Source organism: Diplotaxodon limnothrissa, linkage group LG17 (assembly GCF_057381915.1).
Source record: "Diplotaxodon limnothrissa isolate DT_005_m linkage group LG17, D_limnothrissa_male_GT1.1, whole genome shotgun sequence".
In the NCBI taxonomy this organism is placed as follows: Eukaryota; Metazoa; Chordata; class Actinopteri; order Cichliformes; family Cichlidae; genus Diplotaxodon; species Diplotaxodon limnothrissa.
The window spans coordinates 10660633-10778330 of NC_140612.1; the positions used below are offsets into that span (position 1 = coordinate 10660633).

The 117698-nt window shown below is 40.6% G+C and overlaps 3 protein-coding genes across 3 annotated transcripts; 1 reads left to right on the forward strand and 2 right to left on the reverse strand.

Moving 5' to 3' along the window:
- Positions 1-7041: 7041 nt before the first annotated feature.
- Positions 7042-13773, reverse strand: LOC146614648 (kelch-like protein 10). The gene is made up of 5 exons (XM_085375333.1): positions 13622-13773; positions 11500-11983; positions 9903-10517; positions 8838-8987; positions 7042-7438 (listed from the first exon to the last, which is right to left on the reverse strand). Exons 1-5 carry the CDS (start codon positions 13771-13773, stop codon positions 7076-7078), a joined length of 1764 nt encoding a protein of 587 aa, XP_085231459.1. The 3' UTR covers positions 7042-7075.
- A 15919-nt stretch (positions 13774-29692) lies between these two features.
- Positions 29693-35736, reverse strand: LOC146614649 (BLOC-2 complex member HPS3-like). The gene is made up of 8 exons (XM_085376630.1): positions 35626-35736; positions 35212-35305; positions 33579-33652; positions 32525-32721; positions 30693-30771; positions 30360-30474; positions 29882-30035; positions 29693-29801 (listed from the first exon to the last, which is right to left on the reverse strand). The coding sequence occupies exons 1-8, from the start codon at positions 35734-35736 to the stop codon at positions 29693-29695; spliced, it is 933 nt and encodes a 310-aa protein (XP_085232756.1).
- A 5225-nt stretch (positions 35737-40961) lies between these two features.
- bcar3 (BCAR3 adaptor protein, NSP family member) lies at positions 40962-115652 on the forward strand. The gene is made up of 19 exons (XM_085375627.1): positions 40962-41009; positions 51360-51498; positions 56644-56758; positions 73403-73598; positions 73705-73959; positions 82820-82862; positions 103634-103762; positions 105374-105499; positions 105596-105712; positions 105957-106189; positions 106863-106963; positions 107905-108039; positions 109536-109760; positions 109906-110528; positions 112592-112707; positions 113333-113504; positions 113780-113891; positions 115083-115286; positions 115390-115652. The coding sequence occupies exons 2-19, from the start codon at positions 51409-51411 to the stop codon at positions 115566-115568; spliced, it is 3171 nt and encodes a 1056-aa protein (XP_085231753.1). The 5' UTR covers positions 40962-41009; positions 51360-51408; the 3' UTR covers positions 115569-115652.
- Positions 115653-117698: the final 2046 nt, after the last annotated feature.

Sequence of the window (117698 nt, forward strand, 5' to 3'; positions counted from 1 at the left end):
AGGTGGTTCGGGCATCTGACAAGGATGCCCCCTGGGCGCCTCCTGGGTGAGGTGTTCCAGGCATGTCCCACCAGGAGGAGGCCCCGGGGAAGACCCAGGACACGCTGGAGAGATTATATCTCTCGGCTGGCCTGGGAACGCCTTGGTATTCCCCCGGATAAGCTGGAGGAGGTGGCTGGGGAGAGGGAGGTCTGGGCCTCTTTGCTTAGGCTGCTGCCCCCGCGACCCGGCCTCGGATAAGCGGTTGAAGATGGATGGATGGATGGAACCAGGGGTGTAAAATTAAACCCAACACACACCTTTAAGCGTGAAACAACTCTTTATGATATTAATTTAAATCACTGGCATATCAATTGTTGTCAGTCAAGCTGTTATAAGTATTGTCTTTGAGGGAAAGAGTGCAGTGTAGGTGATCCTTGACTGGAAATTGTGTACTTTTATGGGCTTAAATTACACTGTAAGTATTTTCCTCTTTCCCTTTGGGGTTGTAAAAGGAAAAACAAAGATGCTTGTATTTAAATACTCTAATAAATCAGGGTAAATTTGCATCCCATAAAACACTGTAATCAGCTTGGGAGAAGAGAATGAAAACTTTGAATGAAATGTAACTTTTGGAGGCAAAAATCCAAACCAAATGAAAGTTGCTGGTATTGTGGTGCAGTGTGATAGTAACTTCTCTCTTTGGACCAGGAGGACGGTGAAAGTCTTTCAGCGTTTCGTACGAACAAGATGTTTGCTGTTGTGTGGCTACTTAGCTGCAAGCCTGGCCTTGCTCGATATGCAGGTGTGTGTGATAACTTGATGACGTTGTCAAATTCACATATCCCCTTGGGCAGTGGTTTAGCGTCGGCACACATATACACATTCACAAAATCCTGGCAGCTGCCAAGCAGATTTAATTCTATTTCTTTGAGACGGAACTGTAGAGCAAATGGATAGAAATGCATAGATGATGGTAGGGAGGACAGCTGGAAATGAAAAGGATGCACAAACATGAAGTGAGGAGGATGAGGAAAACACAGATGATGAAAGAAAATGAAGAGAGGGGAAGTAGATGGAAAACAAGAAGTTTTTCAAAAAGAAAATAAAGTGAAAGGGGAGAGACTCAAAAGTATTTTTGCAGACTAAGAGGAGAACAAGCAACAAGAAAGGTTTTTTGATTTTGTCCTACTATGGTAACTCATTGACTTCTCCTCATCTGTTATATTTCTTCTGCTTCTATAGTTACTGTAACCTACAGATAAACATGTTTTGAAGGCGGCTTCAGACTTGTTCTTAAGGCGAGCACCCGACCACAGGGAGAAAATGATATTCCACATCATTCACATATTTATTTTCACACCTCTGAAGAGGTCGGGGAGTTTTTTGACTAACTATAATGTTGCCTGCATTTCAGTGCACAGTTCAAGTTTCAGTGAACACATTCAAAGCGAGTAAATTGGTGATTATGGTGCTCACATTATAGATGTATGGTTTTTCTACTTGGTTTTTGATGTGCTGCAGACATTTATGCCAGGTAAGCCCTGCAAAGCCCAAGTATTGCAAATGTACCCTGCATTGAGCTGCAGTGATGCAAAGCAATGCTGGCAAGCAGCTGAGATCAGTAATGAAAAGATGCATGCGTGGTGTGTAATTTGAAATGGGGGAATCAGTTCTGTTAGATGGCTGGATCTGCCATCTGTGATAATTTCCAGTTGCAAATGACTGCATGTTTGAGTTTACAATAAATACTGAAAGATGGGAGCTGCCTGGGTCCAACTGTTTGTCTTCCAGTAACGCATTACCATAACTAAGGGTAGGTGTTTTACAAATAGCACACCATATAGAAACAATAGAAAAAATAAGGTTTTCTTTTCCTTTTTATAATAGCAAAAGTTTGTTTTAATACCTCATTATTATGATTATGTCTCTTGCTATGTATTGCTTCTATAAGTGGCCCCACCCTTTTTAAAAAAAACTAAAATTCCCCCAGTTGTTTTTGCATTTTTCCAGCTAATAGCACAGTAGCATAAAGAGTATGACATTTGAAAAATGTGCAAAGCTGAAATTGGTGGATGCATTTCAGCAGACAAACGTGAAGAAACCTTACCTGCCACCTGGAATGTTGGCCTTTTGTTCTATGTGAGGGGAAAGCATCTTCTCTCTGCCCAGTGCCCTTCATTTAAAATAATCAAACACTTTGCTGCGATGCTGAGTAACAGGAGCTGGAATTGCATTGGTGGTGATGCTGATGTTATTTTTGCAGCTTAATTCAATTGGTTGGATTGTGTCAGTCTAATGTGATTGGCAAAATGGATGCCCTTGGAGTATAAAAGGCAGCCAATACAGGCTTTAGACAGTGGCTGGGGGGGAAAGGGAAATTGTCCTCTAATGCTGTCTTGGCTTCTCTGGCCTTTGAATTTGTTGTTTGCCATAGCTGCTTTGGTATTCGGTAAGTATCTATCAAATAGCCTGGCCTCTTTAGATCATACAGCAAGGGAGTCTATTTATATGCTATAATAAAAATGCATGCTGTGACAGTGCCCCAGAGAAATGTGGTCATGGGAAACAGCTGAGGTCAAACCAACAGGAAGTGGAGAGGAGAGGACGAAGAACTCTCAAGGGACAGAGTGTAGTTTTCTTGATGGTGAACTTGTTGACTGGTTCTACTGGAAATTCCAGTATGATTCTTTACTGCTCACTTTATTTGTACTCATGTGCTGGTTTCTTCTGAGCTTTTATGTTCTGGCAGCTCTATTGGGAATATGCTAGCAGATCCCATTCTTTGTATATTAAAGAAAAATGTAGAAAAGACATCCCAGAAATTTCTGATGAGACCTTTCTCTTTGCCCAGTTGTTGTCATCTCTATCGAACTGCCTTATGAAGGCAAGAAGGGCATGCAATATATGACTTTTTCCCCAACTTATCCAACTCCCTTAAACCTCCACCACAGTTTTCAGATTTGTTCCTAGATTTTGGGATCATCTGGAAAGACTCTGTTATCTTCCAGCAGCCATGTGGAGCCTTGTAAAATCTTTATGAGATAAACCACTCGCAATATCTGGGAGAAGCCTCAACACTTTAAAATGATATACAGCTGTTCAATAGTCTACGCTACTCAGTTGTTACACGAAGCATCTGGCTGAAAGATGCAGTGAAAAGGTCTTGATATCAGTAGTAGACAGGGTGTGGCCAACACTGGTTCACTAGCATCCTTGTACTGCACAAGCTCAGTTAACCCAGTCATTAAATTTCCAAGACTGGATGGCACATTTTTATAGTAACCATGTAACTTCGACCTTTCTCGATCTGTTAACAAGCGAAAGTGAAATGGACAGTTTGTGAACCTCACTTAGATCAATTTCTGTTTGTTCTTGCGAGTTGCTTCACATAAGGCATGCTAGAAGAGTAGATTAAAATTGAGAACAAATTTAAAAAGCTTATGCTAGTGATCTCATAATGCGGTTTTAGAAAAAAAAACTCTCAACGAGTTTTAAGCCTCTGGATTGTCTGCTAATGTATCATAAACTGGATGACTGGACCAGTTACCTGTGACCAAAGTGTAATAAGGTGTGTGAGTCAGAATATGTGTGTATTTATGTATTTAGTGTTTAAAACGTGGCGTCCCAGTACTCATTACTCATTTTTGTTAAACCTTAGAAAATGTCAGTTTTACCATAAAACCTTACAAAAACATTACATTAACTACACATCTGTGTAAAGGACGACCAAAACAACAGCACTGTGGCCAGTATTAGTGGCTTTCATTAGAATAAACAAGCGTACTATAGAAGGTTGGGTTATGGTTCAAAGATTTGGTAGGTCTCTACTTCAAAGGTCATGTAAGTTAATAACACAGCGAGTGTGGAAGTGTGGCAGGGTGTGTGTTAAGACAGTGTAATGACAGCAGCAGGATGAGAGGTGGAGATGACACATTGGAAGATAAGAGGTCACTTGTGGTCTCAGCCTTTTTATTATGCACTGCTTTCTGAAAATCTTGTGAATGCCATAACTCAAGATGGAAGTCATCTAGGATCTTCAAATACAGGGAGTTCAGAATTATTAGGCAAATGAGTATTTTGTCCACATCATCCTCTTCATGCATGTTGTCTTACTCCAAGCTGTATAGGCTCGAAAGCCTACTACCAATTAACACATACTGTGTGAAAAAGGTGACTGAAAAGGAAAAACTTAATGCATCATGGGAGTCCCCCAGCAGCCTATGCCTATTGCAGCATAACTAAGGGAGGATTCAGGGTCACCTGGTCCAGCCCTAACTATGTGCTTTACCAAAAAGGAAAGTTTTAAATCTAATCTTAAAAGTAGAGATAGTGTCTGTCTCCTGAATCCAAACTGGAAGCTGGTTCCAGAGAAGAGGTGCCTGAAAACTGAAGGCTCTCCCTCCCATTCTACTTTTTCATAGCAATGGCTATGAAAACAGGAATTGCAATGAGCAATGTGTGAGCTAGCATCGCAGTTTTGGTATAAACTTTAATGCACCATTTATTAAAGTTTACAGTGCCTCTAAGCATCACAAGTATATGCATCAATACGTGTAATGTTATCATAGACCAACACAGAGGTCACAGGGAGTCCTAAAATAAATAATATACAGGACTAATAGCAGGTTGTATGTGACAAGCCTGGTTTGATGCAGATGTAGAGGATTGTATGAAAACATCATCCTAAAATGAAAAAAATTATAATGGAATGAGTTTGATTTAGAGTGTTTATAAAATGAAGGGGAGGAGCAGGAACAATCCAGCATCAGAATAAAGATTACACCACCATGGATGGAAGATGTTTCTATGAACAGCTTTGCACATCACTGTCTACACGTTTACCTCCATAAGGTGTTGTGTTACTGGTGTTAGAATAGAATTAGAATTCAACTTTATTGTCATTGCACATGCACAGGTACAGGGCAACGAAATGCAGTTTGCATCCATCCAGAAGTGCTTTAGTGATATAGATATATTACAATATATATTAGCAATAATATAGATATGTAAGTATATTACAGAAATGGGTCTATTATGGTATGTTATAATGTACATGGTATGAAGTATGTTGTGAATATTCTAACTATAGGTATGTACAGGCTGTAGTGAGTACAAGCTATGTACAGGCTATGAACAGGATATAAATATGAAAAACTATACAGAATATGAAATAACTTTACAGAAATCTGAGATATACAGCTAAACAGAAATGGGAACTATGCAAGTTGTAAACAGTTGTAGGGTTAAAAATTATCGTATGTACAGAATGATTATTTACACAGAGCTATACAGTAGTGCAGTTAAGATAAGTGAGGGTGTGGATAATTTCTACAGAGGCTATATAAAGTGCTAGTGGTTGTGAGTGGTGGTTCAGTCCATGTTATTATTGTGTGTTTGAGGGTACAGTTGTCCATTGTGTGTGTGTGTGTGTGTGTGTGTGTGTGTGTGTGTGTGTGTGTGTGTGTGTGTGTGTGTGTGTGTGTGTGTGTGTGTGTTCAGTCCATGAGTTAACGTGGGTCAGATGTCAGGAGGCAGAGTTCAGGAGTCTGACAGCTGTGGGGAAGAAGCTGTTCCGGTACCTGGTGGTCTTAGTCCGGAGGCTCCTGTAGCGCCTCCCAGAGGGCAGGAGGGTGAAGAGTCCATGTGATGGGTGACTGGGGTCTCTGATGATTTTCCCAGCCCTTTTCAGACACCGCTTCCTGTAGATGTCTTTTATGGCAGGAAGTGGTGCTCTGGCGATGCGCTGGGCAGTTTTCACGACCCTCTGTAACGCCTTCCGGTCCGAGGCAGAGCAGTTCCCGTACCAGACTGTTATACAGTTGGTCAGGATGCTCTCGATGGTGCAACAATAGAAGTTCACCAGGATGTCTGAGGACAGGTGGTTCTTCCTCAGAGTCCTCAAGAAGAAGAGGCGCTGGTGAGCCTTCTTGACCAGCTTGGAGCAGTTGGTCGTCCAGGTGAGATCCTCGGAGATGTGGACTCCCAGGAACTTGAAGCTGCTCACACGCTCCACAGCCGTCCCCTTAATGTGGATGGGTGGATGTGGGTCAGCATTCCTCCTGTAGTCCACGATGAGCTCCTTGGTCTTCTCGATGTTAAGCAGCAGGTTGTTTGTGTCGCACCACTCAGCCAGACGATCCACCTCCTCCCTGTAGGCGGCCTCATCGTTGTCACTGATGAGGCCAATCACCGTGGTGTCATCTGCAAACTTAATGATGGTGTTGGAACCATCAGCAGGTCTGCAGTCGTGGGTGAAGAGGGAGTAGAGGAAAGGGCTCATCACACAGCCTTGTGGTACACCGGTGTTGCTTCATACTTCATGTTGTGCAGGTTGGGGGATCAGATGTCCCTCTATAAGGGGGACTGCACAGCATTTTTATGCTTTCCCCCCTCTCCCACATCTTGAACCAATGTCCCACATTTTACAGGCTCTGCAGGACATCCACCTTTCTAAACACTGGATTTTCCTCAGTACATATAAAGTTGGTGCTTTTATCATGAACAAATATATCATTCTACGCAATATAGTGGAAAATACCACAAAGCAGATAACAGATATACTGAGAAATAGAGTTATTTTTCAGTTTCACATAAGAGAAAAAATGGTGTGAAGCGACACAGTATATTTGTGTGATATTTGGCTAAAGATTCATAAATTGTCAGCTAGTGCTCCAAAAAGACCTATGGATACATCCTTACTCAAACCTATAGACTGTTACCAGACAGAACCGCAGCTGAAATAACAAGGGGGAGTGAAAACTTCCCTTTATTCTTATTGTGTTTACCTAGCAAGAGTTGAAAAGTCCGACATGCGGCTTATTGTGATCTAGTCACCCTGTGTGCATGTCTGGTGTGGCTACTCAGCAGCCATACATTACAGGGAATGAAAAAATCTTTTCAATTTGTTATTGTTGCAATTGCATTCTCTTAATAAAACCCAGTATCTACAGTGCAGACTCTCCTACTGAAAGTTTTTGAGATACCTACAAAAAATGTCCAGTTCACCAGCAGTTTAATGCTCTAAAGATTTATTTCAGTCCTTCATGTTGGAGTCTCAGATGTTAACACATGGCAGCACTGCACTTTAAAGATGTTACGTGGAGTCTGCTGACTCCATTGCTTCTTCTGGCACATTTGCAAGTGGCAGGACGTCACGAGGAAAGGTGTACTCAGTCATGTTGCAAAGTCCGGACACCACACAGCAGCTCAAGGCGCTGCGGAAAATCTCCATGTTGCACGCCTCATACCACTCATTGGTTAAAGCGTCGTAGTACTCAATGTTCGAAGTGGTGGTGAAGCCGTTGAAACCCCCGACGACAAAGAGGCGATCGTCAATTACCTCAATGCCAAAGTTGCTGCGGGGGGTCAGCATAGAGGACACGAGGTTCCACGTATTGGAATGTGGGTTGTAAGCCTCAGCGGTGTGCAGACAGTTGTTTCCATCGAAGCCACCAACCTAAAAGTAAATACGTGGGTCAAATGATTGAATGTAAGTGTAACCAGCTTCACCGTACCCCTGTAAGAAAATGTACCTGCTATATGTCTTTAGCTGTTTTTGCACAGATACTCCAGAAAATGACTGAAGAATTAAGTTGCAATACTGTCCAAAGTTAATATGTAGCAGATACAAGGAGATTGTTTACCTTAGGTGTGATCTGACTACTGGAAATACTCTGATTGGTTTAGGGTTTTACCTGGATAAAGCGAACAGCTACCTGACATATTCTCATGCTGTTATATGGAGTTTACACATAAAAGTTGTTTAAAAAAGGCCCATTAACGTCCCAGTATTTGCATCCTCACAGGCCCACATTTGTTGGGAATGTCTAGAAAAGATCAGGGTGCAGTGGTGTGTGAAAATGACTTCTGAATTAAAAGGAGAAAGTAAAATAAAGTAGAAGCCAGCTGTTGTGGAAGTCTGTATGAGACCTTTTTTCACTCAAGCCTCAATTACAGCTATTAAAGCACTGTTGTCTATCACACCACGCTATTATCAACAAAGATGAATAGCCCTCGACAAAAAGTATTTGTGTTTTCAGTATAAATGTCTTCACAGCTCTTTTGCCTTTAGTCCAAAAAGGAACATTGAGTTCCAGTCCTTTCTTCCTATAACAGATTAAAGTAGCCCTGACAGGCCTTGGGGCCTAAAAGCCTGATCAAAGACCCTGAGGTCAGCACCAGGGTAAGGTCACTGCATTCTGCTGATAATAACTTTTCCTTTATTTGAATAGAGACTTAGTCTGAATAGAAAATAAATACTAAACGGTAGCTAGCTAAATAAAGAAAGAAGTGTGTCTCAGAAGGTGAGACTAAAATCTTTGCTTTTTACCAAAGGGTGCAGCTGCAAAACAACTAAATAAGTGGTTTTAAGGCAAATAGCAAGATAAAATTTACAGCTAAAATGCCTACCGTCCCCAGAGGATGAGTTCTAATCACTTGGCTTATTCCCTCATTTTTCTAAAGGTGTTGCAGGATGAGTTTGAAATTGTCTCTAACATATGTCCTCTATGGAACGATGAGGATGACAATGTTGGTTTTGAACAAGTATTTCTGTTGTACTGAGTGAAATGTGAAATCATGAGTGAAATCATTAAAGACACAACATTTTGGTAATGGGGAACATGAAAAGAAAAATGAGGCAGAAACATCATTAATCGGTTAAATTAATACATAGAATGAGTAAGAATGCCTTCTCTGAACCTGTGGTCAGGATAGGAATCTGATCATTGATAAATACAAAACAAAGTTAGCAAAATTCTGTGTCAGCCAAATCTGTGTTAAGCCTTGCTGATCAAAGAACATTACAGATTTGATTTGTATGTTACGTGAGTGTCAGCACTACTTTGTGGTCTTACTGCAAAGACATGATCCGCATATGCAATGACACCTATCCCGCTGCGGCGGCTGTTCATGGGACTGATCATCGTCCACTGGTTGCTCTCTGGGTTGTAATATTCAGCTGTCTGCAGAAACTCGTTGCCATTGAATCCACCACAAATGTAAATCTGAAAACAAAAAAGGGACATTAAATATCTTTACATTTCTTAGATTTCAGTTGGAAACAATGTTACCTGTAAGTGAAATGTTTCCACATCATTTGTGAAGTAAGACCGATACTCAGTACCCAAGTGTCCAACTGAACAAAACAAATGTGTAATAACAAATGTGTGTGTTTTACAATTACCTGTCATAAAAACATGTTTATGCACCCAACTTTTACCTGAGTATGTGGGACTTCTTTCAGTCAGAAAGCCAGAAATGAATCAAACATAACATTCAATCAATAAGGCTAATTTTTCTGTTCAGGAATGCAGATAAATAATTGTAATCTGGGATCTTAATATAATAAAATAATGATGTGTTTTACTATTTTTGTAATATCTGTTATATTTTAGTTGACAAGTCAACTCAACTAAAGTACTGTACATAAATGCAAAGATGCACTTGTGATCAGTTAGAAACAAAATAGATATATATTAGTATATTTTTCAACTTTTTAAACTATACTTTTAAATTTGAAAACATGAACACAGAAACCAGTTTGTGACCTATCTTGCGCCTCGCTTCACTGTAAAAATGTGTATTCCCTGACTGGTTGGCAAGTGGTTGCTGGAGGTTGATGGCTGTCACTACCGTGAAATTGTAACCAGGAAGGTGTTGCACCACAAGCCTCCTTGTGTTTCCTTTGGTCGTAAGCAGACTGTTGAGGTTTGCATGGAGTACTCTGACTTGTCTGCAAATACTCACAAACTATTTGCTGTAGAAATCTGTAGAGTCTTTCATACAATCACTGCCTAACCAGCTGAGGAGTACACATTTTTCCCTAGCAACTGGTTGTTACCAAAGGTTGCTGACAGGTCTCTAGGCCTGTGTGCCTGAGACCCTACTCTATTTCTCTGCTACTCTTTTACTTCACCCACCCGGTTGTTAAGTGTTGTGCAGCTGGCGTCGCTCCTCTGTTCGTGCATCGGTGCAATAAGACTCCACTGGTTGATTTCAGGTTGATAGCGCTCTGCACTGCTGAGTTGTACATGCCCGTCGAAGCCTCCCAGGGCATAGATGAACCCATTCAACACAGTCACACTCACATAGCAGCGGCAGGAGTGCATGGGCCCCACCTCCTTACAGGAGCGAGTGGTCAGGTCAAACCTACAGACGCTGGTGAAATGCTCCACCCTGTCGAAGCCACCAATGAAGTAGACGTACCCGTTGAGGAAGGCGGCTCCATGATAAGCACGAGGAAACTCGAGGTTGTTCGTTACGTTGACCCAGCGGTTAGCCCTGCAATCGTAGGCCTCGATGCCGTTAGATGGATTACCACCACTCCACCCCCCAATGGCCAGCAGGATGGAATGAGGCAGGCGGGGACGAACAAGAGGGTGACACAAGCCAGACATGAAGGGTCTGCTTCCTAGACCATGTATGTCTAAGATGGCATTACTTATCATGGACAGGCACTCAGAATTGGCCCCCACCAGCTCACTAGACAGCACATTGTCCTTTAGGTAGTCTGACGTCATCAATCCCAGTCGGACCTACAGAGAGATGACAGAAGAGAATATGACTTAGAGCAGGGGTGCTCAATACGTCGATCGCGATCGACCAGTCGATCGCAAAGGTAGTATTGGTAGATCGCATGGCATTAAAAAAATAGATGCCAGCCTATCATCCATCCCGTCACTTGATTGATACAGGGAAGCCAGTCAGATGACATCAGATTTTTTCTGACGCTTAGGTCGCTGCGCATGCGCAAACAGTGGCGCGAAGTGTAGTAAAACTGACAAGCTAGTCAGCGAGTTAACTCCAATTTTTAGCTCTCGGTTTTTTCTCTTAAACCTGGCCGTCAGCAGCTACTGTCCGGACTATGCATCCCAGGCTGATTCAATTCAGTGCAAGTCATCAGAGTAAACTCAGGTAATGACAAAAGATTTACATAGTTAATTGTGTTGTGAAATATTGGATATTGCGGTTATGCATGTATATACATTGTAGATATAAAGAATCCTCAATATATTTATAAATAAGTATATGTTTTGGATTTTTGTAGTGGGTAGATCATTTTGACTTGGTCATTTTATAAGTAGCTCACATGCGGAAAAAGTGTGAGCACCCCTGACTTAGAGAATAGAAAAAACACTGAATTTCAACTACATCAGTTTTAGTAAACTCAAGCTTCTTTAGGATAATGCTCCTAATGTTGTTTAATTTTCTTATTGATAGCAAGAGAGCGACCAAAGTCAGACACCATTAGCCTTTTCGTCAGCAGGGACAGTTTTTAGTCATAGCCCTAGCAACTATACTTAATAAATATAATTTATTCTATAGTATGTGTGTAGAGATCTGATACGGTTTTAATGCTCTTGAAGAGAATTTCTTAAATGTGGTTTGGCTACAGCTGAAAAGAGCAACATCTTGAGATATTAAAGCATCCTTACACCCAGATGGAACGACTCAATCTATGACTTAAATGCTGAAGATTTAAGTCCAAACTAAATGTAGTAATGAAAGTTTATAGACCTTGGGCAACAGAGCGGTGAGGTGTTGTTTCCGTTCTGCAGGTACATGGCTAATCCACTTTGTAAGCGCTTCATACACAGTGGTCTCCAACTGCACATTGAGGTCGTCTCTATCAAGGATGTCAGCAAGTTCCTCCACAGTTAGCTGCAGGAACTCCTCCTCAAGAACAACCTGCTTAAAGTTATTGATGATGTAGTGGTAGGCCTTGGCGCGTAGTTCGGGTGATAAGCATACTTTTGTGAACTGCCAAATGCCAACGCAGTTCTCTGGGCACAGTTGCTCCCCGAGGAAGTCAGAGCAGAGTTTCACAATGTCCATTGCATTGAGTTGATCAGCTGCCATGAGAAGTTCCACTACATTTTCCTCCGTTATGGAAACTGAGCCGGTGTATGCAAAGTTAATGATGAGTTCCATCATCTCAGGAGACAAGCCAGGTATGTTGAAGACCTGTTTGTCTGGGTTGCTCCAGCGGATGAAAAGAGCCCTGAGGGTAGAGATGGAGACAGAGTAGAGAATATTAAACGGTGTGGAGGCAACAAGATAATAAACTATGTCATGCACAAGTAAGATAAATATATAAAATCTGTTGACAGGAATGGAAATGATTTCCTAATTACATGTGTTACTATGTGATTACTGTGATAGTCTTGTAATGTCTAGTCCATATTGCCATAGAGTATATAACTCCAAAACAGAGTTTGTACATGTTTAGTGCGCTTGATTGTTGGGTTTTCAATGTCTTTATTACATTGGCACCATGTTTATGAAGCTTTTGCCAAACACAATGCAGTCCCACACCACGACAGAGCCTCCACCGTGTTTTAAAGTTAACTCTAGACACTCACTGTTGTACCTCTGTGACAAATATTGAAATCAACTCCATAAGGCCAGTTTGCCCTGATCTTTAGTCTAGTTATTGCATAATTTGGCATACCTCAGTCTGTTTCCTTTCCTTATGGAAGTTCCAGTGCATGTTGCTTAATTACAGTCTCTGTTTCCCTTCCACAACCATTTCTTTTCTTTTTTTTTCTTAACATTTATTTATTGGTTTTAACAGGTTTTACATGAACCATGAAACCATTTCTGATGAGGTTTCATGATAAGTAGATGGATTAAATGGTCTTGTGTCATGAATTTGCTGCATTCTTTCTTTTTTCTTAAGGACATGACTTTCAGATACTGTTCATTTGCTGTAGAACATTACTTTTTTTTAATACGTGCTACTCCTTGTTTTGCCTCTGTCAGTGTGCCCCGGGCAGCTGTGGCTACAACGTAGCTTGCCATTGCCAGTGTGTGAATGTGTGTGTGAATAGGTGAATGACTGAATGTAGTGTAAAGCGCTTTGGGGTCCTTAGGGACTGAGTAAAGCGCTATACAAATGCAGACCATTTACCATTTGTCTTTAAAATTGATTCTTCACCCTAAGTATGCGTTATGTGTAGAAACAATAATGGTTCATCCTTTGAGTTTTAGTGTCCTTTTTATGCTTGAATGATTCATATATCAGCGTTAAATGGCTTAACAAACAAATAAACAAATGAACAAAAACAAAACCATTCCTCGGGTACAAGCACTGGACTAAAAAGGGTGAAAAATGTCCAAACGAAACCTTTACAAGTCTTCAAAAAAACACGTTGAGAACTATTGCTCAAGTGGACTTTTAAAAAATCATCTGTTTCAAAGCAAAATATAAAAAAATGAGAGGCAACTCAAAACTTTTGCTCAGTGTATAACTGTATAACAAAATTCAACATTTTTAGTATCAGGAAGTCTGGTGTGTCTTACTGTATCAAACAGTGGGGAAGATATTAATATAACTTAATAAAACACTTCAATTAGACTTCACACAATCACCAAGTGATTCACAGTGCTTTTTAAATGGCACATTTACTGAAGTGGAATCTGGAGCTCTGTGAAGGTAAAGATGAAATCTGCAAATGTTTGCATTATGTTTTGGGTGTATCTGTCAGTTGACCGTGACAAAGTCTTTCTATCACAAAAGTTTTATGATTCAACCCGTTCCTTTTTGTTGGCACTGTTTCACAGACTAAGTACATGAATTACATTTTTCACAGGTATAAACCAGTCAACTGTCCTTCACATTATCAGGTAAGCAACTCACCTGAAGTACGGCGTACGGTTACACAGGATGACCCTGTGGACCGGAAATTCAACATCCTCCACTTTGATGATTGCATCACAAAATTGCCCCTCCGAACGGAGTTCATTATACACTGAGCTCGACTTGTATGGCGGCTGGACTTCTTCACTCATCTTGAGTTTTGTGACTGTTTTTCTTAGTTTTTTGTCTGAAGTTTGTCTTGAAGTGTTCAGATCACAAAATCAAACCTAACTGTGGAATTTGGGGAATGGAGCCTATGACATCATCATGACTTGGCAACAGTTGCCCCATAGAATTGTTTTGAAATGTATATTTACATTGTTTTAATGAACCTTTTCATTGCATAAAAGCTTTGTTTTGATTTGATTTGGATTTAAGAAATTGCATATGAGCCTCACAGATAGCATTTGTATGTTTGCCTCACAGAGTTCAAATAGTAAAATAAGCACTTCAAAACACTCTTACGAATGGACTACAATATCATATTTAGCTCATATTCAACGTTAACCTCTCCATGAGGAACAGCGGAGGTCGAAGGCTCTCCTCCTTTGTCACCGAAGGCTACAGGAGACAAGCTATGCAGACAAACTAGTACAAAGATACCGGGTGAAGTATTTTGGTTTTTGATTGAATCACAGGTCTCCGGACCGTGCTCTCTCGGGCTCCGTGCTTATGTGTTTAAAAATCTCTTAAACCATATTAAAATTGTTTAGTTAAACTTGTGCTTTTGTAACGTTCAGTATGGCCGGAAATACAGGCTGCATGCCTTGGGGCAAAACTTTATTTCGATTTATATGCATTTGTAGATTTAGAATAAAACTCATACTCAGAAAAAAACTCTCGCGATCCCCGCAGCCCCCTTAACCTAATCCTTAGAAACATAAGCAGGGAAAACTCCTTAAAAACTCCTCCGCGATTTCCCCAAAAACCCTAGAATAACTTGTTAGCTACCCTCTATTCCCAAAAGCCTTATAATCCAAAACAGGGGGAAAACTCCTTAGTCTTTTTTCTTCAAAAACTTCCCTCTTACTAGCAACCTCTAAAATTCAACGCACAGTCTAAGTTCTACCTCGCTCTTAATCGCCGACCCTTCCAGAGCAGAGCACAATTTTTTCCTCCTTGTTCGTTCCCCGCTCTGCTCCTAAATGCGCTGCTTACATCGTTTGAAAATTTTCCGCCAGAGACCAACTCCCCCTCACTTCGCCCCCTGCCAATCACATAACAAATCGCACAGCTCCCTTCGCACCCCGGTTAGCCAATCGGCTCCAGGTCTGATTTTATGATCTCCCGCTGAGGTTAAGACTGCCGTCGAGCTCCCAGAAGACCTCTGACTTCAGACATATCAACAACTGGCGCCGCTCAGACTGCTTGCGAGCTCGCAACAGCCACGAAACCAGGGATCAACAACAACTGCCTTCGCGTGCCCTATGTGCATATCACTCGGTAAGTGTTAATCTTCCCCCTCTAACTACATTTTCGCATTTTCCTTTTTACCATTCTCTCAAAAGCTTTTTCATCTTCAAAAGCCATGCAAAATAGCTTCTGTAACACTTGGAATACACTTTTTAAAAATATAAATAAGCTCGCCTCTAACACTCAGAGCTAAAAAGTGCGTTTGTACACTAAACTTTAGCAGCGATCATGTCCTCATCAGGTACCTCATTTTTCTCACTCTTGTTCATATAATGTTTATATTTTACTGTTTTTCCCCGTTTGTAAATACTCGTTGTTATTTCTTTTCAGACTCTGAGATAAGCGAGCTCAACTCCTCTCTTTTTGGTTCTCTCGATCGAGTTGGTAGGTTTGGTTTGGTTCATTCTTGTTCTCCCTCTTAACAGCTAATTGTACAAGAAAAACAAAACATTTACCCTCTTTTTCATTTTTATCAAACTTTCTAGATATCTCAGACTTGGACAGCTTTATTTTTTTCGAGTTCGCCGAATTCTTCTCCACCAGTGCTTGAGCGATCCACAGGCAAGAACATCCGTCTCTCCACACACGACAGACAGCATCTGCTCTCTATGCTAGATCGCCCCGCTTCATCCGGCCCCAGTTCCATCCCCGTCGGAGCTTGTTCTCTCCCGCGACCCTCTGGGAAAAACTTGCGCCTGTCCGCCGGGGCCAGGCAAGACTCGCTCTCCGATCTCACTCCGGATGCTCCGGCCAATCGGAGCCCCAGAAACGCTTCTTCTTCTCCGCCATCAGACACACGAAATGCACCGCGCCTGCCTTTGAGACCCAATCACGGTCAGTCTCTCTAGGGTCTCGCTTTTTCTCATTTTATAAAAACTATCCCTTTTCTATTTAACTTTACTAACTGTTTGTATCTTACCCTCAAATTCTCAGGGCATCTCAGAAGGAGGAATAGCAGGACCGGTAGGATCGCAAGGACAACGAGGACAACGAGGACAAGGCGAACACGCACACGAAGGCAGCTCGCTTCAATCGCTCTTCGCGCGGTATCTCTGTTCGCTGAATTAGTTCAGCTCATCTTATAAAAAGTTTGTGTTTTTTTTTTCATTTTGTTTTTTCAAACAAACTGTCTTTTGTGGTTTTTTGTTCTTTTAATATATTCCTGTTAAGCAATAATAATAAAAAATGGATAACCAGGAACAAGATATTACAGACCCATTTCTTGCTTTAGAAACAGCGTTAGCTAGGTTAAATGAAAATACACAGCTCAGGAGGGCGAAGCTGGAGCTGCCCGCACCAGGTACTTCTGCACCAAACAATCCATTTTCTATAAATTATCAAAAAGTCTGCTCTTCTCAAGTAAATCAATCTCCAGTTGGTTTTAACCCTTGTATGGTGTTCGGGTCTGTGAGACCCGTTTTCAGGTTTTTTTTGAAAAGAAAAATTAAACAATTTATTTTTTCAACCTGAAATTCATTGGCTTTGGCTTATTTTCTGTGAAGAACATAAACTAATTTTCAATGACCTCATACTGTACCTCCCCCCACACATTTACATTACATACAAGGTGTTCGGGTCCACTGGACCCAGGTCTAATAAAAGTGTTGAAAGTGTAGGTCCTGTGTTCCCACACTCTGTCCTTCTCCTTTCTGGTGCTGCTGATAGTGTTTTCTTCCCCTCCTGCTCCCGCACAAAGTTGCAACATTGTTGAAAATTCAACTATCAACACGTCTGCACTTACATTCCCACACATTTTACCCTCTTTCTTGAGGGATCCAAATTTTATTTTCTCATACCCTGTCCCACCTGCAAATTAGGGGCATAATACTATAAATAAGACGTTGCCAGTGTGGTTCCTTATCACAACTGATCAAGATGGCAAAAGATTATCTGCTGCGAGGGCCATCCAATTGATTTTGGAAGAGAGAGGGGCTTCGGATGATGATGTTGACAAAGAGGTTTCAGAATATTTCACATTTCTGAAAATTCAGAGTCTGACAGTGACTTTGAAGAAGAGGATGAGGTTGAGCACCATTTAGTAACAAAACGAAGACGAGTACTCCATCTGCAGCCAGCTCTAGGACCAGAACAAGCCCACCAGACAGCAAGTGAAGAAATATGGATGTCAATAACTGGTGAAATTGAATGGTCTTCTTGCCCAAGAAATGAGCCACCCTGCAGAGCTGTTACTGTGATAAGCCAGGGCCAACGGCTGACAGTTACTCATGTGCAGGACATCAAGTCTTCATTTGAGCTTTTCATCCCAGATTCCATCCAGAAAATTATTCTGGATTGCAGTAATCTAGAAGGAAAGTGTGTTTTTGGAGAGAGGTGGAAGGAGATGGACCAAATTCCTCCAAGAACCCCAAAGGCCTACTATGGGGTTCTTATCCTTGCAGGAGTTTTCAGGTCCGAAGGGGAATCCACAGAATCCCTGTGGGATGCAGAAACCGGCAAGAACCTTTCCGTGCATCAATGTCTCTGGAAAACTTCCACAAAATTTCCAGGATTATCCGTTTTGATAACCGAGATGACAGACCAGCTCGACGGCAGAGAGACAAGCTAGCTGCCATCAGGACAGTGTGGGATAAGTGTGTGCACCACCTCCCCCTGTTTTACAACCCTGGGCCTAATGTCACCATTGATGAGCAGCTGATCCCATTTAGTTGTGAAACATATTGCTTCACGTGTAAATGTGTTGTGTCTTTCCACTCACTCCACTTGATTATAACTGATTTATTTTTTAATAACATTTTATAAAAACAAACAAACAAACGAGAAGCACATTAATTCATAAATGTGATCTAACAAAGGGAAAGGGAAAAAATTAACCATCTTTGCTGTTCATATGGCTTGTAATTGGGATGAAGTAAACATCTGTTGAGTAATTTAACATAAAATTGTTTGATAGTGTTAATTTGGAAAGCCAAAACTCTAGCGGGTCCACCAGACCCATGAACACTGGCTGAGTAACAAAAATATGAACACCACACAAGGGTTAAATCTGTTGGACCCATAAACAATATTCAAAAATTGTCTTTCCATTAAATGCAAATTCTTTTTTTTTCAACAGCTTGAACTATGTTATTTTAAAATTGACAGTAGAGCAGAAGTCACTGCATCATTTCATCATCAACACGAACCTGAAAAAAGCTGTCTGATATATAGATAAAATAATAACAAACAAACAAACATACAGATATCACTAAACAAAACACCTTATCTTGGTTTTCTAGGTGTTGCTGATGGTGACATAGGAAACTTCAGGATCCACCTAAACAATGAAGAGAAAAATGGTAAAAATGGTAAATGGCCTGCATTTGTATAGCGCTTTTCTAGTCCATAGGACCCCAAAGCGCTTTACACTACATTCAGTCATTCACCCATTCACACACACATTCACACACTGGCGATAGCAAGCTACATTGTAGCCACAGCTGCCCTGGGGCGCACTGACAGAGGCGCGCCCCATACTGACTCCTCAGTAATATCCATCCACTTATCCTTTTCAGTGTCGCGGGGGGTGCTGGAGCCTATCCCAGCTGTCATAAGGCGAGAGGCGGGGTACCGCTGTGTCGTTGTCAAAGAATGACAAAGAAAGAATCTAGTTGTCGTCCTGCAGAGGCAGCCCTCTCCGCCCATCCCAACCTTGCAGAAAAAGCTGGCAAATCTTGCACCATCTAGGCCCTCCTCTGTTTTTAGCCAGCGCTCGTCTAGAACTCTGAGTAACTCACTGCAAATTTTTTCACATTTTGCCCTGTATGACAACTCTATAAATAAAAAAAAATTGCATTCACAGAATTGCTCAGTGTCAGCACCAAACCACCCACCACCCAATGAAATTCCCAGCCAGCAGGGTTAGATTTGTGCAAATTATAAACCTTTATTTTCCCGATCCCTGCCCCGCCTTCAGTCCCCTGTTGTGCTTCAGATGATCAACAGGAAGTGTTCAGAGTGCTGTCAGCCTTACGTTGGTGTCTGAGGAAAGAGCGGTGACAACTGGAGGTTCAGATGGGTTGCACAGATTCACACGAGACCCACTACAATCTGGTAAACAGGTATTGCAGTCAGGCACCACTGAACAGCAGGGTAATGTGTGCAGGCATAAGATGCCAGAACAACAGGGATTTCTATCTTTTGTGCCAGGCTTAGAATCAGTCATTTAGAGATGCTGCTGTGTTGAATTTAACCCAGTTAACCCCCAGATGTGGTGAGGCAAAGACACTGAAAGAAATCTCCATCCCGGATCATCCGTGGATCGGGTTTCCTCCTGAGGCGTGAGCACCGATAAGCAGAGTTTTGTATCAGATTCAAAATTATTCAAAGTAACAATCAGGTATGCCGTTCAGCTGGGTTAGTTACGACGTCGGGAGCAGCTGGGAGAACAAAACGACACAGAGACTGCACGGGTTGCTTTCCCAAAATCAACTCAAAGTTTATTCTTTTATGCAGGGTTTTTATAGGCAGAAGGGTTCGTGTGTTTTCAAGTTACAACCATATAAGGAAGTTCCCCCTAGCTCTGAAAGGGGCCTTCTATAATCTCAATATATCTTTGACAGGTCCATTAAACACTAGACAGTTAGAATCCTTTAGGGATATAAGTTTACACATGGTAGAATACTGCATGTAGTCATTTACACTAGGAAATGTTTAACCATATATACCTAAAGGCACATAATCAATTGTATGTGAGCTTTAGCAGGCTGTAAGCCTGAGGTGCACTGAGGAATGCACTTTGTCCTATTATACCACGGCAGGATCAACGCAGCCATGTCTGTTCCAGTTTAAGTGCCTTCTTTACATATAGATGAACTGTTGGGTTTTCCAAACCAGCAGGCCAAAGGAAGTGCCCGTGGGGTCACAGAAAGAGGAAATGAAGTTTAAACAAAAGGCATTGCAGAAACAGGGTCCTTTGTATAATATCATCAAAAACAATATCCTGTAAATGCTAACCGTAGTGCTAAAATTCACAACAGTTACGATACTAACTCTGGGCTGTTAACGCGTGATCTTAATTTGATATTCGTAGTGAAGAATGTTTTCAGTACAATGTTTTACAAGACATTTATTCATCTGTGCTTGTATTCAAGTTTACAGCAAATCATCTGAGAAATGCCTTTGAACTGGTGCCTGTTTCTGGGCTTTTCTTTTGACACAAACTGCTCACAAAGAAGGACGAATGCTTTAGGGAACAAAAGCTTTGGAATGTATTCTGCAAGTACAGGTCAAACGTAATAGCCTCATTGTTTTATAGCAATGCTGAATTAACTTATGTCACTGCAGGACAGTGCAGCCAGTGGGGCTAATTGTTATAGTCACTGTGCACGACAAGAAAGCATTTGACATGGTGAACTGCTGCCACGGTTTTAGAGAGACGTCTGTTTGTAATTAGAAGTAGTTGTTCTGTTTAATTTGGGGTTTTTCTCCTTTGCTTCTGCGTAGAAGACGACCAATCTGCACATCGAGAAGCTGTCCTGTCTTCAGCTAGGAGTCCTTCTCCAGCTGCTGCACATGCTAACAGGCAAAACATCAGGGAGTAATACAAGCTTTTAATGCTTATGTGAACCACAGGCGTGCTTATAATGTGTCAACCTGCAGTGAGACTGTAAAAGCAAAATCTTTCTTGATTTAATTTTCATTGCACAAATAATAACAGATTCAGGAATGTATTCAAGGAAGAGACTGGCAAAGAAAGAGTGGGATAGTCAGGGAGCTGAAGGAAGGAGTACTAAAAGGCTAGGTGCACAGCAAAGAGAGAGGTGTCACTGGCACAGGAAAAGGCTTGTAGTGAGTTGTATGTGAGGCTGGACACTAAGGAGAAAATGATTTTTAATGAATGGCAAGGCACATAAATTGTCCTGGAAGAGAGTAACCAAGTATAGAGATGGAAATGTGCTAATGTGAAGAATGTGTGTTGAGAAGAGAGAAGGAGTACTTTGGATGAAAATTGAATTAGAGAAGGAAGTGAGGCAACTCTGAAGAGGATGGAGACGGGAGGCATAGAGAGGGTAGGAGTGAAGGCTATGATAAGGTGCGAAGAGAGTAACTGTGGTGCTGGATTTGTGGATGTAGTGAAGGTGGACATGCAGGGGGTTGGTGTGACTGAGGAGGATGCTAGAAATAGAGAGATGGAGGCGGATGATCCACTGTAGCGACCTCTAAAGGGAGCAGCCGAAAGAAGAAGAAGCACAAATAATTCTAATCATGCTTTTCTTTTATTCTCAGTACTAAGCTATGTAAAGGAAGTCAAGGTTGTTTCCTCCTACAATCACTTTGTAGATGGTTTAGACTTGTTTAGATTGGTGCTCTGTCTCCCTTTATCCAAACTAAAACTGTGATGGGGTTTTTTTATCTTCACTAAACACTTTTTTGCTTTGTGTTTATTATTGTGCTACTGCAAGTATTTCATATATTAGTCAGTTGATTGTTACTGTAGGGCAGCTCTAGGACAATCCCTGATGTGATGTAGCTTGCTTTTATCCAGCAGATACGACATCTCATGAGGAGGTTCGAACCCTGTACCCTGACCTTCCCACTGACGCACAAAGTCTGCACATCCAGAAGCAGGCCCTTCTAGGTGAACAACAGCACAACAGTTTCTATTTCTTTTAATATTAGAAGTCAGTTATTCATTAATGAATACAAATGGTGACTGAAGTTATTTAGACAGGACATTAAACAATAAACTTCCAATAAATTATGAACAATGTGTGACTGAATGTGTTCAGTGAAAGACTTTGAAAATATCGCAGCATAAAACCAGTGTAAAAGTACTCAGACTACTTTTGGGGGGATTTATTTGATGATGCAACCAGAAAATGTGCAGGTTGTGAGTTTAACATTTTCAACACTGGAGAAGAAGTACATGTACACAGACTAGCTAATGACAAACATTTTTTTTAACCTTTATTTAAACAGGTTTTTCATTTTTCTGAGCTTATCTGGTATCTAGTTTCGGTGGCAGAAGCATAAGCAGAGAAGACCCAGACCTTACTCTCCCGAGCCAGCTCCTCCATTATTTGGGGGACACTGAGGCATTCTCTGCTGAGTGCTGTGATCTCCCCAACATGTCCTGGGTGTGTCCTGTCTGTCCTGGTGGGACATGCCTGGAACATCTCACCCAGGAGGCGCTCAAGAGGCACCCTTGTCAGATGCCTGAACCTCCTCAACTGGCTCGTTTAGATGTAGAGGAGTAGCAGTTAACTCGGAATGAGACAGACAGCACCTACTGCTGGGGTGGGCCTACAGGAGGGAGAGCTCATGTCGTCTCTTCAGGACACATCACTGGACCCCAAGAAGCTCTCCCCTGAGCTCCCTTTGGCTGCTGGGGTCGGCATACGTTCAACTTTAAAATCACTCTTGGTTCTTGGCTAGCTTTGTGTTAGCATCCTTTGTGTACTGATGCTTGCAAGAAGCTAAAGTTGCTTTGGCAGAATTTTCTTTCTCATATATGCACACATAAGGAGAGAGATGTTTTATAAGCTTTAGTCATCACCGTGCACTTTTCCTGATTCACACAAAATACAGCAATCTGGCACCTTCCCACAGGGTCTTGCACGAGTATTAAACATGTTCGTTTGTGCTTTGGACTGTCACCAGATTTCTTCTAGAAGTTTCTTGCCAGTCAGCAACTATCTTGGCAACACCACTTGAGTTTGTGTGTTGCATGCTAACATCATTATCATATGTGTAATAATACTAAAGCTTCATCTTATGCACACACAAAAAACAAATATGGCTCCTTCGTGCAGGGTTTTCTGGTATGTTCATTTATGCTTCCCAATTTAAAAAAAAGAAAAAAAAAGAAAAAGCAAACTTCTTGCTTCTCAGCCACTGCGGCCACATCCTCACTGTTTTTTAGACAGTTATATAAACATACTGTGAGTGAGTCATAAGCTTAAATACAATAGTTGAAGGAACAAAAACTTAATGTTTAAAAATACCAGTCAAATCTGATTAAAGTAAATAAATAATAAGTATACAATGTAGTTTTAAGACTTATCTCAATGTTTCGTAACATTAATGTTCTATGAACTCGTGAGTCCAGAAATCTGAATGTCATGAAAAGTATTTATTATTCGTGTATTATTATTTTACAATACAAGGTTGTTTTTCTCCTGATACTTCATGCAAACCACATTTCTCCAGGCCGGTCCTAATCAGCTTACTCAGTATCACTAGATCCAATGCTGCTCCTCCAGCACAGCACACAAAAGTAGGAGAGACCGGAGATGCCATGGCTTAGTTAGGAGACTGTTTGCTTCAAGGCCACTAGAAAGTGCTGCCATAAAACTACAATAAATGAATTGACCTTTTGACCTGCTCACACTCTTTTATGCAAAACCCTGCTGATGTTACACACACACACACATAAAGAGATTCTAGGTCTGACCAACCGTCTCCGCCGTGGGCAAAAAGATGACAGTCAATAAAATTCTAAAATTTTATTTATAAACACAATGAATAATAGTTAAAAGTCCAGTGTCCCATTTAGGTACAAAGTAAAAACACACAGTCCAAGGCCAGAGCCAGCTATGCCACAAAGCCAGTTGCACTCCACACGTTGTTCACTTCAACAGGGGTAGCAATTGTCCTCTGAGACCCACCACCCTGTAAGTAGAAAGCCAGTGATCACTCCATCCTCTGCAACTCAGCTGCCTTCAGGCTACAGCATATAATAGGCCCTAGCCTGCACAGAGCGACAAAATAAGACAATTCACTATATAATTCACAGCCCATCCATCCCAAACATATCAGATCATTAGCGGTTTTGTCACATTACATACCTGCACTGAGAGACAAAATAAGACTAATGACGCTAAATTTAATTACGGGTCATGGACAGCCTTCATAAATGCTCATATTACTCACCCGCACTGAATTCCAGCACAGGTTCATCTGGGTCCTGACTATTTCCTGCAAAATAACACAAACGTCATCAGAACATTAAGTCAGAGAAACAACATTTGGAGCTTTTGTACATGATAAATTATACTGCAGTAGTAAAACAAAGTCAAGCAGCAGTACATTTATTAAAATCACCTTCAGCTGTAATATTTAAACTGATTTAGTGTCAATTTAGATTATGTTTAGATTAAAATGAAACTAGTACCCTTGTAATGTCTTTTTAAATTAGAGGTAAATATTTGTATATTTTTTTACATAATATAATTATATTTACTGGATTTTCTCTCTATTGTAGTTTAGTATGATAGTTATTACTTGTTTTTTATTGACTTGTCTTGTTTTTACAATGATTTGCTTTGACTGCAGCCTTTAAAGAAAAGACTATCTGTTCAGTAACTATCCATCAGACTGGGTCCATGTTACCAGCCAAATGGGTAATAATTAAAGTAAGTTTTGAATTACGTATATTTGGGTGTTTAGGTGACACTTTTGCAAAAAAAATTATATAATTAGGTTTAAAAAAACTAAACATGTATGTATTTAAAAACAATAAGTGTGTTTGAATTACTACAGAAACAGGTTGTAGCTCACTGTACTGTTTTGGAGCACAACTTTGGTGCTTTTGCCTCATTTTTAAATCAGTGATCCCAGTAGCACAGTCTAAGCAGAGACCTCAGTGCTTGGCAAACAATCAATAGAATCAATATAATTATTAAAAAGAAACAAAATAAATGCCAACCATATAAAAAACATAAACTTAAAGAAAAAACTAAACTTGATTTTATGTCTTTAGGCTATTGTTAACAGCAAGCATGAGGTTAGTGCATATGTATTATTATTGGAAAGATTACTGCAAAGAAAAAAAAAGTTGAACCAGGAGGGGGCGATATTGCTCTTCTTACAATGAGTTACATGCAGGCTATTACTTACCGTGTCACTCACATTTATTTCACAAATTAGCTGAACCCACTTAATTCGATTTAATTGTATTTATGCAGAGCTGAATCACAACAACATTCTCCTCGAGGTGGTATAGATTGTAAGGTAGAAAGTCTACAATTAAAAAGAAAAAACCTCAATACAGTGGGAAGGAACAACTCACTTTTAACAGGAAGCACCCTCTGGCAGAACCACGGTCAGGGAGCAAACTATCAAACTACGAGGTCTTTAAAATAAGATGATTATTCAAGACCTCATGTGTGATGGGAAGGATTCTGAATTTGATGCTGGACCCACAAATCATAAAAGAGAAACACTAACTCACACACACCAGAAAGTGCCAAGAATTATAATTATATGTAATTTAGTTTTGCGTTCCTTTATAATGCTTTCAACTATACAAATAAGACACTTGGGGGCGCCTGAGCCTTGTAGACACAACAAATATTGAACAAACCTCATGCGCCCTGTTGTTGACAAAACGATAAAAATGAATGTGTATTTCTGTCTTATTTAGGTCATTTTTGTAGTTACAGAAAATCATTTGAATTCATTTTTCCTTAAATTATTTTAACCCTTATTTGATGCTATTGAAATTGGTCTGTTGCCTCAGGGCAACAACGGCAATAAGGGTTCCACAGTGTCACAGTTTTCTGCATATAGTCGATTAATAAATGTTGAGAAAACAACTAATCGATTCAAATTTTTTATTTGAACAAGTATCAAATTGATTTTCACAGAAGCGTTCAATGGAACAAATACATAAATGGTAAGCTGACTGCTTTTTATATAGGGTTTTTGTATTTTGCTCGTGCATTAAAAAGCGCTTTATACAACATGCCTCATTCACCTATTCACCCAAACATTATTACAAGCACCTTTTCTACAATTAAGCTAAACATGCATAAAATGTTAGCAGTGGAGATTTGGCACCTGAAAGGACCCCCTTTGATCCACTAGTTTGAGTCTATTTACATTTAAATACTGATACTTCAATTTTGCCTTGGTTTGAGCTCCATAAAGCAGGCAAACCAGAATTAATCACAGAAGGCAAAAACACTGAAACTACGTTTTAAGCTGGGAGCCAAACAAACCAAAGGTAACCGTGTTTTGAAAAGAGCTATGAAGAGAAACAGACAGACTACTGTAATTTCTCAATAAAATGTCGCTTATTATCGCTCACTCTCAAGAACAAAAACGTGAGTAATTTTCCAGTAGCTCACCATATTTGGGATCTTCTAACATCCACACTTCATGTTTAAACGGTGGTGCGGAGGCGGTGTACCGTCGCAGGACGGATGTAGCATTCAGCGCGGTGTGCCTTTTTTTCAGTTGCTAAGCAACAGATTTATCCCGCCCCTTTCGTTATGACGAGCCGGGCCAGTCCTTTGACTGGTGACGTTACAATGAAACCGACCTTATATATAGACCTGGCTGTTCAGTTGAAACGCATTCATACAGCGGGACAGCAGCGCTTTAAACGTTCAAACACGGAGTTTAACACAAAACAACATTTTAGACATAAAAAACAAAAAAGTGAAATGGCAAGCTCAAACAACACAATGACAAATGATGAAACAGTTCAGACCAATCGGGATAATTCTACAGTACATGCTTTAGCATCCCTCTTGAATAACTTGTTCAGTAGTTTTTCGAACAAGCAGTGGGAAGAGCTTACCTCAGGCTATCCGGATTGCTTCACCGCTAAGCGGCTTGCAGGTTTTGTAGAGGACGTAATGGACCTGTGTGAACAGTCAGGAGCAGTATCACCACTGAGGTCTTCCCAGAACTCCCCTGTACATCAAAACTGTTCTGTCCACACCACCACTGGCAAAACGTTTTTGTCACCTGTGAAATTTTTGGACGATTCTGCTGAGCAGGAGTTTGATACAGCACAGAATATAGATGCTAACAGCCAAGAAACAGCTAACACAGAAGAACGCTGTCAAAATGCTGACCAACACAGTGCTGCAAAAGCAGAAAACAATCCAATTCCAGATCCCCAGCAGCAGAAATCCTGTGTTGAACATGAAGCCAGCATCCTACCGTTAACAAACATACCGGTAAGTCAAACGGAGTCATATAAAAAGATACAGAATCACAGATCTTCTGTAGACTGTGAGCCACCTGAAAACACCTTGTTAGAGACATTAATTCAGGCTGTGCTTTCAAAGCTTGGTAAACTTTTAAAGTGCCCTCATTCTCACCAAAAACGTTTGTTGGATCTACTCTTGGACAAATTCAAGTGGATGGATTTGCATTTAGACCGAAAAGTGCAGAATTATTTTGACTGCATTGCTAATGCCATTTTCACTGATATTTGTGACAAATTACATAAATTGTCACTAATATCATTGGGGAGGAGTGGGGAGGAGGATTCAATGAATTTAATGGGACAACCAATATTTAATATCATAACTACTTCAGTATTCCAAGAACACCTGTTGGCAGTAACAATTATCGATAGACTGGAATCATATGAAAAGAAAGAAAGATGCAGACTTTCAGTGGAAATCTTTGTGGAAGGACTGATTTCCCGGGTTGCAAAAAAATCAGGCACAGTCTTCATCATTGAAGATGCTGAAGCTATCTCCAACCGGCTTACCATGAAAATCTGGACTGAAATCAGGGCAGAATACGACAAAATCCCCCCAGAGAAGTTCAAGAAACTCAGCGAGAGGGTTTTCAAATCCCTCTGTAAAAGATGGAAGCATGCAGCGGTTATTGTGACATTCTGGCAATTAAACGTCCAAGATCTTGATGAAGATATTGTTAAAACTTTCAAAAGAAAGATATTCACAGAACCAAGTTGCATATCTAAGTGCTTCTCATCGGTGCGTGCATTTTTTGGGAGGTTTAAGGGAGGAAACAAAGTTTCCCCTTTATAGTGACATCGTGATATCAACAGCAAGATATTTTCTAAAACTCACTGGACACTTTAAATTAGCTAGTTTTACATTTAGATCAGATCAAGTCATTTTTGAAATCCCCAGGAATGGTCGCGGCAGATGGCCACCCCGCCCTGAGCCTGGTTCTGTCGAAGGTTTCTTCCTCTTAAAAGGGAGTTTTTCCTTCCCACTGTCGCCTCGTGCTTGCTCAGAGGGGTTTGTTCTTTTGGGGTTTTCTTTTTAATACTGTAAGTTGTTACCTTACAGTGTGAAGCACCTTGAAAACACCATTGTTTCCTTTGGTGCTATACAGATTGAAGTGACTTGCACTGACAACATAACTAAGCTGGGACTTTAATTTAACATCAATAAAATTATAAAAATATTACATCTTGATTTCTGCTTGTTTTCATTGTCTGTGACTTAATGAATACAAATGTGTAATTTAACAGATTTTTTCTTTATGTTAGTCTGACCGGTGATTCCACGTTGGCCTTAGGTGTTGGCGCGGATACGCTGCAGCCCCTGAGCCATTAATGGCCCAGCACACTACAGTAAAAACAAAACAACAGCCATCTCTCCAACTAGGAAAGGAAAATAATAAACTGCCTCCTTGGAGGCAACCTGACTCAAAACAGTTGCAGTCCAACTCAGACCGACTGCAATCACTCTCAGGCAGATTGATGAAGATCTGCAAATAACTGTTGTCTAATTTATAAACGCAGACAGATTCCCAACACGTCTGTTTACAATAGAGGACTGTACTTACATGGTTGCAAACTGGTTGTTGTCTTGCTTATATGAAAACATTGCTTTGGAGCAATGAAACTCAAACACATTCATTTTTAAAATGCCTCAAAATGAAATTTTGAAATATTTGGCTTTATGCTTTGAAAGTGCCGTTGTGAGTGGGAGTGTGAAATCCTTACTTGATGTGTTCCCTTTGCCTTTACTGTTTTCAGTTTTATTTGTCATATGCAAGTTAGCACAGGGTCAACATTGCAATGAAATGTGTTTGACGAGCAGCAGTCACTCAGCAGCATGGTACAGTAGAAATATAATAAAATATAATAAAATAAAAAATAGAAAAATAGTAAAGAGCAAAATATTAGAGAGACGTGGTAAAAGAGAAAAGATGACTAAATATATATGTATCTATAAATATAAATATATGTACACTAGTGATTAAATAAGAAAATCTTGAAAAGAAATATGACGGGAGGCCAAATGGGATGTTGCACAGGAATGAGCAGCAGAAAATTACAGTATTACTCAGACTTTTAATAGTCATATTGTCAGTTTTGGCCGACGGTCATGGGTCACTTCCACTAAAATAGCACGAGACTGGAGTAAAATGTACTTTATTAATGAGAACACATGGTGATACAGCAAAGAATCCAACCCTTCTGAAAAGCAAATGGCTTCCTGTTATACTCTACCTGATTCAGGTGAGCATCTGGAATAGACCAAGTCTGGGGGTCAGCAAACCAAAGGAAAACAAAACCCTCCCCATAAGAAAACCACTACAATATAACCAACACATCATAGACATATGAAGATTTGGAACAAGTCCTATAAATAATTCCATAACATATAAACTTCAGTCTCTTCTATATACATTAAAACAGCGGTCCCCAACCTTTTTTGCGCCACGGACCGGTTTATGCCCGACAATATTTTCACGGACCGGCCTTTAAGGTGTCACAGATAAATACAACAAAATAAAACTAGTACCGGTACCGGAAAAAAAGAAGATTTATTCATAACACACGTGAAAGACCCAGGAAAACAGAGTTAACGATAAAAACGATAACAAAATAACGATAAAAAAACGATAAAAACTCTGAAAACCATACATTTCACACCCGAGCCTCATCTCTCGACCAAACGACGGTCCGTGGCCCGGCGGTTGGGGGCCGCTGCATTAAAACACCTTAACCACACAGTTAGGTTTCAGCCCTCGCTGACTCAGAACAAAGTGAAGCTGCATCTCATCCATGCTGCATCCTTGGAAGAACTCTGGAGAAAAGTGCCTGCAGGACCGGAGGGAGTTCAGTCAAACCACAGCTGGGAGAAGTATTCTTAAGGAACAAACTCAGAAGTGCAGACACACCTGAAAAGAACGTAAGAAAGTGCATACTGCCTTCCTTCTTCCAGCCCGGTTTTTTCAATGCTAACTGGGATGTCGCAGTCTTTAGCTCGATCGCCAAGTAACTCCTGGTGTCTCGGAACAACCAGAAAGTCAGCCTGGTCTTCCAGATATTCTGCTGTGCATGCAGAAAGATCACAGATTGCATATCACAGGTCACTCCTACATTTGATAAAATGTCTCATGCTCTGCTTCATGTGGACAATGTAAAAGTATGAGCTTGAATGCATTTTTTATGTTGTTTTCTTAGTATTAAATCTGTAGAATAAAACCAAAAAGAATGTTTGAGAACTCTGTAAAAATGTCTAATTGTCAGCTTTAGTAATGTAATTCATATTCATAAAGGTCTCTGTACTCATCCCTTTCTAGTTAAAAAGAAAAAAAATCACCCTAAAGCCATAACTTAAAACACATTATAGAGCATTTACATGTGTGCCGTTACCGTTATTTGTGTCCAGTGGTTCCTCCAGGATTTGGGGTTCAGAGGTTTCATCCAGTTTTAATATCAAGACTTCCAGCTCTCCTTGCACAGCCACATATGTGTCGCACAGTGCCACCTAGCGGTCAAAATATTTAGGAAAAAAACAAAAACGAGGAAAAATGCTTAAGTTAGAAATTTCCCAGTACGACAGAAATTGTTCTCTTTCTCTCATTATGTAAATGCAAGCTATCCACTCAGAAAAGGCTTACATTTTTAAATATAAATAGGTGCAGTGAACATGGTTGATATAACAGTTTGACACAGTCACAGATAAAAATAAGTGAAGAAAAGCACCTGCTTAGGTGTGATTTTTGGAAGGTGCAGGATGACGGAGCGTTCAAAATCCAGGACGGAAAGATTCTGGCTGGAACTTGAAGACTGAGCTGTTGGTAGAAAACAGGCCTATTGAACAGAAGCTTTTTAGTCCTAATTCACATCTAATGTAAACTCTTTGCCATATGAAATAAAATACACACGGCTCATTGTAAGACATCCTTCTCTGATCAATGATCAGATGATGATTTGTAGATAGTTGTGATACAAAATGAGTGTTTGACTGAAAATATCTTAATAAATTAATAAATGTGTGTTTTTTAGTTACCTTGACTCTGACCGCAGCGCTGCCGAGTGTTTGGCCAGCTGCTCTGAAGACTCTGATTCTCCTGAGTTTCCTCCCAAAGAAACAAACATTATTCCAGTGTAACATAGTGTGTAGGTTATCAGTGAGTCTGCTCATTTTCGATGAAAGACGTTACCACAACATTTGATCTTTTTACAGCCATGTGATGGCCAAACCCGTGGCCACACTCTAAAAGTCGGTAACTTTTGTATTTTCATTCTTCATTTTGAACATAGTAATACATTTTAGTTTCCAATAACTTTATTGATTGGTTTGGATACATTTGTTCTATTTGTAAGCGCGCACATTTAGTTTACTTATGTATTCATACTACTTCATTTCTTTGCTTTCTGACTAACCTTTGTCCTTTTATTTCTTACCTGCTATCATCCCTGGGAGTTGCCGGACAAAAGATGGTAGCCAGGGGTTGAAACCATTAAATACAAGGGAAGATAATTGGACCACACCACTACTTCCTGCTGAAGGGGGGAATGTGTGTTTTCTTTACTTTAAAAACAAAGTATTTGTATTTAATTAAATATTTGAGTTTAGGGTTTAATGGGGTTTTTGGTTTCTTCTTTGGTGTTTAGTTTACTAACAAACTAGATTGTACTGCATCGTTTGTGATTTATGATTGTGTTTGTTTGTTACCCCTCATGTGTCACAATGGTTTGATCAGCCATTATATATACCCTTGTATGTCATTTCATGTTTAGGTCAATTATGTATGTTTGGGCAGTCATTTGGTTTGTTAAGGTTGCAGTCTTTGCCTGGGTTCAGTTTTGTTCCTTTGACCTCTTTTATGAGCTCAACATTTATTGCTTTTGTAAATATAATTTTTTGGGGTTAAATAAATGAAAACTATATTTTTCTAATAATTCCTGGGACTCCTCCTGTTTTTCAACTCGGTCCATCACAAGCCAGCTATTAAAATAAATGGTGTTAAGCTGCCACCTTAACAAAACCTTGTAAAGGTACTCATCATATTTGGAAAATACTTTAAAATCTTCTAAAAAAAGAGTGCAAGTTATCAACAGTATGTGCGGAAAAAAAATCTTTATGTCCAAGACGTCATATTATATTGAAGAGATATTATTTAAAGCAGGGATGTTAAACATAAGGCGTGGGGGCCTGAATTGGCCCATTAAAGACTCCCATCTGGCACACAAAGCACCATATCACAAATCAGTACCACAAAATGGTGTATTGAATAAATGCAGCATCCATTCTGTCCTGAGTCCAGCATGAGAGGAAGACCAAAGCCCAACGGAGATGCTTAAGAAGCACTGAAATTACTGTGGAAGGCATTGTGGAGCAGCAGACAAAGGTTGAAGCACCTTGAAATCGACCCTTATCACAAAAAAAGTAACAAAAACTTAAATAAACAGTCTTTAACAAATTAAAGACATTATTGAATTGTAAATTTAAATGCAGATAAACTCCATAACGTCAATAAAGCAGGTAAACTTTGATTAAGAATTGAGTTCTTACCAGGTTCTGCTGGTTGTGTTGTCTCAACGTAAAGAGAACCAGAGTGTTCTCAGAGCCAACCAGCAGGTCTCCTCTAACCGGGCAGCAAGACACGGCAATGGGCCGCTCTGACAGAGGGATCTCAATAATCTCCATCTGCACTCCACCCCACACAGATGCTCCACCCAGCAAGTGGCCCAACAAACGAACCCCAACGCGGGCTTTCTCCTCTGCCTGAACAGAGGGCAAATAAGGCATTAACATATTTCCCAGTGTGTAATTAGAAAACAGCAATATACATGACAGCTGCAGACTGCCTTTGGTGGAATATAATTTGCTTATTTCTTCTTGCTCTCAGCATAATTTATCCATAACTATGCACATGTTTAAACGCCCTTTATACCATTTGCTTTGACAGTCTGTCTCTAACATAGGTAAGCTTGGACATATGACCATTGAGACTGATTGAGGGTGCTCGTGACCTCAATTTGAAGGTTTTGTATAGTGTACTGCAATATGAAGATAACAGGATGTACAGTTCAAATGAAGACAGCTAGCTAGAGAGCTAGAACAATCTGACAACAACATCTGACTACCAGTTACAAAAAATTCACAGTTTAAATCTGAGAGATAGTTTTTTCTTACAAAAGCTTATTATATTCCTTAGTTTAATCACATTAAAGCAACATAAGATTTATGTATGGAACCATAATTAAACTAATTCACAATGAGCCGAGTCAAGTTTGCCATTCCAATGAAACACATTGGAGATGATCTGCATCCATTAGAGCAGACTGATTGACTGACTGACTGATTATGTGTTAGCATCTATCTGCATTCATAATCTAGATGCTAGTTATTTACAAACCTTTGCTACGCTTTGTGAGACTGACCGCAGTCACTGCTTGGAGACAGGTTGCATACCACCAGAGCGAGGTAATCCTAGTTAAAGGTGGTGTGCATTCAACCTCTGGGTAACCAATTGGTCACTGCAACTACTTGCCATCAACCACTTTTTCCCCTAACCACAAGGAGGTTTCTGTCCTATTTTTACTCTTGGGTGATTTGGACTCGAGATGGTTCTTGTGTACCTGGTAACGCCAGTTGGTGTATGCTCTCAGGTAGGTGGCATTGTTCTTTTCCTCAATGGTCACCAGGTAGTCTCCTAGAAGTGAGTGAGCACAGAGGAGGCAGTGATAAAACCCAAGATTTTTCAGTGTCTAGTGTCTTTGTTTTTGATGCCTTTCCAGTTTACACTGTCATCACTTGAAGCCATTTTGCTCACATATGGGAGACAGACAGCAAAAAAGTGAATGTCAGTACTAGAGATGGCACGATACCACTTTTTTATGTCCGATACCGATATCATAAATTTGGATATCTGCCGATACCGATATGAATCCGATATAGTGTTTTTTAATCAACAAAACTGTTTTTTAAAATATCTTGCTGCATTTTGCAAGTCTGCAAGTTCATACTCAAGTTTAAAACAACAACTACACTAAAGCTATTCTGTTATACCTGTATACAAAAAAAATATTTCATAGTTCAGCAATACTGATCAATCTAATAAACTTAGACCTACACCATTCTCCCTATTCTGGTATTTTAAAGAGTACTTAGCGTAAATATTAAGCAACCTAACTAATAGGGTTCCAACTCCCAGCAACAACAAAAATAAATAAATAAAAAATAGGGAACCACCCCTCACGCTCCACCTCATGATGCTTAATCGACGTAATCAACCTTAATTTGATGCAGTGTGAAAAAAAATGCACAGAAATATTAAATAGATTCAACATCTTTCTTCAACAAAATTGCAGACTGCACAGATGGTACCTTCCCAAAGGAAAAAGTACTATAGCTTACTAGGGTATATATATTAGACTTAATAGTCACTATATACAGTAATTGACTTCTATTCGTTTTACATCAAATTAAAACTTTGGGTGTCAGATAATTATTTATTAAAAGCTAGACATTTTAAATGAGAATAAGAAAGAAAAGTATGTCTTTGTGCCCCCTTTTCCCAGTTAATGCCCTATCGGCCCCCCTGGCTAAACTTTGCTAGATCCGCCCCTGCACAGTTACCAGCGTCAGCTACGTAGAAAAGATCCTGGTGTAGAAAGTAATATTAAATAAATTCTAACAACAGCTTATCAAGCTTAAATGTGCTGCTGTTGTTCAGCCGCTGGTTTCCTCTTTCTGGTGCAAAGTGGACCAAAAACAAACAAGAAAGACGGACTCGCTACAGAAAAGCCGATCAGCTGATCATTTAAGCAGTTTCACGATTGAAGTAGCAGCCGGAGAGCGAGAGGCAGTCGCTCGTTAAGCTTAACGTGGGAATGCTTTACAAACATTCAGAGATGGACTTACACACTTGCTTTACTTCTCTCGGGGATAACTTTGTCGGAGATGAAATGCCAGGTTGCTAGCGAAGCTCCACATGCTATCCAGACCACCGACAGGTCCCGCATGCCACAGCCGCTCTATCACGTGATGCATACTGCTCCGACGTGCTAACGTTCTGAGGTGAGTTACGGCGTGTTGCAAGTTTTGTGAGGTGCTTTCGTGATATTTAATGGATCGGATTACATTTTTTATTTTTCTCCGATATCCGATCCAGTAATTTAGGTCAGTATCGGACCGATACCGATACGTAATATCGGATCGGTCCATCTCTAGTCAGTACAGAGGGCAGAGAAGGACAGGAAATGTCTTTACCTATCTTGCTATGCTGGATGCTCCTCACAGCGCCCATGGTGGAAAAGCGGCAGATGAGGGGGCAGCCCTCCACCTCCACATTGTACGCCTCCACCTGGATTCAGTTCAGCACAACAGTGTCAGGCTACTACAAAGGGTTAGTTACTAAATGCTTAAGTAAGATGAGGAAGACAAAGCATCAATAATAACCTTTGAGCATGATGTAATTCAAGTGGTCTGGAGCGAAATTAACTCGTCCCAGTGGAGTTAACGGGACTGATATGCCCTCAAATACCTTTGCACATCTGGTGGGAGAGGCTTAACACAAAACTGACTATTTTATCTTATTTTGCCTCGCTACCACCAAAGTCATTACTAAAATAAATACATTTTTAAAAAGGTCACAAACTGTAAACATAAGCACATTAAAGCAACCTTGCATCCTCCAGTCGCCACCACAAAAATAGCTCCACCTCCACAGCAGACCAGTCCGGGTTCCTTCTCCACCTGAGCCACAGAGTGGGAAAGCAGTGAAGACGAGAGCATAGGTAATAAAACACGGCTGACATGGGATCAGCGTAGACTTGTAGTCAAGACCGCCTAATCCGAGACCAAGACAAGACCAAGACCAGAGGGTATCGAGACCAAGACAAGACCAAGACCAGAGGGTATCGAGACCAAGACAAGACCAAGACCAAGACCAAGTTGAGACGAGACCAAGACCGAGACCGAGTCGAGACGAGACCAAGACCAAGACCGAGACAAAAAAAGTCTTTAAACTGCAGCCAGATGCTATTCTATATACATATGCAGCAAGGCAGAACAAAGTCGGGCCTGTATCAAGACACAGGGACTAAACCCCAATTCAACCAGACCCAGAACTGATCCAGAATTAAAACAGGACTACAACAGTAACCAAGACAGAACCAGAATCAGAACTAGATGATAGTAGCACTAAAAATCATCATAGACCTGCACTACACTTATTTTTTAATTCTACCAAAGTACAATATTTAGATTGAGAAAAGTTTATATAATTATTTAGCCTCGTTGTGCAAACAAGCCTGCAAAACTTAATAAATATAGAATTTGAAAAGTAACAAATGGTATCTAAAAACAAACACTAGGTACTAGATACATGTTCTGATGAGTTTTGGCAAACAACCATTTGACTAACATGTGTGTCTCACCTGCTCTTGTTCCATCTCTGTTCTGTCGTCATTCTCTCTCTCCCTCTCTGCTCCTCTCTCTCACTCTTTGTGCTGACAATCAAGCCAAACACCAACATCATCAAATATACAGTTGAAACCAGATATTTACATACTCTTCAGATAAAAACACAAACACTTTTTTAATTGTAACATCAAATCAGACTAAATGTTTATTTTTTTAGATTGATAGATATAAAAAACATATTTGTTAACTTTAAGAGTAAAGAGAGAAACTATCTGTATTTCTTAATTGCAAATGGCACCAAATTGTATTCAAATTGAGCCACACTTATGGAGGTCTAATTCTTTTCCTGGTGTTTTGGTTGACATCTCTTGATTTTCCCATGTCAAAGAAACAGGCTCTGTGTTTTGCCTTATATGCATCCACAGCTGTGCCACCAGTTTACTCACATGGACTCTACTAACCTATCAGAAGCTTCTTCAGCTCAGAATGGAATCGTCTGGAGTTTTCTTATTAATTAACAATAAACTTAGTGTATATGTACTCCTAAATTTGATGAAAGTGATTAAAATAGACAGCTCCCTCTTTTTATTCTGACATTTAACTAATTCAAAAGATATTTCAACATGTATTTATCTAAAACAAAAGTTTACTCTAAATTGATGTTTAACAGTAAAAAAAAGTTTTTATGTTTTCTCCATAAAGTGTATGTAAATATCTGGTTTCAACTGTGAATATCCTGCTGTGTATTGAAATTCCTCTTGTTTTGCATAGATATACTGAACAACATCCAAAGTATAATATATAAAATAACATCTACCTGAGTTTTTTCTTTGAAAGAAGCTCCTTATGTCCATTGTTGTGTTCATCAGTACACAACTGAAACCGATTTAGAGAGTTTGTTTAGCCGTGGAGGGAAACAACTGAAAATATGAAATGTAAGCTAAGACTCTAAAAAATCAGCATTGCTGTTCGGCTTTTTATTTATCCATTTGTTGATTCACTCGAAGAGCAAGTAACGCAACCAAGTGATCAGTTTGATATCAATCTTTTGTGATACACCGTCATATTTACATTATTAGTTAAGTACGAATGATTTGCTTTGGTACCTGGTCAAACTTAAGCTCTCCTCTGTCTGCAGCAAATTCGCAGGCAGCAGCTTCTCCCCCCTCGCTCACATGGGTGCTGTGCTCAGTCGCCTAGTGCCTGAGCTCGGATCATACCAAAATTAGGGGGAATTTACGACGGTGTGCTCTGTGCTTCGTGTGTTGTTTTTGGGCTTAAGCCCAGTAAGCCCCCCCCCCGCTCCGCTGATGGTTGACTCCAAATCTCCCGAACACTATGTCGATTTGAGAACGCAAGACCGAAACAGCGAGACCAAGACCGAGACCAAGACAAAAGTCCGTCGAGACCAAGACGAGACCAAGACCACGTAAAAGTGGTCTCGAGAACCACCAAAACATTAGTTAAGGTGCTTCATTCTTACTTTATCTGTGTTTCTCAGAGGCTTCATCCATCAGGGTAAACAGGACTACTACAAGAAAAGGGATGCACTTAGTCTCAGGCGCTGGATTGTTTATCGATGAGGACTGATGCCATCTGGAAAGTTTTTCCTTTATTTGACACATTGGGCTAATTTGCATACTTGCACATATAATTCTCGTGCAGTTTTTTTTTTTTACTTTTTACACATAAACATCATATCACACACACATGAATTTCACACGAAAGTGTACTTCCTCCATTTCTTTGGTAGATATTTTTTGGCGTTTACTAGGAAAAGTTGTTCTTTTTTTACTGATCTGCAGGTCTGCGTCACAATTCAACTTACTTTTGACCAGTGAATTAGGCTAAAAAAACTTTCTGCAGACTTTCTCTCAAACTTTAACATCAGTCAGGGGGGGAAAGGCGAAACTATCGCAATTAAATCTCAGAGACCTGCGGGAACAACACGGTTGTAATAAAGGTAAAAAGAAAAAGAAAAAACACACTACAAACCTCTGTATTCTTTTTCTTTTTTTCTTTTTTTGCCTGTCCCATTTGGTTCTTTAGCCATCAGAATTGTTGTCTGAAGACCAACAAGGATACCCAATGGATTTACTTTGCCAAATGGATCATCGTGGCATTGCCGTATTGGTCCATTTGGTCGATCTTTGTTTTTATTATTTATTATATTTTATTTTCAGATGTTACAGACGGGACAGACATGAGTGAGGGATAGGAAAGGGAGAAAGAAAGAGGAAGGAAAGGAAAAACAGAAGGGGAGAGGGACAGTGAGAAAGGGGGGGGAGAAAAAAAATCATACCCCTACTCCAAGGCCCTGCATGTGTGGGTGGTTGTGGTGGAGCGGGAAGAGGGAGGCAGCTGGAGATGGGGAGGGAAGGAAGGGAGGGGCAGGTAACCCCTCCCTGGGGCCAGCTCCCCCGCTGACCCCAGTAGGCACTCCCACACTCCGCGACCCGCCAGGGAAAGGGGGCCCAGGCCCATCCAGACCAGGGCCCAGTGCAGCAGCGCCCCCCGCGACCCTGAAAAGGATAAGCGGTAGCGAATGGATGGATGGACACTTTGTAATTATCACGGATTTATTTTTACATTGGTGACAGAATTATTTTATTATGTATTTATTTTGTAACTTGTCAGATCAGATCAGTTTTATGTTGCCGTTTTAGGTGAATGGAAAGAAAACAGGTGATGTTATATTTTATAGAATCAATAATCAACTTCCAAAGGATGAAAATTAAATAAAAGAAAACATTTAACAGATTTGAACATGACAGCAGATATCCAAAGGGGGGCTACCATCATATCTGCCCTCTAACCTCTGTATCTGTAGATAACCTACAAAGGGGCACCAGATATAGTGAATCAGTGATTGATTACCTCTGTGAAATAGTGACTGTATCTCTAAAGGGACAGCTGAAAATATTTCAGAAGTCTTTTGGCACCATTTTACCTGGTAATACATACATTTTTCTATTTCCTCTCTGCCTACTCTTGGGAACTACTCGTGGCACACTATTAACTATTTATTCAAATTTCATCAGTTCAAAAGACTCAGAACAAAATAATTTCCACATATTTGGAAAAGCAGTTTTCCAGATGAAATACATAACATACAGTGCAGATTAGCACTGTATACCAATAATGTTTCTATAGCCATTTAAATATATGACTTTCAAAGCTCAACGTTAGTGGAGTAAAGGTAGTGCTACTTTGGAAGGAACCATTTCTTTGTGGCTTTTCATTTTCCTCCACAAGATGGCATCGTCCCTTCTTAAATACGACACGATTATTCCCAGTTGCTGCCCAGTAATACCAGTAGTTAGATATTGTGATAATGCAAAGAGCCGTATGCGTTTTGGGATCAGCCCTTCTTGAGGGATTGTTGCTGATTCGCTTACGTTTCTTGATGAATTGATTTGCTATATTTTGTAACTTAAAAACCGTCAGATTTAGTTTCAAAGTGTAAAGTGAGGTGACAAATACAACAAACAAACAACAACGCAGAACAAAAACTCACGTATAAAGTTAAGTGGTTTTAGGTTTTAGTTCAGTCTTTATTTTGAAAGGAAGACGATTTCGCCTGAAAGTAGCAGACGAAACATGAAAGTTAGGGAGACCAGGTGGAAACGTACATTTAATTAAGTTATTAATTCTATTTTTCTAAAAAATAAAGTCTACAATGTGAACAAGGTATATACAACTTTAGAGTTGGCTAATGACTATTTGTGGGTTGATTTTGTTTCACCTTTTTTGTCCAGGTTTAAACCAATGACTATAGAAAACAGTTTTCTACAGTCATTGGTTTAAACTTAATTTGAAAAGGCGCCCTATTGATTAGCATGTAAATTATCAGGATGTCTAAGCCGGAATGCTAACTAGCTACTGCGTTCGAAAGTTTTGTATCCGTTTAAATATTTTACTTTTAATTTTGCTTACCTTTGCTCTTGAAAATAAATCGCAAATGGTGCTAACTGTACCACCTGCAAGTGACTCAGTAATCAAGTCTGTAACCCAATGGCCATAATTAGATTTAACTTACACTCAAAAACCCGAAAAGTCTCGTGTAACCTAAACGTTTGATAATATTTTAATCGGGGTTTTATTTAGATCATAATTTAAAAGAAATGACGGTGCAGAGAAACAGAAACGCCTCTAGCCTTCACAGCGGATAACACGCACACGGGTTCCTTTTCTGACAGAGCAGGACACCCTTTAAGTCCTGCTCCTCCACCCTCCAAAGACAGTGCTGCCGGAGGGCTTTTCCAGCCAATTAGCACCACCTTGATTTGCATTTGCCCCGCCTGGTCCTGCCACAGCATCAGAAGGTAACTGTAAGGTAGCCAACGAAGCGCCACTTTTACATGCCTTTTAATTGGCACTAGAGAAATAAAACGAAGACGCGTACTGTAGTTCAATTTTTCGTTGTCTGCTGCGGTCCTGACAGATACTCCGGGGTCGGGGCTTTTCTCTGACTGTAGTAACTGAAATGGATGATACCATCTGCCCGCTAAGACTACACAGTCCCAAAACCAGGGTGCTGTAATCAGTACTCTGGCAGTGGGGGTCTCCTATCAGCTTTGCATTACATCCCCAGCAGATGTGCAGGCAGCAGCCCGTCTGTGTCGCTCTGCAACTCTCTCAAGGTAAGACTGGTGTATGGGCACTTTTACCTTTAGGATTATTTGTTGCAAAAAAGCGAGAGAAATACGGTAAAGCTCCGGAGAGTCTTAACCATTTAAATCCCTTCTAATCGCTGCACTGAACTAGTGTGCATGTTTGAACTGCTAGGAGTTAAGACTTTGTGTGCTTGGAGGTGAAAGTGAAGCAGAACTGTTTCGCACTCACTTCTTTAACTTCTTTTACTGTTTTTCTAAATTGGCTTTTTAATGTAACTATTAAGTTACAATTATTGCAGGACACATTCAAGTTACATGGCATAAAAACTTCCTCACAAATATCCCTCAGACACTGGATGGTTTTGTTTTTTTAATAACATGCTGAGGACATTTTGCTGTATTTAGCAAGAAAGATGAAACTGCAGAACTGCTAAATTCCACACAAGTAATAACTAGCTGTAAATTATCCTGGGTACATATCTGCAGTCATGTTTTATAGGCTAGAAATCTGTTGGCTCAGAGCTCATGAAAGCATTTCAGAGATTCAACCAGGGGTGTAAAATTAAACCCAACACACACCTTTAAGCGTGAAACAACTCTTTATGATATTAATTTAAATCACATATCAATTGTTGTCAGTCAAGCTGTTATAAGTATTGTCTTTGAGGGAAAGAGTGCAGTGTAGGTGATCCTTTACTGGAAATTGTGTACTTTTATGGGCTTAAATTACACTAAGTATTTTCCTCTTTCCCTTGAGGGTTGTAAAGATGCTTGTATTTAAATACTCTAATAAATCAGTGTAAATTTGCATCCCATAAAACGCTGAAATCATCTTGGGAGAAGAGAATGAAAACTTTGAATGAAATGTAACTTTTGGAGGCAAAAATCCAAACCAAATGAAAGTTGCTGGTATTGTGGTGCAGTGTGATAGTAACTTTTCTCTTTGGACCAGGAGGACGGTGAAAGTCTTTCAGCGTTTCGTACGAACAAGATGTTTGCTGTTGTGTGGCTACTTAGCTGCAAGCCTGGCCTTGCTCGATATGCAGGTGTGTGTGATAACTTGATGACGTTGTTAAATTCACATATCCCCTTGGGCAGTGGTTTAGCGTCGGCACACATATACGCGTTCACAAAATCCTGGCAGCTGCCAAGCAGATTTAATTCTGTTTCTTTGAGACGGGACTGTAGAGCAAATGGATAGAAATGCATAGATGATGGTAGGGAGGACAGCTGGAAATGAAAAGGATGCACAAACATGACGTGAGGAGGATGAGGAAAACACAGATGATGAAAGAAAATGAAGAGAGGGGAAGTAGATGGAAAACAAGAAGTTTTTCTAAAAGAAAATAAAGTGAAAGGGGAGAGACTCAAAAGTATTTTTGCAGACTAAGAGGAGAACAAGCAACAAGAAAGCTTTTTTGATTTTGTCCTACTATGGTAACTCATTGACTTCTCCTCATCTGTTATATTTCTTCTGCTTCTATAGTTACTGTAACCTACAGATAAACATGTTTTGAAGGCGGCTTCAGACTTGTTCTTAAGGCGAGCACCCGACCACAGGGAGAAAATGATATTCCACATCATTCACATATTTATTTTCACACCTCTGAAGAGGTCGGGGAGTTTTTTGACTAACTATAATGTTGCCTGCATTTCAGTGCACAGTTCAAGTTTCAGTGAACACATTCAAAGCGAGTAAATTGGTGTTTATGGTGCTCACATTATAGATGTATGGTTTTTCTACTTGGTTTTTGATGTGCTGCAGACATTTATGCCAGGTAAGCCCTGCAAAGCCCAAGTATTGCAAATGTATCCTGCATTGAGCTGCAGTGATGCAAAGCAATGCTGGCAAGCAGCTGAGATCAGTAATGAAAAGATGCATGCGTGGTGTGTAATTTGAAATGGGGGAATCAGTTCTGTTAGATGGCTGGATCTGCCATCTGTGATAATTTCCAGTTGCAAATGACTGCATGTTTGAGTTTACAATAAATACTGAAAGATGGGAGCTGCCTGGGTCCAACTGTTTGTCTTCCAGTAACGCATTACCATAACTAAGGGTAGGTGTTTTACAAATAGCACACCATATAGAAACAATATAAAAAATAAGGTTTTCTTTTCCTTTTTATAATAGCAAAAGTTTGTTTTAATACCTCATTATTATGATTATGTCTCTTGCTATGTATTGCTTCTATAAGTGGCCCCACCCTTTTTAAAAAAAACTAAAATTCCCCCAGTTGTTTTTGCATTTTTCCAGCTAATAGCATAGTAGCATAAAGAGTATGACATTTGAAAAATGTGCAAAGTGAGCTGAAATTGGTGGATGCGTTTCAGCAGACAAACGTGAAGAAACCTTACCTGCCACCTGGAATGTTGGCCTTTTGTTCTATGTGAGGGGAAAGCATCTTCTCTCTGCCCAGTGCCCTTCATTTAAAATAATCAAACACTTTGCTGCGATGCTGAGTAACAGGAGCTGGAATTGCCTTGGTGATGATGCTGATGTTATTTTTGCAGCTTAATTCAATTGGTTGGATTGTGTCAGTCTAATGTGATTGGCAAAATGGATGCCCTTGGAGTATAAAAGGCAGCCAATACAGGCTTTAGACAGTGGCTGGGGGGGAAAGGGAAATTGTCCTCTAATGCTGTCTTGGCTTCTCTGGCCTTTGAATTTGTTGTTTGCCATAGCTGCTTTGGTATTCTGTAAGTATCTATCAAATAGCCTGGCCTCTTTAGATCATACAGCAAGGGAGACTATTTATATGCTATAGTAAAAATGCATGCTGTGACAGCGCCCCAGAGAAATGTGGTCATGGGAAACAGCTGAGGTCAAACCAACAGGAAGTGGAGAGGAGAGGAAGAAGAACTCTCAAGGGACAGAGTGTAGTTTTCTTGATGGTGAACTTGTTGCCTGGTTCTACTGGAAATTCCAGTATGATTCTTTACTGCTCACTTTATTTGTACTCATGTGCTGGTTTCTTCTGAGCTTTTATGTTCTGGCAGCTCTATTGGGAATATGCTAGCAGATCCCATTCTTTGTATATTAAAGAAAAATGTAGAAAAGACATCCCAGAAATTTCTGATGAGACCTTTCTCTTTGCCCAGTTGTTGTCATCTCTATCGAACTGCCTTATGAAGGCAAGAAGGGCATGCAATATATGACGTTTTTCCCCAACTTATCCAACTCCCTTAAACCTCCACCACAGTTTTCAGATTTGTTCCTAGATTTTGGGATCATCTGGAAAGACTCTGTTATCTTCCAGCAGCCATGTGGAGCCTTGTAAAATCTTTATGAGATAAACCACTCGCAATATCTGGGAGAAGCCTCAACACTTTAAAATGATATACAGCTGTTCAATAGTCTACGCTACTCAGTTGTTACACGAAGCATCTGGCTGAAAGATGCAGTGAAAAGGTCTTGATATCAGTAGTAGACAGGGTGTGGCCAACACTGGTTCACTAGCATCCTTGTACTGCACAAGCTCAGTTAACCCAGTCATTAAATTTCCAAGACTGGATGGCAAATTTTTATAGTAACCACGTTACGTCGACCTTTCTCGATCTGTTAACAAGCGAAAGTGAAATGGACAGTTTGTGAACCTCACTTAGATCAATTTCTGTTTGTTCTTGCGAGTTGCTTCACATAAAGCATGCTAGAAAAGTAGATTAAAATTGAGAACAAATTTAAAAAGCTTATGCTAGTGATCTCATAATGTGGTTTTAGAAAAAAACCTCTCAACGAGTTTTAAGCCTCTGGATTGTCTGCTAATGTATCATAAACTGGATGACTGGACAGTAGTAATATACCTATAGCTTTTTTGCCCCCACCCCCACGGGCATTTCCCCCCCTCCCCTATCCCCCGCCGCGTCCATGTGCGTGTGCACGTGCGCGAGAACGGACTTTTTGCACGTGCATGTGGGTCCAGGGGTCATATGAGTTCACATGTGTTTAATAGCGTATTATTTAATGAAACCATTATGTGTTTTAATTAAACTCTTTTTAAAGGATTGTATAGGTCTCAGAGTTCTGTTATTTAGACATAGATGATTTAATTGAACTACTTTAGGGGTATTTTAACTAGTTAGGAGCCTTTTGCATTTTCTTCAGTGCTATTTAGGAGCAAATAGTTTTCAAACAGAGGGCCGCAAATAACAAGTATCCCTTTAGAAATAAACAGTGATACTTCTAAAAACCGGGTATTCCCACACAGCATTTAATTTAGCTAGTTTAGGAAGATTTCACTTTTCTAATAGTTTCACAGGCTAGTAGTTTTTAAATAGAGCACCACAAACAACATGTATCCCTTTAGAAATAAACTGTGATACTTCTAAAAGTACATATTCACACTTGCGCTGTATCAACCTCAATGTGGCTTTAATGCAACTAGTCTTATAATTATCTACTAGTCTGCAACAGTTAGACTCGATGATTACACATAGATGATTTAACTACTTTAGAGGCATTTCACTTTTCTAAAAGTTTCACAGGCCAATAGTTTTAAATAGAGCACCGCAAACAACATGTATTCTTTTAGAAATAAACTGTGATACTTCTAAAAACACATATTCACACCTAGGCGCACTCTGTAACAGTTAGACAGAGGGGGTACAGTTAGGCTCCCAACAGTCTGTAAAAAGGGATGAAGCAACAAAAGAGGAGCCCTTATCAAGAGTATCCCAGCCCAAAGGTGTTTCTTCACAAACAGTTAATGGCTTTAATGCAACTAGTCTTATAATTATCTACTAGTCTGCAACAGTTAGACTCGATGATTACACATAGCTAATCAGAGGGGGTGCAGTTAGGTGCCCAACAGTCTACAAAGCAACAAAAGATGCTCCTTATCAAGAGCATCTCAGCCCAAAGATGTTTCTTCACAAACAGTTAATGGCTTTAATGCAACTAGTCTTATCATGTCAGAGGCCAACAGAAACCATGTCCAACAGAGTCTCCAAAGGCCTGCCACCTTTCTTCCTTACATCATGCTCTTTTATCTCTACATCTCAGAGGTCAACTGAAAGTAGCCCCACCTATATAAAAACACCCCATCAGACACACAGTATCTTCCACACTACTTCACAACTGCCGCAAGGTATATCATTTTAACTTTTTATTTTTTCACTTGAACGTGCGTTGGAGCCGACTTTGCTAACCACACAGAGCGTTTCTGACAGTCGGGCGCTGCTTATACAATAGAGAAAAGCAACAATACAGAGTGTTTCTCTGCTCCAAGAAATCCGAGGGCCTTTCACAAGGTAAGCATGTCTGTTATACCCAGGACATAAATGTCTGTATGTCAGTGCTAATTATTCAAAACCTGTTTTAAAACGTGACACATATGTTGTCCGAAAACATTTCCTCCAAATTTGCAAAGTTACTGATTTAAAAAATATATATTTTCGAATTTTTAGTTCCATGTCAAACATATGATAGACTCTTGAGCATATTCGTATAGCTAAATTCACAATGGTATAACCGTGCTAAATAAAAGAGGCCCAAGCACCAATGCACTCTAATCCACTCCGCTAAACTGTATGTTGATAAGTACATGAAGCGTACCTCTACCTCTACAGCTGAAAACAGTTTGTATCCGCACTCTGAGGGTCTGCTGAATTTTTTTAATACGAACAGCAGATGATGAAATCCTGTTTATTGTAGAAACTGTCCCTAAGCTATTGTTGCTCATACTTACTGAGGTCCCTAGCTACTTCCTTACTATGTCAGTAAACTTTTTGAAAAGGAAGCTGTTGTAGATTTAAAGAAACATCTTAATTGAAGCAAAGGCAAAAAAAAAAAACTGGAATGAATTTTATGTGACTGTTCATATTAAAGCCAACAACAAGTGAAAATCCCCCCCCCCCTCTCTCTCTCTCTCTCTCTGTCTCTCTCTCTGTCTCTCTGTCTCTCTCTGTCTCTCTCTCTCTCTCTCTCTCTCACTCTCACTCTCTCTGTCTCTCTCTCTCTCTGTCTCTCTCTCTCTCTCTCTCTCTCTCTCTCTGTCTCTCTCTCTCTCTCTGTCTCTCTCTCTCTCTCTCACTCTCACTCTCACTCTCTCTCTCTCTCTCTCTCTCTGTCTCTCTCTCTGTCTCTCTCTCTCTCTCTCTCTCTCTGTCTCTCTCTCTGTCTCTCTGTCTCTCTCTGTGTGTGAGTGTGAGTGAGTGTGTGCCCTCACAGAAGGAAGGTCACAGCAGGAGCTTTTCTCTAACGCATTACCAATCAGTTTTTCACAAGAAGTGTAGCTCATACAATGGTATAAGTGTATTCTTTGCGATACTTTATAAATATGAAGCTAAAGATTTTGAGTTCGTGCACATTGTGAAGCAAGAATCTAAATATCTGTGTCACAATGATTTCTATAAAAGCGTGTTGTTTATGGGGATAATGCAACAAATCTTTTGTGCGTCCTATTAATGATCAATGGTAATTGAAGAGGAACCCTGACTCAGGACATTTTCATGACAAGTGACAGCGCAGACAACTACTAATGAGAGAACATGTTTTATCATCATAAACACGATCATATGAAGCATCGTTAAAGTGTCACTTCAGTAATGTTGACTCATGCTTTTAATAATGACTTTAAAACACTAAACTCTAATTTCTGTGGTTATTTTAAGTTTACAGAATATAACATGTGGTAAGACGACGAGTTTTACTTCTCACTGTCCGTGTTATGTGTATCTATTTATCATGTGTGCTACTTTGCTCTGTGGACTGTAAAATGTTTCATTGTGTTCATGAAATAAACCAGACTTTCACCGTCTGCATCTTTTACTGTTTTTCTGCTTTTGTTCACTCCAAGTTTGACAAAACCTACAGATATCCAGAGTTAACCCACTAACAATGTGGAGCAGTCACAGTGTATTTAGCTGCTTTTTCCCTGAACACAACCAACTGAGAGAAACGCCTGTAGGCCTCACTTTGGTCATTTGAACGCTGAAGGAGATTTGTTCCATAGACACATACTAGTGTTTCCTGCACTTAATCCATCACTACTATGTTCTATTTAAATCCAGATTCCTTTTATAGTTTGCAGTGAAATTTGTTAAACCATTGCTTAATGGGACAGAAGTACAAGTCACTCTTTACTAACACATTTGTAGATGAGTTTATTGCTGAACAACACAGCTAGCAGTCTCACACACTCTTTAGGTTTTTCAAGTTATGTGTGTAAGGGTTTAGTCTATCAAACATTACCCTTTTTCCCCAGTATCACAACAGTATGACTCCCAAAGTACGGCTCAGTAAACAACCAATGATTCTAAAGCCAGAACAGAAAGATACAGTTGGAAGATGAATGATTGCGTTTTTATGATGCATTGTAAAACGACCCCCTCTTCTTCTTCTCCGTGTTGTTGTTGTTGTTGTTCGTAAACGAGGGGTGAGGAGTCTTTTTCTGATGCTGTAATAATTTTCAGCGTAAAAGTCATCCTCCAACACTCGCGTACACTCGTGCTGTTTCTGGCGGGGTTGATCGGACATACAACCGTTGCATTCGTCAGTGAGGTACTTGTTGATTACTAGGTTGACAAGATGATACACCGCGGTTTTCACGGTATCGATGAACAAAGAAGATGCCCAACCGTCAAGCTCGTCCGCTTGCTGCGGCTTTTCCAAGGGGCGATAGGAACCGCGCGTGTCAGGTAATATTGTGCCCTCGTCCGCAGAACTTTCCTCCTCCTCCGCAGGGTGGCGCAGGGCTGTAGAGGCCATACTTCTCTCTGTTGTTGAGCTAAAAAAAAAAAGGTTTGAAGGAATGAGACGGCGGTCTTCTTTTTAAAATAACAGAAGGGGGGCGTGATCTGGAAGTGGGTTGATCTTAAAGGGTGCGGGTAGGTGTGGCAGCAATTTTCAAAAACCGTAGAGTGGGCCACTGTGTCTCTAGCAGCTGCAACTTTGGAAAAGAACGGTAATTCCCATCTGTTGGGCTTGAAATTCTCCATGAAAATGGCATCTTCCAGCCCTTCTGCTCAATCAACCATCAGAGTGACAGAACTTGGTACATATTTGGTACTTGGTACCAGGGATACTGAGCAATCTTTAGTCTCTGAAGATCCAGCCACGAACCCTACATTTGAAGATTGGAGTGAAGACGCACCGTATTCACCAGTGTCAGAGTGGAGCACACCCCCCTCACCACCACAACTGTGGACTATGGACACTGACAACGAGGAAGCTCTGCCATTTAGATAATTTGTTTGCTGTGTCTGTAGATGCTATAGGGCTACTTTGTGATACAAGTCCTTTACTGACTTTAATCATCATTAGTGTCTTGTTGCATTGTGTGGCACAGTTGTACTCATAAAATTGACTTGGAGTAATGTTTAGGAAAACAATACAGCTTGATGGATCAACTCACAAATAATGTACGGAGATTAGTTATATTAGTGTGTGTGTTTGCAGCGGCAGTATAATACCATAATGAAATTGGACAGTAAAGTGAATGACTGTGCATTTGTGTATGTATGTGCACTCACACACAGAGAGAGAATAGGTGAGCTTGCACAGAAATGCTTTCACTGTAAGTTAATGGCCATATAGAGAATTTTATATCCGGATCAAATAAGTATTGGCTAGTTTTATTGACAGCATTTTTTTTATATGATGTTTGCACAAATGAAAAAATATACTCAGTGTTAACGTTTGCTGACGTATCCAAAAAGCCTTAAACGTACAATCAGTTGTTTTTGGAGTTTATTACCGTATTTTTGGACCATAAGGCGCATTAAGCGAATTAAAACAGTCAGATAAGTCAAACTTAAGTCAAACAGATAAGTCACATTCAAATAAACATAAATATTCTTGACATTGTTACTTACAGTTAATTACTGGTTGTCAGCAGATTAGAAATGCAACCCTCCTGTCTCCAGATAGCTGAATGAAGGTGAGGCAAATGTTTCTGAGCGTTAAATGTAGTGTTTATTTTTTTCTATCCCTTCAGTAGTTAACTTCCTTCAGTATCCAGATTAAGGAGGAGTGAATATTTTTTCTGATGCCTATAATATACACTGTGTAGAGTATGTACTGTATATATGCTGGTGAGTAATATACAGAGATTACTCTCTCAAATGACCTCTATTGGGCTGAACTGGAAATGGTGTTAGACACTGAATGGAGTCCCTATACTGCGTGACTGACTCTTATTCTCTAATCTATATAATGGCACACACAGGTTAGATTAATATGGATGATGGATCCCAGCATTGGTTGATGTTGGTAGGTTCTGACAACCTTTGGGGATGTCACTGATAAAATGTAAATCCTCATAACGTCACTTAATGTGATTGGTTGGGGTGGGTGGGGGTCGCTGCGTGTGCTCAGTCACTCCGTCGTTGCTTGACAAGCTGTTAGATGTTCTGTCTTTATATGTGACATGCCACCACTCACACACACAGACATGCATGAAACACAATACCACCCCATATGTACTCTGCCACCTACATGACACAATATATAAATAATATGATCACACAGATGATACACAATGATACTAGCTTTCAAAAAGAAAAAGCGTAATGATGTGCAGCAAAGAGAGCGATTACAGATTTGTTCATCAGTCAAATGTTTCCTATTGAGCTCTTGAGTTATTCTGAATTGAGTGATTCTGAACACAGGTTACCAAAAATGCTCCAAAATAAGAAAATGTGAAATCCAAGGGAAGCGAATACTTTCTGAATGCATTTTATTATGTTTGACTATATGTTTGACTTGTGCTCATGTGTGAATGTTAGCTTGGGCTTCCAGATAAAATGATGTGTGGTGGTAATCGGTAAGGGCGTTTTGGTTATATCAGCGTTATTCCCCAGTATCATGTTCATTTTTAAAAATGATTTCAGGGTGTATCTTGGCCCTGGCAGCACAGGCACAGACAGTTTGATTTGCATTATCAGTATCAGTTAAGATTGAGACATCATCGCTCTGGGGTGTCCTGTAGCGATACTGCTAACAGCTCATTAGACCGATAAAGAGTAAGACTGAAGAAAAGTTGTCAGTTTAATATCATACAGATACAGACGGATATTATCCAGGCACACACAGAAATTAGTTTGGGAAATATTTATCATAGTTTGCGAGTCTTTTGCACCATTCAGTCCAGCTCATAATTAACTGGCAAATTCCAGAGCCATTAGTTACACAAGGTCACTAAGCAGAGAAACACTGATTAATCTTAGTGTATGTGTGAGAAACTGCATACAGCACCAAATCCGACACTGAAATAGGCAACTTGTAGTGTTAAAATTTGCAACTTAATTGTATTATTGTATTATATGTTTAACTGCTCATTAAACACATATTCTCTCTCTCTCTCTCTCTCTCTCTCTCTCTCTCTCTCTCTCTCTCTCTCTCCCTCTCTCTCGATCTTTTTAAAAAAAATTGTGTTTCAGTCTCTGAAAGAGTCAACTCTGCCTGCATCTGTGTGGTTGATCTGTCACCATGAAGCATCAGTCTATTTCCCGATGGTTGAGTCAGCTGGGACTGCCACAGTACTGCACAGCACTGGAGCAGGAATATGATGGCGTAGAGGTAATACAAGTACATGTGCGCACACAGCAGCACAACCCACATGTTTTTTAGCATCCGAGTTTTTAAATGACTCGTGAAGCTGTTGTAAATTATATAAAACAACAAGCTTAGAGGAAAACCTCTTGAGGAAAATGATGTTTACTGGAAAGTAAACATCATTTTCTAGCGCTCAAGAAAAGGTTTTCTGTGGGTAGTTAACCTGCCAACGCTTTAGAAGTGTTTTAGTGTTGATTGTTAATCATTTTAACTATGGTATTCAGACATGGTATAAAAATGCCAAAAATGACTGAAATTGCTACCAATGAGAGCGCGGGATACCGCTGATTAGAGATCCGAATCGGTTACCTAGGCAACCAAATGGCAATCGGCTTCAAAGTAATGTGTGACAAGTGAATCCATTCCAGTATGAGCCAGCTTAAAGGACATATAATACTTTTATCACTTTTACGTATATATTTTTAGTTTTGGTAGGTCTTGTCCTAAGTTGGGTGAAAAAACAAACAAACAAATCAAATACAAGAAGAACCACAAAAGGACACCACTGATGATTTGGAAAAACATTTTAAACTACAGAGGACATTTAAAAAAAAATTAAAAACAGTTGTTTGAGCAGATAATGAGATTTGCATGATCATATATCAGATGTTGAGTTAATTTAAGTTGGAAGATCTATACAGACCTATACAGAGGGCACAACATCTTTGTTTCTCTAGAGAAAGTGACATGATTGATAGTAATAATATAAAAGGTGTTTTATTGTCCCCGTGAGCTGTAAGTGATAAATACATTGTAATTTGAATGAACTGACCTTTTTAAGTAGTCACACAATGTTTGCATTCCAACAACTGAAATAGTGGTTGTTATTAAGGCAGTTTCCCACGACTGACTACTAAAGCAGCCTTATAAAACTTCATCACCGGCCTGAATGGACAGCGATGTGGAGGCTGTTCAGCCATTACCCAACTTCATGCTGAATGGTACACAGCCTTTGGCTAGGGGACAAGATTCATGAGCCAATAAGACATGAATTATTGCGTTACCTCTAGCTAATGTTTACCCAGAATGCATCTGTGCACAGTGAAGGCATAATAGAGAAAATACAAGAAAGCTTGCGCAAGAAAAGGCTATTCTAGTCACGTTTAAATGAAAGAGTGTAGATATAAGTTGTTATGTGAAATATTTTCTCAATATTAAATGGATGAAATTCTGAGCGTAGATCTACATGTAGCTAATGCTTTAGGATGTACACTGTGTATTTTTTTTTTCAGTGTAAAGGAAAGTCTCTGTAAGGTCTGACATATATACTTAAGGTGATGGTGAGGAGTTGTTTGCACTTCTTGTTACACTGTAATTGCTGTTATGGGAGGATAAAACTAAGAACTATCCCCTACCTCTTTCTTGACCATCCTCCATTCATAATGAAGTCAGTGCAGTGTTGCTAACCTTCCTATTCATATTAGAACAACAACATGAGGTTCAGTGCCTCTGAGCCATCCATGCTTGTGAAAACAAACCTAACTAAACTAACATCATTAACACAGCCTTTGCCAGTGTTGGGGTCATTATTCCAAAAAAGTAATGTATTACATGCTACTTCTTACTGTTCTTGCAGTATGTTACTTAAAGAGAAAGTAATTTGTTACACTACTAGTTACATTACTTTCTCGTTACTCCGTGAATTGACCTAAAATGCATCGTCATGTAATTACCAGCTAATAACATAAAGGTTGGGTTACAGTTCCACACACCAACACAAATCTCTCTGCTAATGTAGACGCACATAGAGCTTTCTTTTAGGGTTTACATAAGAAGAAAGCTGACAACACAACATGAAAACATCCCTAATAGACTTTAAAGCCATTGTGATTCTACTTTAGAAACATGCACAGGTAGAAATGGAGAATGGAAGTCTGGCTGTATGTCAATGCCTTTGTTGAAGTTCAGCGTCTGGGTGCTGGACTGCGATTAGCATGAACTCAGCTTTATCGTCTTTCTGGGTTCTTTGCTATCTTTGTGTTAGCAATATAATGTGGTTGTTTCTGTACTTGATGCTGTTAGCACTTAACCGTCACACTCTTATCCTTTCTAAGTATGTACTTTGATTATAGTAACACGTTAAACCCAAAACTTCTTGCTGCAGTAATGTTTTTTTTAATATCTGCCTGGATGTTGGATGTTTGCTTGGGTTCTCTCCGCTTCCTCCCACAGTCCAAAGACATGCAGTTAGTGGGGTTAGATTAATAGGTCATTCTAAATTGTCCATAGGTGTGAATGTGAGTGTGGATGGTTGTCTGTCTCTGTGTTGAGAGGATAAGAGGAAGAGAATGGATGCATGTATTATAGATTTTGAGGTGATAATGATTCTTGATTTCTCTTGATTATCCACAAAACTACAGTTAACAGTTAACGTACAGCATTTAGTTAGAGAACATGGATGTTGTCTTTCTCAGCCCCACCTTATAATTTAACCTGTGTCTCCACTGGAGATAGAAGTGCTGCTTTTTTAAAATTTTCTGCCACGTGATTCAAATGTCAAAGAGTTTGACATTTAAATTCAACAGGCCATTTTATTACCAAAAATATCGATTCATGCAGTATTTAAAAAAATTCCAGATCACTGCGCCACAGTGAGATGTTTAATGTCTGGAAACATCCCCACGTCTCTGCTTGCCTTTTCATTTACTTGCACCTTCATTGTTGAAATAACATTTACGCTGGCAAAACCAACATCCACAAGTGCTATGTCAACTCTCCACAGGACTGGTATGGGAATTCATATTGTTGTTCAGCTCTGCGTGATGTGGACAACAGAGAAAAAAGAAAACATGTCAACTTGCTGTTCCATGCAGACGGAGATGAGAAAGACAGGAGAGGGAGGGAGAGATTCTGAGATAGAGAGAGACAGACAGAAAGACTTATCTCTCTCTCTCGCTCCCCCTCATGCACACACCTTGAACTGTGTGTGTGTGTGATGAGCTGAACAAATGTAGTATCTTTCTTGACTTGCCAACATGTTATTATTGAGCTGTTTAGGCATGTTGAGCCCAGTGATCATCTGTCACATGTGTTGTACGCACCTTGATAAACTCAGGTTCATCTCTTGTAATTTTCTTTTTTTCCCTTTTGTTTTTCGTGTGTGTGTGTGTGTGTGTGTGTGTGTGTGTGTGTGTGTGTGTGTGTGTGTGTGTGTGTGTGTTTTGTTTTTCCCATTCAGGGTTATTTTTTTTAAACCGTTTCCTCCTTTGTGTGCACTTTTGTGCACGGATGAGGCAGAGTTTGTTTGTGTGCATGTATTTGGCTACTTGTGGATGCAGGTGAGCAGTTTCTTACTTGCAGTGTGCTTGTGCGCCCTTTCACTGTGATTTTAATTTGTCTGTGTGTGTTTACATTCATGGGTGCCCACTGCATGCTCAGAGTCTAAATAGAGCAGTGTTTGTCATGAGCCATGAGAATAGTCATATTGTTGAGCAATCAGAACAAAAAGCCCTTGGTCTGAGCTCAGAGCAGCGTGTGATGACACACTGTGTCACATGTACATGTCTGTGTGTGTTGTGGGGGTTTTTTGGGTGGGTTTCTTTTTTCCGTTTGGTTACAAGCGTACTATAGAAGGTTGGGTTATGGTTCAAAGATTTGGTAGGTCTCTACTTCAAAGGTCATGTAAGTTAATAACACAGCGAGTGTGGAAGTGTGGCAGGGTGTGTGTTAAGACAGTGTAATGACAGCAGCAGGATGAGAGGTGGAGATGACACTTTGGAAGATAAGAGGTCACTTGTGGTCTCAGCCTTTTTATTATGCACTGCTTTCTGAAAATCTTGTGAATGCCATAACTCAAGATGGAAGTCATCTAGGATCTTCAAATATATATCATACGTGCATCTATTAGTAGGCTGAGGGGCAGCACTGGTGTCTGCCAGTATTTTTGTATTTATTGCTCTTGATGTGTTTTATTCTTGTTGTTGGGCTTAACAAGCACCTGAGTGCAAAATACAATTTCACCTCATGCGAATATTTGCTGGAATGACAATAAGAGCCTTTAAATAAGTATTGGAATAGTTAAAATCCAGTTAAAAGTGGCAGAAATGGTTTTGCTTTTTGACTTTTCTCTAACAGACAAAAGGATCAAAATATTACAGACTGTAAAAATACTGCTGCTCAGTACCCCAGCACCACCCACTATGACCTCAGTAAAACCACAAGTAGAATTGTTGCGGCAGGGAAGGCGGACGCACCTGCACGGCATCACAGTCACGCCTCGCCAGCTTGGTGTAGGGTCCTGTCATGTTGTCTTTGTGGGTATGTGTGGCTGGCAGCTAGGGAGCTGCAGCCGTGGAAGTGTGTTAGAACGCAACCGTAAAAAAAATATGTTGGAGAATGCAGAATTGTGGTCATGCCATGCCTCATTCCTGCCACAGTTGCCTTTTTCACAATGTTGACCAAAAAAATGACAATGTAGGAGATTCATTTCAGAATTGACGGCAGGTCTGTTAGATTGGTTTGGATGCATTAACTGGGAATTATATTTTTGCATTAACGGTATTCTGCAGGTATGTTGTAGCCCAACCCAGCAAAAACCATGTTTGTCTTCTATCTGAAAATGAAACTCTGTTCAAACTGAGATGAAATTTTAGTTGTGTGAGGGTCCAATGAGTCCTCTAGACTCAGTTTATGCAAAACCTGTGTTTAAAAAGTGTAAATATCAGTAAAACCATAAGTCAATGCTTTACTGTAGGCTGGGACACAGCTTATTTGAACCCAATATGTAACTGATACGATACAGGGACAACATAGTATATTTTTAAACTGTTATTTTTATTTGAAAAAATGAATTCACATCTATGATCCAGACATCATCTCACAGTAAAACATGCAGACTATTTAACTTCACAATGGTTAAATGCAGCTTTGTTTGTTTTGTACACCTTGAATTAAAGGATGCAGTTTCTAGGGTTAATTTGCCCCAACAACAAACTGAAACGCTGAGCAGAAAGTTGCTGAAAGCTGTCGACTGCTCCACAGAACTTCGTAGCCTGTGGTAGTTTGAAACATTTCAGCGGTTTAGTATTTATTTTTAAGATACAGTATCCAACACTATTTCTAGAGCAGGTTGATTTTACATGCACGTTTTTGTTTGCTTATATTTTCCAGGATCTGCTTCACCTCACAGAGTATGACCTCTTGGTGCTTGGAGTCCACAATCACCTCCACCGCCTGCACCTTCTTACTTCTCTACGCCTCCTTCAAGAGCGAGAGAGGAGGAGAGGTACTCTTGCACTCCAACACGCTGCCGGATGCCTAAACACTTTTTATCTTACCTGATCTTTTCCATCAAGTTGTTGATTCTGGATCTGTGTTTGATTTGATTCCTGGTGTGCCCAGCAACTAGACAGAGACAGAAGCATTAGTGTCATGTAAAGACTTGCTTGTGCCTGGGGGTCGCTGGTGGAGGGGGTTATCTTACTCAGGATAATGCTGTCTCTCTCTCTCGCGCACACACACACACACACACACACACACACACACACACACACACACACACACACACACACACACACACACACACAAAGCATGTGAACCAAAGCTGTCAGCAACTAGGGAGAAGAGTGCTGAGGCCTGCACTCCTGCTGGGTTTAATCACTTTTGGAGGTGTGCATGTATGCATGCGTGGATGTGCTTTTTAGTGTGTTCGTGACAGACTGCTTTGTTTGCTCTGGTTCCCATGCATTATAAAGTGAAATCTAGCTGTTGTCTTGGTGACTGCTGTATAAGTAAAGTCACTAAATAATTGTAGTGGATCTTGTTGGCTGTTGCTACATGTTATCATACATGCACAACAGCAGGCATAATCAGAAGATGCAAACTTGGGGCAAAATAGCCACTTTGTGATCAAAACACTGCGCCCGCTGCATCACTTACAAAAAAAAAACAACCCACAGTGTCTTTCTTGGCTGAACTTCTGAACATTTTTCAGGAGCCAGACTTTCTGAAGTTGTTAAGAGGAAGCAGGGACTATAAAGAGTCTCCTCCTGTCTCATAGTAAACCTAGCAATTTGCAAACCCATCTGGTATGAAGTGTCTAAAAAACAAAACACGCAAACAAAGAGACCTCAAGTTACAGTAAGTATAAAAACATTTGACTTTCTGCATCTGGTTTGGCATAATTTAGGTTTTGTGGAAGTTTGGTTTTACTGCTGGTCATTTAGCAGTAAGGTATTTCTTTTTCCTTTTTCAGTATGTTTTACTATGCATATCTGTTGTGTTGCCTGGGTTTATTTTGAAAATGTGCATGAATGAGGATGGATGACCTACTAACTGCAGACCAAATCTACAAATGGGTACAAAGAAAGTAACTTGAAACTGGACTCTGTACAGTCCTGTGAAATGTGCTTCCACAGGAATTAAGAGGGAATCTAGCAGCCAGGTGCCTTATGAAGACAGAGGCTTTGGTAGTTTGCTGGTCTGGACCATATAACTGTGTGTTAACACAATGTTCAGGTCAAAACATGAAATGCTCAGAGAAATTGCAAAAAACCCAAGAGCAACATTTCAGACTGTGAGGCCTCAGTTAACATGTTAAAGTTCATGATGGCACAGTTGGAAAAAGACTGAAAAAGTCTGGCTTGTTTGAAAGTGTGTCCATCAGAAAACCTCTTCTTTCTAAAAGAAACATGGCAGCATCGTATAGGTTTTCAAAATGAACCACAAGACTGAAACAATGGGCCTCATTTACTAACAGCGCGTGGGCACAAATCTGTGTATAATTCATGCCTATGAAAAATTAATGTACAAATCAGTGATTTACCAAAACATCTGTACCTGAATTTATGTGTACTTACAAACAAACATGACAAACAATATGACTAATAAACAACAACAAAACAGTACCTCTCACCATGTGCATGAATAGTAATAACACCAATAATAAGGATATTTCCTTTTTGTCATCATTCGTTTTCCCAAAAATATTATAAGCCACAAAATGCTCAGGATCACTGAATTACAAATAAATACATTTTTAAAAGTTAAATTGCAACGAAAGAAAACGAAATACTGATGGAAAAGCTGTGGACTTTAATGTTTTAATTTAAACATATTCCAGTATTCCTTACCTCATTATATGAATTATAACTATCATTGCTAGATTTCATGACTTATATTTACAAATAGTGGAAACTCTTTTTTTTTTTTAAATTATCATTATTATTATTATTTTATTTTATTCATTGACAAGTTGTCATTACCTGTGAGTGAAACTGGAGCACTGATGCCAGATATGTAGACGAGGCATATAATGAGTAGTTTACCTATCATTACAGCTCACCCCTTATAAAAACATTTATTTTCACATTCCTGGGATCACTGCGTGACCACTGTTGGAGACCTGGCCTACAGGCTGACGACTGCTGCTGAGATGAAATGGCCTCTGGTGGAAATCACTCAGTCACCAACTACTGTGGTATTATCTGTCTGCCTGGCAGGCTGCCAAGCTTATCATTATCACAGAGTCCAGTTTTGTTCAGCTAATAGCATCTCTCTTACAGACACACACACACTGCGTTTTCATATCTTAGTGGGACATCTAATTGACATAGTGCCTTCCTTAGCCGCTTACTCTAACCCTTAGGTTACGGTCAGGTTTAGCCTAACTGTAACCTTGACACTAAAACTACATTTTGGGTCTCAAAAATGCCTTTAAATTCGTGGGCACGAGCATTTTGTCCTCATAAGGGCTGTTAGTTGGTATAGCAACATTCCAATTTTTGGTCCCAACAGAGATACGTAATTTTTTTTCTTAAGAATATAACGTGAACTCACAGACTGCATTCAGGCATATATTAATTTCATCATATTACTTTTTTATTGGTGTGTGTGTGTGTGTGTGTGTGTGTGTGTGTGTGTGTGTGCGCACCCACCCACAGGCATGTGTGCAGCAGGTACTTTCCTTAACAGCAGGTATTAAAAAGCAGTGGAGAAGAAGAGATGTTCTAATTAGAGCATTTAGAGGGTGAAATAGGAGGCATCAGTAAAACCCCCACATGCATGCTCATGCCTCACATATTTGAGGCATTTTATTTTGAGGCACTGTTTTGTTACAGCTGTTTGTGTCATTGAGGCTATTCTGTGTATGCTGTGTTAAAATTCCATGTTTAAATACCTGAGCTCGGTAGTTGTTTGAGAGGTTTTTTGGGGTTTTGTTTTTTTCTTTGCATATAGGTTTAATTTCAGTTTATAACCACATTCATTAGCATTATGTGATAATACCGTGGCATCAGCATGGGAAGCATCAAGGTGTACATAAGCACATATTAATGAATACTTTTATATTCCTTTCAGGACTGTGGTTTACAGCACTGAGGTTTATCGAATCAGCGCTGTACTCTGAAAGTAACAGGACTGTGTGTGCTCTTTTCATCTTTCAAGTTCAAATTCCAGTCATGTGCTAAATATTTTCAAGGTGATGCACTTGAACACGCTCAATGTGTACCTAGCTGCATGGATGGTTTTACGTAATGAGTCGCCATCTTTGAGCTTCCTCGCCCTACCTGGTCACTACTTGCCAAATAAGCAGCAACAAAAGTAGAGGCTGTACTGTAAACACTACAACCAAATATTTGAAATGTGACTGTTGATGCAGCAGTGTCTGACAGTAGATCTATTACGTCCTCTGAATCAGGCTGTTTTTTCGTGTGCCTCACCTCGCTGTTCACTCCTGTCAGGACTACCTGTCTTGGACTATTTGTCATGTTCCTCTGTGCATTTATAAGCAGCTTTAGTTGTGTTGCAGACACTGTCTTGTTTTGGGAGGCTGCTGAAGGGAGCATTGATGCTTCAGGGGTTAGTTTGGACAGCAACGTATGCAGCTGGTGTGCATCAAAGTAACATCCTCATGGTAAGAGACATAGTTCTAGACGGACATGTAATGTTAGCGTAAATGAGATTTCACTTTGTTTGCTGCTGCTTTTTGTATTTGATCACAATGAGAGAGAGGAAGGGACAGCATGAATGTGACTTAATGAGACTTGACCTCGATTTACAATTTGGAAGAAACTGTGACTTTGTTACGAACAGCAGGGAGTAGAACAAGAACCAAATCAAGTCTTTTTAAACAGAATCTGGCGCAGTTCGCAGTGGAGACCTGCAGATTCTCAGTGCACATCACATACAGTTTATGTAAAAACACAAGATGCGTGCACTGAGTTTACCTCACAGACATTCTTCGTACTAAATATTAGATAATTCTCGGTGCCGGGCTTCAGGCTGGTTAATCTCCCTTGTGAAGGTGATAGACTCATCAACATGACCTTCAGTTAATACTAAGTGTACTATAAACATCTTCCTGTTTCTGTCTGCATGTGTCAGTAACACAAACTCAGCTGTCAACAATTCTGCTCTTATCTCACAAATGTCAAAACAGGGAATATCTAGCTCCCAGATTTATCCAAATGGTCGAATTCTTGGAGAAAAAGTAAACTTTAAAATGTTCCTTATGTACTTCTGGAATCTGTCCAACACTGCTGCTATATGCTTCCATGTCAGTGTCACGTTGTGAAAACCGCTCGAGGTCCTGTGAAATTAAACATTCACTATTTTAACCATCTTAACAAATGACCATGTTTGTCCTTTTCTGAAAAACAAAGCCACTCTTCATTTCTTTATATTTTGCGAGGAGAACTAGGATTTATTCTGCAAACTTTTTTGGAATTGCACTATATAAAGGAAAAAATGGCGTTTGTACAGCTAGATCAGTGTTTGGTATGAACATCTTTATTCAACTCTGCCCGAACTTTCTTAGGCAAGCTTTCTCTTAATTTCTGTATTTACTCTTCAGGAATAGTTCTCCAGGCTTCTTGAAGGGCATTTCAAAGTTCCTCTTTGGGTGTTGGCTCCCTCCTCTGTGTATGTTCGTGACGATTTGAACTAAACATTTTAAATGTGGATCCATCACTACATAAGGGCTGTTGAAACTGAGTTTCAGTCCAGTTCTTGTGTAATTTGGCATACCTCAGCCTTTTCTCTCCATTTCCCTTCCTCAGTAATGGCTTCTTGACAGCCACCCTTCCACTGAGACTGTTTCTGATGAGGTGAGTAGCAGGGGAATGGAAAGATCACATTGCTTCGCTCAGGTCCTGTGTCAGGTCTTTGCTGGATTCTTTCCTGTTTTTTAAGGACATGATGTTCAGATACTGTTCATTTCATGTAGATAGTTTTTAGGTCTGTCACTTCTCCTTTTGCCATTTTTGTAGCTTCAACTAAAGGATTTGTTTTATTTATTTGTTTGTTTGTTTTTTCTTTTGTGATAGCCTGCTCGTAACACAGTACACAAAGATGGCCCTATATACAATTTAACATAAGTTCTTTAAGTTGTCTGTTATGTATAGACGGCACTGGTTTATTCTTTGAGTTAGGTGTGTTTTATTATGATTGAATGAATCATAGATCAATGTCATTGTAACTATGACAGTGTGAATAACACTGTATTTGGTCCTTTTTTATGAACACATTCAATAAATGACTAAAGATTGCACGTAGCAATCTTTATGGAACACATTATACATAAATGTGTTTGCAGATGACACCACCGTCATTGGCCACATTCAGGATGGTGATGAGTCCACATACCAGCAGGAAGTTGAGCGGCTGGTACTCTGGTGCAGTCAGCACAATCTGAAGCTGAACACTCTTAAGACTGTAGAGATGACAGTGGACTTCAGGAGACATCCCTCAACTCTGCGCCCCCTCACCATATCAGACAGCCCTGTGTCGACTGTGAAGATCTTCAAGTTCCTGGGTACAACCATCTCCCAGGACCTGAAGTGGGAGACCAACATCAACGCCATCCTCAGAAAGACCCAGAAGAGGATTTACTTCCTGAGACAACCCCTAACCCTACAGTCTTCCAAAGGAGCTGCTAATCCAGTTCTACACTGTGGCCATTGAGTCTGTCCTGTGCTCCTCCATCACAGTCTGGTATGGAGCAGCCACTAAACAGGACAGGAGCAGACTGCAGCGGACTGTACGGGCAGCAGAAAGGATCATCAGCGCCCCCCTGCCCTCCGTCCAGGATCTGTACCTCTCAAGAACCAGGAAACGGGCAGGGAAAATCATCACAGACCCCTCACACCCTGGACAGAGACTTTTTGATCTGCTGCCCTCTGGCAGACGGTATAGAAGACTGCAGTCCAGGACCACCCAACAGTTTCTTTCCCCTCGCCATCTCCCTCCTAAACAGTTGACCTGTCACACTGCTCCCACTGCCAGACTACAACTGCACCTTATGTACATTCTGTAGTATTCATTCCACCTCATTTCATTTCTGTCATCCTGTATTCTATGTATATAAGTTTAGATTGGTTATTTATGGTTGGTTTACACTGTGTGTGTGTGTGTGTGTGTGTGTGTGTGTGTGTGTGTGCAATTTACATTGCTGTGCTTGAGAGTCACCATCTACCGGAACCAAATTCCTTGTATGTGTCTGCACATATACATGGCCAATAAACACGATTCTGATTCTGATGAGCTGCTGTAATTGACGTATTGACTGACGTAGCTGTTCCACAGAAACCATGACTGCATAAGTCAGAAACCAGCAGATTTAATTCTACCTGAACTGATTCTTCAGCCAAAGACCTGCCTTTTCTTTTTTCCTTCTTTTTTTTTTTTTTTTTTTAAGACCCTGAGGCTGCAACGGAGGAATGAGGAGTGGCATTAACAGAGAAATGTTTACTGATCAGAAATACACACATGGAAAGACAAGCATCTGTAAACAGAGCTATAAGAAAAATAAAGGAGCAGCAAGGAATAAGGAGCTGATGGAGAGAAAAGTAAAAATGGAACAAAGGTTGAAATCTATGCTTGATTTTTCTTTACTTCAGAGCTTCCTATTGAGAAGCAAGAGGAATACCACAGAATGAGGGAAGTGACTGTAATAAACTTGTAATAGCAGATCCTGTTCTTTGCAGGAAGCAGCTTCAGTTGGGAGTGACGCCAAGCCCATCTACTTAATGGTTTACTTGCACCCTGGTGTGTATGGGTGGAAAAACGGTGCCAACCTCAAAGTGCCAGCAAGGCTTTGTTCCAGTGTGCTACCTTAGTGTCCATGTGTCAAAGGAGGGTTTGGGCTAAGGACTAACACCAACAGGAAGTGCAGGAAATGGCTGTTATGGTGTGGTAATCTCCAAACATTTTTTAAAAAAAATCTAGTTATGTAAACAGTTTGTTTCTCCACTTTTCTAAAAGATAAAGCTTTGATGTTGCACGCTTCCTAATATTTAAGCAATCAAAAACAAGAAGAAACAGCAAATTCAATCAAACTTCAAACAGCAGGAAATCACTGGTGCTTTGTAGACATTGTAGTGCTAATTTAATCTGTTTTGCTTTAGAGTGACATTTCAGCCCCAAACTCCAAGTATGTCGTGGTGTTTCAAATTGGTAAAACAACTTTACCTCATCAAAGTTTACAAGACTTGTGACTCTTTTTTTTCCATTGCATTATTGCCACATACTCATTTACCGTAAACTATAGATGCACCTCTGTGTGGGCTTAGATGAAAGGGTGGTTGCGTTTTCATCACAAAGACATGTGCCACTCAGTTTGGAAGGATAATGCTTCTGCTCCTCACTCCAGGCCCTCACATTTTGGGAAGCTCAGGTGATTCAGGAGATGATGACAGATTATACTTCTGACTCACCGTGCTGCTTTCTGGAAATACCACCCTTGCGTACAACATGCAAAGAATTTTTACATGCCTTTGTGAAAAGGCACTTTAAAACAAAATCTGCTTCAGATGCATTTAGCTTTTACTTCCAAATAGCACTCCACGCAGGCAGGAGTCCAGGAGCAGCTTCTAGGCTTTGGCCTCTAACATTCACAGTGTGCTCTCTGTTCATCGTCAAGAAGAGGCCAAGAAGTAAGTTTCGTTTCTTTTTTTTAATTTAAGGAGATAATTTGTTAGTGACCAGATTTACTCAATATTTGTGGTGTTTTTTTTTAAGAAATGCAAATCTTTAACTAGTTGTGCTGCCTCACTGCAAATACTGCTAACAGGCAAAATCAAAATAGAGGATAAAATGCAAATGTAATTTGGCTTGGTCTTTCAGTTTCTCTATAGCTCCTTCCCCAGGTTATAGAAATCACTTGATCCCTTTATAGTAAAGGAGTCACAGAGCTAAATGTAAAAATGTTCATTGTTTTGTTTATCATTCTTATGGTTTATGACCAGATTTTACTAGAAGGCATGATCAGACACAGACAGGAACAAATTATTTAAATCACTTAGAAATCAAACCAGAAGATTTGGTACCTGAAATTTTTGTGTGTGTCCTCATTTTTATTTCAAACCTGAAAAGTCAGGCGCAACTTCTTATAAAAGTACAAACTGAAAGTTAGTGCCTTTCTTCCTGCTGGGCGATAATGTCGTGTCCCCAAATGTTGGAACATTAATGAATACCTAAAACCTCTGAACTGCAGGTAAAAGAGAAATTAAAAACAATATTCAGGTTCCTCAGTTTTGACAAATGTAGTGTGAACAACTTGAGATCAAAACACATGCATGTATGTAGCATTTTTGTGTGTGTGTCTAATGTGGGTCATCTGATCATCCTGGCTTTCACCGCAGCAGGATGGGCTTATTGTATTGTCTGACAGGAAACGCACACACTCACACATAAACATGCATGTGTGCACGTGTCTGTGTGTTATCACCTCTAGACAATACAGAGGAACAGGAGCACAAAGACAGGAGAGTGTTGTCCTGAGGGCTGGCGAGCAGAGCCGCACACACATTCAAACAACACGGGCTAAAAATGAGCTCATACCTGATGTAATGACACAAGGAGAGCTCTTCTTCTTGCTTCTTCTCTTTCACAGATGAAATTTAATCATTCTCGCCAGCATTCCTGTTAAAAGAATGCACCAAAGTAGACTCTAAACTCTACTGATTTATGTTTCAGCTGACACTGAGTCAAGTGCTTAAAGTCCATGAGGCTTGAGAGCGCCTTAGGTTGCTCAAACGTGCAACATTCATGCCAAGACCACATTTTTCAGCCTCTCTGCAAATAGCAACATTAGGTCACCTCTAAATCTTCTTTAAGTACCAGACTAGTTGGTGGTGTTGGTGTCAGAGGTACCAAAGAAAAAGGTTGAGAGCATGAAATATGAGGCTGTGAAGGCAATACGGAGGAGGGGGAGATGGAGGAGAGGAGGGTATGTGGGAGTTTTCTTCTGTGCTGGGGGGTAGAAGACAACTCTGCTAAAAGAGAAAGAAAACTCCTCCCAAACACAGAAGTGCATGAAAGGCGGGGCTGAGAGCTCACAAATCACTCCCCAAAGAGAGGAGGAGGAGGGCAGAGTTTGTGACAATGCTGCGCTACTTGTTGTTGCCCATCCAAAGGAGCCGGTCAGCAATTTTTAGCTAGTCAGTCATTCAAATTATGAAAGTCAATAAGTTTGTGAAGTGAGAGAAAAGAGCAGCGATCACACACTGAGGAGGAGCTCACACTTGCAGGTAGGAATGAGAAGTTTGTAGGAGCACACTTGTATGCAGTGGGGTGTAGGAATGTGTATGTGGGGAAGTTGACAGCAGAGGAGACGGAGCTGAGGCAGCTATCTTTATGATCGTCTTCTGAATGCAATTTTTTTCCCCCGTTTGTCTGTTTTTCTACTTGTTACTTTCTTTCTCTGGCTGCTGTTTATCTCCCTACGCCGCTGTGCTTTCCCTTCATCTCACAGCTGTCTATCCGTCCATCCCTCTTGGTTTCCTTGTTTACAGCTCCCAGTGAGTAAAATTTACTCTGGGATTTTTTTTTTTTGAGCAATAAGTTGCCATCCCAAGGCGCTGGGTGTAACTGCGGTTGCTGGGATTGGTGGTGTTAGCTGTGGAAAACCCAGCAGGAAATAATTACACGAAATATGAAAGATAAGACCAACGGCATTTCTTTCATCATTTTCTTTTTCTTGTTAGGCTCGCTCACTTAAGCATTTGCTTATCCTGACTCGATGTGATAAATGACTCAAAAATCTGGCTGCTTGTCAGAGATGGCGTTGCTTAACCCTTTACAACACCTAAAATTAGTCGTTGCTAAATACGAAGATGATGAATATGTGTTTGTGACATATGACTTAAAAGATTTGTGAGTTTAAAACAAAACTGTAAATTAAAAGCTCTTATCAGACAGCGCTTTGCTGTTTTGCTCACGATCACTTTGACAGGTCGAGGCTGAAACTCTGACCTCTCAGTTATGAGATCACATCTTTAAACAGCAAGCCACCAACTAAATGATGACAGAGTCAGGCATGTGTGTCTGTGTGGTGTTGATGTTGGGGGGGGGAACACATGTATGCAGCAGGTTGCTTCAGACATTAGTCAGTGTCATGTCTGAACTTCTCAGTGGAGTTGGAGTAAACCAATGAGATTCAGCCTTTAATGCTAAAATGTGTCTGTGTCAGATGCAAGGAGCACAGATTTGTGACGGTTGTGTGTTTCCAGGGTCAGTATTGTATGTGTAGTGTTGTGTTACTTGGATTCCTTGTGGTGTCAGTTGTTTGGTATTCCAGTAAGCCATCAGCACTATACAACCTACTAATCTTTGCAAAGACAGAGACCCTGCATAGCTGGAAAAGGGGGAAAAACAGATATTTATGGTCTTTATTTAAGTACATTGCTGCATTACTTGGTCATCACCAATATGTGGTACTTTAAATCTGAAGAAAATATTGTACATTTTCCTCTAATGCTTGCATCCGATGCCCAGAAGACTTTAGAGAGACACAAACATGTGACAAATACAGAGAGTACGATCCAGATTTATCCATCCAGCAGTATACTAAATAATATAGTTGGGAACTTTGAAGCATCTGGGCTAGACACAGCATCTTCAACATCAGTGATGTGGATTGTGTCAAAGAGGCTAAGTATTTTTGAATTAAACTTAGAACCTGCAATTTTTCTTTATTAAAGCAGTAAGACAGATGACGTGGAAATATGGACAAAAACAGCACAATGGTACCTTTCTACTATGCACATTACATGATGTTTAATGACATTTTAAAAAAGCTTTACAAGATTTGAAATGGTGTTACAGGTACCCCTCGTCCTTATGCTAAGCTCACATCATTATCCTCTAGCTCTAACCTTTCCTTATTGTTGTACAGACAAGTATGAAAAGGCTTGAAGTGGGATCAGTCTTGCCATCGAACTGTCAGAGAGAAGGCAAATGGGTCTGTTACCCAAAATGTCAAACACTGATTTAGTCATTTATGTGAAGAAGTGTTGGGTGGCTGCGCTTCAGGAGGTAGAGGAGATCATCTACTAATCAGAAGCTTGGTGGTTTGATCACTGGCTTTTTGGCAAGAGACTGAACGTCGAGTTGCTCCGATACAACCATTGGAGTGTGAATGCTAGGTGTGAAACACTTGGACACAGAAATAAGCCCTTGTATGAATGTGCGTGTAAATGGGTAATTGGGGCTTGTTGTAAGAAGCGGTTGGGGTGATCAAATTAAGTATGTAAGTACCAATCAATTTACATTTAGAGTAACATATTTAGCAGGTTTTTTTTGTTTTTTTTCCTGCTTCATATCGATCCATTTGGGATCCTTTTGAGTCCACATGTAGTTAATGTAGTGGGTATGTGCTACCTTACCTTACTTAACCTGTTTCCTGTTTTTGTTCTGCCTGTTTTCTCAACAAAAGCTTGAGTAAATGAAACCAATCACTGTCCTGGTGATTTTCCTTTTGGAGATAAGCCAGAATTTGTTATACAGCCTGGCTTGCACTATCCGTGCTTCCTTGTAAGTAGCATAGCTTTAGTTGTGAAATAACAATAAGATGACAGTGATAACACTAACCAATGCTTCAGGCATATATAGCCTTTAATTTGATCAATTTAACAAATAATTAAATATATCAGCTTTTTAATTCAATTGTTTACACATGAGAAGATGTCAGAAGTGCATCCCACAATGCAGTGCAATCTTTGTAGTTCAAACATCATTTGAAACTTGGTTTCAGATTTAAGGTTGCAGGTTCTTCCTGACAGTTCACTCTGCATCTTTTACTGAAGTGAAAATCTAAAAGCTCCATTCATCACCTACTCAGCTGCCACTTCGTGCAACTGTCTGACAGTGTGGTGTACAGTGACTGTACAGTTAAGACTGATGCGCAAATGTACAAAATGAGTGCACATGCTGAGGGGAAGTTAGGTGTGACTGTCTGACAGAGTGAGAGATGTGCACAAAGGTTTAGAAGTATGAAATGGCAGCTACTGCTGTGGGATTTAATAAGAGCCTCATTAATATGTTAAACACATCTCTCACACACACACACACACACACACACACACACACACACACACACTCTCACACACACACACACACACACTGGTGAGCCCACGCACTGAAGAGCGCAGTAGGACACCTCTCCCTCTCTCTAACAAAGACTGGCTCTACACAGTGGTCATGTGACAGTTGTTCCCATTGTTCACTTCTGGCCAGGGGTGGTTTTCCTAATGTGTGTGTGTGTGTGCATGCGCATGAGTATTTGCGTGCATGTTAAAGCAGGAAGACACTTTAAGCCAGCCAGAGGAAATCCCTCATTCCCAAGCATGTTGATGTTTGCGCTCGTCCTCCCGGTTGTGTGTATGCTCGTGTGTAATGACAGACCACCTCTGCAGCATCTGAAGCTTAATGTTAAAACCCTACTTTATTTTTGAAGCATTTTATCAAGTGTGTTTTTTAATCTAGACGCTCGGTTTGTGTTTTGTAAACCATCTGTCCATGGTACCAAAGGACTAAAAGAGATTCGCGGAACTCTCTTAAAGACTCCTGATGTTCCCCAAAAAGGCCAATATTTTAAAACCACTACTTGAGTGGATTAGCCAAAGAGCTCTCTGCCTCCTGGCTGATGTGTTGGGTTGGCTGGAGAGATGCTGAGAGAGCTCACCATCAAAACATTTGACTAAATTGAATTGAACCGATTGCAAAAGTAGTGTCCTTCAGATGGAAATGGCTCAAGAGATACTCTGTGAAAGGGAGGAAGGCATATTTGTTTTATTGATAGTAATTCTTTATAATGAACTGCTGTCCTCTAAATGTTTATACTGCCATTTCCTCTTCCCGTTAACCTACACGTCCCCCCCCCCCTCCAAGGTCTTGTGCACAAATGTTATTGTTCCAAACCCAAGGCCTTCACTAGTGTTGGTGACAAACCAAATCTCACTTGAGGATGTTTTGTCTGTTACATGGCTAAAGAATAAAACTTTTTATTGGCTGGCAGACCTTTATGAACATGTGAAACTGTGTGAATTTCCCTTTTAACCATTTATTTTGGAATTGTCTAGCTACCCAATCTTACTGGGTTGAGGTAATAACAAAAATTTTACTTGTACTCAGCTTTGGGCTACCATATGTTTAGGTAAGATAGCATAAATACCTTCTTAAAATATTCCTCATAACCAGTTTAAATACAATAACAATGTGACAGTTGAATAAGGATCCACCAATTGCAGGGGAATGATTGGGCATTTTGAAGGATATTTATTAAATGAACCTGAGGAATAAAAACTGAAACTTTATGACTGTTTTTCCTCTTTGTAACCGTCTACATTGCACTGTTAGTATATGAACATGAGTACGTTTGTAAACATGAAATATGTAAACATAGTTATTTCTTGTTGTTTCTGAAGGTAAGACTGCATCAAGTTTCTGATATGTTGATTTTTCTTACTGCTGTTTCATTTTAGTTTAGTTTTGATTTAAAAAATAATAATAAATTTATAAGCAAAAACTTTTTTTTTCCTCCAGCTCTTAGAATGAATAATTTATCATTATCTTGAAATGTTCATTCCTGTGTGTTTGTACGAAAGCACATTATTTAAAACAAACAGTTTTTCTGTAAAACAACAAGCGAAAATTGATACCAGTTGAAATGTGGGTCAAAATTGTAGAAATAATGACTCAGCATTCTTGATATTTTTTTTGTTGATACCCCTATCTTTTCTGCCGTATACTGATTATATTGTCACTTGTGCTTCTGAGGGATTATGTTATGAGCGCTAGTATTAACCGTTACGATACTGATTTTAAGAAGTTTTTACGTTACTTAACGTGCACACACCTTGTACATGAAAAAAAGGCACTAGCAAGTGTCACTCAAACCTAATGTGAAGTTAAAACTTGCTGGTATAAAACACAAATTCTTTGGCATGGATGTCTTTTCAAATCTGTCTGACCCACTATAGCGTATACTGTCCATACATAGGAAATAATAGACTTGGTATAGGAAGCACTTGCACTCATTTGCAGAGTTATAACTACTGGTTGAACAGCTGTGGAGAAGAGAGGGTGAACCAGGGACAAAGATAAAAGTGGTGGGGAACTAGACGAGTCCATTATTATAAGAGGTAAAAGGATAAAGAAAAGGGAGAAGGACAAGTCTGGGAGCTGCCATGATGGACAGGCAGGGAGGAAGGGAGGGAGGGCATGTCTGTGTGGAGGAGGGTGTGAGACTACAAGAGAAAGGGGGAAGATGGATGAGTAGGGACCAGTGAGAGAAGAGTGAAATAATGCAGAAAAAAATAAATGGTTGGAAAAGAATAGGCAGATGTACAGGACAAGAGTGTAGCTGTAGCTCTCAGAATCAATTGTTTATGTATTAGTTAAACGGACCCAGTATACGGGAGTAAGTGCTAAATGTTTGTGTTTTCAATCAGTGAGAGTCAGTCAATTCTCTTCTGCAGGAGAGTGTGTGTCTGTGTCTGGCAGATGGTCAGGGCCACACACACACAAATACACATACAGCTGACCGTCCCCAAGGGTCGTATAATAGCTTCTCCTGTTGTAGTCGTTCTACCCTTCAGAGGAATCCACTCTCTCTGACCCGGCATGCCTTAGAAGGACTTTTACTGTGTACACTGAAGAGTCCTGAACCAGCCAGCTGTTCCTTTCTCTAAACCATTATTTGCATTTTTATTGATATTCATGATTACAAGCTGGTGGCTCAGTGACCCCCTGCTGGAGTTAAGTTTTAGCATTTAGTTCCAGTTTAAGGCGGTCCTGGTTTATTTATAGGAGTGACCAAACTCCAAGAACCTACTGAAAGGTTGTGTCCTCTCGTTTGTAGCCTTCTCCTTTGAGCTGGTGTTAACTCTAGCGTTTGCCATTTAACGTGACAGCAAACAACAGCCGTAGATGAGAAACTATGCGAGTATTTTTGCCAAAAGACCAAAAAAGTGCTACTAAACACAAATCTTGGAGACATCACACAGGGTATCAATCATCTCAGTCATTGAGCATACTTTAGCACAGCCCTGGAAGCGGGGAAATTGACTTCTGTGGCTGTAATGCTGCTCCAACAAGTGCTCCAATTTATGCTTTCACATATTTTTAAGCGCTAGTTCTGTTCGCATTGGCAGAAGTCTAAACAAAAATGCTACAAAGACATTTTATCATTTCGGCTTGCTATCAAAGTATTAAATGTAAGACAGTTTGCTGCTAGGAGGCACGTTTCTGTACTGTACACATGGTCTGAAATGATGTCCGTCTGAGCTGTTAGTTTTTGTTGTTTGTTGCGGATCATCTTTTTTGTTATTATCATGCAAATGTAAAAGTGGTCCAGCAGCATTTTTCTGCAGTTACTGCAGGTCAGTTGAACACCGGTCAGTTTGATTATGTTCCTTCAGCTTGTGTTCTCTGATCATAATCAGGCTGTTTAACAATAGCAAACACGGGCTCAGTTGTTCAGATCAGATTCTTAGGTTTGAGATTAGAGAGCGGGTCAGTTGAATCCAGTCTGCTACCGTGTTATTTTAGTTTGTACAGTATGACTAACTGCTGTGCTGTGAGTGATTCAGAGCGGATAAAGCTGTGCTGTTCACTCATCGTCACACAGCAGGGGAATTTCTCTGTCCTGTGTTTTAGTTCCCTGTCATCCTATCGGTCATGTTCATCATGCTGTATTTATAACTGTGTCTGTCTGTTCATTACACAAGATCTAGCTAATGGGCAAAAATAAAGTTGGGTGCAGTGCTGCTCTCTTTTCTTTTTTTCTGTTTTCCCTTTTTTTAAGTATCTGGTGTATGAATCAGTTTTTAAGGAGATTACTGGAATACAAAGTATTTTGAAAATGTCCTAGTGTTATACTGATACTGATACTCAGAGGTTGTTGCTAAAAATATCACATAACACTGAGGCACACAGGGTCAGACCTCTATTCTGTTCTCATATCCACTAACAGAGGGCTGAAGTCAGCCTTCAGTCTGGTGTGGGAGAAAAGAAAACGTGGCTCCGATCCAACTATTGTATAAAAATTGGCTCAGGCGAAATTCTCAAACACATCTACTTTACTTTAATCTTCCCCTCTTCAGTGGAAATATTAAATTGTTATCCATTTGCTAACTTATGTGGATTTTATTGGCTTCGTTTTCAGACACAGTGTAGCTACAGATTTTGTTTCAGAGTGTGCACATGAAATTTTTTGTTTTTTAAAAAAAAAGGGGGGGGAAATCCATTAAATAGAGATGGGGTGTTATTCAGAGGTCAGATTAACTTGCTGCATCTACTAAACATTAGCGAAAAGTGCTAGTAAGTATTTCTGTATGTATGAACACTTGAAAGAGAGTGAGAATGATGGCTTTGTGTCTCCATTAAAGAGAGACAACTACTGTATACTGGCTGTGTGCGCCATTTCATCTCAGTCAGTGCTTCATGTCAGCCATTGTTACACAAATGTATAGCTGAGATTACTGTTCGTTATAACACACCTGAAGACAGCTAATTTGTTTGATTCATTCACTTAGTTTCCTTTATATTTGCAGGAACTCAGTAAAGTTCTTAATCTTTATTAAGTAATCCAAAGTCATGGTGTATGTCATTACTGTTTAACAGTAAATGTCTGTATGTGTTTTGTTTCCAGAGTTGAGGATGATGGCAGAGGGGCGTTTTGCTAGTCTGCCCAGGTCTCTTCAAGCACACCACACCCTGGGAGGAGGCACAGGCCACTCTGGAGTACCCAGCAGCCCTCTTGGTGCCCCAAGCAATAATACCTGCTCCTCCAGGAGGCACCAGGCCTCTCTCACATCCTCCATGGATCTTCTCAGCTCCAGACCTGGGTAAGCTGTGTAACCATCATAAGCTCACTGCTGTTGAGTCATTTATTAGAAATCAGCAATAGTAACATTTCCCAGTGTGAGTAACTGTTTGCTTTTTGTCCTGCAGTCTCCATCCAGGCCAGTGTGGCAGCCTATCAGAAAAGCCAGCTGCCACCTACCAGCCAATCTCTATTCATGGGACTCTGCCTCGGCGCAAAAGAGGAGGGGTCAACCTCACACATGGAAACTACACCTGGGACCCCAAAGCCAATCACACAGAGCCTTTAATTTATGAGAATGCATTACTGACTGCTGAGTATCCTCATCAGTCCATGACCTCTTCACTGGTCCAAAATATCGCTGATGACTTCCATGGTTACAGGTAAACATGTTCACAAACACAGACAAACATGGATAATGCTTCTGGATGTTTATAGTTTCATTTTCATTCTGCGGTTTGTTCTTGCACATTCTGGGCAAATGACAGTCTTCATCACAAGTACGACTGTTGCTTATCTTTATATCTGTCAGATGTTTGTGTAGGGAAACCATCTTTCAGAAGAAGCACCTTTTGTTCAGTACTATCATGATAAAAGGTGATTGTTGCAGGGGTGTCTTGTCATTCTGAAGGCTGGCAATGTTTGATGATCAGAGACTGTTAGTGCTCTCGAGAAAACACTGCTCCTCTTCAGACTGGAGAGTGAGACAGTGTGGAGTTGGATGGAGAAAAGTGAGGTTGTATAGAGACCCCTGAGGGGGTGTAGTGATTAGCTCAACTTCAGAGGGAGCACACACACACACACACAAACCCACACACATCTCATCCCTCATCATGTCCTCCACCTTTCTATCTCTAGTGTAGAGTTACAACAGACTGTATCTGATGTAGCCAGCTTTGTGTGTGCATGTGATGTGCGTCTGTGGGCGCATTCGTGTAGCCCCCAGCAGTTGGGTTACCTTTGTTGGTCAGGGTGTGGCGTGGCAGATCAGAGACTACTGTGAAGTCTTTGTCTCTACTTTTTATCTGTCTGCCTCCATGCCGGATAGATTTCATAGACCGCTGACATACAGTGGGACAATTTGTCCAGGTCAAATTCAGCCTGTACAGGTGGCAAAATAATGAGTAGCATATTGTTCTTTTTTTGTGTGTTCTTTCACAACGTTAGTACAACTTCATGGGTATTTTCTTGTTCTTTTAAACAGCTAGCACAGAAAGTGCCAGTTTTTACACCTTTCATGCATAAATGAGCCTTTTGACTGATTAAAGTTCATGAAAATTCAGCCATTACCTGATGATAAAGTTCATCAAGAAAGCATATTTCTAAAGTTTTGGCATGTTGGTTCTCATCCACCCAGGGGCGTAATTTCCAGGGGGGTTAAGGGGGTTATGACCCCCCCCCCCCCCTCAATAATCAGACCCAGCCAATATAACCCCCCCAGTAAAATTATGAATTATCTTGCATAAATAGGCTGCTAATTGTCTTTACTCATTTTGAATGTGAAATAGTTGCATGTTTAATCATCTGGGAATCTACCCAGATTTATTTATTTAGACAGAGATCTTGACACCCCCCCCCCCCCCCCCCCCCCCCCCCCCCCCCCCCCCCAGCCTTACTTCAAGTTAAGACTGTGAGAATCAGGCAAAAGTTGCTTTTGATTATTCCTTCAGATTACCTGTGCAGGTTTGAACCATTCAGATGTTGAGTCCAAATATCGAGACTACAGATAATTAAACATATCTTTTTAAAATATCTACATACTCAGGAAACAAATACGATTATTAGGTTACTGGGTAAAGAGGGAACGGAAGGAAAGTGAGCATGCTGTTGTGTAGAAAAACACGAAAACACAGTCTTATCTTTTGCTCAGCATGAAACTGGAGATAAACAAACCACCAGGGACCTGCTGTGATAGCTTGATAACCTGGTCGTTTCAGTGATGAATCAGCGCAGTTGAGTTTTTAAACTTATCCATCTACTGACTCAAATCCAGAGTATTTCCAAATAAGGCTCAGTTAGTATATTTGTCTCTCTCATGTTGTGAACTCTCTGTCGTCATTACCACTCAGTTGTTGAATTATTCCAGGCCAAAACTCACAGCCCCACTGGGGCGAGGCACCTTGAGGAGACTGTTGTTGTGATTTGGCGTTATACAAATAAAATTGAGCTGAATAACTTCAGGTGATATAACACAGTTTTGCATTCTGAGCTACTTTTCATTTTTTAAAAACGTGTCTAATTTGATTTAGATTGTTTGCCATTAACTCCACTTTAGGCTGACAGCAAAGAATGTCAATAGTGTTCCCTTTAAGCAGTCAGAGCAGATCCAAAATTATTGCAACTTTAAGTAATAAACTTTGGATCTCGATGCCTTTGAAATGGTTGCTTCAAAGACGAGGACCAGGTTTGCACCCACTCAGTCAATTGCTGTCGTCAGATTGATTACAGTGTGTTGGCAAGCTGCAAGTCTGCATTTATGAATTAGACTGCAATAATTTGCTTGCGCACTCCAATCTGTCGCAGTGTGGTCGCAGTCAAGCCAAGTTGGGCCACAGTTTTTGTAGCCATGTGCTTTCTGCACCCAGGCAAACCTTGTGATTGAAAGTGATCACCCTGAGGTTGAGGACATGTGCAACCATGACAACCACCTAGTCACACGCTCTTCTATTTTGACTCTAGGGTGACTGAGCCATAATGTAAGGATGGCAGCTAATGACCTGACAGAAAGGAAAGTATCTTATTCAAGTCCACATCCTCAAATTTAAAGTTTCCTGTTCAATTATGCTGGTTCTTCTTAGTTTTTATGAGTTGACACAAATTCTTTTTCCTATTCAAACTAAAACATTCAAACTTTTTATTTTTCTAGTGCACATATAGATTGTTTGCTTACTGTGATCTTAACACTCCCAGAAATTTTCCAAATTCCAGAGTTTCCTCCCACCTCTGGTCATTTGGTTTCAAACTACAAACAATTCACAGCAGAGATTTCTATAAAATGATGAGTATGTCTTTATGGAATGTAACCACTGACTGTCCATTGCTGGCCTATGACCCCTAACCTTATGTCACACTATCTTCCCATTGGTCCATGTGTCTTTGTGTTGACCTTTGAGGGCAGCTCTAGGACCACCAAGAAAGGAGGGGGAGGAGGAAACTGAGCAGACAGAGTTCAGAGTTGGAGGGAGTATAGATGGACAATAACAGACTGGTGATATCTGAAACTTTTCTTTTTATTTGTATAGTGTAAATGAAATTCTGAATTCCCCACCCGCTAACAATAACTCACTAACAAGTACTTTATGTAAGGTTTGTTCATATAGTGCTTTTTAAGAGCCAGAAAGTGCTTTACTGTATAAAATAAGATGCAACAAATTGTATAAATGGATAAAACGAAGCAAACGCAATCGTGCACGGATCTCAAGTCCAAGGAAAGCAAATTCTACACAAACAGATATCAAACATTTCTTTAGAACAATAGTTCAGTGTTTAATTTTAAACATTATGCTACCTTGGATACCTTGGATGCACTATAAAATGCATACCAGTAAACAGATCATCATTGATCATCAAGAACAAAATGGACTTCCTTTTTCCAAATGCACTCAATATTATTGTTTTTTTTTTTTTTGTAGTTTTGTGAAAGCTGAATCATTACAAAAGGTTCACTAAAAATGTCCTTTTGTAGGCTAAACTCAACAGATTGTCCTGGAAAGGGGATGATTCAGAGTAAATCTGCTATCTACAGCAGTGCAAATGACATTTAGCCTTGTATTTTACCTGTTTGTACTGAAAAGATGTTGTATCTGAAAAGATGCCAGGTGTCAGAGCCGTTCTTATTCTAATTTATTCTAATTTATCAGTTTATTTAGTTTTTGTTACTCCGTTTCATTTCTGCTTTGCATTGTAGGACAACTGTCTGCCAACAGAGCCAGTGTGTTTTGCAGCATATTGTACGAAACTAAGATCAAATGCCTTTTGGGAATTAATTAATGCCATTTATTTTAGAATAACTGTTCAGCCTGTGGTATTAAAACTAGAATGCATAGAAATCAGCTAAGATAAACACAAACTGACAGTAAATTGAGACTTTTCACTTTCTAATGGAAGCACACTGACCTCTGTAGGCTGCCTTCAGACTCTGCATGCTGCCATCAACTTTTTCCATTTCTCCCTATCCTTGTCTGTCTCTCTCTCTCTCTCTGTCTTAGCCTCCCTTCAACACACTCTCTCTCCCACACACACAAATATAGTGTAGTTCCTAACTTAAGCCAGTTGTGGTCTTGCTGAGTATTGTGCGGTGAAGCGCAAAGAACAACAGTAGCCAGAAAAAGATTGTGGCGAGTGCTGCCTCGCAGTGGTCAGCTCGTGTCCCCTGGAATGCTTCGCTATCGCACATCCATCATGCTCTGTTTAAATTCTTTTAACGCTGTAGCCAGGATGAGTAAACATTGCTAACCTAGCACACAAGGAGTGACACCGAATCTCTGTTTGCTCCGGGGCTATCACTCTGTTTGTGAGCCTGACCTTTGACCTGCCTGAGGGGAATTTTCAAAAAAGGGAATTTCCCTCCCTCAATTTTGGCACTTTTAACCCAGGAGGATGTAGATGGGTGTTGTCTGTCTGCATTGAACCCACCTAATCCTGGAGATCCAGGCTGAGGTTACAAGGGGCAAGTGGTTGGAGTGGTAAAAAACTTTGGTCCCATCAAAGGTCCAGCAAACCACTGACCTCAGAGAAGCAACACACATGGATACAGAAAATGTTCAGTGAGTTTCTGATTTTAGTTCAGATTTCAAACCACAGAAATTCCTCTACTGCTTCTATGTCCTTTATCTTCAGCGTTGAATATCAAGCACTAATCAGTGTATGCCAAACATAATGCATTACCTGCAGCAGGTGCTTTTATAACATAGGACAGAGGCTCTGCAGCCACTCACAGCTCTTTTCCCATTGGTAGAAGCTTCCCATTGCTTTGATATAGAGTATCACCAGCAGTTCACATTTTAAATTTTGTCAGCATGTCAGCAGTGCAGTGGTTAGCACTGTCATCTCACGGCAAGAAGGTCTCTGGCTATTTATAGCTTCCTCCCACAATCCAAAGACATGTGTTAGATTAACTGGTGACTTTTAAAATTGAATTTAGGTACAAATGTAAGCATAAATGTTTGTGTCTCTATTACCCTGCAGTAGACTGGTGACCTGTCCAGGGTGTACACAACCTATCAGACAGCTGGGATAGGCGCCATCCCCACTGTGACCCCTATATTGGATAAGTGAAAGAGGATGGATGGAGTAAAAGAAAGCTATATCTATCGCTTGGTGCTTCATCCTGTAATTTTGGAATAGCGGGGGAGAGCATGGATGCATACACATACCCATCTAGTTTTTTTATTCCTCATAGTTGTATATTTTACTTTTTTTTTTAAAAAAGCAAAGGAAAATTGAGAATTTAACAGCAGGCAAACAGATTCGTTTGCTGTCTCTGCTAATACCTGAAACTTGTCTTGTCTTACTTCTGTAAATGGTCTACAGTGAAAAAAAATAACCCCAAAAATGTGAAAAGACGTTTCAGGAACGAGCACACGGCATCTGTATGGGAATGAATGAAAGGGAGCAATTTCGGAAATGCTGTGGAAAGTAGAGTAGATCGAAAGCACTTGATCACATCTTCAAACTCGATGCTGCTGCTAGTTTTGTGGCAGTTTAGGAGGTGAGGCAAGGGGGCGGTTCAGAGCGTGAATTCCTGAAAGAGCGCCCCATTCTTAGACTTCAAAAAACTTTCACAACATTACATTCGATACTGTTGACCATAATATCCTATTAGAGCGATTAGAACATGCTGTAGGTATTACAGGTACTGCACTGCAGTGGTTTGTATCATATCTATCTAATAGACTCCAGTTTGTTCATGTAAATGGAGAGTCCTCTTCACACACTGAGGTTAATTATGGAGTTCCACAGGGTTCAGTGCTAGGACCAATTCTGTTTACATTATACATGCTTCCCTTGGGCAGCATCATTAGAAGACATAGCATACATTTTCACTGCTATGCAGATGACACCCAGCTCTATCTGTCCATGAAGCCAGATAACACACACCAATTAGTTAAACTGCAGGAATGTCTTAAAGACATAAAGATCTGGATGGCCGCTAACTTTCTGCTTCTTAATTCAGATAAAACTGAGGTTATTGTACTCGGCCCTGAAAAGCCTAGAAATATGGTATCTAACCAGATTCTTACTCTGGATGGCATTACCTTGGCCTCCAGTAACGCTGTGAGGAACCTTGGAGTCATTTTTGACCAGGACATGTCCTTCAATGCACATATTAAACAAATATGTAAGACTGCGTTCTTCCATTTGCGCAACATCTCTAAAATTAGAAATATCCTGTCTCAGAGTGACGCTGAAAAACTAGTTCATGCATTTATTACTTCCAGGCTGGACTACTGTAATTCATTATTATCAGGATGTCCAAAAAACTCACTGAAAAGCCTTCAGCTAATCCAAAATGCTGCAGCAAGAGTCCTGACAGGGACTAGAAAGAGAGAGCATATTTCTCCTGTTTTCAGGCCCCTCTTCTGTGGAACCAGCTTCCAGTTTGGATTCAGGAGACAGACACTATCTCTACTTTCAAGATTAGGCTTAAAACTTTCCTTTTTGCTAAAGCATATAGTTAGGGCTGGACCAGGTGATCCTGAATCCTCCCTTAGTTATGCTGCAATAGACATAGGCTGCCGGGGGATTCCCATGATGGTAATGGCCTGCATTTGTATAGCGCTTTTCTAGTCCATAGGACCCCAAAGCGCTTTACACTACATTCAGTCATTCACCCATTCTCACACACTGGCGATAGCAAGCTACATTGTAACCACAGCTGCCCTGGGGCGCACTGACAGAGGCGAGGCTGCCGGACACTGGCGCCACCGGGCCCTCTGACCACCACCAGTAGGCAAACACGGGGTTAGTATCTTGCCCAAGGATATTTGGCATGCAGCCAGGATGCAGCCTGGGATCGACCCACCGACCTTCTGATTAGTGGCTGACCTGCTCTGCCACCTGAGCTACAGCCACCCTTTTGAGTTTTTCCTTTCCAGTCACCTTTCTCGCTCACTATGTATTAACAGACCTCTCTGCATTGAATCATATCTGTTATTAACCTCTGTCTCTCTTCCACAGCATGTCTTTTATCCTGTCTTCCTTCTCTCACCCCAACCGGTCGCAGCAGATGGCCGCCCCTCCCTGAGCCTGGTTCTGCCGGAGGTTTCTTCCTGTTAAAAGGGAGTTTTTCCTTCCCACTGTTGCCAAAGTGCTTGCTCATAGGGGGTCATATGATTGTTGGGTTTTTCTCTGTATCTATGAAGCGCCTTGAGGCGACTTATGTTGTGATTTGGCGCTATATAAATAAAATTGAATTGAATTGAATTTATGGCGCTTTTTCCAAATACAGTGATGGACTGAGTCATACAATCGTCAAATAAACCTCACAAAGAAATTAGTTCAGCTCCAGTATAGTCAAGTGCTTTAAGTTTTACTTTATAATACATTTAATTTGATTTATTTTGTACTCAGGTATGCATGCATACATTTATAGATCTGTTTCTAAATAGGACTACACATGCTAATGGATGTTGTTTTCATCTGTTTGGCAATTTTTAAGTTTTGTTGGTAATCATTCTGTCATAATGTCATAAATGCAACACACACATATACGGTATTATTGCAATGGCTGAATGTTTAGTGTATAGTATAGGGGTTTACACTGGTGAAGGATGCCCAGTTTGATTTTAGGTGACAATACAAAACAAAACAAAAAATCAACCTGGCGGAGCGACCTACTGTAGCGACTCCTTGTGGTGCAGCTGAAAGTGCTTTCTCTCAGCACCTTCAGGAAGTTCCTGATTGTGTCAGACACAGCCACTGAGAGGAAACCTCGGTGCAGATTTCATCTGTAAGCCCTGACGACCTGCCAGATGACTGATCTGTGCACCTAAAATAGAATCAGGTTTAATATGCTGCATTTCATCGGTTCTGCAAACTCATTAAGGGTAAGAGTGATCTGAACACCTTCCATGAATGATGACTATACATTGTTGTGAATGGGGGCTTCTGTTCAGTTACATAACTAAATCCCACTCATTATTTGGGGCCATGTTTAAACTGCGAGGGCTTAGAGCTGCACATATTTGGTTTGGTAAGTAATGGACTGTGCTAATATTCCCGTGGGAAAACCAATGCAGGCCTAAGGGATTTAAACTACCAACCTTGGTAATGTAGCCACGGATTTGAGCTAATTACCCCTTTCACTGAGCCCCTGGTTGTAAGCCTCCTGTCGAGACTGAGCTGCAACTCGCGTACCAATGTTCAACGCAGAGATGGAGAGCACCGAAAGAGTTTTGTTAAGGGATAAAATGTGACAAGCTAACATTGGCGGAAAAAACAAACGGAGAACAAAAATACGAAGACTGAAAATGAGTAATCTGATCTTTAAACAATTGATAAACAAAAGTGATTAAAAAAGCAGATAAAACTGCAGCGTGTGTAAGCTGAGATTAGGAAGATGGACAAAAGCATTTTTTTGTGAATAAGAGAATTACAGAAAAATGCAAAAAGAGGAAATTAGAAAAGTGTGTGTTTGTGTGTGTGCTCTAACCTCTCTGTGAAATTGTCAGTGGACTCTGAATGGCAGGCGTGTGGCTGTGATGTGTTATGATGGGGGAGGAGAGAGAGAGAGAAAGAGAGAGAGAGGCCAAGTCAGACAGGCAGTAAGGGAACATGTTTACCACTAAAAGAAAGGGAGTGAAAGTCAGGAAGCGAAACCGGGAAAACAGGAGACTTAAAGCAGTGTAGTGCAAACTTTGGTTCCACTTGATTCTTTTTTCTTTTCTTTGAGAAACCCACTCCCAAGTGGGACCTACAGTAGTAGATGTGGATTAACTCTGCGTTGCCACAAGAATCAGCCCTCTGCTTTAGAGCGCAGGTTTGGCTTCTTATCATACAGGCACTTGTTTGGATCACCCTGTTAGACCTTTAAAGAAAAAGTGCCACACCTCCACACCTATAATTCATCTCCTACGGAGTGACGAGGGCTGAATACCCATCTTCAGCACTAGTCAGCGAGCGGCCTTGACTGTGCAGTTTATTTGTAATAGGAGCTATAAGGAGGACCTAAAGGTCCCATCTGGGTCCTTTTGGCAGGATGTGTTCTCTAAATCGGACCTTGTCTCTGTCTGTGTTCCCCAGGGAGCCTGCAGCCGGGCCCGACGCCACAGTGGACTACGTTAAGGTAGGAAAAGCAGTGGTGCTATATTGTTTGTCTGCTGTTGCTGAAAATAAGCGGTTCCATGATAATCAATGTAAATATTTTGTTTACTGAAAATATGGCTGCTTATTACTGCCTATAACGCATAAAACAGTATTTAAAAAGACTGATTGTAAAATGGTAAAACACACAGAAGTAAAATAAGATGTACGACCCCGCCAGGCTTAATTTAGTTTAGCAGACTAAAGTGGAAGCTTGTTGTGTGTATTATAGTAGGAAGGAAAAAGTTATACTAGCAGTTATGTAAAACCTCAGACCTCCCACCCTGCTGTGAAAATACTGCAGTACTAAAGTAAAGACATTTTGCAAGGGGGAATAAAAGTAAAACATTTAGTAAAGCCCACCAATAAAGGATTACCGGTACATCTAACGGGACACATCTGCCACTGGATATGAAACACCAGCTGTTTCTGCAGACTGAGGTGTAAACATCACTCTTAGGTGAGGTTAATCTAATTGCACCTCGACTACTTGGATAATGTGCCTTTAAATCATACGCTCAGTTTTGTTGCTGTCACACAGCATTAAATCATTTTCGTACCACCTGCACCGCAGTTTTCAGTCAAAGACAGATGACGACCGAGATGCGATGGCTCTGTTAACACAGTTCTTTGCCTTTCTTATTTTTGGCTCCTGTCTGCTCGGTTGTTAAGAAATTTGTATTATTAAGACCATCAAACAAAATACAAACCTTCTGTACTGCACATTTAGTGGAGAAAAGGCAGGGTATCTAATCTAAATACATTTTGAGCAGCAACCAAATTGAGTGCTGAAGCTGGTTTACCTAATCTTTGGTCAGACATTGCCTTATTTAAATCATAATTATGCCTGTATTTTTGCAGGTTTCTTAGAACAACAGTGTTAAACAGACACTGACATGATTGCATTACTGGGAAAGAGTCTGTATTTTTATGTTTTGTTTTGGTTTTAAATCAATGAATGAAATTAAACAGGAACGATTTTCCGATTCCCACGCTTGCAACTGTGTGGCTAGAGAAGAGACAAGTAAACAAATAAACCAGCAAAAATCAAATTGTATTATGAGGCAAAGGCGTGGGAGGAAAAAGCGCAGCAGATAATCAGGCCTGTAGTCACAGACAGCTGTTCATATATCAGCACAGCTCATCGTAGACGGCTCGTCTGTACCTTCTGTTCATAAAGAAATGCGCAGGTTTGTGGACGATTTACACTCAACTTCATTATTTATCAAAATAAATAATTCTGTCATTTTCCTAAATGATATTTGTTTGTGTGAAAATGGTAAACTTTCTTTCCTTGAATGGGGGGAAAAAACTGTTTTTATACCTCACAATAAAAAACAAACAAATTACTCAATCCCTGCATCTCTGTCATAGATTGTAGACGTAGGCAAGAAACAGTGGAAATCAGAGAGAGGAGGGTGGCATGCAAATATGTCCTGAGCTGGAGTCATGCATGAAGTTTGCATTATGTGGTGTCCACACCGACGCTTTGGCCCTCATGACACTGACCTATGTGATCTAATTTTGTCCTGTGAACAGCGACATCATTAGTTTCTTTCAGATCTTTGCAGATGTCATAACATTTACTGCAAACTACTAGATTTTACTGTAAATAAAGCCTGTCATTACATACAAACCCGCAGTGGTTTCTCCACTTTTCTTTTTCCCAACATTTTCTTTCAAATCAGTTCTTTTTCTCTGCGTACGACCACGTCCCAACTACTCCTCTCTCCTCCATCTGTTGGCTCATATGTTTGGATGCTAACACCCCATTGTAAAAAGCAAACTCTGTCCTTCCCATGCGAGCGGGTCACACATGTGGGAGCTAACCTCACAGAACACTTATGGGCTCAAAATGTGGTCAGAAATATTTTGTACTTGTAAATCAGGATTTGTATGTGTAAACAGAATTTGTGTGTGCGTAAAAAAGATTTGTGTGTGTAAAAAAAGATTTGTGTGTGTAAAAGAAGATTTGTGTGTGGACTTAGCCAAAAAAAACCCTGCAAGTTACAAGTACAAATTTTGACCCTATTTTTCTTCCTTTCATCTGATTGGCCAATGTCATGTCAATCACAAATGTAACTATCCAATCAGAGAACAGATGGGTTTGGCTGTCGGAGGGGTGCTTTTTTGGACTGCAGGTCCTTGAAGGGTAATACAGTTTGAAGCTGGAGGATCTCTATATAAATATCTGATAGCAGTTAGGTGCCCTAACTTTCAGCAGCTGTTGAAAGGATAAAGTTGTGGTATATCAGTGGTTAGAAATACCATTATTACTTTAGGATTAGTTTAACGCAAAGTCAGGGCTGACCCGGGACCATGGCTGTGAGTCACAGTGCGCAGCATAAAGGTCCTTTCACATCGGATGCAGGGGAAAGCGCATCAAATCCGACTTCTTTGACCCTCTGCGACTCATCTATCCGATCATGGTGTGACGGTGTGAACGACACAAATTCAATATTTTCAAATCCGATCTGGGTCACTTTCGTATGTGGTGCTGAATCCGATACATATCTGATTTTTTAGAAAGCGACTGCTGTTTGATGGTCATGTTGCATTAAATCCGTCTTCTACGTCACTGACACAAGACAGACGCCAACTATCAGCGCCCGACATGGTGAACGCTCCTATCCAGTGAAACTGTTGGGAAGACAACGTTGGAGAAACGTGAACATTTTATTTGTACTGTATAATCTGCAGATTCTGACAGAAATCTGCAGCTAGAAGCAGCGCTCCTCTAAAACAGCAGTAAGGATCATTATTAGGCCAAATGTAAATAACAAAACTTTATAACTTAAAGCAAAACTGGGAAACGTAAAGTCTGAAGTCTTTACATTAAGGTCACACAATACTGTTTGCTCTGGGTCTAAACAGAGCTCGTCGTGTGTGACGTCTTCTTTTGCGCATGCGGCCGCTCTGAGCGTTCACACTAGAGCGCGTTTGCTGTCGCATTTTAATTGTAGTGTGAACAAGCAGACAAAAAAATCAGATTTGATCAAAAAATCGGAATTGAGCATCAAGACCTGCAGAGTGAATGTAGCCTAAGACTGTTTTTTGATTTTTACAGTTAGGAATATGGCTCTCTGTCTACAATGTGCCGTCTCTCAAGACAGTCAAAACCCTTTAACTGGAACTTGATCAGTCAGGCTAAAATCAAAAGTACTGATATCATCAGGACATTTTCACACTGAGCCAACACCTCTCTGTTACAGAGCTGAGGATGCCTTTGTGCCAAATATCTAGAATAAATATCTACATTTAACCTACAATGACAAAACCAACTCAAAGTGCTCTGACTAAATAGTTTGTGCGATTGTCTCTACATTGTGATTGATGAGACTACAAACCATTATACACATTTAACAATTAAATGTTCTGACAAACACATTTGTTTCGTTTTCTGCTCATTTTATTTCCAAATTAAGAAGCAAATTATGTGAGTGATTTAGAGTGTCCAATCAAAGTGCATGTCTGCACTGTGAGAGGCCCCACAGAGCCGCTGCTGCTCACTCTGTCACTCTGTTTCTGACTCGCTGCTCATGCAGCAACTGAACAGCCTCCTCAAAGATCTACAAAAAGAAGCGAGGGCCCTAACGATACAGTTTCTCGGCCTGTCTTTCTGGGAACCTGTGGATCCATATTGTACCTTGTCCTCACTAGCAGATTGTTGCATTTTGTTCTCACTGGCTGGAGAAATGCTTTTGTCACTTTCTAAACGTCTCGGCGCGTGACTGGAGCCACTCGATGCTTTTAGCTCCGCTTTTAATAGCTCCACAACGGCTGCTACAAAAGTCGCGTAACCCTTTTCCATCACAAACTGAAGCACGTATTTGGATCCAAATTTGCGACACAGGTCTTTGTACATTATGATGTACAAGTTTTTTACAGTTTTTAGAGGAGTCAAGTCTCCCCCAATCTTCTCTCTTATATCAGTCACTATCTGCTGAAAATTCAGCTTTACAGCAGTTGTTTGTGTTTTCTCAGAAACGTGAGCGACTAAATTTGCAAGACACAAAGTGAGAAAGGTATCGGTCTCTGCAGGCGTAGGAAGCGTCCCAGACGAACACTGCAGGGCGTCGCTACATTTTTCTTCACTCTCTGAACTCTCACAGTCAAGATTTTGGACATCGGTGATTTGAAATATATCACTGTTGACCTCGCTACCCAAATCTCCCTCACCTACACAAGCTTGAGTCTGTGTGCCAAGTCCGGATAAAGGTGCAGGGTTGGAATTGTGACATTAAAAAAAATTGCTAAAAATTTAATTTGTAGTTCTAAATAAATTCTAAATGCATTTAGGAAATTTTTTACTCACTTTATGTCTCTTCCACGGTTTTATTTCTCTCTCCAACAACGTAGGTTACAATTACATTAGCATGACCAATTATGCAAATTAGGCGATGACATCATTTGGCGACTTCTAGCGACTTTTAGGACAACCAATAGCGATTTTCCTTACTGAGGAGTTGGCAACACTGCATGGAGGCAGCATATGCCGCTAATGCTAACTGCTAGCTAAAGGCCAAGGATCCAGAATTTGTTGCGCTGGCTGCTGAGCTCTGTGGGGTTTTGCGGCAGCTCTACCTGTACTAGATTCACCTGCTCCTTGTAGTTTCTATCTCTGACTTTATGTCCTCTACAAGAGTTTCTGTTTTTTTATCTTCAAATGTTCAATAAAAACGTATTGCTAATTCAAAATGAAGAAGGCTTTGTAACTATCCCCACTAGTGAAGACTGTGCCATTTCCACAACACTGCCCCCTCTCCCGAGGTCCGCAGCGCTGTTGAAAAGGCTCTGGAGGTCCCTGTATTAAGCACGTAAACCTGTGACACAAAAATCACCAAACTCGGGCCACCACAGACTGTTTTCCTTCGTGGTGATGAAGGAAAACGCTGGGTTGGCATGTAAAAGGGCATTTATTCCCTTCAAAGACCTGCAGTTCAACAAAGCGCCCCTCCGACAGCCAAACCCATCTGTTCTCTGATTGGATTGTTACATTTGTGATTGACATGACATTGACCAATCAGATGAAAGGAAGAAAAATAGGGTCAGAATTCGTACTTATAACTTGCAGGTTTTTTTTGGCTAAGTCCACACACAAATCTTTTTACACATACAAATCCTGATTTACAAGTACAAAATATTTATGACCACATTTTGAGCCCATAAACACTCTCAAACCTGTGAGCCCACATGCACAAATAGTACTTTGTGTGCATTTCTTTGGTCACACACATGGTGTATCAACAGAGTGCGTAGCCTATTTTGTGTGTGTCTGCGTGCTGACCGCATATGTGGCCTACTGTATTCCAGGTATTATATAATATGTGTGAAAGCCTAGCTGTCAGCTCTGCTTCTGTGCTGCTCCAGGTGTGTTTGCATTTCCACTGTGGATGAAAACACACACATAGACCGTACAGGTACAGTACAGGTGTTGTGTGGCATATGCTTTGGAAACTGTTTTTTTACAAACAGTTGTCAGTACAGTGAGTGTTGCATTGTTCTCTGTGATTATGTCAAGTAGATGTGAGCAGAATGGGTGTTTGTTGGGAAGGAAGTCTCTGTGGAAAACAATAGTTTTAATATATTCTCAACTTCACCACCTTATGGCCAGTTTCTCTTCTCGTTGACAGCCTCTGTTTGATGTTCGTCACTAAGCATCCAATCAGCTTGTTTCCTTCTCTAGAAATAGACATAACATGAAGAAGAAGTCTAGTACCCTGTCTTCCAAATTTAAAGACAATGGAACCTGATTTTGCTAAATGTACTAGGTTCTTCCTTTAATCATGCTCCACCTATTGACCAGATTAAAAGAAAACCAACAAGGTGTTGTTTAGTAATCGTGCTGACAAAGAGGCAAAAGCACTGGTGAAGGAATGAAGTCAAATTGAAGTGTCTCTTTCTCACAGAAAGTAAAATTTACTGAGGATTATAAAGTAGGTATCAAGATAAGTACTGTATAACTTTACTGAGTAGAAAGTAATAGGAGCAGATTGTTGATTTTACTATGACTTGGCCAGACTTAATAGTATAATACAGCACGATCTCTGTATTATTTGATGACAAATTAAATGATAGAGAGGAAAAGAAAGACCCTCAGTGATTCAGTGTGAACACAACTCTTCTTCTACTAAGCCTTTGCTAAAAGACTCTTTTGCACTCTTTTATTCCCACACAATGAGTTGAAAGTTGCTGTAAACCCTCATGAGAGAGCTTTAGGAAACAATAATGCTCTGTGTGTGTGTGTGTGCGTGCGTGTGCGTGCGCGTGTGTGTGTGTGTGTGTGGTCTTGGGTTGCAGTAGCTATTAACTCTGTGTGGATGACACTTGTATAGAGCACACACACATACTGAAGGCACCAGTTTAAAACTGTGCTTTGCTAATAATAAAGATAAAAGAGCAGTAACTGTTTGAATTCACTTACAAACAGCTATTCATGCATTTGTTGAGTTTTAGAGGAGTGCACCATCTGCTGGCCAAACTGAGGAAAGGGACTGTCAGACCCGAAAGTAGAAATGTCGCTGTAGATGGATGTTGTTGTGAATGTTTGTTAATTAGAAGTCCAAACAATAGTGTGACTTTCATACCAGTCTGTCAGTGAGCCAGCATGACTTCAACAGCAAGCAGCCAGCCACGCTCGGCACCCCACCAACCAGCTTGGTTTGTCTCTCTGCTCGTCCATGAACTGGACACCCAGTCAGTTATTCAGTTTGTCAGCCTATAAGTGGAACAGGCAGCTGGCCAGTAACCCCCACCAGCTTGCTACAGAATATCATCAGTAATAATTTTCCTGTTAATTCATCAGTGGCTGTTCAGTCTCCAGATTTTCTCAGTGATGATTTTGAGCAAGTGTGGTCAGGTTACAGAAATCGTGATCATACGCTCTATGCTCAAGGGAAAAAGCAAGTAACATCAAGGTTTGTCTTTGTCATCTTATATTCAGATTTACCTAAAAAAACATTAAAACTTTTGGGTAATAATCTAGACACGGATATTTTTTTTCTCCTTTATTGAAGCTATCGCCCGTTTTTAAACAGTTGTAGCTCAAGCTGAGTAATTGTCTGTTTTTAGATTTGGGTCAAACCATATGAGCCAGTTTCTCAGACATGGATTTAATCTAAATCTGGGCTAAAGAGAGAGTCACAGAAGAATCGTACTGAAGAAAATAGTCTAGAACCAGTCTTCGTGTCATGAAAATGGAAGTCACGTTGCTCATATGTATGGATGTATTAATGTTAAAATACTTGTCTTTCATGTTATATTAAATTGTCTGCACTGTAAATAAAAGATGAAAAATTTTCCAGTGTTCAAACCAAATATCAGATGCTTCTTGCATTAACTGTGAAGCTGATCTTCTCTTTGTAAAATTGTTATGTTTGTATTCTTGTTTTTCAAGTATACAATAAAGTAAATAAGTATGAGTAGTAGTTTGTATTTTTAATTGTAGTTTATGGAACTTTGGTGCTCCAGTGTACTTTACAAAAGCAAATACACCAACAAATTAGTTTCTCTTTTGACCCACATAAGATGTATTGTAGCCTCTTACTGCATGCGCTTTCACTGACTATATAAGGATCACGTTGAACCAATCAGTACGGCTCGACACCAGTCTATTATATTATTGATCACTCAGTCACCAACACCTCATATACACACACAGTCTGCACATGTGTGCATGTGACAGACTCACCCAGAGGGTGAATAGAAGTGTCACTGATTTTATTGATGCATTAGGGGATGAGGAAGCGTGATGAATGCTGCCTAACTGGTACAGAAGGACAGTGAAGCTTCGATTGTGGTGTGATATCATACTGCACCGTAGAATCCAATTTCTGCCAACCAAGCTTGCAGCCACTGTCAGGAAATGTAAAACCTGTACCTACTGCATGTCTCCTTTACTGTATTTATCATTGAGACTGTTGGGAATCGTGACCTTGTAAATGGATGTGTAGTACATTTGGACATGAATTCTTTATTAGGTTTACTACCTAATGCAATTTGATGCAGATTGTATGAGATGTGTTTATAGAACAAATGCAAACTGAAAGATGAATCACTTGTATTTGTTCGTTCTCGTAGAAAGCACTTCTCATCTTTATATTTTGCTACTGTTCTGATCAGTTTTGTATATTGGTGGCAGTTCAGGCTTACATTAGCATCCCATTGTCCTATTGTACTTTGGCCAGTTAAGCTGCATTATGGGAAATTTAGGGGCCTTGTATGTCTTTAGGTACTTCAATTCAGGCTTTGGCAAAAGAAGTTAAAATAAATCCTAGGATGAGTGAAATATTCTGTTAACACATCATGAAAAGAGAAAAGATCCTTTACTTTCAACATCATTGACTGCATATAGTTTCTCTCAGTCCCCCCGGACAGTAAAATATACATCCTGAAATAAAACTACATATTTAAGCCAATTTTTACATAGAAAATAGCCCTCTTTCATCCCCAATTTTCCATTTTATTATATTTCATGTAATTAGCTTAGGTTGCTGAAACAGCACAGTCTCTCGTATTTGACAGAACCAACAAACAGATAGAAATAGAAAACATAGAACCTCAGCGCCCCAATTTCTGTCCTTCACTGTTTTTCCAAAGCATTCCTGGAGCGACGGATGTGTGTATTTTAAGGTGGACGTTTAGCCTAGCTGGTGATTTGGGGCTTCTGTGGTCGCCAGTCGTGTGTGTGTGTGTGTGTGTGTGTGTGTGTGTGTGTGTGTGTGTGTTTGTGTTTGTGTGGGAGTGTGTGCCCCTCTATGTGGTGCCTTAGGGAATGTTCTACATGTATTTCCTTCATGGGTCCTCATGAGAGTTCACACTGTAATTAGTGGCTCAGTTTCCTGCGACCGAATATTCCCTTCAACTTGTTGCTGCTGGCGTGTCACCCTCAGTGTGTGTCTAGTCTTTGTGTGCATGTGGCTGTTCTTATGGTAAATGGCCTGTATTTGTATAGCGCTTTTCTAGTCCCTAAGGACCCCAAAGCGCTTTACACAACCAGTCATCCACCCATTCGCACACACATTCACACAATGGTGATGGCAAGCTACATTGTAGATGGTAGTGTTTGTGCTGTATACTCATGGTTATTTCTTTATTTTCTGTCTTTGTACGCTGCCATGTACACTCTGGATCTAGTTACGTTTGTCCAACCGTTTTCCTCACTTTCTTCCCTGAAGAAGTTGATAAGTTTTACTGGCCTGAAACATGCCAATATACTTTTTTCACTTTCCTGCTTTGGGGCCAGTTTCCTTATGTCAGATGTCAGTATGGGTCTGTGTGTGAACTGGTGTGAAAGCTAAGAGTTTCACCAGTGTGTGGGCGTAATTGCTCAACAAGCATTAAGTAACACAAGTGGCCAGCATCAGTCCACAGCACACATGCGCACTCACTCTTAGCAGACCCTTCCCTTTGTCTCCAAGTGGATTATTTAGTACACAACACTGGTTGAACAGCAGCTATTTCCTATTGAAACTTTCTTTGTGACTCATAGCTGTTTTCTTAAAATACTTACTGCCAACTGTGGAAGTGATATACTTTTAGTTTTTTTTTTTTTCTTCTGTGATGTGTTTTCTGTTCTCAAACTGCTGGTTTGAGCAGTTGGAAGAGCCACAATTCCAACCATGGCTTTACACCAAAAAAGAGCATCTCTTATGGAAACGTTAACATCGTCTATATGAGACTGAAAGACAGTCGCACAAGGGCTGGACATTGTTTTTGATAGGCAGATAAACCTAAAGTAGTAATGCAGAAACTCCACAGCTGTGAGTACTCAGAAAGAAAAGGCATACATAATTATTTGGCCAGTATTTTGGTCAAACTGTCACTTTAGAGACTAAATTGAGTAACAAACCAATCAGCACAATCAGTGCAAATTCTGAAAAAATGATTTTGAGTCAGAGGGAAACAATAGCAACAGTTTAGGTTTGAAGTGTCATACTGAATGCATGCAGAGGATGCAAAGCCGATGTACACAGCTTTCTTTCCATTGCCCATGTGTTTGCAGTGAGAGCAGGCGGGAGACTCTGCCTTTGGGTCACTCCTAGTTTATCAACACTTGATTGGTGCAAACCACCTCACATGGGTCTTTCTCTCTCCCATATATGGAGCTTAGGGGGGCAGGGCAAAAGGGAAATTTAAAGAAAAAATGTGTGAGAAAGTGGAGGGCTCACTCTGCGGGGACTGTGGAGGAGAGAGGCAGAGACGACAGAATGTTAGTAACAGTTATCCCAGGGGAGATGTTCACTCCTTAGTCTGAGAGACTGGAAAAATTCTGACTTGTGATATTGATCCAGCTGCAGAGTTAGTACTCGACCATCTGTGTAACTCTTAATGAAGGTTTTACTGGAAGAGGCAAATGGGAATCATTGGGAACTTGTCGTTCAAGTTGTTCTTCAGTCACCTTGACCGCAGATCTAACTGAGCTGGCCGAAGGCAGCATTTGTTACCCCGTTAGTGTCGGCAGATAGAGTCGATAATGTCGGAGAGATGCAACCTCAAAGCCCTGACAGCAGCTCTGTGTTGCTTCTACCACAAGAATTCTGTCATCGGCGCAAAGGTGAGGAAACACAGGAGAGTGTGTGTGAGAATGTGTCCATGTTACCTATTTTATCATTGAATTCATCTTCATGTTTTGTACTTTTGCTTTGTGTAAAATTCATCATACAAGGTGTAACTTTAAGTGCCCATGTGCAGGTGTTTTGTGAATGCTTGCATGCTACAGACTTTATGCTGGTGTTGTCCATCATGAGATGATCTTAGTCCAGGGGTAGATTAAAAAGTAAGAGGTTTGTTTGCCTTTAAAGTATTAATAGCATGCAACTTCAGAAACATTCTTTAATGCAAGCGTGCTTTTCAAGGCTCGTTTCATCCTGTTGTTTCAAGGAGATGGTGGAAAGAAAACAACATATTGCCCTGCAGAAAACAGTCTGAAAAGTGCGTGGTAACACTTCCAGCCTGAGCAAAATCTAATCAGCCTAAATAGTCCTTCTCTTTCCCATCGCTCTCACTGTGAACACTGGGCTTTTATTAGTCAGACCAGACACTCTCATAAATGGCCAACTGTGCGACTGTCTGTCTGAGGGTGTGATTGTGAGATATATGCTGGCTTCATCCATAACTAGTGCTGGCAGACAGATAAGGCTGTGTGTGAAGGAAGTGGTGAGATGGTTAGACAGTTAACAGGACAGGGGTAGTAGTCCTCATGTGAATGATAAATTACCAGCTTGTGCTAGTTTGTCTTCTTTATGACATCAGTAAATTGTATGAATGTCATTACTTGATTGGATGCAGCGAGCAGCAGTGGGGCAGGAGGCTGAGGTGGGGTGGTGTGTCCCTCTGTGGATCAGCCTGTACATTTCCATCTGCTGCTAAAATGCACTTTGTGCCTGGATAAAGTCTGTTTACAGGTCTTTATATGTATCTTCTAAGAGCACACACTGATCTCACCACAAAGTATGCCAAGAAGTTGTTCTGAAGTTTTCAGCATATTGCATCTTCATCAGACTATATTTTTGTGTGCATTTTCTCCGGTCAACTCTCAACCTTGCCGTGCTGATGTTGCAGCGTGCTGTCATCAGCACGCTGCAACACTTAAAATCCATTTCTCTTCAAATGGAAAGCTGTCAAAGAGGGGGAAAAGTATTACTCTGTGCTCTCAAACCAATCCAAACCATCCAGGAAAACTTGGATTCCTACTTAATGCATATGGCAGTTCATCGGCACTTCCTCTCACTAAGAGTTGCCTCTAATGGCTGTTGTTGTTGTGTGCAGTCTATCCAGACCTTCTGTTTCAGAGAGAAAATAAATGACCAATAGTTACATTACTGCTCATTTAGAAATTGAATGAATAAAACCTGAGATGTTCTGTCTGTCACTCTCTTGGTTATTTTAAGAATCCTCCAGTCTGTTCATTTAAATGATGCTTCGATGCAATGTGAACTTGTTATCCTTATTTGATATCTTTGTTGTTTTCTCAAGAACCAGAACTGCACAGCACCGCTCCCATCCATCTCATGCTCTTCTGTCTCTTTTGTGAGTTTTCCCCCAGCTCATCCTCATCCTCTTCATTAGTGCTTTTCTATTTTCTCTCTGTCTCTCTGTGTCTTTACTTTTGACTCCATATTGCCTGGGGTTTTGTTCCATTCCCCTTTTCATTCTCCCCTCCATCTGTTTCTCTGGGAGGTCGCCATTTATCCACAGAGGCCCTGCTTCCTGTTTCTGTGCCTGCTGAGATTCAGGCTTACTTGTGCTGGTATCCTTAGCTATTAGATCACATCATTGACACTTTTTCGTTTTTTTTTTTTGTTTGCATTAGCTGCCATGATCCAACATAGCTGGGTTGTATGCATAGTTAGATTGCTTCTGTGCGTACATTTGCTGTAAAACGATGCATTAAAAAGTTCTTTTTATCTTAATCCCGTTGCATGATAAGGTTCTTTCTCTATCGTTGTATAGCAGAAACCATTATTCATCTTTAGCTCTTAAAACATGATGCTCTAAAACTTAAAAACCCTCAGTTGCTATTTCAGGCTTAGCTCATTGCTTGGAGATCAATCCTTTCTACTGTTTCTAAAAAATCTTTTTACATCACTAAGCATGAATCTCATCTGTATCTTTGAGGCAGTCGACCTCAGTTATCGCTGTAGGATTTGAATCTGGAAGCAATCCTCTTTTGACTTTCACAGTATATGACGAACAGGCTATAGCCATTCAGTCGTTGTTCATACAGGTTCAGGAACCTAGCTGCAGAGATTTGTTCCCACTCTTCCACAAGAGCATTAGTGAGGCACCGATGCTGGTGCTGAGATTGTGGCTTACAGAACAAATTAAGATGGCACTGACGATGAACCCTCTTTGGCTGCCCCAGGCTGACCAATCAGATGCTCTCTGGCCTAAACACAGGAAGATGTTTGTATTTAGTTGTGTGTAAACAGGAAAGGAAGGGACCTTTTTGATGACGAAGACAACATGCAGAGATAGAAAATCAAAACATCAACAGCTATTAGGTTTTATCAACTGTCCTCAGCGGTAATGATGCCCATTCAATTCAATGTTAGAGTCAAACACAGTGTTGTTGTCAGGCCCTAAAAAGCTAAACTGAAGCTCTGAGGAAAAGCATTTGGATGCTGCATGACTGTTCAGCAGGAATATTCTCATTAAGCCCACCTCAATTCTACATGTATTCTTGACACAACCTGCACTGCTGTTTGCATTCATGTATTCACTTTTTAAAGCTTTGTGACTTGATTGGGGATGCATACTATGCAGTATGTAGACACAGTGGGAAATGGTAGCATGAAGAGAGGGAGGAGGAAAAAACTGAAATTGTTAAGAGAGATGAAAAGAAAAGGAAATGCCAGAAATACAGCAGACCAAAGAGTTGTTATTTTAATGATGATTGCCCCAGTGAAACCCATTTGATGGGTATCCCAACTCTCATTTAAGCATTTTGTTTGTTGAACTTTCAAAACTTTTGCCTTTAGCAACTCAAGACTTTCATAATACTAATTGGTTGCATTCTAAAAATAGAAATAAAGAAGATGAAAAGCTGCATAGCCTGACTTCACCTCTAAAATGATCTCAGACGTCACCATAATTGTAATGATGTGTCTGTTATGGTGCTGCGTTGCTTGTATACTGTTGCAGTGGTCATAATCCCACTGTACAGTGTAGCATCACAGATAAAGATTATTTTGAGACCCAACCAGAGACCAGGGCAATAGTTTTTATTGTTTCTTCTTGAAAGAAATGTGTTGCAACTGAGGCAGCAGAAGAGTTTCCTCTATGGTCTTCTACGGTGTTTTAGTTGGTGTTTGAAGAATTGTTAATATACTGACTCCGCTGCATATTTGAACATGATTCAAATGGAGCTGCTTCTTCTAGTCAGTCTTCAGGGTTTTTGTTATCTGCAATCCTGCAGGCTGGCGGTATCAACTAAGAATCTCAGGTTCACTGCTTTATTTCAGCTCATAAGCCACATAAGTTGAGGTAAGGTGAGGATTATAACGTCATCTAATGTATTTGTAACTTTACATGTGTGTAAGGTGATGAGGGATCAGAGTTATGATGTTAAAAGGTTGTTTGCCTTTTGTGTTCAGTGAAGTGAGGACAAGCAGCTTACCCAGGTGGCCGCTGCTTCTGAATGGTTGCCACACACGACTGGATTATTACAGAAATGTATCATCGTCACCATATATAGAGAAACCTTTAAAGGGTTAAAAGTACCTTCAATCTTCAAATCCATGAAATCAGAAGAAAATCCAATCACTGCAGAGATCCTTTTTAACAGTACCTTTGTTTTTAGTTGGAGATTATTTTCTGTGGCATGTCAGATTTTTTTTTTTTTTTAAGCTGCTTAACACTGAGCTATGAAATCACAAAACATAACCAACTCGAGGGATGAATCACTGTTGTCTACACATAACAGATGACAAAGAATCAATTTTTAGGTGCCTTGTTACAAGCAGTCTGTTGTAAAAACACATCATTTGTTCATCTTGATGCATGCTCATCCAGGTAAGTAAATCCCAAAAGTTGATTCTGTTCATCTGGATGCAGCGTTTTCAGTGGGAGAAACATTTCTTCACTCATCCAAGTGACTTCTTCAGTCTCTGCTGACTGCAGGTTTCCCCAATCTTATAAACAGTACATTTGCACAATGACTGAAACCAGGCCACTTAATAAACAATGGGCTTTGAGGTCAGATCCCTTGATCATTAATATGCAAATTGTCATGACCATTGATCAACAACCACTGATCAAAGACCATTGATCCATGGCCATGAGTACCATTCACAGAGAGTTGGGGAATGGTTGCAATCACAGCATTGTAAGATGGCAAAGATGTACCCTTAGGCCCCCTTTAAAAGTTGATGTGTACCGTAAACCTACGCATATGGATCAGTATTAAGGGACTGATCCAGTCAGGTTTGACTCTCATCATCCACTGGATCACAAATTGTGTGTCATCAGCACGCTGCAACACAGAGCGAACACCATCCCCACAGACACAACGGCCAGGGAAGCAGAAGAACATCACGTCAAGAAGGCCCTGAGTAAATGTGGTTATCCAGGCTGGACATTCGTCAAAGCTGGGAAGGCGCCAAAAGAAAGCTCCAGCCGATCCAGGAGAGAAGGACAACCGATACCTAAGCGAAAACCCTTAGTGATCCTGTATGTGTCAGGAGTATCAGAACAGCTGAGATGCATTTTTTCTAAACACCGTGTCTCTGTGGCTTTTAAACCCCAAAACACGCTGTGCTGTTGTTTATCAATGGTCACCTCACCTCACAGCCCATTGTTCATTCAGTGGGCTAGTTTCAGTCATTGTGCAAATGTACAGTTTGTTACCGTTTGCTGCAGGGTCTACCTTACCATATAAAGCACCTTGAGGCGACTTTTGCTGTCATTTGGCGCTGTATAAATAAAACTGAACTGACTAAGGTTGTGGAAACCTGCAGTCGGCTGAGACTAAAGAAGTCACTTGGATGAGTGACGAAACGTTTCTCCCACTGAAAACATTACGTCCAGATGAACAGAATCATCCTTTTGGGACATCATTTATTCCCATTTCTTTAGTTTAAGCTATGAAAAATACCAAAGATAACAGTTGAACAGGCATAAAATAGGATTTTTCCAACAACAAGGAGGCTCCCAAAATGCTGTTAGCTGAAAACTTGGTGCATGGTGTGCAGTGTATCCTCATTAGAAACGGTCTCAGTGGCTGTTACGAAATCATTCTTAATGACAGGACTGAGAAAAGGCTGAATTACACAAGAACTGGACCGAAATTCACTGAATCCAAAATTTAATGATTTGATACAAATTATCATTAATTTGTATGGGGAATGTCAGGAGATTTTGCTAACTTAAGAAGAACGTTTACCTTAATGCATGGGTTTTATTTTGATTTCAATGTGTGTTTCAACGGTAAGCATCACCATGGGATAACGCTGAGCAAGTTTTGCAGTTCATATGAAATGAAGCTTGGCGTCAGTGTATTGTTTATCCCATATTTTGTCACAACTGAAGTCATTCACGCTAGAAGGAAAGGCTGTAGGCCATGAAGCAGGCCAGTCCAGGTCACTGTACTTCACTGCTGTGTTGTGGTCCACACACAGGCTGGTACGGTATAAATGTAGCCACTCTCTGAGGATGACATCATATTGCAGGATCTTATTAAAGGCCAGGCTATTAAACAAAACCTCACATCCAATATATCCATCTCCTCCCTCCTATTTCCTTCTCTGCTTCCTTCCTCTTATTCCTTCAGTTTCTCTTCAATTTTTCTTTCTGTGCTCTTTCACTCTTCTGTTAATTTGCATTAACCATGTATCCCCATCTCCATTAATCACTGTTCAACTTTATATGTACATGTCATCCTTGCCGCTGCCGTGCATCCCTCTTCTCACCAGCTCTCCCGCGCTTTCATTCATCAGTCTGTTGGCACTGAGACTGCAGACGTAAAAGCAACGTATTATGTCTTTTGAAATAAATGTGAGAATCACAAATGCGAGTGGAGTCGGTAACAAATCCAGATAAGCTGGGAATAATACAAACCAGCAGCTGTCGTGTTTTCAGTTATTACAGTTGATCATGTGCATTTTAAAATTGTTGCGCAATGCCCGTACAACCGGAAAAACATGCTGCAAGCCGTGCGTTATGGGTGTAGTGTATCCTGTTTTAACACATCACAGCACCTAAGGAAAGAAAATGATTAAAAGCAAAACAAAAAGTGAAACAAAAGAAAGGTGCATGAATTTGGAGTTGTAGTTTGGTCCCAGCCTATCTCTGTCCACGTGTTGTCCCTGTCGGAGACATATCCAAATAGCTATGGATGATCTGTAAGTAAATATAACAACAAAAAGTGCATCTATGAGCAAATGTTTGTCTGTCAGTCAGATGTTAGAAAGACAGATGTTAGATAGACCATTAGCTTACTCCAATGGCACCAACTGTTAATGTTGATTGATAAGAGAAAGCTCCAATAAAATGATCGTGTAATTCAGACTGTCTGTTATCATTTACTTACTCATTGAATCTTTTGTTTAAAAAATGGCAGGAAAAAAACACGAGCCCAGGAGACTTAGTGACAGCACAATTACACTGCCCCAAGTATTTTCCACTGCTACACACACACATACACAGTGTTTCTGGTTCAAACTGGAAATAAAGTAAATTGTTGGATGTGCACCATGGTGCCAAGCCAGTGATCAGTTTAATATTTGCTGTAATGTGACACTTTGATTTTCTGTCATGTATGGAGACTCGGGGCAGGGGGTCTATTCTAATGACTTTAGAGAGGAAGAGAGCTAGTGTAGCCGCAGAGAGATAAAAATGGCACAGATATGATATTCCAAGTTTCCTGCATGGACATGGATCAGTAATTCCTGTTTGTGTGAGCGTGTTTGCTTTTTTCCTCAGTGTTCTACCTCAAACCTCTTCTTCTTCTTCTTCTTGGATCAAAGCCTTCTTCTGAGAGCTTGTCCATGACGACCTTCAGTCTTCAGACTTTTAGCTGAAGACTGTCAGTTGAAACTTTACCTGTAACTGTACCTGAACCTGAGCCAGTACTGTTACCCCAGAGGCTGTGAGACATGTAAATATGTATTTATCATCATCATAACAGTTGCCTAACTTCGGTCATCATCATCATCATCATTACATTGGCAGTGTTTGTCATGCTAAAAAATCTGATGATTCTTTTCTACATTTATTCAATTGTAACAATATCCCCGGCACCACAAACGCATCCCAAACCCTGACAGATCCTCCATCATGTTTTAAAGATGGAGGTAGACGCTCCTTGTGGTACCTCTCTCCTTTTTTCGGACCACGTTGACAGCAATTTTAACTAAAAGTTGCCAATTTGGATCCATCGCTCTACAAGTCTTGTTGCCACAGACTTTCAGTCCAGTTCTTGTGTAATTTGGCAAAACCTCAGCCCTATTCTCCCTGTTTCCCTCAGTTAATAAGGACTTTCTGACAGCCACAGAGACCATTTCTGATGAGGCTTCGGTGAACAGTAGATCAACTTAAAGGGCCAGTTGCTTCTCTTAGGGGCTTTGCTGTTTCCCCCTACTTCTTAAGTAGAATAGAATAGAATAGAATAGAATGCCTTTATTGTCAATATACAGTTGTACAATGAGATACAGAGCATCTCCTACTCAGTGCAAACATGAAGGGGGGGGGGGGGGGGGGGCTGTGTTATCGGTGCATGTGTGAGTTCAGGGTGGTTATGGCTTTGGGGAGGGAACTGTTTTTGAGTCTGTGGGTTTTTGTGTTGATGCACCTGTAGCGCTTCTCTGAGGGAAGCAGGCTGAACATGTTGAAACCAGGGTGGGAGCTGTCCTTGATGATGTTTGCTGCTCTGCTGAGACAGCGGGAGGAATAAATGTCCATCAGGGAGGGGAGAGGGCAGCCGATGATCTTCTGTGCTGTCTTGACCACACTCTGAAGCCTCACTCTATCCGCCTTGGTGCAGCTGCTGTACCATACCGTGATGCAGTAGGTTAGCAGGCTCTCAATGGATGAGCAGTATAAGGTCAGCAGCAGGTTGGAGTTCAGCTTGTACTTCCTGAGGACTCTCAGGGAGTGCAGCCACTGTTGGGCCTTCTTGATGACCGCTGAGATGTTGGCTGTCCAGGAGATGTCAGCAGAGATGAGGACACCAAGGAACTGGAAGGTGTGGACCCTCTCCACACATCCACACACTCCCCGTTGATGTAAACGGGGGCCAAGTCAGTGCTGTGTCTCCTGAAGTCAACAATGAGCTCTTTGGTTTTCTTAGTGTTCAGTGCCAGGTTGTTTTCTGAACACCAGGCTGCCAACTTCAGGACTTCCTCTCTGTACTCTGCCTTGATGCAAACTTGATGATGAGATTGTTGTTGTGGGTCGGACTGCAGTCGTGGGTGTAGAGAGAATACAGGAGGGGGCTCAGCACACAGCCCTGTGGGGAGCTGGTGCTCAGTGTGCGAGTGGAGGAGAGATGAGGGCCAGGTCTTACAGTTTGGGGCCGGTTTGTGAGAAAGTCCTTTATCCAGGCACATGTGAGAGGAGGGTACATGACTTTCAGATACTGTTCATGCTGTAGGGAATTTTTAGGCTTTACACTTTTTTATGTTCCATTTTTCCTAACATTTTTTTTTTCATGGACATGCTGCACAACATGCCAAGACATTCCATGTTTTCAGCGTATAACCCTTTGGGAATCACCTGTTGGTATGAAAATACAATTTTAATACTAACCTGTGTTAGAAGCAGTTTGACAAACATACAACCAGCATAAAACCAGTGTTATGTCTACACAGCCAGTGTTGTTTAGACACAACACTGGTTTGTCCATACAGTTAGGTGTTTTATGCTCAAATGATGCAGGTCAGTGAGGTCAGTGACGGATACAAGGACTAGAGCAGCGGTCCCCAACCCCCGGGCCTGGGACCAGTACCGGTCCGTGAGTCGTTTGGTACCGGGCCGCGAGAGTTGAGGCTCAGGTGTGAAATGTATAGTTTTCAGGGTTTTTATCGGTTTTCAGCTTTATTTTGTTATCATTTTTATCGTTAACTCTGTTTTCCTTGGTCTTTTCACGTGTGTTATGAATAAATCTTCTTTTTTTTCGGTACCGGTACTAGTTTTATTTTGTTGTATTTATCCGCGACACCTTAAAGGCCGGTCCATGAAAAATATTGTCGGGCATAAACCGGTCGGTGGCGCAAAAAAGGTTGGAGACCGCTGGACTAGAGTGCAAATGAGTGAAAAAGCAGCCAATGTCCAAAGAACCATTTGGAAATCCCTTCAGAACGTCTGGAGGAATATTGCTCTGGGCCATTTGAAAAAAATTATAATAAAGTCCTGCTGCTTGGATAAATAAATAGCTCAAGACATTTGTACTGACATTTAAATGATTGAAATGCAAAAGTATAGAATAAACTGACTGAGTGTAGCAGTAATGGGTTAAAAAGAAAAAAGGTTTAGTTTAGATAAGTTTATGCGTCACTCAGAGGTGTGTGTGTCTGTGGGTGCGTGTGCGTGCGTGTACTTGTCTACGTTAGGTGAAGGTGTGTATAGAGGCCGGTCTGGGTAGCTGGGCGGTGTCAGGATGATGACATTTCTTTGAATGACTCTGGACGAAGGCAAGAAAGGAAGTGATAAAGGAGAAAATCACAGAGGAGGCAGACGCAGACAGAGGCTGTGTGCGGGCTTGTTGTTTGAGCAAACAGAAGAGACTTAACTATAGTGTGCGTGAGTTTTAATGTGTCTGCTATGAAGTTTGTTATTGAAGATCAGAGAAAGGTGGCAGGATGGAGAGACCAAGCAGCTGTCATGTAAGTGTGTGTGTGTGTGGTGTTTGGGGTGTGTGTGTTGTGGTTCAGGTGGTTGTGTTGACTCGACATCCCGTCAGGGTTAACAGAGCTGTCTGTCCTTTACTTTCCATTTAGGCAACCTTTTTGGGCTTTGCTGGGATTAAAGTGGCTGATCAATAGTTTCAGTAATCTCACTGGAATTAGATTACAGTCCTGGTTTCTACCTATCCCGGCTCTGCGGTGTTTTATTTGGTGTTGTTTTACTGTAGAACAGCAGAGGCAACTTTAAACAAATCAGTCAAAAGTTTCCTATTTTTTCCTGCTTCCTTTTTTACTTTGTTGAAATAAATAAATAAATTAAATATGTGGATGTTGAATTTCTGTCATCTGTCTTTGGGTTTCTCAGCTATGCAGGATGAAGTTACAAAATCAGCTTTTTCTGCTTTTATTCCAGTTCTCCAGAGATCAGTTCATCCTGGACTGTCCTTCAGAGAAACTTCGCAAGGAGCTCGAGGAAGAACTGAAGATGGACTGCGAGGAGCCGAGAAGTCACGCGTGGTACCACGGATCGATTCCCAGACAGGTAACACTGCTCGCACACAAATCTGAGTCACAAGTCCCTCCTTTTAAAAGCCAGGTTAGAAACTTGTTGAACCAGATTACCTATTATTAGTCTTCCATGCTACACACATGGTGCTTACAGGAAGACTGTTGCGTAAAGAGTGGCCCCTGCAGCAGCGCTGACAGAAAGAAAGGCTTCATTCTGTATGGTGTGTTTATGTGTGTTGTGTGTGCGCGCATATGTGAGAGAGAGATCTTGTGTGTTCCCCTGAAAACCAGCACTGAGATGTAATCTTTTTTAATAAGCTGCTTCCCTTGGCTAAACTAAACCACCGTTCTAACTTATACAAACATTTGCTTAATTAAAGTCTGAAACTGTGGATGACAGAGAGTGTATGTGTTCGAGAAGAGCGAGCGAGAACCAATAAATGTAACAAGGCAGGGAAATAAAGAGCACTGCATGTGTAAACAGTCAAAGAAATATCGGGGGGTTTTTTTAATCATATAATAAATGAAAGTCAAATTTATTTTTAAAGTGCATTTAACAGTGCTTTATAATACTTTATAACACATCCAACAGTTGACACTGGCCAAGGTGCTCTTTAAAAGACAGAATGGATAAAAATAAGTAAAATACATGCTAGTAGGTGGTAAATATAAACAGTCATGGCTTACATAGGCACATATAATGACCATAAGAATCAAAAGCCAATAAATAAATATATGTGTTCAGTCTAGTTTTATCAGTCATTTGAAGGAAATGCTGTTCCACAGTTCAGGGGCAAACACAGAGAGTAGACTGAGCTGGAAGGAGCTAAAACAGGTGAAATATGATCTCTTTTTTTCTTCTTCTTCTTCTTCTTCGGGTGCCTGTGAGGAGCCTACAACTGACTGAGACCCGTGTAAAGTGATTTGCAGTAGTCCAGGAGGAGGAGATTAGGTCATGAATGACAATCTTGAGATCTCTTATGGAAAGAAAAGGCTTAATTTTCTTTCCATAAGAGAAGGCAAATTTTTAACCACCGAGTTACTTTGATAATAGGTCTCATTTTTTCTGTGGTAAATGATAAACAGGGATCAAGCTTGTCAAAAATGTTGTCATTTGACTTGTGCATTGATAGATGCACAAAAACACTGAAAAGTTTTCTGGATTAAAGCTTTATTATTTTGATTTCCCATATAAAGGTTTTAGCGTGAAATGAATGTGATTCTACATGAAACTGTCCCTTAAGCGTCTAGGTCACTAACTGGATAAATTGGAATGGTCCTCGTGTCTTACATAACCATCACTAAGCTCGCAAAGCTGGTACTAGCCTACCATTAAACGTTTGTATTGTAAACAATCACTGTGGGCCACTGTAGGTGTTCGTGTGTGTGTGGGCCGGTTATTATGGGCTCCTAAATCTGTTTGAACAGTCACGTGATGCAGGCTGGGCTTTCTCAGGGGCCAACATCATCTATGAATTTTCAGGTTAGGACATGTCTTAAGGTTAAGGTAAGGGTAACGGTTAGGCATGTAGTTGTTATCGTTAACGGTAAGTCACCAGGAAGTGAGTGAGACAACGTAAAGTCCTCTAATGTCATGGCTGCGTAAAGTTGAGTGTGCCCGTGTGTCACTTATTTCTTTTTGCAGGTTGCAGAAAACCTGGTGCAGCGAGATGGAGACTTCCTGATCCGTGATTCGCTGTCTTTACCAGGAAGTTACGTTCTCACATGCCAATGGCGAAACACTGCTCAGCACTTTAAAATTAACAAGAAGGTACATATGAGCTTCCAGCTACACTGAGGTGAATATTTGACTAGAGTATATAAAAGGTACAATAGCTAGGTCTGTTATTTTGCCTGTCGCCTTCAGGTCGTGATGCTGAATGAAGCTTACTCCAGAGTTGAGTACCGCCTAGACAGAGAAGGGTTCGACAGCATCCCTGCACTCATCAGATACTATGTTGGCAACAGAAAACCTGTCTCACAGGTGGGTTTAGTCACTATTTTTCTTTTAATTAATCTTGCTTCAAAGTTTATTTTATACTGTTATTGTTCTGGTTGGTGGTTTTCCTCATTATAGCACATAAAAGAAAAACTTTTGGTAGTTAATAGTAAGTTGTGTTTAAGTGCTAAGAGTTTCAAGCTTGTGAGATAAATATAGTCGCAGATAAATAAAATATGTTGAGGTTTCTTTAGGTCACCTTATCTGTTCTTCCGCCCACACATTGAAGGTGGTAGGGGCCATCATCTTCCAGCCAATCAACCGGGGGCTGCCGCTGCGCTGCTTAGAGGAAAAGCACGGACTGTCGAGCAGTCACCGGGAGAGGCTGATGTCGCAGGAGAGGCGGAACCAGAAACGCCTCAGCCTCAATATTACCAACGGACACACATACGACAACACACAGGCCATGCACGACAGCACACACTGCCAGGACAATGGCATTGCCCGAGGCAGCCAGCTCAGGTTTGCACTCTAGAAACACACGCAAACACACTAATTAACACCTGAACACTGTAATTCCTCGCTGGCTCTCATAACGTGGTTGTTGTTCCACTGAGCATGTGAGATTTCTTGGATTTGATTAATATAAGCCTATTACTGCAAGTGGATAGTGGGCTACAGACCAAATACCAATCTGTCTGCTGTGTTTGAATAGTAGAGACCCACCTTTGCACAGTCTCCACCTCCACACATCGTTCTGCTTTTAAGGTTTTACTCTTTGCACTGAGCTGTTTACATTCAATCGTTCTGACTGAAGTTCGCACATACACATGTCCCATACACATCATACGTCCTCTGTAAATGAAGAGCTGTTGTCTGTGTGCAATTTCAATGCACACAGACATTAAACAGGGTTCTGTATCTATCTGAGAGAGGTCAGACCAGCTGTGAGGGGATAATAAATACAGAGCTGAGAGTAAAACAGAACACAGAGATGAACAAGAGGATATATGGACAGAGAAAAGGCTTTTTAAAAAGTCAAAGAAGGGATGAAAGGATTAGTGTTTATAACGTGATTTACTTTTTTTGAATACTAATGGTACCTTTTTATTATTATATTGGAAATATTTGTAAGAGGTTTATCCGATGCCCATGTGTGAGTGGGATGTTTTTATCGCCCTTCCTCCTCTTTCAGGTTGAAGGATCGCTGCGGCAGCCAACCAGCAAGTCTCAATCAAGTCCAGGAGCGGCGACACCCACTCAAGGCGCACCAATCAGAAAGCTTCCTTCCTCTTGGTAAGTAAAAGCTAGGAGGTTCTGAAAAGCTGTGTGACCTTTGAGGAGAGGCTGAAAGTTTTTATTATAATTACACATCTGTATAATAAACACTCAGAGAGAGCTGAGTGTAAAAGCGAAGCTGTCGATTTACCACTCGACCCAAACTCCTCAGCTCTGGTAGAGACCGAAAGAATGAGGTCATGGACACGAGCAGCAGAAATGAACTTTCTCCAAAGGGCAGCCGTGCTCTCTGTAAGTCAGAGGTCAGCAACCTGCAGCTCACGAGCCACGGATTAGGATTACATCTCTCCAATTAACTCTAAAAAGTTTAATACATAAACTATATGTACTAATTTATGCTCTTCCAATTACATCTGTTATACACTCGCATCCACAGTCACACGTGTCTGCCGGTTGTTTTGGGGGGTTTTTCTCGCCACCGCTCCTCCACATCAAAAGGAGCCCATTGAGGTGGTTTGAGTGTCTGACAAGGATGCCTCCTAAGTGAGGTGTTTGGGGCATGTTCTGCTGGGAGGATGTCTCAGGGCAGGACGTCCAGACATGCTGCAGAGATGATAAGCTAGAGGGGGTCTGGGGAGAGAGCGGTCTGGGTTTCTCTGCTTAGGCTGCTGCCTCCATGAATCGGTTAAGTGGAAGAAAATGAGATTAATAGATCTTAGTGGCTTGAAGTATTTTGAATCCTTTATTTTTCTCTGTATCTGTTGTATCTAATTTTTACAAACTGATCTAATGTATATGAGACCTCAAAAACAAAAGTGGGAATTCTAATCAACTCAGTGCCTTTTTTTAAAAATTATTTCCTTTCCTCCCCACCTCCACCTCATCTTTTCCTTTTTTTTTGTAACCTTTTTTTTAATTTATTTCTATTTACCCACTGTCTCATTATCTTCTCTTTCATCTCTTTAACTCCATCTTCTGTAATTTTGTTCCGTCTTCAGGATCCAAAGCGCAGCCCCTGCAGACACCTGACTCGCTCCTTCCCAGCCCAAACTCCAAGTCGCCGGTGTTTCGGACAGGCAGCGAGCCACTGCTGAGCCCCTCTTTCCCACGGAAATCAGCAGAGCCTCTAGCAGGTATACAAATATTTTGGTGGAGAAGAACCAGCAGTATACAGATGAGTTTCTTCAGCGATCATTGCGTTTATACAGACGAATCCCTGAAGACTTTTACGTATAGTGGTTCATATAATAGAAAATGGTAAATGGCCTGTATTTATATAGCGCTTTACTAGTCCCTAAGGACCCCAAAGCGCTTTACACATTCAGTCATTCGCCCATTCACACACATTCACACACTGGTGATGGCAAGCTACATTGTAGCCACAGCCACCCTGGGGCGCACTGACAGAGGCGAGGCTGCCGGACACTGGCGCCACCGGGCCCTCTGACCACCACCAGTAAGCAACGGGTGAAGTGTCTTGCCCAAGGACACAATGACCGAGACTGTCGAAGCCGGGGCTCGAACCAGCAACCTTCCGATTACAAGACGAACTGACAATTCTTGAGCCACGATCGCCCCTAATAGAGTCTATTAAGCCTAACAATTGCAAGACATGTGATACAAATAGGTGTTTGGCTTTATTTGTAGTATTACTGTCCTCTTTATCAGTATTAACTTTTAATGTTAACTGTAAAATAGATTAAAATAGATTTGCTTGGTCATAGTGCATAAAATGTACAGTATAGAGCAGCACTCATGCTAGACACAGAGCTACAAACAGAACAATTGAGAAAAAACTGCAATTAACAAAAGCAGCCTGAGCGCCCACAGCTCTGCCAAGACTAAAAGTTCCCTATACAGGTTGTATAAATCAAGTCCCAAAGGACAAGGATGGCCTGATCCAGGGATTGAGTTTGATATTTTGTTGAGAACATCATGATGATGTCTCCAATTTTTGTTTTGGTATGAATTTATAAAGATTAGATGCAAGATGACAAGTTTGCCCTGCGTCATAATGACGGTTTATGGACAAATCCAAAATGTACTGACTTCTAAATGTTGGTACTTTTCTTCTCTTTCTTTATTTTTAATCCTGCAAACAAAACCACTTTATCACTTTGATGGAGGAAAAAATGACAAGAATAGCAATCGAGGATGAAATAAAGTAGCCTTGGTCCAGGCATCTGAACGGTATAGAAATAATGAAGCTAAACAAAGTGGCAGTTTGGACTGATTATCAGGCTAAAAATAACTGTGTGGTGCTTGCTAGGAGCCAATAAAAGCCCACGTGGGGGTTTTAAAATTAATCAGCCGTTGTGCCTTCCTAAGTATGTGGGTGTAATATAATACACTCTCCCGGGCTGCTCCTGCCATTGCTTGAATGTTAGACAATGAATTTTCCTCCTGTTCTGCTGGGGCTCTGTGCTCTAATTCACAATCTGATAATATAGCTGAAATCTGAGTGTGATGCATGCTTTTCATTGTATTTGAATTTAAATAATAATATCTTAAACATGTTAAAAAGTCAGAGGGGTTGTAATATTAGATACTTAAAAACGTTCCAAGTCTTTATATGTATAAAAGCCAAAACAGCTTTTGTGTAACTTTTACGGCACTCGTGTTCCTCCAGGCCAAGCGATCCGGGGCTCTGACAGCCAGCTGTGTCCTAAACCGCCTCCCAAACCCAGCAAGGTTCCTCTGGCTAGGCTGGCTCACTCCTCTTGTCCTCAGGCTAGAGTTCCCTCCTCCAGCTCCTCAAACCTCACAGACACCTCCTGTGTCTCTCCCAGACTGGCTGCACCTCCACAGGAGCCCAGACGTGTAGAAACCCCTGATTCTTCCTGGGCGGGTGGAGGTATCCTTTTATTTTATATATCTTTTTTAAATATATTTATGCAAAGTTATTTGATTATTATTGGATGGTAAACATCTGTTTACATCAATATTGACTTTTATTTTCAAATGCAACATTATAGATGGATGTGTTTGTTATTCCACAGCCACTGCAGGCCCTCCTGTTCCTCCAGTGAAGCCCCTGAAATTGCAACATCTACGGCTGCCTGCAGACTCCTGCTGCTCCTCTGGGTCTCTAGTTTCACCTGCTGATGCTGCTAAGTGTCCCGATTCAGAGACAATAACAGGACAGGGTGAAAGACTGCAGCCCAGCCCTGCAGACCTGAGGTCCTGCAGCCCTCTGGAGTGGGAATCGTCAAACTCTGCTAACCCCATCACAGAGCACAGCCGTGAAGCTCAGCTAACACTCTGCAGCTATGTGGAGAGACTGAAGAGAGAAGGGGAGATGGGGAAAGAGGAGGAGGAGGTGTCAGGAGACAGAAGCTCCTACCATCATGCTATCGCAGCCTTGGAAAACACCAGTGAAGAAGAGGATGAAGATGCAGGGAAAGACGAGGAGAAGGATAAGAGGAGGAAAAAAGAGAGGAGTAGTTTTCAGCGGCCTGTCATAGAGACGGAGTCCATGTTCAGGCCAGCAGAGTTCGACTCGCGACTTCTGCCTCTAGAAAACAAACCACTGGAGATGGCGGTTCTGAAGAGAGCAAAGGAGCTGGTGCTCAGCCACAATCACCACAGCCTAGCCAGACACCTGCTGATGGCTGACTGCCAGGTATACATACACTCTCTCTAAACCTAAATATAACAACCGTAATTTATTTTTCACATGGTTATATCCTCCTCTGCAAAGTCATTATCTTTCGTCTTCCTGATTTTTTTCTTTTTATAGACTGATTTTCTGGATGCTTTAGAGCTTTTCTTTTTTTAATTAGTTAGTTGGTCGTGACTACTATATATATATATATATATATATATATATATATATATATATATATATATATATATAAAAACAAAAACAAAGGAAGCTTGTTATGAAACAACTACTTAAGTAGAAAGTGAGCAGTGAAAAAGAAGGAAAATAAAAGAATATTTCTATTTTCTGTTGCCTGCGTTGTTGACTGTGAGTAGGGAAGAGGTTAAAGTGGGATTGAGCGTGTGGTGAAACTCTAACATCAGCTGTCGTCGCTCAGCGTGGAGAAAAGAATCACAATTTCTATTGAGGGCTGCAGTGAGTTTCTTTGTGTACAGGCTGTGATCAGCTGATCTGGGCTACTGCTCTGAGGTTTACTGCCCTTTGTGGATTTACACACCTCAATTTAAGATGTAAGCAGATGTTTTATGAGTTGTCCTGTTCCATCCTCTACACTGTTTGTACTGTCTTTATATTAGACAGTATAAAGTTGGTGAAGGTGGAATTTGATGAATGAATCTCAGCATCATTAGCTTAACTTCAAATTCATCTGTGCTGTACCTGATATAATCTAACTCTGACCATGAAACACAGCCACTGTGCACCAGTCACACACTGTTCTTTACTTTTAATCCATCACAGTACAGCAAACTAACCTGTTTTTATCTTCACTACCTGCAGAGGATCTTCATCCAATTCTTAAAAAACAGTCTGCCTCAGTTTGATTAGCAGTAGTTTCGCATTATGATAAAGCGTAATGTGACATGTGCACACATAATATTTGGGTTAAAACATGAGGATTTATATTAAAGCTTTTCCAGTATATCAAATCCCACTGAGCATGCTTACCTTTACATCTAACCTGTTCTTCCTCTCCTGTCCTGTCTTATCTTTCTCCATCTCTGGGTGAGCTCTTTCTTTTCTCTCCTTGTGAAATACAGCAGCTGGACCTTTAGCTAGCAACACACTGTGCAACAAACTGCACACAAGCAGTTTGTGTGCTTGCTGATGTTTGTTAAGCTGATAGAATTATTTAAAAAAGATAATCGTTTTGCTCCTCTCACTCTTCGTTCCTCCTTTGTAGCACTTGTGCACACCTGCAGTCGTTCTGGTGTCGTGCCCAAAAAGCACAAAACAAAAAAACTCACCCCAAAACACCAGCCCACTTTAATTCCCGACTATGGTACATGATTTTACCTCTTTCGTCTTTTTATACAACCTCGTGATTAATACACAAACAGAATTGTCTTTCACGTGTTACTGTTTAGGCTCAAATTGGTTTGATGGAGTGACGTAAAAAAAGGTTTGCCTCACACCTCAAAATGCATCAAACCAATAGTAACGAGCCTGTTTTGAAAATGTAAGGAGAAGAAAGTACAGATTTTTATTTAAGAGAGTAAAAATAAAAAGTTGTCAGAAAGATAAATAGTCAAGATACCTGAAAATTCTACTGAAGTACAGAAACTAAGTATTTGTACTTCATTACTTCCCACCTCTGGCAGTAACTGATGGTTTTAGAATTTAGTAAATGTACTAGTGCTGCAAAGACCCGGTATGATTCATTGTTAATAATAACATATCAGAAAGTGCTGCAAACAGCATCACCGTGCTGGGAAAATGAAAACTGACACTGACGCGTGCATTTAATCTGCAGGTAAACATGTTTACTGCTGCTGTGACACACAGATCCTCTCTGTGTGTATGTGTGTGTGTGTTTGTGCACTATAGAGAATTAGATTTCCACCCTGCACCTGATGATGCTGCTGCAGAACAAAAATGATCTTCATGATGCAGAGACACAACCAAATAAAATGTTTTGCCTCATCCAAACACATGCGCTAGGCACATCCAATGAAGCAGGGTGACAAACTATAACAGAAAACTGTTCTAACAGCTACTTGTAAAATTTCTTTTCTTCCCACCAGGTTGCCAGGATACTGGGAGTGACTCCAGAGCTTAAAGGTCAAATGGGCGTGTCCTCCGGTCTGGAGCTGGTGACATTGCCGCACGGTCGTCAGCTGAGGCTGGACCTGATGGAAAGGTAAATACACTGTATTGGTTAGCTCTTTTGGGGTAGTAGCAGACACAATTCAATTCTCTTCTGTTTTGATTGTATAGAACCAAATCACAACAGCAGCCGCCTCAAGGGGCTCTATACTTTAAGATAAAGATCCTACAATAAAACAGTCAAATGACCCAGTACGAGCAAACACTTGGCGACACTGGCAAGCAAAAAGTCCCTTTTAACAGGAAGAAACCTCCAGCAGACTCAAGGAGGACAGCCATGACCAGTTCTGGGTGAGGGGAGGAAGACAGGACAAAGACGAGATGTGGGCGAGAGCCAGAGATTAATAACAACTAATGATTAATTGCAGAGAGGTGTATAAAGACATGGAGAGTGATGAACAAAGCTCAGTGCATCATGAGAAGCCCGCAGCATGACTAAGGGACTAGTTGTTAGAAGTTTGAACTGAAGCTGATATACCACCATTAAACATGGTGGTATATCAGTATATCGTACAGGGGAACCCATCGTGGAACTCGCCCCTCCAGGCAGTGAGGTCTGTAGTTAGACTACTGCACCGCTGGACGATCAGATAAGGAACAAAAGACATTGCTGTTGGGGGCTGTTTGTAATCCACCCATCTCCTCCATCTGTCTCCTAGGCACCACACCATGGCAATAGCTGTTGCTGTGGATATTCTGGGATGTACGGGTAGCGTGGAGGAGCGGGCTTCCACTTTAAATCGCCTCATTCTGGTTGCTATAGAGCTGAAGGACACGGTTGGGGACCTGTTTGCTTTCACAGCCCTGATGAAAGCTCTGGACCTGCCTCAGGTAATGAATGCCTAGCCCTAAACCCTAAGCATAACCCAATCGTAACAATGACACTAAAGCCACATTTTGAGTCTCAAAAATGCCTTCAAACTTGTGGGAACTGGATTTTGGTCCCCATAAATTTAGTAAACTTCCAATTTATGGTCCCCACAATGATATGAATAGACACACACATGAATATGACAACTAGAATCTCTCTATCATGTAAAAAAACAAAAAGGAGAGATTTAATTGTAGTTTGAAACTCTTAAAGTTGATGTTTGTTGTTGATGTAGATCAGTCGTTTGGAGGAAACATGGACGACTCTACGAAGGAATTTCACACAGACCGCTATCAGCTACGAGAAAACACTCAAGCCTTTCTACAAGAATCTGTACGAAGGCACCGGTAAGAGGACAAACACAGCCTATAGCCACTGATAACAGCTTAAATATATAATATGTATTATTTCCCAAAAAGAGAAAAGAAATTACATCAAATCATCATTTAGACTTACAGGAAGTGTGAGGCTGTGTTTTTGGGACTCTCTGAAAATGTAGCATCCAGGTTACATGGTCTCCATCTCTGTGTTAGTCAGGGCTGTATTAAGGGTATCGAGGATGTGCATGTCACTTAGAATCCAGACACCACACGACTGACTTCATAGTTTTCATCAACAACCTTTGTTTTTCCTGGTGAAAGTAAGATGATGAGCAGGTCTGGACTGGGACAAAAGATTGCCACGGCATTTTTGCTCCAGGCAGCCCACCTCACTCTCCGCTAGCAACAGCAGCCTCCTGTGACTGTGAGGGTTGTTGTTGATGCTACTGTTAACGGTACAGCAGCAGCAGCCCGATAACTAAGGTGTCAGCTAATTTGACACATTTTGGTGCATATGTTTTTGCTTTATTTTTATTTTTCTCTCTTAGTTTTGCCCCTAAATCTTTTCACTTTTCTTTGGCCAGCAACCAATTCTTCCACACTTAACTTTAATCTGCATGAACACACAAGGAAGGTAGGGGAAGGGCCGGTTGCCAAGTTGATCGTAGCCTGTATGACTATATCGAAAAGAACAAAATGTATATATTATAACAACAAACATGTCGTGTTCGAAGTCACTTAAATAACCTCGCTTCCCCATTTTAAAGTTCAAATTAAACTTCAGCAGGTCGCCTTGACCACGTCTACATGACTAAATGCATCAAGTTGCTGCCATGTGATTGGCTGATTAGACATTTGTGTAAAGGAGCAGTTGAACAGGTGTGCCTGATACAGTTGCTGGTGAATGTGAGAATTTGGATGATAGCATTACTGTAATTTAAAATATATATATCCTATTGTTCATAAATGAAACATCATCAAATAAATTGAGTATATTTTGTTTCGTCTTTTTAATAAAATACATGGGGTAAGTAGATCCTAAGCATTGTCTTATAAAAGGGTTACTGTTGCTATAAAAAACCCTTTTGTTCAAATTCAGCCAGTAAGGATGAACATTGCATTATTTTTTTTTCTATATTTACAGTTTAAAAAAAGCAAAAGTCAGTGTTTATGTTTTTTATGGCGCTCATAAACTCTACTAACCTCACTCTGCTGCAGCCTCCTCTCCTCCGGTGGTCTGTGTGCCCCTCCTCCTGCCATTCCTCACGCTGATGGAGCGTCCTTCAATTGCACCTGACGGGGTGGAGCTCTGGGAGACCAGCGACCAGGGCTGTGACATCATGCTGCGCCACCTGGAGGCTGCACGCAACGTTGCACGCAATGCGCACGGCTACACTGCCAATGCACAGAAGATCTTACAAGGTAAACACCAGAAGAGTCCACCAAATTCTACCAAAAACGGGCGTTACGTGTTCCTTTAAAAACAAATGAATAAATAAAATCCACCTGTGTGTTTGTTCTTTAGGGTTTCAGTGTGACGACGATCTGCTCGAAGTTTTTAAGACAGACTTTCAGCTGCGACTGCTCTGGGGAAGTCGCGGAGCTACGGTCAACCAATCAGATCGCTACAACAAATTCAACCTCATCCTCACTGCGTTGTCACGGAAACTGGAGCCTCCATCTACAACACCAACCATAATCTGACTTCTTCTACGCGAACACAGCAGAACAGAAAAGACAGGAAGTGATTAGTGAGCCAATCAGGATCATCAGGAGGATCACTGTTCTCTGAAGGCGCTCAGCAGCACAGCAGGCGGGAACGTTCACCTTCAGGTCAATGTGCTCTGATGGAATGTGAACCAAAGCCGGGCTCATTTCATTCATGAAAAGCTTCAGAACATCTGTGAAAACTGAACTCCTTTTTTTCAGTCCAGATGTTCACTGTCCCGTCAGGTCAGCTTTAATTATGTAGCCCAATATTACACATCCCAGGTTTGCCTGATGGCTTTTTAGAGTGAAACAGCTTCTGATTCCCTTTGTCTGAGAAAAGGATTAAGGGGAATAAATACAAATTTTAGGAAGGAGAAAGAATGAATTTACAGTACGGACAATCACCAGAAAAAAACCTTTACAGCTAAGTAGTTTCAGTCAAATAAAACACTGGAAAGCTCAAAAAATATTACCGCTGTCATGACACACTAGACTGAAAAGTGATGTCTGCACCCAAACCCCTCAGACACATCTCGCTTTTAACTTTTTTAATCAGACTGATGCAGTGGAAGCTATTTCAGGAAGTGATGTGAACACTGATCCACTTTTAAATTGATAAGTTAATATCACATGGTTGTGTTTAACTTTGCAACAGTGGATTTGAGACTAACTTAGGTAAACTGATTCATACTCATTCATGTTCGTTCATTTTCAGTGGAACAGCTGTCCATCGTTTCCAGCTGTTTTAGTCGGTCTATATCACTGTTTTGAAAATCAGGGTGTAGAGGGGGTAACAAGAAAAGGGTCTGTGTACTGTCTGTACACAAATCACTTGTGTGTCTAATTAGAATGACTGATGAGCAGCAGCACGGTGGTGCGGGTGTCATCTCACAGCAGGTGGGCCTTTGCGTGTGGAGTTTGCATGATCTCCCTGTGCTTGCATGGGTTTCCTTGCACAGTCCCAAGACATGCACTTCAGGTGAAATGGTCTTTCTACACTGACTGTAGGTGTGGTTGTCTCTCTGTGTTCAGGGTTTAAATGGCCTGGTAAAAAAATAAATAACGCCACATTGTCGTTCTCATACTGTACATTGCTCCAGCAGCTGTTTTTAGCCTTTGTCTGCAGTGCTCTCTTTAAGATGACTAACGTGTGTGTGTGTGGTCATTTCTGTCAGATGATGTTGCTCGATGTCGTCAGCGTACATTAGCAGGTTGAAAAATGTCACACCTGCGGCACCTGAACAAGTGATAGAGAAAAAGGACGGACGATTTCCAACAGTGTCAGAATTGTATTTTTGTTCTGTTTTCTGTTAGCCTCATTAGCTTTGCACTATTATGCTGGTATGTTACATAACAAATATATATAATAATCAGGGCACTTTAAATCTATGTGGCCATTTGCTACAAACACCGCTCACCCAGCAATAAAAGAGGTAAATATCTGAGATGATGAATTCTTCCACTCAGCAGGCGACAGAAGGAATCAGCAGGTAATCATTTTTTGCGAGCAGAAAGTCATGATCTGTGTGCCTGAGTAATGTGTTTGTACAGACACACACGCAGAAATAATGGAAATATGTTAATAAGCAAGACATTAAAGCTGTACATATTTAAAGCATGTTAATAATAGACTGTAAATACTTTCTGTAGATGACTGTTTAAGAAAAAAAAAACGTGCTGATAAATTTTAATGTTTATATTATTATGAACTACTGTGGTAAGATTAAATGCCATAAGCACGATCTGGAGAAGTTGAGCGTGTTACCATTGAATGTTTGCACTGTCATTGTTCTAAAATCTTCCACAAACTTCCACTGAAACAACTCCACTTCTTTTCAATGCTGCTTATTTTATTAGAACAATATTCTGAGAGAAGAAAAAAAGCACTTTGTTCACAAAGTGTCCAAAGACATTCAAAGTAAAAAGATGTGCACAACAATACGAAAAGAGAAGTACTGCAATTGGTTACAACATGGTAGAAACACAGATTTACATGTTAACATCCTGCTAAAGCACCTTGTACCTGCTGTTCTTGTATTTCTTTCTGATTTTAAATAAAAAGTTTAAACAGCTGGAAAGTATCTTTACATGGTTGCTGGATACAAAGTTTCCACAGGACAAAAA

Excerpts from the sequence above, each read along its gene's own strand:
- LOC146614648 (XM_085375333.1), bottom strand. The coding sequence starts at position 13,773 with ATGAGTGAAGAAGTCCAGCCGCCATACAAGTCGAGCTCAGTGTATAAT. Across the intron at positions 10,518-11,499 it reads TCACCGCTCTGTTGCCCAAG|GTCCGACTGGGATTGATGAC; the intron begins GTCTATAAACTT and ends ATCTCTCTGTAG. Across the intron at positions 8,988-9,902 it reads GCACAACACTTAACAACCGG|ATTTACATTTGTGGTGGATT; the intron begins GTGGGTGAAGTA and ends TTTTGTTTTCAG.
- LOC146614649 (XM_085376630.1), bottom strand. The coding sequence starts at position 35,736 with ATGCTCTCGTCTTCACTGCTTTCCCACTCTGTGGCTCAGGTGGAGAAG. Across the intron at positions 33,653-35,211 it reads CATCCAGCATAGCAAGATAG|GAGACTACCTGGTGACCATT; the intron begins GTAAAGACATTT and ends ACTCACTTCTAG. Across the intron at positions 29,802-29,881 it reads CTTTCTTACGTTCTTTTCAG|GCACTTTTCTCCAGAGTTCT; the intron begins GTGTGTCTGCAC and ends CCGGTCCTGCAG.
- bcar3 (XM_085375627.1), top strand. The coding sequence starts at position 51,409 with ATGAAGCATCAGTCTATTTCCCGATGGTTGAGTCAGCTGGGACTGCCA. Across the intron at positions 108,040-109,535 it reads ATCAGCAGAGCCTCTAGCAG|GCCAAGCGATCCGGGGCTCT; the intron begins GTATACAAATAT and ends GTGTTCCTCCAG. Across the intron at positions 113,505-113,779 it reads AAGCTCTGGACCTGCCTCAG|ATCAGTCGTTTGGAGGAAAC; the intron begins GTAATGAATGCC and ends TTGTTGATGTAG.